The sequence below is a fragment of the Leopardus geoffroyi genome, chromosome B3, assembly GCF_018350155.1.
Source record: "Leopardus geoffroyi isolate Oge1 chromosome B3, O.geoffroyi_Oge1_pat1.0, whole genome shotgun sequence".
NCBI classification, from domain to species: Eukaryota; Metazoa; Chordata; class Mammalia; order Carnivora; family Felidae; genus Leopardus; species Leopardus geoffroyi.
The window spans coordinates 147,832,170-147,976,348 of NC_059337.1; the positions used below are offsets into that span (position 1 = coordinate 147,832,170).

General features: G+C 41.4%; 1 protein-coding gene, 1 pseudogene and 3 gene segments (V, D, J or C); all 5 read right to left on the reverse strand.

The window, feature by feature from the left end:
* Positions 1–20,261: 20,261 nt before the first annotated feature.
* Positions 20,262–22,838, reverse strand: LOC123584404 (disintegrin and metalloproteinase domain-containing protein 21-like). Its single transcript, XM_045452238.1, is given in 3 exon segments — positions 20,262–20,987; positions 20,989–21,470; positions 21,671–22,838. Coding segments are annotated over 3 exon segments (2,223 nt in total). The 5' UTR covers positions 22,775–22,838; the 3' UTR covers positions 20,262–20,350.
* A 36,003-nt stretch (positions 22,839–58,841) lies between these two features.
* On the reverse strand, positions 58,842–59,614 carry LOC123584405. The segment is given in 2 exon segments: positions 58,842–59,377; positions 59,479–59,614. Coding segments are annotated over 2 exon segments (567 nt in total).
* An 11,551-nt stretch (positions 59,615–71,165) lies between these two features.
* Positions 71,166–96,215, reverse strand: LOC123584406 (annotated as a pseudogene).
* A 19,695-nt stretch (positions 96,216–115,910) lies between these two features.
* Positions 115,911–116,420, reverse strand: LOC123584407. The segment is given in 2 exon segments: positions 115,911–116,209; positions 116,309–116,420. Coding segments are annotated over 2 exon segments (342 nt in total).
* Positions 116,421–136,845: 20,425 nt separating this feature from the next.
* On the reverse strand, positions 136,846–137,569 carry LOC123583766. The segment is given in 2 exon segments: positions 136,846–137,351; positions 137,453–137,569. Coding segments are annotated over 2 exon segments (552 nt in total).
* Positions 137,570–144,179: the final 6,610 nt, after the last annotated feature.

A 144,179-nucleotide genomic window follows, 5' to 3' on the forward strand; every position in this document is an offset into this window, starting at 1 on the left:
ACCTTTCCCTCTCTCTTCCTCCTCTGGGATACCAATTATGAGTATATTATTTCTTTTTAGTGTATCACTTAGTTCTCTAATTTTTCCCTCATACTCCTGGATTTTTTTATCTCTCTTTTTCTCAGCTTCCTCTTTTTCCATAACTTTATCTTCTAGTTCACCTATTCTCTCCTCTGCCTCTTCAATCCGAGCCGTGGTGGTTTCCATTTTGTTTTGCATTTCATTTAAAGCATTTTTCAGCTCCTCGTGACTGTTCCTTAGTCCCTTGATCTCTGTAGCAAGAGATTCTCTGCTGTCCTCTATACTGTTTTCAAGCCCAGCGATTAATTTTATGACTATTATTCTAAATTCACTTTCTGTTATATTATTTAAATCCTTTTTGGTCAGCTCATTAGCTGTTGTTATTTCCTGGAGATTCTCCTGAGGGGAGTTCTTCCGCTTGGTCATTTTGGATAGTCCCTGGAGTGGTGAGGACCTGCAGGGCACTTCCCCTGTGCTGTGGTGTATAACTGGAGTTGGTGGGCGGAGTCGCAGTCAGACCTGATGTCTGCCCCCAGCCCACCGCTGGGGCCACAGTCAGACTGGTGTGTGCCTTCTCTTCCCCTCTCCTAGGGGCGGGATTCACTGTGGGGTGGCGTGGCCCGTCTGGGTTACTTGCACACTGCCAGGCTTGTGATGCTGGGGATCTGGTGTATTAGCTGGGGTGGGTAGGCAAGGTGCACAGGGGCAGGAGGGGCAGGCTTAGCTCACTTCTCCTTAGGTGATCCACTTCAGGAGGGGCCCTGTGGCAGCAGGAGGGAGTCAGATCTGCTGCCGGAAGTTTGGCTCCTCCGCAGAAGCACAGAGTTGGGTGTTTGCGCGGAGCGAGGAAGTTCCCTGGCAGGAACTGGTTCTCTTTGGGATTTTGGCTGGGGGATGGGCGGGGGAGATGGCGCTTGCGAGCGCCTTTGTTCCCCACCAAACTGAGCTCTGTTGTCCGGGGGCTCAGCAGCTCTCCCTCCCTTTGTCCTCCAGCCTTCCCGCTTTCTGAGCAGAGCTGTTAACTTATGACCTCCCAGACGCTAAGTCGTGCTTGCTGTCGGAACACAGTCCGTCAGGCTCCTCTGCTTTTGCCCGCTAGACTCGGGGGCTCTGCTTGGCCAGCGAGCCACCCCTCCGCCCCGGCTCCCTCCCGCAGTCCGTGCAGCGCGCACCGCCTTGCCGCCCTTCCTACCCTCTTCCGTGGGCCTCTTGTCTGCGCTTGGCTCCAGCGACTCCATTCTGCTAATCCTCTGGTGGTTTTCTGGGTTATTTAGGCAGGTGTAGGTGGAATCTAAGTGATCAGCAGGACGCGCGGTGAGCCCAGCGTCCTCCTACGCCGCCATCTTCCCTCCTCCCGAAAGAAATTTTACTACACTGTACAGAGTGGCTGAGTTCTCTAAGTCTACATCCATAACCCAAGAAGTTAGTTTACCCTCTCTTTTGTGATTCCTTATTTTCCGTAATTTTACCTTCTATATCACTTAGTCATTCCTCTGCTGCTTCCACCCATTATTATGTGCAGTAAGCATCATGTCTCTTTCATAGCATTTTTAAATTTCACCCTTGACCAATTTTTATGTCTTTTATCTCTGTGGTACGCATATCCTTGATGTCTTCTATGCTGTTCTCAAGCCCATCCAATATGCTTATTATTGTTTTAAGTTCTGTTTTAGGCCTATTCCTTATATCTGTTTTCATTAGATCCCTGGATATGATCCTTTCTTGTTCTCTCTTTGGGGATGAATTCCTCCATATTCTCATATTGTCTAGGTCTCTGTCTTCTTCTGTGTTTTAGAAAACCTGTTATGTGTTCTGCTTCTGAGAGTAATGGCTACATTAAGAAGAGTTCATATGCTGTACGGAGACTGGCGCTTCAGGAAGGGTTTGTGGTGAGTGCTGTGTGCACTGTGTTCTTGCGTTTTGGTGTCTTGGGAAGTGGGCATCACCCAATCCATTAAGGTTATGAATAGAATAAAAATAAAAGTGAAGCAAATTCTCTCATTTTTACTTCTTGTGCGCCTCCTTGAGCTGTAACATTGGCTTTCTCTTGCCCTCAGAGTGAAAGTTAAACCATCAGGTCCCCACATTCTCAGACTTGACACTAGTTTGGAATCAGATGAGCATTACACCATTGACTTTACTGGGTATGCAGCATGTGATAGTATATCATGGGACTTCTCAGCGTATTTAGTCATGTAAGCCAATGTGCTATGTGTTCTGTTCCTCAGGATTATCCTGACTAATACATGTAGATGCTTTTTCTCTTGTAGTTTCAAATATTTGAAGAAAACTGTAACACGTATAAAGTTCTGGGAAGCAAAGTGACATGAATGAAGTGTCATGCTGTTTGACTTGGACAAGAGCAGGGTGAGGATAACGAGGAGCTATGGGATCCTGTGGTCCTAGATGCAAAGTGAGCGCACCTGGGACTCCTGTAAATGTTCAGTTGATGTGCATCAGGATACGTGTAAACCATTGATATTTAGTACAAGGGTAAGCAATTGTAAGAGACTCTATCTCTTGTTCATGTAAGTATAGTTTTCCTGGTAAAACAAACTTTGTAAACCAGACCCAAGTAGGTAAGCACAGAATCATGTGTCCAGAGAGGCTTCCTGGGGGAAACTGCTGTATGGAGGGGAAGCCCCAGGCCATGGCACTAAACCTTCCAGCAATCCCTACCTGCACCTGCTCCTGGGAACACAAACAGAATGGTGCATAGTGTGCACCCCCTGGCGGTCCTGATCTTCTTCTACAGGGCGGTTTGTGTCTGGGCTCACACTGACAACCCCTCACTGTGTCCTTGCACAGTAATACACGGCCGTGTCTGACAGGAAAGCCTTCCTCACCCATTGTGAACCTACTCACCTGGGGTAGCAGCCTGGTGCTGGGTAGTACTGAAAGCTCCCTGCAGTCTAGGCCCGGCCCTGCAGGGAGGTTCCTGTCAAGACTCACAGGACATTTATTCCAGTGTCTCTACTCCAGCATTACATGGTGGAGGGGAGCAGATTATGCCACCCCAAATATGCCACTGGAATGAAACTTGCTTGAGAAACAGCCAGTGCAGAGACGCACTGACCATCATTTGTTCCCTAAACAGAATATAAATCTCCTATGTGAAATACACCCTTTTTGTACCAGGAGGGGAGAAATGTCCTTAGCACCAGAAAAATGAATTTAGGCCCCAGAATGCTGTGCAGAGAAACCTTAGTGCTTCACTATTGTAGTAACACGAAGCACATTGAAGCTCTCACTTTTTCCCCATTGAGGATGATATTAGTGTTGGGTCATTCATATATGGCTTTTATGATCTCGAGGTATGCTCCTTCTATCCCTACTTTCTTGAGGGTTTTTATCAAGAAAGGATGCCGTATTTTGTCGAATGCTTTCTCTGCATTTATGGAGAGGATCATATGGTTCTTGCCCTTTGTTTTATTGATGTGATGAATCACGTTGTTTTGCACATATTGAACCAGCCATGCATCCCAGGTATAAATCCCACTTGGTCGTGGTGAATATTTTTTTTAATGTATTGTAGGATCTGGTAGGCTAATATCTTGTTGAGGATTTTTGCATCCACGTTCATCAGGGAAATTGGTCTATAGTTCTCCTTTTTAGTGTGGTCTCTGTCTGCTTTTGGAATCAAGGTAATTCTGGCTTCAGAAAGAGTCTGGAAGTTTTCCTTCCGTTTCTATATTTTGGAACAGCTTCAAGACAATAGGCGTTAACTCTTCCTTAAATGTTTGGTAGAATCCCCTGGAAAGCCATCTGGCCCTGGGCTCTTGTTTTTGACAGATTTTTGATTACTAATACTATTTCCTTACTGGTTATCGGTCTGTTCAAATTTTTATATTTCTTCCTGTTTCAGTTTGGTAGTGTATATGTTTCTAGGAATTTTCCCATTTCTTCCAGATTGCCCATTTTATTGGCATATAATTGCTCATAATATTCTCTTATTATTGTTTTTATTTCTGTTGTTTTGGTTGTGATCTTTCCTCTGTCATTCTTGATTTTAGTTACTTGCATCCTTTCCTTTTTCTTTTTGATCAAACTGGCTAGTGGTTTATCAATTTTGTTCATTTTTTCAAAGAATCTGCTTCCGGTTCCATTTATTTGGTCTACTGTTATTATTATTATTATTTTTTTTTTTGGTTTCGATAGCATTAATTTCTTTTGTAATCTTTATTATTTCCTGTCTTCTGCTGGCTTTGGGTTCTATTTGCTGTTCTTTTTCCAGCTCCTTAAGGTGTAAGGTTAGGTTGTGTATCTGAGATCTTTCTTCCTTCTTTAGGAAGGCCTGGAATGCTATATACTTTCATCTTATGACCACCTTTGCTGCGTCCCAGAGGTTTTGGGTTGTGGTGTTATCATTTTAATTGACTTCCATATACTTTTTAACGTCCTTCCTTTTTAACTTCCTCCATATACTTTTTAACTTCCTAATGAATGGAGTTAGCCCATTCATTCTTTAGTAGGATGTTCTTTAGTCTCCAAGTATTTTTTAACTTTCCAAATTTTTTCTTGTGGTTGATTTTGAGTTTCACAGCATTGTGGTCTGAAAATATGCACAGTATGATCTCAATCTTTTTGTACTTACTTAGGGCTGATTTGTGTCCCAGTATATGGTCTATTCTGGAGAACGTTCCATGTGCGCTAGAGAAGAATTCATATTCTGCTGCTTTAGGATGAAATATTCTGAATGTATCTTTTAAATCCAACTGGTCCAGTGTGTCATTCAAAGCCATTCTTTCCTTGTCGATTTTTTGTTGAGATGATCTGTCCATTGCTGTGAGTGGGGTGTTGAAGTCCCCTAATATTATGGTATTACTATCGGTGAGTTTCTTTTTAAAATTTTTTTTTTCAACGTTTATTTATTTTTGGGACAGAGAGAGACAGAGCATGAACGAGACACAGAATCAGAAACAGGCTCCAGGCTCTGAGCCATCAGCCCAGAGCCCGACGCGGGGCTCGAACTCACGGACCACGAGATCGTGACCTGGCTGAAGTCGGGCGCTTAACCGACTGCGCCCCATCGGTGAGTTTCTTTATGTTTGTGATTAATTGATTTATATATTTGTGTGCTCTCCCATTTGGCGCATAAATGTTTACAATTATTAGGTCTTCTTCGTCTATAGACCCCTTGATCATGATATAATGCCCTTCTGCATCTCTTGATACAGTATTTTTAAGTCTAGATTGTCTGATATAAGTATGGGTACTCGGGCTTTCTTTTGTTGACCATTAGCATGATAGATGGTTCTCCATTCCCTTATGTTCAATCTGAAGGTGTCTTTAGGTCTAAAGTGGGTCTCTTGTGAACAGCATATAGAAGGATCTTGTTTTCTTATCCATTCTGTTACCCTATGTCTTTTGACTGGGGCATTGAGTCCACTGAGGTTTAGAGTGAGTACTGAAAGATATGAGTTTATTGCCATGATGATGCTTGTAGAGCTGGAATTTCTGATGGTGTTCCCTGGTCCCTTCTAATCTTTCTTGCTTTTGGTACACACACACACACACACACACACACAGACATATATATATATATATATATATTTTTTTTTTTTTTTCATCTTTTGTCCCCTCAGAGAGTCCCCCTTAAAATTTTTTGCAGGGCTGGTTTAGTGGTCAAACTCTTTTAATTTTTGTTTGTCTGGGAAACTTTTATCTCTCCTTCTATTTTGAATGACAGCCTTCTTGTATAAAGAATTCTTGTCTGCATACTTTTCTGATTCAGCACACTGAATAGACTCTGCCACTCCTTTCTGGCCTGCCAAGATTCTGTGGATAGGTCTGCTGCAAACCTGATCTGTCTTCCCTTGTATGTTAGGGACTTTTTTTTTCCTTGCTGCTTTCATGATTCTCTCCTTGCCTGAGTATTTTGTGAATTTGACTATGGTATGCCTTGTTGCTGGCCAGTTTTTGTTGAATCTAATGGGGGTCCTCTGTGCTTCCTGGATTTTGATGTCTGTGTCTTTCCCCAGGTTAGGAAAGTTTTCTGCTATGATCGGCTCACATAACCCTTCTACCCCTATTTCTCTTTCTTTCTCTTCTGGGACCCCTATGATTCTCATGTTCCTTTTTAATGAGTCACTGATTTCTCTAATTCTTAAGTGTTGCTCTTTTGCCTTCATCTCCCTCTTTGTTTCTGCTTCATTATTTTCTATAAGTTTGTCCTCTATATCGCTGATTCTCTGTTCTGCCTCATCCATCCTTACCAGGGCTGAATCCATCCGTGATTGCAGTTCAGGTATAACATTCTTAATTTCATTCTGGCTATTTTTTTTTTACTTCTCTTATCTATTCAGAAAGGGATTTTAATCTATTTTTGACTGCAGCTAGTATTCTTATTATCGTGATTCTAAATTCTGGTTCAGACATCTTGCTTGTACCTGTGTTGGTTAAATCCCTGGCTGTCGTTTCTTCGTGGTCTTTCTTTTGGGGTGAATTCCTTTGTTTTGTCATTTTGAAGAGAGAAAAGGAATTAATGAAGTAGAAATATTGAAATAAAACAAATAAAATTACAAAAATATTAAAATTAAAAATTGAACACACACACACACACACAAATCTAATAGTTAATGCTAGATCGTAGGTGTGTTTTGTTTAGGTGTTGAAAGTGGTTTGACAGATTAGGGAAAAAAATGGGGCAAAGTAAATCATTTGAGAATTTGAAACAATGCATACACTGATGTAGAGTAAAATGGGTAGATGGGAGTAAAATAGAATTTGAAATTAATATAGACAAAAGTAAAGCGTATAGTAGAAAAAATTAAATAAAATATTTTTAATAATAATTATGAATTTTTTGTTCTGTATTTAAGAAAAAAGTAAAGAAATGAAAAAGAATAAAGATAAAGAAAAGAAAAAATCATTTAATAATTTGAAAAAGTGAATATACTGTAGTAGACTAAAGTAAAATGATGGAAATAAAATGGAATTTGAAAAAATTTACATAAAACTAAAAAAACATAGTAATGACAATTAAAAAAGATTATTTTGTAAGTATGAAATTTATTGTCAAATAGGTTTCTATACAACACCCAATGCTAATCCCAACAGGGGCCCTCCTCAATACCCATCACCCACCCTCCCCTCCCTCCCACCCCCATCAACCCTCAGTTTATTCAGTTTTTAAGAGTCTGTGATGGTTTGACTCCCTCCCTCTCTAACTTTTTTTTTCTTCCCCTTCCCCATGGTCTTCTGTCAAGTTTCTCAGGATCCAAATAAGAGTGAAAACATACGGTATCTGTCTTTCTCCATATGACTAGTTTCACTCAGCACAACACTCTCCAGATCCATCCACGTTGCTACAAAAGGCCACATTTCATGCTTTCTCAATGTCAGGTAGTATTCCATTTTGAATAGATACCACAATTTCTTTATCCATTCATTAGTTGATGGACATTTAGACTCTTTTCATAATTTGGCTATTGTTCAAAGTGCTGCTATAAACATTGGGGTACAAGTGCCCTATGCATCAGCACTCCTGTATCCTTTGGGTAAATTCCTAGCAGTGCTATTGCTGGGTCATAGGGTAGACTTATTTTTAATTTTTCAGGAACATCCACACTATTTTCCAGAATGGCTGCACCAGTTGTCATTCCCACCAATAGTGCAAGAGGGCTCCTGTTTCTCCACATCCTCTCCAGCATCTATAGTCTCCTGATTTGTTCATTTTAGCCACTCTGACTGGCATGATGTGGTATCTCAGTGTGGTTTTCATTTGTATTTCCCTGATGAGGTGCGACATTGAGCATCTTCTCATGTGCCTGTTGGCCATCTGGATGTCTTCTTTAGAGAAGTGTCTATTCATGTCTTCTGCCCCTTTCTTCACTGGATTATTTGTTATCAGGTGTGGAGTTTGATGAGTTCTTTATAGATTTTGGATACTAGCCCTTTGTCTGATATGTCATTTGCAAATATCTTTTCCCATTCCGTTGGCTGCCTTTATATTTAGCTGATTGTTTCCTTTGCAGTGCAGCTTTTTATCTTCATGAAGTCCCAATAGTTCATTTTTGTTCTTAATTCCCTTGCCTCTGGAGATGTGTCAAGTAAGAATTTGCTGTGGCTGAGGTCAGAGAGGTTTTTTCCTGCTCTCTCCTCTAGGGTTTTGATGGTTTCCTGTCTCACATTCAGGTCCTTTATCTGTTTTGAGTTTATTTTTGTGAATGGTGTAAGAAAGTGGTCTAGATTCATTCTTCTGCATGTTGCTGTCCAGTTCCTCCAGCACCATTTGTTAAAGAGACTTTTTTCCATTGGATATTCTTTCCTGCTTTGTCAAAGATTAGTTGACCATACATTTGTGGGTCCAATTCTGGAGTGTCTGTTCTATTCCATTGGTCTATGTGTCTGTTTTTGTGCCAGTAGCATGCTGTCTTGATGATGACAGCTTTGGAGTAGAGGCTAAAGTCTGGGATTATGATGCCTCCCACTTTAGTCTTCTTCTTCAATATTTGGCTATTCTGGGTCTTTTGTGGTTCCATATAAGTTTTAGGATTGCTTGCTCTAGCTTCGAGAAGAATGCTGGTGCAATTTCGATTGGGATTGCAATTTTGATTGTGTAGATAGCTTTGGATAGTATTGACATTTTAACAATATTTATTCTTCCAATCCATGAGCATGGAATGTTTGTCCATTTCTTTGCATCTTCTTCAGTTTCCTTCATAAGCTTTCTATAGTTTTCAGCATACAGATCTTTTACATCTTTGGTTAGGTTTATTCTTAGGTATTTTATGAATCTTGCTGCAATTGTGAATGGGATCAGTTTCTTTATTGGTCTTTCTGTTGCTTCACTGTTAGTGTATAAGAATGCAACTGATTTCTGTACATTGCTGTTGTATCTTGCGACTTTTCTGATTTCATGTATCAGTTCTAGCAGACTTTTGGTGGAGTCTATTGGGTTTTCCATGTGTAGTATCATGTCATTTGCAAAAAGTGAAAGCCTGACTTCATCTTTGCCAATTTTGATACCTTTGATTTCCTTTTGTTGTCTGATTGCTGATGCTAGCACTTGCAAAACTATATTAAACAACAGCAGTGAAATATCTCAATTTTTCCCCATTGAGGATGATATTAGCTGTGGGCTTTTCATAAATGGCTTTTATGATGTTCAAGTGTGTTCCTTCTATCCCGAGTGTCTTGATGGTTTTTACTGAGAAAGGATGCTGAATTTTGTCAAATGCTTTCTCTGCATCGATTGACAAGATCATGTGGTTCTTATCTTTTCTTTTATTAAGGTGATGTATCACACTGATTGATTTGCGAATGTTGAACCAGGCCTGCAGCCCAGGAATGAATCCCGTTGATCATGGTGAATAATTCTTTTTATATGCTGTTGAATTCGATTTGTTAGTATCTTATTGAGAATATTTGCATCCATATTCATCAGGGATATTGGGCTGTAGTTGTGTTTGTTGCTGGGTCTCTGTCTGGTTTAGGAATCGAAGTAATGCTGGCTTCATAGAATGAGTCTGGAAGTTTTCCTTCCCTTTCAATTTTTTTGGAACAGCTTGAGAACTAGAGGTATTATCTCTGCTTTAAATGTCTGGTAGAATTCCCCAGGGAAGCCATCTGGTCCTGGACTCTTGTTTGTTGGGAGATTTTTAATGACTGATTCAATTTCTTCACTGGTTATGGGTCTGTTCAAATTTTCTATTTCTTCCTGTTTGAGTTTTGGAAGTGCATGGGTGCTTAGGAATTTGTCCATTTCTTCCAAGTTGTCCAGTTTGTTGGCATATAATTTTTCATAGTATTCCCTGATAATTGCTTGTATTTCTAAGGGTTTGGTTGTAATAATTCCATTTTCATTCATTATTTTATCTATTTGGGTCATCTCCCTTTTCTTTTTGAGAAGGTGGCTAGAGGTTTATCAATTTCGTTTATTTTTTCAGAAAACCAACTCTTGGTTTCATTGATCTCCTCTTCAGTTTTTTAGATTCTATATTGTTTATTTCCGCTCTGATCTTTATTATTTCTCTTCTTCTGCTGGGTTTGGGGTGTCTTTGCTGTTCTGCTTCTATTTCATTATGTGTGCCATTAGATTTTGTATTTAGGATTTTTCTTGTTTCTTGAGTTAGGCTTGGATTACAATGTATTTTCCTCTCAGGACTGCCTTTGCTGCATCCCAAAGCAGTTGGATTGTTGTATTTTCTTTTTTTTTTTAATGTTTATTTATTTTTGAGAGAGACCGAGGCAGAATGCGAGTGGGTTAGGGGCAGAGAGAGAGGGAGGCACAGAATCTAAAGCAGGCTCCAGACTCTAAGCTGTCAGCACAGACCCGGACGTGGGGCTCGGACTCACAAGCTGGGAAATTGTGACCTGAGCCGAAGTTGGAATCTCAACCGACTGAGCCACCTAGGCCCCCCTGGAGTGTTGTATTTTCATTTTCATTTGTTTCCATATATTTTTTAATTTCTTCTCTCGGTGCCTGGGTGACCCATTCATTCTTTAGTAGGGTGTTCTTTAACCTCCATGCTTTTGGAAGTGTTCCAGACTTTTTCCTGTGGTTGATTTCAAGTTTCATAGCATTTTGGGCTGAAACTGTGCATGGGGTGATCTGAGTTCTTTTGTACTTCTGAAGGGCTGTTTTCTGACCCAGTATGTGATCTATCTTGGAGAATGTTCCATGTGCACTCGAGAAGAAAGTATATTCTGTTGCTTTGGGATGCAGAGTTCTAACTATATCTGTTAAGTCCATCTGATCCAGTGTATCATTCAGGGCCCTTGTTTCTTTATTGATCCTGTGTCTAGATGATCTATCCATTGTTGTATGTGGGGTGTTAAAGTCCCCTGCAGTGATCACATTCTTATCAGTAAGGTTGCTTAGGTTTGTAATTATTTTATATATTTCGGTGCTGCCATATTCGGTGCGTAGACATTTGTAATTGTTAGCTCTTCCTGATGGATAGACCCTGTAATTATTATATAATGCCCTTGTTCACCTCTTGTTACAACCTTTAATTTAAAGTCTAGTTTGTCTGATATACATATGGCTACTCCAGCTTTCTTTTGACTTCCAGTAGCATGATAGCTATCCATCCCCTCACTTTCAATCTGAAGGTGTCCTCGGGTCTAAAATGAGTCTCTTGTAGACAGCAAATAGATGGGTCTTGTTTTTTTATCCATTCTGATACCCTATGTCTTTTGGTTGGAGCAGTTAGTCCATTTACATTCAGTCTTATTGTGGAAAGTTACGGGTTTAGAGTCATTGTGATATCTGTAGGTTTCATGCTTGTAGTGATGTCTCTGGTACTTTGTGGTCCTTGCAACATTTCACTTACAGAATCCCCCTTAGGATCTCTTGTAGGGCTGGTTTAGTGGTGATGAATTCCTTCCATTTTTGTTTGTTTGGGAAGACCTTTATCTTTCCTATTCTGAATGACGGACTTGCTGGATAAAGGATTCTTGGATGCATTTTTCTGTTCATCACATTGAAGATTTCCTGCCATTCCTCTCTGGCCTGCCAAGGTTCAGTAGATAGGTCTGCCACTACTCTTATGGATCTCACTTTGTAAGTTAGAGCATGTTTATCTCTAGCTGCTTTCAGAATTTTCTCTTTATCCTTGTATTTTGCCAGTTTCATTATGATATATCATGCAGAAGATCGATTCAAGTTATATCTGAAGGGAGTTCTCTGTGCCTCTTGGATTTCAATGCCTTTTTCCTTCCCCAGATCAGGGAAGTTCTCAGCTATGATTTGTTCAAGTACACCTTCAGCCCCTTTCTCTCTCTCTTCCTCTTCTGGAATTCCTATGATACAGATATTGTTCCATTTGATTGCATCACTTAGTTCTCTCATTCTCCCCTCATACTCCTGGATTTTTTTTTATCTCTCTTGTTATCACCTTCCTCTTTTTCCATAATGTTATCCTCTAATTCACCTATTCTCTCCCCTGCCTCTTCAGTCCATGCTACGGCCACCTCCATTTTATTTTGCACCTCATTTATAGTATTTTTTTTAGCTCCTCATGACTATTTCTTAGTCCCTTGATCTCTGTAGTAATAGATTCTCTGCTTTCTTCTGTGCTTTTTTCAAGCCCAGTGATTACTTTTATGACTATTATTCTAAATTCTTGTTGTGTTATAGTGCTGAAATCATTTTTGATCAATTCGTTATGTGTCGCTACTTCCTGGAGTTTCTTTTGAGGCGAGTTCTTCCGTTTCATCATTTTTGGTAGTCTCTGTGGTGGCTCCAAACTGCAGGGCTCTTCCCCTGTGCTGTCTGGTGTAACTTTTGTTGGTGGGTGGGGCTGCAGTCAGACCCATTGTCTGCCCCCAGCCCACTGCTGGGGCCACAGTCACAGTGGTGTGTACCTTATCTTACCCTCTTCCAGAGGCAAGATTCATGTGGAGTGGTGTGGCCCCTGTCTGTGCTGCTTGCACACTTCCAGGCTTGGCGTGCTGCTTCGATAGGATCTGGCATATTAACCAGGGTGGATCCGCAAGGTGCACAGTGGCGGGAGGGGTAGGCTTAGCTCGCTTTGCCATCAGTGGTCCCCTGTGGTAGGGGCCCTGAAGCACCAGGAGGGAGGCAGACCCGTCGGAGGGATGGATCCACAGAAGCACAGTGTTGGGTGTTTGCGTGATGCAAGCAAGTTTGGTGGCAGGAACTGGTTCCCTTTGGGATTTTGGCCGTGGGATGGGAGAGGGAGATGGCGCTGGCCACTGCCTTTGTTCCTGCCGAGCTGAGCTCTGTCTTCCGGGACTCATCAACTCCGCCTCCAGGTGTCCTCTTACTCTCCCCGCTCTCTGAGAGCAGAGCTGTTGACTGTTAGCATCCCAGATGTTAAGCCCCGCTGGCTGTCAGAACTCACAGAGTTTGGCCCCTCCACTTTTGCAAGCCAGATTTTGGGGGCTGTGCCTTCCCGGGCGGTCTCCCCCTCCACCACCCTGGCTCCCTCCCTCCCGTCCGTATAGCATGCACCGCCTCTCTGCCCTTCCTACCCTTTTCCGTAGGCTTCTTGTGTGTGCTGCCTCTGGAGAGTCCGTTCTGCTAGTCTTCTGGAAGTTTTCTGGGTTATTTAGGCAGATGTGGGTGGAATCTAAGCGATCAGCATGATAAGGTGTTCTCCTAAGCCGCCATCTTCCCCTCTCTCCCCAAATAGGAATATTTTTAATAGAAATTGAAAGTAAAAATGAAGTTTTGTCTCTTGCCCCCCAAACACAGGCTATTGGACAGCCAGCGAGGCATCTGAATGCCCTTGCTGTGGTTCAGCTCCTTCTTGGGAAAATACCACCTCAGAGGAGATGTAGCACCATGAGGGATGATCTTGAGAACCTTGGACAGGAGCCAACACTGCCCAGAATGCAAACAGCAAGAGGGACGCACTTAGGGTGACCTGGCCCTCTGCCAGCCTCATGCCTCTGCTCAGGGACATCTGCCAGTGAGAATGGATAAATGGAGGATCCTCAGCAAAGCCAGATCTAGACCATCTGACAGAACAGAGGGCTGTGCTGGGCAGTCAAAACCTTACACCTGGGGGCCACCTGTGGGGTTAGGTAACAGTCACAGGGTGTGGCATTGGGTGACCCTGCACATCAGTTTAGCTGGGGCACACGTGGCAGAGGCAGGCGGGCCCTGTCCAAGCATACTCACATGGACATAGTAGGGACTTGGACCCAGAGACATGGCTCTATTCAACACATTCCATCTTTCCTGTAGCTACTTGAATACAGAATATACAGTTTTAACACCATGAACTTCTCTACCACTTCCATGTCCTGTGGTACTGCCAGTTCACTTTCTATGGATGACTACTTTTCCTCATTATGGAGACCACATCTTCCTACTTCCTTGGGATGTGGAGGTAGACGTCAATTTTGCCTTTGTACGTGTTGAAAAACATTGCTTTGTAATTTTACATGTCTTATTCTGGTTGGCTATTAGTTTGCAAGCCATTTGATCCTTTTGGTTGTTACTTTGAAGCTTCCTCTGAGTTTACTGAGGAAACATTTCCCAGTATTTTGTGTCATGATTGGTGAAGTACAAGGTTGTATTTTAGTATTTTCTTATGCCAGCTGGTGAGAACAGAAAGTACTTGTGACCATGTGTGAGCTCCAGGATTTTTTCCCTCTAATCCTGTATTGTGATTCTTTCCAGGCTTCTGGCAGTCTCCTCCTATACATGTGGGGTTCCCTCCTCAGCTGGAGACACAAAGGGGCTGTCTGCTAGTGCCCAACTTGAGAGGAAGAGTGAATGTCCCCACTAGTTTTAAAATGCCCGCCTTCCTTTTACACAAAAACCAGATAGGGATACCATAACACACCTAAAAACTACATGGGCAAAAATCTCCTTGACCTTGGCCTTGGAAATGATGTTTCGGATATGACTCCAAATGCACAGTCAATGAAGACCAAAATCAGTGAGTGAGAACACATCAAACTAAAAATCTTCTGCTTAGGGAAAGACACATTCACCAAAGGAAAAGACATTTTACAGGGATGGAAAAAAAATTGTAAAACGTGTGATATGAGGTTCATATCCAAAGTTTAAAAAAAGCTTATTTTGCTGAATATTATAACAAGCAACCCAATTTAAAAAAAATGGGGGAGTAGAGGACTTGAAAGGGCATGTTTCCAAAGTCCATGTACAAACGTCCAGCAAGTGCCTTAAAACGTTCTCAACATCACTCATCAGCAGAGACATGCAAATCAAAGACACAATCCCATAACACTTCACACCTGTTATTATGGCTGTTACCATCAGACAAGAGATAACAAATGCTTGTGAGCATGTGGAAATAAGCAAACCTGGTACACTGTCCCTAGGAATGTAAACTGGTGAGGTTACTACTGAAAGCAGTATGGAGAATTCTCAAAAAATTAGAAACAAAAGTATGGTTGTGCCCAGCGATCCCATTTCTGAGTGATATATACAGGGGATGAAGTCACTACATCAGAGATATGTGCACCCCATGTTCATTGCAGTCTTATTCTCCATAGCTGAGACACTGAAAAGACCTAACTGCTCATCAAGGGATTAATAGATAAAGAAGATGTGAGATTAGATAGATAGATGGATGGATACAGAGATAGATAGATACATAGATAGATAGATAGATAGATAGATAGATAGATGATAGATTTCATCCATATAAAAGTTAATCGTGCCATTTGTGACTACATGGATGAAGCTTGAAGACATTATGCTAAGTTAAATTAGTCAGACAGAGAAAGACACATTCTGTATGATCACACTTACATGTGGAGTCTAGAAACATCAAATTCACAGAGACAGAGTGTGCAATGGTGGGTTCCAGGGACTGAGGGGCAGGGAAAATGGGGGGGGCATTGCTCAGTGTGTCCAAACTTCCAGTTAGAAGATAGACAAAAAGCTTCCATGGGTCTAATGTATAGTAAGATGACAATAATTAGTATACATATTGTATATTGAAAGTTGCTTTATGTTCTTACCAGAATTAGCTGAAGAATGTATTGACTAACTTCAACTTGGTAAGCATTTCGCATTATATACATGTATCAAGGCATCACATTGTACACCTTAACCTTACATAATGTTATATGTCGATTATCTCTCAATAAATCTGGGGCCAAAAAAAAAAAGGTATTCCTAGAAGACATTCCTATACACATTTGGCTAGTAATAATTTAACTATGCATGGACATGACTGCAAATCATACAATATGTGATATTAACCCTAAAGATGTTTATGCACAGAGAAGATTTCATACAAGTGTGCATGTGTCTGTGTTGGTGGGAATAATTTCATGTGATTCTGTACACTCATAGAAACAACAGCCATAACAACAGGTGTTAGGACACTGGTGCTAAGTAGAGATCGTGGCATTTTTGAAGAAAATTAAAGGCATTATGGCCAGGGGATAGATCATGAGCAATTTGGGATGTAAAACAAAACAAAACAAAACAAAACAAAACAAAACAAAACAAAACAAAAATTGAGCGGTGAACACTTTTCCTTATTGTGATTGGAACATAACATAAGATCTGTGTTTTCTTTCTACATCTCACAGCTTTTGTACTCCATTTCCCATATGAATGGCTTCCTTTGTGCTTAGTTGATATTTTGCAGTGACACATTTTCATTTGCTTCTTTGTTCCTTTTGTGCACATTCTTTAGATAGATCCTTTGGGTTTACCATGCCCTTACACAAAACACTCTAAAGCCGTAACAGTCTATTGTCAACTGATAACTACTTAAATTCAATCCCATGGACAAGTACACTTTAACGGCTCCACACCACTCCCCACTCTACTGATGTCACAGGCCACATCTGTATGTATTGTGTACCCACGAGCATTGATTTATAGTCACACTTGATGCTTTTGTCTTTTGAATCTCACAAAAGAATTGGAAGTGTAGTAGAGGGGTAATGGCAGCCTCCTAGCAGCCTAAGATGTCCCTGTGTTATCTCTCACACCCCTCCAAAACTTGGCATCCATCCACAAACAAATGTGCATTTTTGGGCCCTGTGGGATCCAGCTCCATATGCCAATGGACCCCTGAAGAGTCTTCCCTACACATGCATAGGTGAACATACCTGAGTGTGGCTATGGACTCTACAGTGACCCCTGAACCTGCTCCACCTTTCTTGTCTGTGGTCTCCGAGGTTCTGGGAAAGGGTCTTAGATGATCACACATGGACTGGAGTCGTTGTGGAAGTCCAACTTTCCAAAGAAAGTGAAAACTCTGACTTTAAATGATATCTTCATTCCCCCCATCCTTGTGCATTGTAGCATTATTTACAAGAACCAAAACACCCTATGTGTCCGCAGACAGAAGAATGGGTAAAAAGAAGTGTGGCCTGTATGTACAGTGGAATTCTATGATTCGTCCATAAGAAAGAATGAAAATTTGCCCTTTGCGACAACATGGGTGGATCCTGAGGGCATCAGGATAAGTGAAGTAAGTCAGACATGTGGGAAATCAAATAGGTATGTCCTGGTGTAGGACATTACAGGGAACACATCGCAAAGCAGAACACTGCTTTCTGGCTTTGCTGAAAACAGCAGGCAATGCTTTGCTTGTGTGGTTAATGTGTATCTAGGAGTCACTAACTTCCCTTATCTCGTTAACGTATATCTAGGGAGCACTCATCACCCTTATCTAGTTAATATAGACCTAGGGGGCACTCGCTTTGCTTATCGATTTAATGTAAATCTAGGGGACACTCAGTTCCCTTATGTAGTTAAGGTAATTCTAGTGGGAACACTAAAGTTCACTTATTTAGTTAATATTGATCTAGTGCAACTAGTTAATATAAATCTAGGGGGCACTGCGCTGATTTAGTTGAAATAAATTTAGGGGAACTCACTGTGATTATCTAGTTAATGTAAATCTAGGGGGCACTCAGTTCCCTTATGTAGTTAATGTAAATCTAGGGATCATTCACGTATCCAGTAAATTTTTATGTAGTGGGCACTCATTTAACTCACCTAGTTAATGTGAGTTTATGGGGCACTCGTTTCACTTATCTAGTTAATGTAAATCTAGGGGGCACTCATTTCCTTGTCTTGTTAATGAAAATCTATGGGACACATTAGGTAAGCACACTTTGCTTATCTAATTAATGTATATCTAGGGCGCATTCAATTTGCTTATCTAGTTAATGTCAGCATAGGGGGAACTCACTTTAATTATCTGGTTAATGTATGTTTAGGGGGCACTCACTTTGCTTATCTAGTAAATGCAAATCTCGGGGGCAAGCTACACTTCCCACTTCTAGTTAATGTCAATCTAGGGGACACACTCACTTTGCTTATGTAGTGAATGTAAATCTAGGGGGCAAGCTACACTTCGCCTAGATAGTTAATGTAAATCTAGGGAAACCTGACTTTGCTTATCCAGTATATGTATATCTATGGGCACTCTCTTCCTTATCTAGTTAATATAATTCTAGGGGCACTCACCTCACTTACCTCCTTCATGTATATAGAGGGGGCACTCACTTCCCTTATGGAGTTAATGTATATGTAGGTGGTGCTCACTTCACTTTTCTAGCTAATATAAATCTAGGGGGCAGGTTAAACTTTGCTTATCTAGTTATGTAAATCTAGGGGTCACTGACTTCACTTATCTAGTTATTCATCTAGGGGGCACTCACTTTGCTTCTCTTGTTAACATAAATCTAGAGGGCAGTCACTTTGCCAGTCTAGTTAATGGCTATCTAGGGGGTACTCTACTTTGCTTATTTGGTTAATGTATATCTAGGGGGCACTCAGTTTATGGAGTTAATGTATATGTAGGGGGCAAGCTACACTTCACTTACCTAAGTAATATAAATCTAAGGGGCACTCACCTTGCTTATCCAGTTAATGTAAATTTAGGGGACACTCACTTAGCTTATCTAGTTAATGTAAATCTAGGGAGCACGCTACACTTTACTTATTTAGTCAATATAAATCTAATGGGCACCTGCTTAGCTTATCTGATTTGTGTATATCTGAGGGGGCACTCACTTTATCTAGTTAGTAAATCTAGGGGGCACACTACAGTTCACTTATCTAGTTAATATTACTCTAGGGAGCACTCACTTTGCTTAGCTCATTAATGTCAGTTTAGGGGGCCCTCACTTCTCTGATCTAGTTAATGTGTATCTAGGGGGACCTCTGTGCACACACAATGAACTTTGGGTTCTTTCCCCTGTTAATCCAGGTCATGTGAACTTAGTTCTTGGTCTACAAGAACATTTGGTGGAGAATTTCTTCCTCCCCTTCACCTTTCTAGGCTCTAGGTTCAGCCACATTCTGCTTGTCAGCTCAGACCCAGCACTATACTTGAAGCCCACATCGCTGTGTTGGTGTGTAGACTCCCATCAATTAGTGGGTGTGGCCTGTGGGTGCTAGATCCTCCACAGGACCCATTCTTACTTTATCCTGAAGGTAAACTCACGTTTCCAGCACATGTATGGTGTTAACTGAATAGGTCTGCATCTGTAACACGTGTGTCCAAACAGACAGAAGGGCTGATGTTACTCCACAGTTCACTTAGCATCCTTCTGTAGTTTACTGAGCAGGTGGCCAGGGCACCTGTTTGGCCCTCCTTCCCAAACATTCCTGGATGCATTCTTGCTGGGAACATGCAGTGTGGCTGCACGGGAATTTCAGGAGGTGCTGGGAAAGTATGATTACCTGTTTGCCCTGGAACGTGGAGAATATGTGTACACATGGCAGTCTAATACTTTGTGTAACCATGTGTCTTTGAGACAAAGTGCATGCATGGGGACACATTGGTACGACTTACAAGACTATCTGCACCAACAAAAGGATTCTAGGTATGAACTGAAGTGAAAATCCTGTTATGTGCTTCATGTGTTTTACATCTATTGGTGAATTATGGGATAAATTCTTATTCCAAAGTAATTTCTGAAACAGTTACTATTAGTTCTGAAAATTTCCTAATCAATTACTATTAAAAAGTTGTATATTTTCAATTCAGAAGAAAATAAACAGACTTTAATATCACTATTATGATTTAAAATATATTCTAGACAACTGTAAAAATAGTAAAAAATATTTAGAAAAAGTGTCGCTAGCTTTCCACAGGCTCAAGTCTGCAGGATTTCTAGAAGGTTCTTGGGAGAACCAAAGTGGAAATCCTAGGCAGACCCTCATCTAAGGATGAACTCACTGAAAAATAGAGAAAAGAAGGAGAAAAGGGGTTCATACTCATCGGGCTCCCTCGGAATGCCAGAGACATCCATAGGCACTTGTGCCTACCTTTCTGATTGATTTCACTGGGGGCTACTTTCAGCCTCATAGTCTCAGTCCCCCACATTTGGAAATTTGCTCTCCAGGGAGGCACAGCTTGCACTGGCTGGGGTCGAATCCATGTCCCTTTCCCTGACAGCCCACAGACACCCCAGTGTGGGACAGGCAGTATGGGTGGGTGGTAGCCCTCCATCACCCTGAACCCATATTGGGACCAGGAAATGAGAGGTCACCTGAAGAATGAGACAAAGCTCAGTGTGCAAGAGCACAGTTTTGGGGAAAATTCATGACTTTGTCCCTAAAGGAGCTTGTGGCAACTTCTCTTATTTCTGGAACCAGAAACCTCAGCCCAAGACACAGCTGCTGACTCAGGTCTTCTGCACAGAGTCTTAGGCACCGTTTGGGCTCTTACAGGCTTACACAAATACATAGAGGCCACAAGATGCAGTTTTCAAGTTTTATTTCAGAGTTCTGCTCAGTGACGCATCAGAGACCTGGTGTCAGGTCCATGATGTGCCTGTGGACCCCTGTGTCTCCCGCAGACCCCGGAAACGTGGATGTTAGCTGTGCTGCCTCATTACTGTATTTTCACAGATGAGCCACGTGGCTTGTGTATAGTTGTTTAGGGGTCTGGAGGCTGAATTATGCATTGTCTTGATCAACAGTCTCTTCCGTAACTTTCTGTCTGTTGATAGTTCTGACATTTCCGGCAACACCAAAGAGGAATGCAGCAATTAAGGCATAGATTCTAGCAAAGATCACTCTGAGATATACCACGGATTCACGACTTTGCCTGACTGACCGCATTCTTCTTGGAGGGGGTCCACTGTCTGTGCTGCCACCAGTGCCTCGTTCAGTGCACCGTGGAGGATCCCAGCCTACGTGGCAATGGCAATTCCTGTTATTGTTGCATATCCCTCTGTGACTGCATTTCTCCGGGATACAGTCATAGTTCAGCTGAGCCACACTGCCATTGCAGTAGGTATCCTGACAGAACTTTCCAGGAGCACAGGGGGTACCGGTTCTCACATGACCAATATCGGTTGTTCCTGTGCTACGATGCGAATCCAGCCCAAAACACCAGAACCCTGAGATCTCAGACTGATGAAATCCAACATGCTCTTGCAGCTGAGGGAGATGGGTGACGTTACTACGCTGCAGCCTTCCACACTGCATGTCTGTGGGGGAACAGGGTTTAGATTTGAATACCCCTGGGTCTCTGCTGCAGTGTCCATATCGGCTGCCTTTTTGATTTATGGTATAGCAGACATCTTCACCTTTCCAGAATTTCTGTAAAGATTCCTTGGCAGTGCATAGTGCGGTCAGTGCAGTTTCCATGATAGCAGTAGCCCTCTTCAGTGCACGGGGTTCCATCTTGCATACGGAAGTCATCAGGGCACTCCACGGACACCCCACGGCAGTATTCTGGAAGATCACATATATTTTGGATTGGCCTGCAGAGTGTCCCAGCATCGGAATAGGTGCAGTTTGTACAGCATCTGCCTGTATTACATTTGCTGCCAGGGGTTAGCATACAATCACTCGTACAGCAGGGATCGTTGTAGCACTGCTTGAAGGAGCCACAGTCACACTGCTCACCTGGCTCCACTACATCGTTTCCACAACGATCGTGAGTCAGGCTTTTATTGAAATAGGAAAGTCCTGAGTCAAATATGCTCTCACAAAACTTATTCACCACTACATGCTGCATATGAATGAGGGAACAGTTACTGAAAGAATCTGTCATAATAGGGTATTTTTTTAAATGTTTTATTCATTTTTGAGACAGAGACAGAGCATGAACAGGGAGACACAGAATTGTAAGCAGGCTCCAGGCTCTGAGCCATCAGACCAGAGCCCGATGCGGGGCTCGAACTCACGGACCGCGAGATCTTGACCTGGCTGAAGTCGGACGCTTAACCGACTGCGCCACCCAGGCGCCCCCATAATAGGGTATTGATTCATAATGCAGGTAGACCTCCTCTGGCATGCACAAAACTTATTGTCATAAAAAATACCAATAGATTTTGCAATTTTTTGGGCTACTAACACAGACAACAATAAAAAATGTCTGCCTAGAGAAGCAAGCGAGATGATGGATTTTGATCTGCATACCGCATAGGTGGCTGGCTGAAACTGAAGTTCATGTGGCGCATCTTTGTTCATAAGTAAAGCTGTATGTGGTTTAAAAGCAACAAACAGGTGTCTTTGAAAGTAGATATGAATCGGACTCCCTGGCACCTGAAAATTGTTCAAGACAACTGGATCTTCCAGATTATAAATGACCATGGAGGAAATATAGTGCCTTACATCAATACCTTGAAGCATGGAGTCAGTCAAACTAACAAGCCTTATGAGAAATCGGGCACATTTTGACACGTTGTTGAACACACCATACATTGTTTTGGAACCGAGAACAAGTCCTTTCAAAATTCCATGATGGGATGAATACAACTTACTAGAGATCCTGGGGGCCGCACTGATATTTGCTTGAGAGAACAGGGGGTTCCTATCCTCCTTATATCCCAGGTTATAAGTAGGTCCCGTTGCATTGGTGTCTGCCACTATCTGAGAAACAACGTGTTCAAACCGTTGGGAATCGCTGAGGGGTCTGATTTCATAGGCAAGGTCATCCAACTTCATGATACCTTCAAGGCCCCCATAGCATGTGTCCATGGTGACCATGGAAAGAGGAATCTCCTGCAGGTAGCCGAGGTAGTAACAGTCTGGAGGGATGAAGGGGTAGTCCATCTGCAAGGCTCCCTGATCATCCTGAGTCATCATCAGCAAATGTCTGGACCAAAAGAGATTCTTGTGCCTCATGTGGATAACATGGCTCTTGCCCCCAAAATGCAGGCTATAGGACAGCCAGCCAGGCATCTGAACGCCCTTGCCGTGGTGCAAGTCCTTCTTGGGAATTACCACCTCAGAAGAGATGTAGCGCCATGAGGGACGACCTTGAGAACCTTGGACAGGAGCCAGCAATGCCCAGAGCGCAAACAGCGAGAGGGGTGCCCTCAGGGTGACCTGGTCCTCTGCCAGCCTCATGCCCCTGCTCAGGGACATCTGCCAGTGAGAATGGATAAATGGAGGATCCTCAGCAAAGCCAGGTCTAGACCATCAGACAGAACAGAGGGTTGTACTGGGTGGCCAGCACCCTACACCTCGGGGCCACCTGTGGGGTTAGGTAACAGTCACAGGGTGTGGCATTGGGTGACCCTGCTCATCAGTTCACCTGGGGTGGATGTGGGAGAGTCAGGTGGGCCATGGTCAACGGTGCTCACATGGACATGGGTAGGGACTTGGACCCAGAAACACGGCTCTATTCAACACATTCCATCTTTTCTCCTTCTACTTGGATACGGGATATGCAATTATAACACACTGAACTTCTCTACGAATTCCACGTCCTGTGGTACTGCTGGGTCACTTTCTCTGGATGACTGCTTTTCCTCATTATGGAGACCAATGCTTCCTACTTCCATGGGAAATGGAGGTAGACTGTCAATTTTACCTTTGTACATATGGAAAAACTTCGCTTTGTAATTTTACATGTCTTATTCTGGTTGGCTATTAGTTTGCAAGCCATTTGATCCTTTTGGTTGTTGCTTTGAAGCTTCCTCTGAGTTTACTGAGGAAACATTTCCCAGTATTCTGTGTCATGATTGGTGAAGTACAAGCTTGTATTTTAGTATTTTCTTATGCCATCTGGTGAGAACAGAAAGTACTGCTGAACATGTGTGAGCCCCAGGGGATTTCCCCTCTAATCCCTTATTGTGGTTTTTTCCTGGCCTCTGGCAGTCTTCTCCCTTGCCTGTGAGGTTCTCTCCTCAGCTGGAGATGCAGGGGAGTTGAGGTTACATTGGCAGCTTGCACCATGGCAGGCTGCACATGATGGAAAGATGGTATCGACCATGGAACTCCCTTGTTTAAGTACCGTCTAGTCCTTTAAAATCCCCTGAGTTGGGTAGAAACCCTCAGAGTTGGCTTTTGGAGAAGAGTCTGCCTTTTCTCCAGGTGGCTGGCCTCCTAAATAAAGCTCAACTTCTTTTCCCACCAAAACTAAAACTTTCGACATTGACCTTTCCAGAAATACTCAGCTGAATTTGGGATTTGATAACAATAAAATGGAGAGTGGAAGGGCAGTTGTCAGGGGCTGGCAGCGTGGGGCAATGAGGAGTAGATCTCAAGGGCTATGATTTTCTGTTATGCAAGATGATTAAGTTCTAGAGGGGTCTCCACAACATTACCCCTGTAATTAACAGTACTGTATGGTTCAAATTTTGTGAAGAGTGTTGGTCTCATGTTCAGTGAGATCCTAACACAAAACCAAAGTGGAAGACACGAATTTTGCTTCTCACATGACAGTATGCTGAACGGCATGGACACACTCTCTACTGATAATGTGAAAATAATTTAAAAACATTTGCATAGTTTGAATAGTAACCCTGAGGATATGTCATTTACAAATATCTTCTTCCATTCCATAGGTTGCCTTTTAGTTTTGTTGACTGTTTCCCTCACTGTGCAGAAGCGTGCTATTTTGAGGTAGTCCCAATAGTTCATATATGTATGTATTTAATTTTCTTGTTTTATTTTTAATTTAAATTCAAGTCTTCAGTCTTTGAGCTCCACGTTTACAGGAAGTTGACTTGTCATGATTAACTTTATGGGTTATCTTGACTGGGTCATGGGTGCCCAGATTCACTACTGTTTCCGTGGATGTCTGTGATGTGTTTCCAGAAGAGACTGGCATTTCCTTCCATGGTTTCTGTCTGGGCATCACCCATTCCATTAAGTTTGTGAATAGAATCTGATGCAGAGGGAGGAAGAATTCCCTCATTTTTACTTCCCATGTGATTGTTTGAACTGGAACAGTGGTCCCCTCTGGCCCTTGTTATGACAGTTATATCATCAGATCTCTACGTTCTGAGACTAGACCCTAGTTCAGAATCAGACATATTACACCACTGGTTTTCCTGGGTCTCCAGCTTGTGACAGTAGATCATGGGACTTCCAAACCTCTTTAGTTATGGAAACCAATGTGCTTTGGGTTCTGTTCCTCAGGAGAATCCAGACTAATACATGGAGATGATTTATCTCTTGTTTAGAGGAATTGAATAAAGCTGTAGCTCATTTAACGTCCTGAGTAGCAAGTGCCAGGAGGGAGTGTCACGTTGTTTGATTGGGACAAGCGCTGGGTGAAGTTAATGGGGAGCTGTGGGATCCTGTGGTCCTGGCTGCACAGGGAGTGCATCTGGGACTCCTCTAATGGCTCAGCTGTTGTGCCTCAGAAAATCTGTAATTCACTTATGTTGAGGGACAGGAGTAAGCAATGCAAACAACTGTGCCTTTTGTGCATGTTAGTGCAGTTTTCCTATGACAACAGGTATCTAATTCAGAGAGTTAATAGGTAAGCACAGAATCCTGTGTCCAGAGAGGCTCCCTGGGGAAACTGCTGTGTGGACAGGAAGCCCCAGACCCTGACAAGAAACCTGCCTGTAACCTCCATCTGCACCTGCTCCTGGCAACACAAAGCAGAATTGTGCATAGTGTGCGCCCCCTGGTGGTGCTGATACCCTCCTGCAGGGAGGTTTGCGTGTGAGCTCCCAGCGAGGTCCCCTCACCCTGTTTCTTGCACAGTAATATGTGGCCGTGTCCTCAGACTTCAGGTTGTTCATCTGCAGATACAGCGTGTTTTTGGCGTTGTCTCTGGAGATGGTGAATCGGCCCTTCACGGAGTCTGCGTAGCTTGTGCTACTCCACTACTACTAATATACGCGACCCACTGCAGCCCCTTTGCTGGAGCCTGGCGGACCCAGTTCATGCTGGAACTACTGAAGGTGCATCCAGAGGCTACACCGGTGAGTCTCAGGGACCCCCCAGGCTTCACCAGGTCTCCCCCAGACTCCACCAGCTGCACGTCACACTGGACACCTGCAGACGCAAGACATCTTGGTCAGGAAACTGTCACACATCCACTGGTTCTCACTCATATCCACTCACATACTCAGTGTCTCTCGTTCACCATGAATTACCTTTTAAAAATGCAACAAGGTAAACCAAGCCAAGCACATACTCCATGATGAGGTGTCTGTGTTCTGTCCTGATCACAGAATGGGAACACCTGGGACCCCTGGAGCTGGGGCTCCTCTCCCAGCTGCACGGTTGGGCTGGGCTGGTTTTATCAGCACAGAGAGGGCCCTATTTGCATGTCCTCTTGCATATATATCACACTGCAGACTTAGATTTGATTCTTTAAAAGTGAATGGCAGGTTTGGGATGCATTTCTACATTAGTTTGTGTGGATGGTGCTGTGACAATATGAATAAATCTTATCAGTGAGCACAGGTATATTTGCGGAACTTGTGCATTTTTACATGTGTTTCATCAACAAAGGTCATTTTCGCTCTACAATTATTTTACATACTTTATGAAATTTAATCCCAAGTACTTTATTCTGTGCCATTTTCAACTGTATAATTTTGTTATTTGTTTTGCATATATTTCCATGCTGGTGTGTAGCATCATAGGTGGTTTATTTTTATTTATTTTCTTTGTTCATTGTGCTCATTGTGCATCCTGCACTTTTCCTCATTTAAAAAAACTGGTTCTAATATTTTTTGTGGTATCTCTAGGGTTTTGTTATGTTTAAGATCATATCATCTGCACACAAATAATTTTCCTTCCGCCTTACTGATTTAAATGTCTTTTATTTCTTTTTATTGCCAAAGTTTGTGGGTACTTCTTCCAGTTGTAGGGGAAGAATGCCTTTCCCTTCTTTTCTTCTGGGTTTTCCCCCGGTGTAAGGATTCAATTGACATAAGACTTATCTAAAGGGGATGTTAAATTTCATTTTGCAAGTGCCTGGGCTTCCTAATAATATGACACCCAGAGAATGAACAAAGCAGGTGGCACTTGTGACTTTCAGACAACAAAACATTGGATTTGGCAGGAGTCAAGGCAAAGGTGTGGTTTTCGGGTATTTAATTAGTCAAGTAACTAGGTTTGTTTGCACAACCTTCTTGTCCCTGAGTTCCTTATTCTGGTGCTAAGGATGGTTCTCCCCTCCTGGTACAGGGAAGGGAGTTTCCCAAGGGAGAGTTATATCCTGCTGTCAAGGGACACAGGAGGGTCTGAGTGTCCTTGGACTGGCTGTTTCTCCCGTGACTTTCTTCCAAATAAGGACTGTGACACGATGATATGGTTTGAGGCAGCACAGTTATTCTTCACGTTATCATGTGGAATACTTCTATTGGGGATGACCATCATTGCCTGGGTCCTGATGTGGCAGAAATGGTTTTAGTGTTTTATGTTCAATATGCTGTCAGGTGTGGGCTCTCATAGTGGCCATGATCATGTGGAGGTAATTTCCCTCTCCTTTTTAATTGAGTTATTTTAAAATGATGAAGATGTGTTTTTTGTTCATGAAAAAACTGTGTCTAATGATTTTATGAACAAATTAAGGATGGCTTTGATTCAATCATTCCCTCTGTTAATGGAGGACATCACATTTTTGCATTTGTGTATGTTGAAGGATACTTGCATTTCAGGGATGAATCACACTGGATTATCATGTATGATCCTTTCAGTGTGCTGTTGAATTCAGTAGGCTCGGACTTAACCAAGGAATTTTGCATGTATGTGTATGTGAGACACTGGCCTGTAGTTTCCCTTCTTGTGGTGTGTTTCTCTGGCTTTGTTGTGAGAGTAAAGGTGTCCTCATAAAGTGCATCTGGGAGTGGTCTTTTCATCAGCAATTTGTAATAGTTTGAGAAGTATTGGCATTAATTATTCTTTAAATATTGTAGAATTTTAGTAACGCCTTGTTTCTTTTTGGAGGGTGAAGGTTTTATATTAAGGATATCTTCTTACTAAGTTTTGTTTTGTTCCTTTTGTATTTTGCATGGAAGAGTCTTGGTGGATTACATAATGCTAGAAAATGTGTAATTTGTTCTTGGTGATCTAATTGTTGACTTATAAATATCTAAGTTTTTCCTTTAGGATCCTTTTCATGTGTTTAGTTCAGTTATGTCTCCTTTTTCAGTTCCGATCGCATTTCTTTGAATCTTACCTATTTCCCTAGGCTACCTATGTTTTTTAACTTTCACTTATCTTTCCAAATTCAAATTTTAATGAAGTTGATTTGTTTTCTGTATTTGTGATAGTCTTTTTTTCTCTGTTGTATCTTTTTATGTTAATTTTATATTTATCTTTTTATCTCAACGAAAATACCAATGCCTTTTTTTAAAAGGAATCTGAAAAATATACTAATTCATATGTAACCACAAAACACATGGAAGTAAAAACAAAATCATGAAGAGGAGAGAACCTGGAAGAAGGAGAACACTTCTTCCTTCTAAATATATTGCAGAGGTCCATTAACTCCAACAGTGTACTGCTGGCATGGAATGAGTCATATAGACCAGTGGAGCTCATTACGGAGCCAAGATGTAGAATTGTGCAGATGCAGTCAGCAAATCCTCCATGAGATTTCCCACAATGCACAGTGGGGAAAGGATTGTGTCTCTTAAACATGGTGTTGACTAGGGGCGCCTGGGTGGCTCAGTCAGCTAAGCATCCAACTTCCAGTCACGTATTGTTGTCATGATTTGTGGGTTTGAGCCCCACATCAGGCACTGTGCTGACAGCTCAGAGCCTGGATTCTGTGTCTGCCTCTATCCCTGTGCCTCCCCTGATCATGATCTGTCCCTCTCCCTCAAAAATAAAAGAAACATTAAGAAATGGTGTTGATATACACGTGCAAAATAATGACATTTGGCCGTAATCTTGCATCATACATATACGTCAACACAAACATATCTCAAAATGGATTAAAGATTAAGCAGAACACCTGACACAAAATGCCTTCAAAGAAAACACACAGGATAAACCTCATGACATTCTCTTGACAATGATTTATTCGATACAAAAGCAAAATCACAGAGAACCATGGCAGACAAGGGGGACTGCATCAAACTAGAAAGGGGGCAAATCAAACAGTAGCAGGGTGAGAAGGCAGTCTATGAAATGGGAGACATTACATTAAAAATATTGAAAAGGAGGGGCTCCTGGGTGGCACAGTCGGTTAAGCGTCCGACTTCAGCCAGGTCACGATCTCGTGGCCCGTGAGTTCGAGCCCCGCGTCGGGCTCTGGGCTGATGGCTCAGAGCCTGGAGCCTGTTTCCAATTCTGTGTCTCCCTCTCTCTCTGCCCCTTCCCCGTTCATGCTCAGTCTCTCTCTGTCCCATAAATAAATAAACGTTGAAAAAAAATTAAAAAAAATATTGAAAAGGAGTTAATATCCAAAATACAGGAGGGACTCCTTAACATCAATAGCAAAAATCACAATTATAATCATAACAATAAACACATCACCTGATTAAAATTTGGGTCAAACATGTAAATATCCATTTGGCTATTAAGGTTGAAAAAATGTCCATCCAGCATATGACTTGATGTTCGTCATCACTAATAGGAGAATTCCATCCCCGATCCACTGAGATATCACCTCACAACTGATAGCAAGGCTATTATAAAATAAGGCAAACACGACGAGAACATCTCAAATGTTGCTGAGGATGTGGAGAACGGGCAATCCTAGAATTCACTTGATGGGAGTGCAACATCGTGTAGCTACTATGGAAAACTGCGGTGAAATAACCCACTAAACTGAGTTCCTAATCTGCTCCCATACAGTTGACTTCATGTCCAGCTGAGTGTGAGGAAGGTCTGGGCCTCATGTTCTGTGGAGAGGCAGGTGCAGAGACAGGTGGATCCAGTGGATGATTCCTTAACTACTTCAGTAGAATGGACCCCTGGCTGACTGTTTTGTAAGACTTGACTCAGTGTGCCTCCCCACTGGTTGTCTCTGGCTTCCTGAACTGGATGGAGAACAAAAGGAGTGAAGGGTAGAAACTACTCTTTTCTCTCACAGGAATGTGTATATACTGAGAATCTTGAGAGAAAGTCGTGGAGTTGATGAAGACGCTGTGGGGTTTCGGCAACCACAAGGGTCTTTACTCATGGTCTCTCTTCATGGGCATCAAAGGAAAACCTTAAGGAAAATAAAAGGAGAGAGGAGCTGCTCAATTATATTAAGTTTAGATCACTTGAATGAGTCAGTCTCCTCTGTTTGAAAATCACTTATATATATCTTAAATGGTGGCCCGTGTACTTGTGAGGCACAGGTCTGTATATGAGCTGATTTATCCCCAAGCTTGGTCTCTGTCAAGGTCGGCACTACTATATGACTGTTCACTCTAAATGTTAGAAGACATCTGTGTTTGTAAATGGTTTAGGAAACAGTGTGTGCTGTTTACTGGTCAGGATGAAGCTTGCAGGGCATGATGAGAAAGATGCTTCACAGGAAACTTGACCCTGAAACACTGGTTCTGGATATGAATTCTGAGATCTTGGGTGCCCCCTGGAGACCTGTGAACCCCCAGGTTACCTACGTGGCTCCTGGTGTCCTGTGTGTTCCTGATGACCTAAGTGCCCCCAGGTGAACTGAGTGGCAACTAGTGACCTCAATGCCCCATGGAGACCTGAGCATCCCCCTGGAGGTCTGAGTGCTCCATGCAGAACTGAGCGACTCTGGTGTCCTCAGCTCCCCCTGGTATCCTGAGCACCCCAGGAGATCTCAGTTACCCCTGCTGTCCTGAATGCCCCCTCATGACTTTTAGGTAACCTAAGGGCAAATTGCAATTTTTGGGCCCATGCTCAGCTCTCAGAAGTCCTTTGTGGTGTTTGAGCCTGCTCTGTGGCTAGGCCTATCCTGTCCTGTTCACACTTAGAGGTGGTTCTGATTCTGTGGCTGTTAATCCTGGGGGAACCTCCAAGGGGGTGGCCAGCACCTGCTTTATCCCTCTTCCCTCTTGCCTAACAAACTGCCTAACTGATGGACATGTGGCTCTTGTGGTCTGGACCCTAGTATGTGATATAGAATATACGATAGTATGTGAACCATCCACTGCATCCACTCTGCTGGGGTCGGTGGATCCAATTCCACCAGAAATTACTGGTTGAGATGGAGAACCCCAAGATGCTGCTAGTGAGGTACAGAGTGTGCAAGGCACTCACCAGTTGGGCACAACCCCTGCAACTGCACCTGGGACAGGACCCCTGGGGACAAGGAGACTCAGCCTGGGCCAGTCACCAGCAGTCACAACCATTCCCATCATCCCACATCTGACATGTGAAACCCTCACCTTTGGGACCTCTCACCAGGCACAAGGAAGGCCCTACAGTCTCTTCTGTTTCTTGAATACAGTTCTGCCTTCCTCAGGGACTTCAGCCCTGTCTGAGGAGAGAGCTGTGGTCTCCCACACCCTGAGATTGGAGTTGACTCTAGATCTTGAGAAGTTTGCCTGTGTGGGAGGGAGCATGTCCTTATAAGTGGACACAAATTGAGTCGGGCTCCCCTTGCCCTTCCAGGTCCACCTGTGGGCATCTCTTTGTGGATCCGCAGGCTTGTTGGTCCTCGGTCAAGGCAACACTTGGTCTATGAATTGTGTTGGAGGCAGGTCAAGTGATGGCCTCACCTTTCTGATCAGATAGTGAACAAATGAGTGGATCACAATTCACTATACTCTATCTGTCTGAAAGATATTTGAAGGGATCCATATTTTCTCCAGAAAACTTTCCAAATCAAGTCTTTAAATACATTCAATTTTAACAGTCATTCCACACATAACTGCATAGGAAAAATCTATACTGATGTCCAGTCTGGAGTAAATATAACAAGCAAAGGACACTTGTTCCCAGGATCACATTTCTTTTAGTTTCCACACTGATGTATTAACCTCACCTGACAACTACCTGCAGAGCTTGAGCACACCTGGAGACTTCTGATCTTGATTCTTCTCTGCTGATGGGGTTTGCTTCCTCAGTCATCTGCAAAACTTGGAAGCAGTGCCGACATCTTTAAGTGCACAGTCACCAAGACATGGACACCTTTCTGTAACCTGCAGATATGATTCCCATGCATGGCTGGTGTCTCCATCTCCTGAGAAATCCCCATCCAACACAAGGGGCTGTTAACTCAGGGAGGAGGCACAGATGTCACAGAAAAGTAGGGGACTGTTCACTGATATGGCACAGAGACCATCAGTATCTGAGGTAAGAAGTTAATGGCACTAAAACAACCACATTAATGAAAATGGGTTGGCTGACCTGGACATCATTGGAATCTAAAAGTCCGGAGGCTAAAGAAATTGTAGAAAATGTGTTCATAGTCCTGAAGGCATGTTCCAAGAGGATAAATGCTGAGTTAGCTGAATAGACTTCAAATAGAGATCAGAATGCTAGATAGTAGATAGATGATAAGTGGATAGGTGATGGATGATAGAGGGTAGATAGATGATAGATAATAGATACTTTTATGTTATATTAAAGTTATTATAGAGGAGTCACATCATTACGAATGTATTTGAATGAAATTACCCACTATTGGCAATATTTTTTAAAAGACCATAATTTCATACGGAAAAGAATATTTGACACCAACTTTAGATATACAAAATAAGTAATTATGACTTCAGTATTTTCTGAATACAGCTTCCACATAGGGTAGCACATGCCTCCTTGTAGATTCCTCCTCCCTCTGGGGCTTTGGCTTCCACTCCCATTTGTTCCCAGGGTCTCCCTTCCCAGGATGTCCTGAGCTCTGGGATGTGCAGGGACAAGAGCTCTGTCCTGGATCTGGACCATCGTCCCTCTGGCCTAACATTTACAGCTCCTTCCAGGCCTTTGCTCCACCACCAGGGAGCTTCTGTGCACCAGGCTCCCTCCCTGCATCCACCACCTGCCAGCCTCCTTCTGGACTCTTCCATTCATTTCCTGTGGATTTAACAACAGTTTGTTAGGTTGGCAGGTCTCCTAATAATAATTCGCATTGAGGAAAGAACTGTATAGATAAAACATGACAGACTCTCTCCACAATAGCCTTGAGTTCTTTCCCATGATGTTATTATTTTTCACCCCATCTCAGCCCCTTGACCCCACAGTCTTGCATTAGAAATGGTCACTTTCATGAACTGAACTAAATCTGTCCCCCTACACAACTGGTCCATCCTATCTATCTACTCTATATGGTCATCAGACAACCACCAAGCTAAGGAGGAACACAATACACAGCGTGAAGACATAAGTATTTATAGAAATAATTTTATAAAATTTTATCTCATATTCAAAGTAATGAGATATTTAGAGAAGTAACTTAAATATGGTAAATGACCATGTTTATTATAAGATTCTATGAGTTTAGATGAACATAATCAAGTTATAGGACAACCAAAAAACCACAGGTCAAAGACATGTATCATTCTCAGGTCTATCCAAACCCTTTCCTTTGCACACCAATCAGTTTCCTATCTCTCCCTTTCTCTCTGGGCCTCGTGTGTTATCTGTCTCAAAAATAAATAAACATTACAAAAATAAAGATACGTACATGTCAGTGAGATTTAATGGAGAACCCAGAAATAAGCCTCTGCATCTTTGGTCAACTGAATTTTGACAAGAGCAGACAACATGACTTTGGGGAAACAATGGTCTTTTTAATAAAGGGTGCTAGACAGCTGGCTATCCATGTGCAGAGGAATGAAATTGCGTCCATACCTCACACCATATACAAACTCAAATCAAAATGGATCAATAGTTTAAATGTAAAATTATGACCTCTGGAAGCAATATATCGAGATAAATCTTCATGACCATTGGGTTTAGCAATGTTAGAGATGACACCAAAGCACAAGCAAGGAAAGAAAAAGTAGATAAATTTAGTTTTCTCAACATTAGAAACCTTTGTACACCAGAAGATGCTATCCCCAAAGTGAAAAGACAAAGCCTAATGGAAGACAATATTCGCACAGTATTTGTCTGGTAAGAGCCTGTTATGCAGAATGTATAAAGAGTTTTTACAACTCATCAACAAAAAGACAACCCAATTTTTAATATGGACAAAGGATTTGGATATATCTTTCCCCAGTGCAATCATACAAATGGTGAATACCACTTGAAAAGATATTAAACATCAATAGTCCTTATGGAAATGGAGATTTAAACCACAGTGAGATACCCTTTTACACGCACTAAAAATGCTCTAATCAATACAACTACAAAATAACAAATGTTGGTAAAGATGTTGAGAAATTGGAACCCTTCAATCTTGCTTGTGGAAATGTAAAATGGTGGAGACTATGTGTAAAGTAGTTTGGCAATTCCCCCCCCCCCAAAAAAAAGATAAAAACATAGAATTACCATATGGCCCAACAATACTACTCCTAGATGTATATCTCGAAGAATTGAAAACAGTTGTTTAAACAAAGTGCATGTGCACATACATAGCAGCACTGTTCACAATAGCCAAATTGTAGAAACTATGCAAATGCCTATCAGTGTGTGAATGGATAAACAACCTGGGGCAGACCCTTAAACAGGAATATTATTCTGTCATACAAAGAAATAAAGTAAAATGTTGCGGCTGTAGAGAATACTGGTTTCTCAGACAGCTATCACAGAACTCCACATCTGCACTTACATCTGGAAATTTAAAGCAAAGCCTTGAGCAGGTATTCATGTTCCCGTATTCATTGCCGCTTCTTCACAACAGCCAAAAGATGGAAGCAACCCAAGTAACTATTCACAGGTGAGTAAATAAACAAAATGTAGTATATACACAATGGAATATGATTCAGCCTTAAAAAGGAAGAGAGTTCTGACGCACACCTGCACACGGACTGAACTTGGCAGTCATTATGCTGAGTGAAATGAGCCAGTGACAGAAGGAAAATACACTATGGTTCCACTTAAGTGAGGTGTCCAGAAAAGTCACACTCAGAGACACCACGTAGAATGTGGCTGCAGGGGCCGAGGGGAAAAGGGAATTGGGATTTAGGGTTTAACAGATACAGAGTTTCCCTCAGGGAACATGACAACGTTCTGGAGATGGATGTACAACAGTGTGAATGCAGTTAATGCCAGACAACTGTATGCTTAAAGTGACTTATGTGGTAAATGCTATGTTACGTACATTTAATCAGATTTTAAAAAGGAAGGACTGATACACGTCACAACATGGGTGAATGCAGAAAACATCCTCAGTGACAGAGGCCATCCAGAAAAGGCCACTCAGGAACCATCTTTCTCTCTTTTTTTTTTTTTAACATTTATTATTTATTGTTGAAAAAGAGAGACAGATACAGATCATGATAGGGGGAGGGGTTAGCAAGAGGGAGACACAGAATCTCAAGCAATCTGTAGGCTCTGAGCTGTTGGCACACAGCCAGAAGCAGGTGCTCGAACCCATCAACTTCGAGATCAGGACCTGATGTGAACTCGGGGTTTAGCAGACTGAGACCCCAGGAGCCCCAGGAACCACCTTGCTCTTTAAATCCCCCCAGGTTACACACATAGGGGAAAGTCTCAGGAGCACTTCCCCAAAAGAAACCAGATCAGAATGGGAAAAGACATTTCACAGTGGGGCAGGTGGGGACACTTGAAGTGGGCCTGTGGTCTGGGTTCTAAAGTGGAAACGCAGGGATTTCCTCATTTGGGGTTCTGTGGTGGTTTCTCGGGAGGGCGTCCCCGTTTGGGTTAAAACGCACCAAAGTATCTCATGTGAAGTGGCAAACGCGGCAAAGAAACGAGCGTCCAGGTAAAGTGTATTTTCGCTGCCGTGACACGTTCACTGCACGTCTGAAATCACAGAGTAAGGTACTCCTCCAAACAACAGTGTCAGCCCCACATGACAGAAGCAAGAGAGGGGTCAAACGCTGTGACTTAGGCCCACGCCCAGACCCAGCTGACCCAGGCGGAGAGGCCACGGGCCCTGCAGGAGGCAGCACGTGAGCCAGAGGCACGTGGGAGGGTTCGATTGGTGGCCACGTGTCTTGGGTGCAGCGGAAGCAGTGGGATTTGGAATTCCGGTTGTCCACAAGACGCCACTAATAAGCTGTTACAACTGCGAAAACCAATGAAGGGACATCTCACCGGAGTGGCCTCGGGAGGCGGGGAGGGGAGGCTGGAAGGCGGAGCCCACCACCCAGGGTCGGGCTCGGGAACAACCCAGGGCTACAGACCCAAGATTAGAACCCTCCGCAGAGAGAAGCCCCAGGCTCAGGCCCCACCCACCAGGGGAAGCTGTGCCCTGCGGCCCCTACAGGAAACCCACCGCGCCTGCAGCTGGGCCCGGGAGGCGCCTGCTCCCCTGCAGCCCTGCTTTCCTCCTGCGGACCTCCCTTCAAAACCAGCCTCCCAACTTCCTCTTCTCCGCGAAACAGCGTTCCTCTCCGTGTGCTCCCCACCCGGCCGCGGTTTTGCCACAGCTTGCTGGGCCCGGATGGCAACCTCCGCTCCTCCTGAAGAAACCCGCTTTTGCTGGTAACGTAACTGGCGGCGTGATTTCCAAGGGCAACGGAAGGATAAACGAGGACACTCGCAGGATAGGAGATCAGCCCACACACACCACGTGCACGTCTGCACGCTCCTGACGCCCCGTCGGAAAGAGAAAGGAAGAGACGGTGCCATTTACAACCGCAGCAGAAGGAACGACGTGCCCCGGAGGAAATCTAAGCAAGGAGGTGGCAGGCGTGCTGTCCCAGGACAGGGCACTGGGGACAGAAACGGAGGAAGACGCACGGGGGCGGAAAGCTGCTCTGTGCTCCTGGCCGCGGAGGAACCGGCCCTGTGAGCACGTCTGTCCTGCCCGGAGCGATCTGCAGCTCCGGGGTGTCGCACGGAACTCCCCACGGCGCCGTCGCAGCCTCGGGAGGGACACCCCGCCCCGCGCGGAGGCTGAAGGGACCCGCGAGGCCAGAGCGGCGGGAGTGCAAGCTCCGCCAGGGGAGCCCGCTCCTGGACCTGGAACCGCATGAGGAAGCGGCTGGAACCGAGTGGGCGCGGAGCAGGAACACGGCCGCGCGGCCCCGCCGCCCGGCGCCGGTGAGGTAAGCCCCGCGGGGGACACAGTGTCACCGCGCACGACGCCGCGCAGGGTCCTTTCCCCCCAGGGTCTGGTGAACAGCGCCCCCCTCGGCCTCCAGGTTCCGGAAGCTCCTCTTCCCGGGGCCTGGCTTTCTCCTCACCTGCTGCTCCCCTGCGGGACCTGTGAGGACCGGGTTCTTGTCCGTGTGGACGCGGGGCCACGTCCCCCTGAATCCTCCACAGTGGGTCCTGAGGAGACCGGGTTCTTGTCCGTGTGGACGCAGGCCCAGGTCCTCCGGAATCCTCCCCAGCGGGTCCTGACGAAACCGGGTTCTTCTCAGTGTGGACGTGGGCACTCGTCCACCCAAAGCCTCCACAGCGGGTCCTGAGGAGACCGGGTTCTTGTCCGTGTGGACGCAGGCCCAGGTCCTCCCAAATCCTCCACAGCGGGTCCTGACGAAACCGGGTTCTTGTCCGTGTGGACTCGGGTCCTCGTCCCCCTGAAGTCTCCACAGCGGGTCCTGAGGAGACCGGGTTCTTGTCGGTTTGGACGCGGGCCCTCGTCTTCCCGAATCCTCCTCAGCGGTCCTGTGGAGACCGTGTTCTTGTCAGTGTGGACGCGGGGCCACATCCCCCTGAATCATCCACATTGGGTCCTGAGGAGACCGGGTTCTTGTCAGTGTGGACGCAGGTCCTCGTCCACCCGAAATCTCCACAGCGGGTCGTGAGGACACCGGGTTCTTGTCTGTGTGGATGCGGGGCCACGTCCCCCTGAATCGTCACAGTGGGTCCTGAGGAGACCGGGTTCTTCTCAGTGTGGACGTGGGCACTTGTCCACCCGACGTCTCCACATTGGGTCCCGAGGAGACCGGGTTCTTGTCAGTGTGGACGCAGGCCCAGGTCCTGCCAAATCCTCCACAGTGGAGCCTGACGAAACCGGGTTCTTGTCGGTGTGGACTCGGGTCCTCGTCCCCCGGAAGTCTCCACAGCGGGTCCTGAGGAGACCGGGTTCTTGTCGGTTTGGACGCGGGCCCTCGTCTTCCCGAATCCTCCTCAGCGGTCCTGTGGAGACCGTGTTCTTGTCAGTGTGGACGCGGGGCCACATCCCCCTGAATCATCCACATTGGGTCCTGAGGAGACCGGGTTCTTGTCAGTGTGGACGCAGGCCCTCGTCCACCCGAAATCTCCACAGCGGGTCGTGAGGACACCGGGTTCTTGTCTGTGTGGATGCGGGGCCACGTCCCCCTGAATCGTCACAGTGGGTCCTGAGGAGACCGGGTTCTTCTCAGTGTGGACGTGGGCACTTGTCCACCCGACGTCTCCACATTGGGTCCCGAGGAGACCGGGTTCTTGTCAGTGTGGACGCAGGCCCAGGTCCTGCCAAATCCTCCACAGTGGAGCCTGACGAAACCGGGTTCTTGTCGGTGTGGACTCGGGTCCTCGTCCCCCGGAAGTCTCCACAGCGGGTCCTGAGGAGACCGGGTTCTTGTCAGTGTGGACGCAGGCCCAGGTCCTCCCGAATCCTCCACAGCGGGTCCTGACGAAACCGGGTTCTTGTCGGTGTGGACACAGGCCCTCATCCTCCCGAAGTCTCCACAGAAGGTCCTGTGGAGACCGGGTTCTTGTCGGTTTGGACGCGGGCCCTCGTCTTCCCGAATCCTCCTCAGCGGGTCCTGTGGAGACCGGGTTCCTGTCCGTGTGGACGCAGGCCCAGGTCCTCCCGAATCCTCCTCAGCGGGTCCTGAAAAGCTGGATTCTTGTTGGTGTGGACACGGGACCTTGTCCGCCTGAAGTCTCCACAACGGATCCTGAGGAGACCGGGTTCTTGTCCATTCGGACGTGGGCCCTAGTCCACCCCAAGTCTCCACAGCGGGTCCTGTAGAGACTGGGTTCTTGCCGTTTTGGACCTGGGACTTCGTCCTCCGAATCCCCCACAGCGGGTCCTGATGAAGCCGGTTCTTGTCAGCATGGACACAGGCCCTAGTCCTCCCGAATACTCTGCAGGGGTCCTGTGGAGACCAGGTTCTTCTGGGTTTGGACATGGGCCCTAGTCCTCTTGAATCCTTCACAGCGGGTCCTGATGAAACCAGTTCTGGTCGGCGTGGACGCGGGCCCTCCTCCGCCGGAAGTCTCCACAGTGGGTCCTGAGGAGACCAGGTTCTTGTTAGTGTGGACGCGGGGCCAAATCCCCCTGAATCCTCTACAGTGGGTCCTGAGGAGACCGGGTCCTTGTCTGTGTGGACGCAGGGCCATCTCCCCCTGAATACTGCACAGCGGGTCTTGTGGACACTGGGTTCTTCTCGGTTTGGACGTGGACCCTCCTCCTCTCGAATCCTCCACAGGGGGTCCTGATGAAACTGGTTCTTGTCCATGTGGACATGGGCCCTCGTCCACCCGAAGTCTCCACAGCGGGGCCTGAGGAGACCAGGTTATTGTCGGTTTTGACGCGGGGCCACGTCCCTCTGAATCCTCTACAGTGGCTCCTGAGGAGACTGGGTCCTTGTCTGTGTGGACGCAGGCCCAGGTCCTCCTGAATCATCCACAACAGGTCCTGACGAAACCGGGTTCTTGTTGGTGTGGACGTGGGCTCTCGTCCTCTCGAATCCTCCACAGGGTGTCCTGACGAAACTGGTTCTTGTCCGTGTGGACACGGGCCCTTGTCCATCCGAAGTCTCCACAGCAGGGCCTGAGGAGACTGGGTTCTTGTCAGTTTGGACGTGGGCCCTCGCCGTCCTGAATCCTCCACAGGGGGTCCTGATGAAACCGGTTCTTAGCATGGATGCATGCCCTCCTCGCCCAAAGTCTCCACAGCGGGTCCTGAGGAGATCAGGTTCTTGCCACGTGGACAGGAACCTATGTCGTCCTGTTCCCCCACTGTGAATGTAATGGCACAGCCTTAAGGTCAGAGTGGTCCTTCATGAAGAACTCCTTAGATTGTGTTGTCAAGGGTCTCTACTCCAGGTTGGAAATGGTCAAGGATCTTGGGCGCATGACACAAGGCAAAAACACAAAACCAAAAACCCACACTCTTTGAATTGTCCCCATTCTATCTTAGAGTTGGATGGCGTCACCTGGGCTTGACCTCTCCCAGTGGGCCTGTGCTGCCATGCCATAAAAATCCAAGTCCCAGGAATCAGAGCTTCTTTCTTCCTACCTCTGTGGGCTCTGGGGGCTTGGGGAGCGTCTTCCTCAGAGCCTTCCCCCCCTTTTTTTTTGTCTGTGTCTCCTGCCCTATGCCTTGGTGTGTTTCTCATGGGCTTTTGATAGAGTGAAAAGTCTGGAGGCTCCTCTAGGGTGTCTTTGAAACAGGCTGTGGATACTTTGAATTTTTCAGTGAATGATGAATTTGGTGGTCTTGGACCAATCCAGTCCGCTGCAGCATGTCAAGTGCTGTAAGCAACAGCTCGGAGCCAATGACGAAGACCCAAAAAGCCAATCAATGTCCTTGTCTCCCTCCCTTTGGACAAATGATTCCAGGAAGCCTTGCATTTCCATGATGGTATCGTGCCTGTCACCATTTCTGTCTCTCACGCTGGTCCTTGGACATGTAGGTGTAGTGGATCGTGACAGGGAAAATCTGGGATAGAAGTTAGCTCTTCCCAGACTTGTGTTCTGTGGCCTCCCACACTGAGGTGTCCCACTCAATACCTGACAAGTGGGGAGCCATTGGTGACAGCAGCCAGGATTGCAGCCACTAGGGGGAGCTTGCCTTGGCCAAGTCCTCCACCCTGGGTGCCATGTTGCTCCTTGTAGATTTGCCTCCATCACTAGCTAGGGCTGGCTAATCAAGGACCACACCATGGTTTGGCCACAACCCAGTGGACCAACCAGCTGGTGTCTTCTTCGACACTAATCTAGGAACACTGTCCTCGGTGTCCACCTCCTTTGGAGGTGAATAGGAAATACACACCCCTGTACCCCCAGACTGGTGCCTGCTTGTTGGTCTCTGCAGGGAGTCTGACCTTTTATGCACTGATAATTTAGGGTGAGGGTTTCTGGCAACACCTGGCATAGGCCCAAATCAAAGCTACAGACCACCAGCAAGCACCAGCTCCTTCCCACAGCAGCTGAGACGTGAGGGTGAGGAATGAGTGAGCCATTCTTAGGTCTAAGGCATTGTAGGGGGGCATCAGCTAGGCTCCCAATCCCATCCTTGGAGATAAATGTATTGTGGGACCTCAGCTTCTGGACTGAATTAAGAACATGTAGACTGTGACCTGCTGAAGGAAGTGGCAACAGCAAGTCACAGTGGGTGACAGGCAGCTCCCGAGTCATCTGAGCTCTCGCTTGGGGTACATGAGATGTGTGGGCCCCTTGTGACTGAAGGTGGGGTTTCAGTACACCCCCAACAAAGGAAATGGAAGCACAGGATTTATGACTTACAGAGCCCACAACAAGAGGGCACAAGGACCCAGGGAAGGGCAGGCCTCCATCCCACATTCGCAATGATCAGGACATAGAAAACAGGGTAGCAAGCACAGGATTTCTTGGGAGCAGATGGGGGTGAATTCGCTAACTTTCATAGGCTCACCTCTGTGTTATTCTAGAAGGTGTTTGGAAAACTAAACTGGGAACCCTAGGCAGATTCCTATCTAAGGTTAAACTCACTGAAAAGTAGGCAAGAGAAAGAGAGCAGGGATTCACATTTACCGGTCTCCCTCTGGATGCCAGAGTCATCCATAGGCACTTGTGCCTACCTTTCTGATTGATTTATGGGGTGCTCCTTTCAGCCTCATGGTCTCAGTCTCCCACATTTGGAAATTTGCTCTCCAGAGAGGCACAGCTTGCGCTAGGTGGAACCTAATGCCAGTCCCCTTCCCTCACAGCCCACAGACACCCCCGTGTGGGATAGGCAGTATAGGTGGGTGGTAGCCCTCCATTATCCTGAACCCACATGGGACTGGGGGAAGACAGATTACCTGGAGAATGAGAAACTTTTCAGTCCACAACAGCGTAGTTTTGGAGAAAACTCATGAAATTGCCAATAAAGGAGCTTGTGTCAACTTCTCTTAATTCTGGAACCAGACACTTCCGCTCAAGGCACAGCTCTGTCTCAGGTCCTCTTCCCAGAAACTAAGGCTCAGTTTGGACTCTTACAGGCTTAAAAACTACATAAAGGCCACAAGCATGCAGTTTTCAAGTTTTATTTCAGAGTGCTGGTCGGTGACCCATGAGAGCCCTGGTGTCAGAGCCGTGATGTGCCTGAGGACCCCTGTGTATCCCGCAGACCCTTGGAAACGTGGATGTCAGCAGTGCCGCCTAAATACTGTATTTTTACAGATGCACCAGATGCATTGTCTATAGCTGTTTAGGGCATGGAGGCTAAATTATGGATTGTCTTCTCCAAAAATCTCTTCCTTAACTTTCTCTGTGTTTATAGTTCTGACATTTCCAGAAACAACAAAGAGGAATGCAGCTATTATGGCATAAATGTGACCAAAAACCACTCTGAGATATACCATGGATTCATGACTTTGCCTGACTGACTGAATTCTTCTTGGAGGGGTCCACAGTCTGTGCTCCCACCAGTGCCTTGTCCGTGCACCATGGAGGATCCCAGTCTATGTGGCAGTGGCAGTTCCTGTTATGGTTGCACATCCCTCTGTGACTGCATTTCTCTGGGATACAGTCATAATTCAGCTGAGCCCCACTGCCATTGCAGTAGGTATCCTGACAGAACTTTCCAGGAGCACAGGATGTACCAGCTCTCAACCAATCTCGGTTGTTCCTGTGCTATGATGTGAATCCAGCTCCACGCACCAGAACCCTGGATCTCAGACAGATGGAATCCAAATGCTCTTGCAGCTGAGGGAGATGTGTGACATTCCTACACTGCAGCCTTCCACAAGGCACGTCTGTGTGGGAACAGGGTTCACCGATGAATTTCCCGCAGTCTTCTGTAGTGTCCATGTCAGCTGTCTTTGTAATTTACGGTATAGCAGACATCTTCACCTTTCCCAGAATTTCTGCCAAAGTTTCTTGGCAGTGAATAGTGCAGTCAGTGCAGTTTACATGATAGCAGCAGCCCTCTTCAGTGCACGTGGTTCCATCTTGCATATGGAAGTCATCAGGGCCCGAGAAGGACACCCCATGGCAGTACTCTGGAAGATCACGTATATCTTCGATTGTTCTGCAGAGTGTCCAAGCAGCGGAGTTGGTGCAGTCTGTATAGTATCTGCCTGTATTCCATTTGCTGCCATGGGTTAAAATGCAATCACTCATAGAGCACAGATTGCTGTAGCACTTGCTCTAAGGATCTGCAGTCACAATGCTTGCCTGGGTCAGCTAAGTAGTTTCCAAAATGATTGTGGGTCAGGCTTTTATTTCAATGCACCATTTAGATTTGAAGAGGCACTTGCCTAATCTGTCACTGATTTTCTGCTGCATATGAATGAAGGAACACTTACTGAAAGCTTCAGGTACACAAGGGAATTGGGTCCTAATGCAGTTGGACCTTTTCTGGCAAGCATATTCATCAGTGTCAACCCACAAAGCAATATTTTTTTGCAATCTGATGTTTTGCTATGACAGACATGAGTAAATAATGTCTGCCTAAATAACCTATCCTGATTGGGCTTTGTGGATGGCATATACTGCATACAACTGGACTGATATTAACTTCATGGGATCCATCTCAAATCGCAATTAAGGATGAATGTGGTTTAAGAATTCGAAAACACTTGGACTCATAGTATCGAAAAAAAAAAAGGACTCTGATGCAACACATATTTGCCCGTGTTAGCTGGATGTCTCTCATTGTAAATTATCATGAAACCAATATAGTAACTTACATGAATCCCATGAAACAATGAGTCAATTAAGCTAACTAGCCTTATTAGGAATTGGGCACATTTTGACACGTGGTTGAACACACTATATATTGTTTAGGGTCTGAGAGCAAAATTCCGTGATGGGATGACTACAACTTACTAGAGATGCTGAGCACTACACTGGCATTTGCTTGAGGAACGGGGTGTTCCCTATGTGCCTTATATCCCAGGTTATAAGTAGGTCCCATTGCATTGGTGTCTGCCACTCTCTGAGAAACAATGTGTTCAAATGTTGCGAATCACTGAGGTGTCTGATTTCATAGGCAATGCCATCCAACTTCATGATACCTTCAAGGCCCTGATAGCACATGTCCATGGTAACCATGGAAAGAGGAATCTCCTCCAGATAGCCGAGGTAGTAACAGTCTGGAGGCATGGAGGGGTAGTCCATCTGCATGGCTCCCTGATCATCCTGAGTCATCATCAGCCGATGATGTATGGACCAAAATGATGTATTTATGAACCAAAATGATGATGTATGGACCATCAGATGTATGGACCAAAAGGGTTTCTTGCGCCGCATGTGGATAACGTGACTCTTGTCCCCAAAACACAGGCTACAGGACAGCCAGCCAGGCATCTGAATGCCCTTGCCGTTGTGCAGCTCCTTCTTGGTAATTAACACCTCAAGGAGATGTAGCGCCATGAGGGACGTCCTTGAGAACCCTGGACAGGAGATAGCACTGCCCAGAGTGCAAACTTCAAGAGGGACGCCCTCAGCGTGATCTGGCCCTCTGCCAGCCTCATGCCCCTGCTCAGGGACGTCTGCCAGTGAGAGTGGATAAGTGGAGGATCCTCAGCAAAGTGAGGTCTAGGCCATCTGACAGAACAGAGGGCTGAGCCAAGTGGCCAGCACCCTGCACCTGGGATCCACTTGTGGGGTTAGGTAACAGTCCCAGAGTGTGGCATTGGGTGACCCTGCACAACAGTTCAGCAGGGGTGGATGTGGAAGAGGCAGATGGGCCAGTTCAAGAGTGCTCACATGGACATAGTGGGAACTTGGACCCGGACACATGGCTCTATTCAACACATTCCATCTTTCCTCCAGCTAGTGAATATGGGATATGAAATTTTAACACCCTGAACTTCTCTACCAATTCCATGTCCTGTGGTACTGCTGGGTCACTTTCTATGGACGACTGCTTGTCCTCATTATGGAGACCAATGCATCCCACTTCCTTTGGATGTGGAGGTGGACATTGACAATTTTACCTTTACAGGTGACTAAAAAAATAGCTTTGTCGTTTTTCATGTCTCATTCTGGTTAGATATTAGTTTTTAAGCAATTTCTTTCTTTTGGTTTTTGCTTTGAAGCTTCCTCTGAGTTTACTGAGGAAAACATTTCCCAGTATTCCATGTGATGCTTGGTGAACTACAAGGTTGTATTTTAGTATTTTTTATGCCAGCTGGGGAGAACAGAAAGTACTGCTGACCATGTGTGAGCCCCAGGGGTTTTCCCCTCTAATCCCTTATTGGGGTTCTTTCCTGGCCTCTGACAGTCTCCTCCCATGCATGTGTGGTTCCTTCCTCAGCTGAGATGCCAGGGAGTGGAGGTAACTTTGGTAGCATGCACCATGGAGTCTGCACATGATCAAAAGGTGTTATCAACCATGGGTCTCCCTTGTTTGATTAAGTATGCTCTGCTCCTTTAAAACCCCCTGCATCAGGGAGAAACCCTCAGAGATGGCTTTTGGACAGGAGTATGCATTCTCACCACTGGCTGGCCTTCTGAATAAAGCTCAAATTAGTTTCTCACCAAAAGTAAAACTTTGAACGTTGACCTTTCCAGCAACAGGAAGCTGAATTTGGGTTTTGATAACAATAAAACAGAGAGTGGAGTGGCATTGGCCAGGGGCTGGCAGCGAGGGACAATGAGGGTTAGATATCAAGGGGTGTGATTTTCTGTTATGCAAGACGACTAAGTTCTAGAGGTTTTCTCCACAACGTTACACCTGTAGTTAACAATACTCTACTGTACGGTTAACATTTAGGGAAGAGGGTGGATCTCAGTTTCAGTGAGATCTTACCACAATACACGAGTTTTGCTCCTCACTCAAAGTATGCATGGACACACACTCTGTACAGATAAATAAAAATAATTTTTAAAAATTTACATATATGGATCCTAACCCTGAGGATATGCCATTTACAAATATCATCTTCCATTCCGTAGGTTGCCTTGTAGTTTTGTTTATTGTTTCCTTCACTGTGCAGAAGATTGCTATTTTCAGGTATTCCCAATTGTTCATATATGTATGTATGTGATTTTCTTGTAATATTTTTAATTTAAATTCAAGTGTGTTAAACATACAGTGTAGTATTGATTTCAGGTGTAGAATTTAGTGATTCATCACATACATATAACACCCAGTTCTCATCTCAACAAGTGCCCTCCTTAATGCCCATCTCCCTTTCAGCCGACCTTCCCCACTTCCCCTCGGTTTGTTCTCTGTATTTAAGTATATCTTCTGGTTTCCTCCCTCTCTGTTTTTATCTTATTTTATTTTTCCTTCCCCTATGTTGTGTTTCTTATATTCCATATATGAGTGAAATCATATGATATTTGACTTTTTCTTACTGACTTATTTCACTTAGGTTAATACTTAGTTGTTCCACCCACATTGTTGTAAATGTCAAGATTTCATTCTTTTTGAGTAATATTCCATTGTATATGTTTACCACATCTTCTTTATGCGTTCGTCCCTTGATGGATATTTGGGCTCTTCCACAATTTGCTTATTGTTGATAGGGCTGCTATAAACATCGGGGTGCCTGTGCCCCTTCGAATCAGCATTTTGGTATCCTTTGGATAAATTCCTAGTAAAGCAATTGCTTAATCACAGGATAGTTCTATTTTTAATTTTTTTGAGAAATCTCCACACTATTTTCCAGAATGGCTGCACCAGTTTGCATTCCCACCATGTTAATTTTAGCCATCCTGACAGGTGTGAGGTGTTATCTCATTGTGCTTTTGATTTATGTTTCCCTGTTGAGAAGTGACAATGAGCCTCATTACACGTGTCTTATCGCCATCTGGAAGTCTTTGAAAAATGTCTATTCATGTCTTCTGACCATTTCTTCACCAGATTATTTGTATTTTTGAGTGTCGAGTTTGATAAGTTCTTTACAGATTTAGCATACTAAGCCTTTATCTTATATGCCATTTGCAAATATCTTCTCCTGTTTGGTCAGTTCCCTTTTAGTTTTGTTGATTTTTTCTTTGTTGTGCAGAAGCTTATTATCTTTATGAGGTCCCAATAGTTCATTTTTGCTTTTGTTTCCCTTGCGTCTGAGACATGTCTAGTAAGAAGTTGCTCCGACCGTGGTCAAAAAGGTTGGTGCCTGTGTTTTCCTCTAGGATTTTGATGGTTTCCTGTCTCACATTTAGGTCTTTCATCAATTTTGAATTTGTTTTTATGTATATTGTAAGAAAGTGGTCCAGTTCCATTAGAATTTCCTGTTGCTGTCCAGTTTTCCCAACACCATTTGTTGACGGGACTGTCATTTTTCCATTTGATACTGTTTCCTGCTTTGTTGAAGATTAGTTGATCATACTGTTATGTGTCCATTTATGGGTTTTCTACTCTGTTCCATTAATCTATGTGTCTATTTTTGTTCCAGGCCCATACTGCCTTTATGACTACAGCATTGTAATATAGCTTGAAATCCAGAATTGTGATGCCTCCATTTTTTTTCTTTTTTGGATCGCTTTGGGTGTTCAGGGTCTTTTGTGGTTCCATGATAATTTTAGAATTATTTGTTTTAGCTCTGTGAAGAATGCTTGTATTATTTGACAGGGATATTTGCATTGAATGTCTAGATTGCTTTGGGTAGTATCAACATTTTAACAATGTTTTTTGTTTTAATCCATGTGCATGGAATATTTTTCCATTTCTTTGTGTCTTCTTCAATTTCTTCCATAAATGTCCCAGGTTTCAGAGTAAGGCTCTTTTAACTCTTTAATGAAGGTTATTTCTAGGTATCTTATGGTTTTTGGTGTAATTGTAAATGGGATCATTCCTTGATTTCTCTTCCTCCTGCTTCATTACTGGTGTATCGAAATGCATAAATTTCTGTATGTTGATTTTGTATGCTGCAGCTTTAATGGTTTATTGTATCAGTTCTAGTGGGTTTTTTTTTTGGTGGAGTTTTTCAAGTTTTCTATATATAGTATAAAATTCAACTCCCAAACTGAATAATCCTATTAAAAAAATGAGCAGAAGGCATGAATAGACTTTCCAAAATGCAACATACAGATGGCCAATAAACACATGAAAAGATGCTCAACATCACTCATCATCAGGGAAATATAAATCCAAACTACAACGAAATATCAACTCACTCCTGTCAGAATGACTAAACTCAACTACACAAGAAACAACAGGTGTTGGTGAGGATACAGAGAAAGAGGAACACTTTTGCACTGCTTGTGGGAATGGAAACTGGTGCAGCTTGTCTGGAAAACAGTATGGGCATTCCTCAAAATGCTAAAAATATAACTACCTTATGACTGATCAATTGAACTACTAGGTATTTACCCAAAGGATACAAAAGTACTAATTTAAAGGGGATTGTACCTCTATTTTTATAGCAGCCCTATCAAAAATACCCCGCTATGGAAGCAGTCCAAGTAAGCATTGACTGATAAATGGATAAAGTATATGTGGTATATCTACACACACACACAGACACAGACACGCACACACACACACACAAACACACACACACTCATACTCATACACTGGAATGTTTCTCAGCCCTAAAATGAATGACATTTGCTCTTTGTAATGATATGGATGGAGCTAGAGAGTATTATGCTAACTGAAATAAGTCAGAGAAAGACAAATATATGATTTCATTCATATGTAGAATTTAAGAAACTTCAAATGGGAAATGGGACAAATGAGAGAGAAGAGCCACACCAAGGTATAAAATTTTTTCAATGTTTTCAAATTTATTTTGAGATAGAATGGGGGAGGGGCAGAGAAAGAGGGAAGGAGAATCCCAAGCAGTCTTTTTGCTGTCAGTGGAGAAACCAAAGATGGGCTTGATCTCAGGAACCATGAAATCAAGACATGAGCCCAAATCAAGAGTCTTAGGGTTAACCCATGGAACATGTAAAAACAACAAAACAGACTCTTACCTATACAAAACAAACTTATGGTTACCAGAGGGAAGGTGGGAGGAGGGTTAGGGAAGTAGGTGATGGGGTTGCAGGGGCGCACTAATAATGAACACTGGGTGTTGTATGGAAATGTTGAATCACTATATTTTACACCTGAAAGTAATATTACATTGCATGTTTACTAAGTGGAATTTGAATAAAATCTCTAATGATGTATTTACAGTGTCTGCAAATGGCCTTGTTGGCATACAGCCCATGAAGAAACATTTATTCCAGAAAATATACTGACAGAAGGAACAGATAGAATTTTGAGCTAAGGTTTGTGCCTTTCCTTCCCCACCCCAGATCAGCAAATGCAAACTCCATTGCAAGTAGCTGGGACTATAGGTGTGTGCCACTGAGCCTGGCTGCAAACTCCCCTCCAGACTGTTGTAGCCAATACACAGGGTTCACGGTGACCAGCTTATGTTCAGAGGACTCTTCCCCAGAGGGACAGGATGTCATGACACTAAGCTGTTTGTTTATGAGGCCAAGCCCCAGAAAGTGCCACTGAGATGTGGGACGCACACATTGTTTGCAGCCCCACTCCCAGGATGGAAACTCTGCTGTGGGTACAGTCCACTCGGGATGCTGGGAGCCTGGTCACTACAGACCTGACTTGTATGGCAGGAGTCTCATGCCACCAGGACAAGCAAGCCACAAGGAAATGAAGGTGCCACCCACCCCTATACTGAGCCCTCAGTTTCCAAACTGAGTGAGGAAGGAATCTTGTTTGTCCTCACATGCAGCTGCAGACTTTTGCCCAGAGTTTTTCCCAGGAATAGGGGGAGGGGGAACAATCCACTAAACCAAGGTGCAAATCTGTTCCGGTGCAACTGACTTCATTTCCAGCTGAGGGTGAGGAAGGTCTGGGCCTCATGTTGTGGGAGAGTCAGGTGCAGGAGACAGATGGTTTCAGTGGAGGATTCCGAACCTACTCCTCCTCACCTGCAGGAGAGAGCCAGAGCCAGGGACAGTGGAGAGAACAGCTCCTGTCAGAACACATATCACATTATGGCCTCAACAACTCTCCATTCAGAGGAGTCCTAGGTTCTGGGGTCTAGTCTGTGGAGACTTGATACATCAGAGCATGGTTGAACATAGGGGAGCACTCAAATGAAGCAGAGGATCTTACCATGTGGCGAGGAACAGAAAGACATAAAGAATGCCCAACCAAATCACTGTCACCATGGTCTGGCTGTGTGAATGTCCCAGGCCACACCACCTCTGTAATTACGAGACTACCGCCCTTCCCTCCACCATCGTGTATTTTAGTTTCACCTGGTTTCAGATGTGCATCAGTAGTGTCACATTTATCTGAAAAGCATCCCATTGATGGAAGTTTCATACTTGGTTTATTCCTTTATATTGTGAAAGCCTTTTGCCTTATTCTTAGCTTCTAACACTAAGAAAGATTCTGTAAATATTTACACACTATTTATTTTCTGAGCATGGGATTTCATTCTGGAGCAAACACTCGGGAGTGGTATTTCCGGGTTACATGTTAAGTCGTCCATGTACAATGTCATAAGCAACAGCCAATGATTTTCCAGAGCTGGTGTTCATTTTTATTCCTACCTGCAGTGTTTGAGGCCCCATGTGTGCTGGATGCTCACCTGGATGGTGTTGCCAGTGTTCCCTTCGTACCTGAGCCCTCAGGATGAGTGCATAGGGCATCTATTGCATTCTTGATTTGAATTTCCTTGACAGTCTATGGTGTGAAGAGTCTTTTCCTGTCCTTACCTAATGTGTCTACAGCCTCTAGGATGGGACGTTTACTACGCAAGGCTGTGCTTGTTTTATAGAGGGTTGTTTCCTTTCTTCATATTGACTGTTGAGGGTTCTTAGCATATTCAGGATGCAAGTCCCTTGGTGGTTATGCAATTTGTGAATATTGTCTCTTCCTCTGTAACTTGTCTTACTGCTATTGATTGCCACGTGTTCAGAAAAAATTATTTGATTTTCACAAAGCCCATTTATACTATTTCTTTTTATGGGCCTTTGGTTCTTAGGTATAATTTTGGTTTTCATAATGATTGATTGCTTGTGACTGATATCTTTTTTAAAATTTTTATTCTTCAGAGAGAGAGAGAGAGAGAGAGAGAGAGAGACAGAGTTCAAGTGGGTGAGAGGCAGAGAGAGGGAGACACAGATTCTGAAGCAGGCTCCAGGCTCCGAGCCATAAGCACAGAAACTGACACGGGGCTCAAGCCCACAAACTGTAAGATCATGATCTGAGCTGAAGTCAGATGCTTAACTGACTGAGCCACCCAGGTGCCCCACTAATTTCTTGATTTACAATGTAACTAAAATCTTTTTTTTTCTGGTTTCTCTCAATGTTGACTTGTTCCCTAAGTAGTCTGTGGTCTCTGTTGTTTAAGTTTATAGTGTGTAGTAACTCATTTTCATGGCATGGTTTTTTCATAATATATGGAAATTCTGTTCTCATGCTGAAATTGAACTCAAGTTTCACAAGATATGCTGTGTGTGTCTTTTTGGCCAGATTGTTCATCAGATTTGATAAATGTGCTCTGGGGCCAAAAAACACGTTAACCTTTCCAGGTTTTGTGGTTTCTATATGTGTCAGGAGCCAATGAGCTCTGTGCACACAAGCAAGTTCGTGACTCAAGATGTTTCCTTCACAATTCTATGCGAAATGCTGACAATTCATTCTGTGCATTGTCACTGTCAGACACTTCATGAATAGAACACATGAAACTGTTTTATCATTTCCTGAAATTATTTTTTGTTTTGCATGTTTGGGAGTATAAGATTTTTTCTTCCTTCCACGGGGAGCTCATACTGCATTTGTGGAATTATTCCAGGCTTCTCATCTCCTAATGCTTTTGCAACGTGCTGTACCATGTTTTACTAAATGCATATTTAGGTTTATTTGTACTCTGCCACTTTGGGTGATAGGAGCCCATGAGACAGCCTGCACCATATGGATTTTTATTTGTCCCCATGTAAGTGATCTGTCATATTGTACATTTATAGAACACATAGCCCCTCACTTTCATGCACCAGAAACAGGGGACATGCTTCTTTTCAAAGAGAAGGGAAAGGAATATAAGGGAGTGGAGCCAGGAAGCTCTAGGAGCCTGGCAGGAATGGTCATCACTCCACACTTGCCAGTTCTGCAGATGAGGGTCTCTGCTGAGGCCCAACCTGGGTTCTTGTGCAGGTGTCTGTACAAGCTGCCCATGGGTTGTCGGCAGTGGAGTCGAGAAGGGCAGCTGTGGTTTGAATTACAGCCCACCTGGCACCACTGGAAAATTCAATTATGTTAATGTCCACTACCAGTTAGGGATCAAATGGGTAAATGCAAGAAGTTAGACTCACTACCTTAGATTCCATGTTCATGACAATTTGTGACAGTGTTTCTCATTTCCTTTATTTTCCCACTTTTGTAACTTTTTAAGTTTGTGTTTAAATTTTTACCAGATTACATACTGTGTAATATTAATTTCAGTAGTAAAATATATTGATTGATCACCTACTTTCACATCCGGTATGCATCAGAACACGTGGCCTATTTAATCCCCATCACCCATTATCCCATCCCCCACACACCTGCCCTGCAGCAACCCTCAGTTTGGTCTCTAACCTTAGAGGGTTTTTTTTATGATTTCTTGCTCTTTTTCCCCTTCCCCTATGATCATCTGTTGTGTTTCTTAAGTTGCCCATATGAAGAAAACATATGGTGTTTGTCTTTCTTTGGCTGACTTACTTTGCTTAGCATGATTCCCTCTAGCTGCATCAACATCTTTGCAAATGGCAAGATTTCCTTCTTTTTTTCTGACTAATATTCCATTGTATACATATAGCTCATTCATCACTTGGTGGACATTTGGTCTCTCTCCTCACTTCGGCTCTCATTGTTAATCCTGCTGTAAACATTGGGGTGCGTGTGCCTCCTCAAATCAGAATTTTTGTATCCTTTGGGTGAATACCTAGTAGAGGAATTACTGGAGTGCAAGGTAGTTTCAGTTTTAAGTATTTAAACTTTTCTGGAATGGCCACACCACTTTGCATTTCCACCAAGAGTATAAAAGGATTCCCTTTTCTCCTCATCCTCATCAATATCTGTTGTTTCCTGAGTTGTTAATTTTAGCCACTCTGAGAGTTGTGAGGTCCTATCTCATTATAGTTTTGATTTGTATGTCCCTGATGTTGAGTGATGATGAGTATTTTTCATTAGCCATCTAGATGCTTTCTTTGGAAAAGTGTCTAGTCATGTCTTCTGCCCATTTCTTCACTGGATTATTTGTATTTTGGGTGCTGAGTTTGATATGTTGTCTGTAGATTTTGGATAGTAAGGCTTTATGAGATATATCATTTGCAAATACCTTTTTCAATTCTGTAGGTTGCCTTTTAGAGTAGTTGATTGTTTATTTAGTTGTGCAGAAGGTTTTTATTTTGATGAGGACCAAGTTATTAATGTTTGCTATTGTTTCCTTTGCCTTCTGAGACACATCTAGTAAGAAGTTGCTTTGTCCGATATCAAAGAAGTTGCTGCCTGAGTTCTCCTCTAGGATTTTGATGGTCTCCTGTCTCACGTTTAGGTCTTTCACCCATTTTGAATTTATTTTTGTGTATGGTGTAAGAAAGTGGCTCGGTTTCATTCTTCTGCATGTTCTGGTCCAGTTTTCCCAACACCCTTCGTTGAGAATACTGTCTTTTTTTTTCCCCATTACATAGTCTTTCCTACTTCATCCAAGATGAGGTGACCATACATGTGTGAGTCCATATCTGGGCTTGCTATTCTGTTCTACTGATCTGTGTGTCTCTTTTGTGCTTGTAGCATACTGTCTTGATGACTACTGGTTTGTAATATAGCATGAAGTCTGCAATCATAAAGTCTCCTGCCTCTTTGTGTAGCATAGACATGTCAACAATACTTGCTCCTTCAATCCTGAACATTGACTGTGTTTCCATTTCTTTGTGTCATCCTCAGTTCTTTCATCGTATTTATATTTTTCAGAGTATAAATCTTTTAACCCTTTAGTTATCCTATTATTTTTGGTGCAATTTAAAGGGGATGATTTTTTTTATTTGTCTGTTTCTTCATTATTACTATATACAAATGCAATAGATTTTTGCATGTTGATTTTGTGTCTTGTTACTTTGCTGAATTTGTGTATCAGTGCTTGCAATATTTTGGTGGATTCTTGGGTTTTCTATATAGAGTGTCATGTCATCTCTGAAGAGTGCAAGTTTGACTTCTTTCTTGCCAATTTGAATGCCTTTATTTCTTTTTGTTCTCTGTGAGGATAAGACTTCCAGTGATATGTTAAGTAGAATGATGGGAATGGGCATCCCTCTTGGGTTTCTGACAGCAGAGGAAAAGGTTTTTGTCCCCACTGGGGATATTAGCTGTGGGGTTTTCATTTATGGTCTTTATGATGTTAAGGTATGCTTCCTCTATGCCTTGTTGAGGGTTTTTATTAAGAAAGGTTGCTGTACTTTGTCAAATGCTTTTTTTTACATCTATTGAAAGGATCATATAGTTTTTATCCTTTATCTTATTGATGTGTTGTATGGCATTGAGTCATTTGTGAATATTGAACCACACTTACAGCCAAGGAATGAATCCCACTTGATCGTGGTAAAAAATAATTTTAGTGTATTTTTGAATTCAAGTAGCAATTATTTTCTTGATAATTGTTGCATCCATGCTCATTAGGGCTAGTGGCTTTTAAGTCTCCTTTTTAGTGGGGCTTCATTTGATTTGGAACCATGATCATACTGTTCTTATAGAATGAGTTTGTAAGTTTTCTTTCCATTTCTATTATTTGGAAGTTTGAGAAGACTAGAATCTTCTATCCTACTTAAATAGATTATGTACACTCTTCTTTAAATATCAGGTAGAATTCACCTGTGAAGCCATCAGGCCCTGGTCTTTTGTGTTTCAGTAGAGTTTTGATTACGGATCAATTGCTTTGTTCATTATCAGTCAGTTCAGGTTTTCTATTTCTTCCTTTTTCAATTACTGTAGTTTACATTACTGTAGGAATTTATCCAGTTCTTCCAAATTGACCAGTTTGTTAACATATAAATTTCCAAAATACTTTCTTCCTATTGTATTTCTGTGCTATCAGTTGTGATCTTTCCTCTGAAATTTGTGGTTATATTAACTTAGTCCTTTCTGTTTTGTTGTTGGTAAATCTGGCCTTGGGTTTATCATTTTTATTTATGCCTCCAAAAACCAACTTATATTTTCATTGATGTGTCTAATGTTTTGTTTGTTTCTTTATCATTTGTGTGCTCTAATGTTTTTAATTTACCTTCTCCTGCTGGCTTTAGGGTTCATTTGCTGTTCATTTTCTAGCTTCTTTAGTTGTGAAGTGGTTGTGTGTTTGGGATTTTTCTCTTTCTTGAGTTTGGCTTGTATTGCTATATATTTCCCTCTTCCAACCACTTTTGCTGCATCCAGAGGGGGCACTGGCATGTTTTCATTTGAATTTGCATCTATGTATTTTTTATTGCTTCTTTAATTTCCTGAAAATCTCATTCATTCTTTACCACAGTGTTCTTTAACCTTATGTATTAGTGGTGTTGCCAAAGTTTTTCTTGTGGTTGACTTCATGTTTCATAGTGTTTGGTATGAAAATATGCATGTATGATCTTAGTCTTTTTGAACTTGTGGTGAGCTGATTTATGACATGTTTTGTGATCTTTTGTGGAGAATGTTCCATGTGCAGTCAAAAAGAATGAGCATTCTGTTGCTTTAGGATGGAATGTTCTGAATATATCTGTTAAGTCCATTTGGTCCCATGTGCCTTTCTAAGCCATTGTTTCCTTATTAACGTTGGCTTAGGTGATGTGTCCATTTCGGTCAGTGGTGTGTTAAAGTTCTCTATTATTCTTGTATTATTATCAATAAGTTTTTTTATGTTTCTTATTAATTTATTTATGTATATCAGTGTTTACAATTTTGGTGTATAAATATTTAAAGCTTTATATCTTCTCGCTGAATAGACCCCTTCATGATAATGTACTGACTTCCTCATCTCTTGTAACACACTTTGGTTTAAAATCTAGTTAGTGTGATATGAATATTGTACTAAACCTTTCTTTTGACAACCATTAGCCTGATAAATTGTTCTCCTTCCCCTCACTTTCCATCTACAGTTGCTTTAGGTTGAAAATGAGTCTATTGTATGTCATGTATACAAGGTCTTGTATTTTTAATCCATTCTGGTATCCTATGTCTTTTGATTGGACCATTTTTACCTTTTACATTCACAGTGATTATTGATAGATATAAACTTAGTGGCATTGTGTTACCTCTGAAGTCACTGTTTCTGGAGATTTTCTCTGCTTATTTCTAGTCTTTGTTTTTTTAGTCTTCCTTTGACACTCAAAGAATCACCTTTAATATTTCTTGCAGGGCTGGTTTAGAGGCCATGAACTCCTTTGGTTTTTGCTTTTCTGGGAAATTCTATCTCTTCTTGTATCTGAATGACAGCCTTTCTGATAAAGTATTCTTGGCTGAATAATTTTCAACTGAGCATGTTGTGGATATCATGTCACTCCCTTCTTGCCTGAAGGTTTCTGTGGATACATCTGCCACAATCTTTTCCTTTGTCTTCCCTGTTTAGTTCGCGACCTCTTTTGTCTTGGTGCTTTTAGGGTTTTCCTTTTTCTGTGTATTTTGCCAATTTTACTATGATATGTCTCAGGGTTGGCCTGCATTTTTGAATTAATGGCGTTCTACGTGCCTCTAAGATGTGTATGTCTGTTTCCTTCCCCAGTTTGGGAATTTCCCATGGTAATTCACTCAGATAACTCTTCTTCCCTTGTTTTATCCCTCTCCTTCTTCTGAGACTCCTTTGAAAAGCATTTTATTAAACATATGGAGTTGCTGAGATCCATAAGCATATGTTTGTGATGCAATATTTTAATTTTCCTCTTCCTTTCTGCTTCATTTCCTCCATAATTTTATCTTCTATGTCTCTTATTCATCTGCTTCTTTCCGCCTTGAGGTCATTATATACAATCAGTTTCACATCTCAGTTACAACATTTAAAACTTCAGCATGACTAGGTTTTAGGTCTTTTCTATATCCAGTAATGGTTTCTCAAATGTCTCCTATGCTTTCCTCAAGCACACCAAATATCCTTATGATAGTTTTTAAAAATTCTGTTTCCTTGTGAGAGTTTTTAGAAATTCTGTTTGAGGCATATTAGATATATGTGTTTTAATAATATCCCTGGCAATGTCCTTTTATCATTTTTTATTTTGGGATGAATTCCTCCATCATGGTGTACTTCTATGTCTCCGCTTTCTTAAGTGTTTTAGAAAATCCTGTTTTGTTTTCTGCTTCTAGAGTAGTGTCTTTATTGAGAAGTGTTCAATTGCTGTTGAGGGCTTGACACTTTAGGAAGCATTTGTTGCATATTCCGTGTGCACTGTGCTGTCGTGCATTGGCTGCTCTGTCCTTCAGCTAAGTCCTCTGCAGAGTTTCTCCTTGTCTCCAGTGATGAATGTTTAGACATTGTCCACAATGTTGTGAATTTTCACTAGGTGAGTTTGTTCTGCCTGTTAAAAGAGGCTAATTCCTATTTCCCCTAGAGGTGAAGTTATGCCTCACTATATGGTCAGTAGACTTGGTGCCTGTGGGGGTATATGTCGTCTTTTGAGGGAGGGGCACACTGCTGGTCTGGGTTCCGGGCACTCTTTCCCTAGTAAGGAAGCATCTGAGGAAGACATGGGGGGAGTATAGCTTGGTGTCAGTGGCTCAGCTTCTACTAGGAGGTGCTGTGCTGCTCACTGAATTCTGTCCATCCTGAATGGTGGGAGGAAATATTTCCATCAGCTCCCTCTCTATTCCCTGGAGTTGGAGTTCCCAGCTGCCCCTGTTCAGGAAGCCTTCACGCAGAGAGAACAATCTGTACTCATGGGTCCCAGGCTTCCATCAGAACCCTGCATTCACCCTGTCATGTCCAAGCCATTGGCCCACCTGGTGGCACAGGGCTCTTATGTTTTATCTCAGGAGCTCTAGCTGGGTTTGAAAACTCCGATTATATGAACTCAATATGACAGCGACATCACTGATCCTCTGGGAGAGGGTCTCGCTGTGCTGTGCCTGGAGCTAGCTACCCCAGAAGTGCAGTTTGCATGAACACTAGGGGCTTGGAGTTCATGGTGAAGAACAACAAGAAGGCAGAGTCCAGTTATCTGCTCTCAGCAGAGGCTCCTATGCTAATGACCAAGGCAGTGCAATGGTGCCTGTCAACTCTCCTGACCCATGAGAGGAAATGCACCCTTTATGAAATGCACCCCGAGAAGGGAACTGTCTCTTCCCAAGTCGCCCAGGGGATTCTCAGACCACAATGCCCCCTATGGGACCCTGCTCTCCTTCTCCACAGAAGCACAGCTATGCCCACCAGGCTCCATGCCAGTCATGGCATGGACTTCTAAATCTTCAGTCCTTGAACTCCGCGTTTACAGGAGTTTGACTTCTCATGATTACCTTTATGTGTCATCTTGACTGCATCATGGGTGCCCAGACTCCCCACTGTTTCTGTGGATGTCTGTGATGTATTCCAGAAGAGACTGGCATTTCTATCCGTGGTTTCTGTCTGCTTGGGCATCACCCATTCCATTAAGGGTCTGAATAGAAACTGATGCAGAAGGAGGAGGAATTCCCTCAGTTTTACTTCGCATTTGCCTGTTTGAATTGGAACATTGGTCTCTGGCCCTTGTTCTGAGAGTTACATCATCAGCTCTTCACGTTTGAGACTAGAAACTAGTTCAGAATCAGATGAGAATTGCACCAATGGTTTTCCTCGGTCTCCAGCATGTGAGAGTAGAACGTGGGTCTTATCAATGTATTTCGTCATGTAAACTGATGTGCTTCAGTTTCTGTGCCTCAGGAGAATCCTGACTAATACACAGAGATGAATTATCTCTTCTTTAGAGGAATTGAATAAAGCTGTAGCTCATTTAAAGTCCTGAGTAGCAAGTGCCAGGAGGGAAGTGTCACGTTGTTTGATTGGGGAGAGCTCTGGGTGAAGATGATGGGGAGCTGTGGGATCCTGTGGTCCTGGCTGCACAGTGAGTGCATCTGGGACTCCTGAAAAGATTCAGCTGTTGTGCATCAGGAAATCTGTAATTCACTCATATTGAGAGACAGGAGTAAGCAATGCAAAGAACTGTGTCTTTTATTCATGTTAGGGTAGTTTCCCTATGACAACACAGTTGCTAATTCAGAGTTAATAGGTAATCACAGAATCCTGTGTCCAGAGAGGCTCCCTGGGGAAACTGCTGTGTGGACAGGAAGCCCCAGACCCTGACAGGAAACCTGCCTGTATCCTCCAACTGCACCTGCTTCTGGGAACACAAAGCAAAATTGTGCATAGTGTTCGCCCCCTGGTGGTGCTGATCCCCTCCTGCAGGGAGGTTTGTGTCTGGACTCCCAGTGAAGTCCCCTCACTGTGTCTCTCGCACAGTAATATGTGGCCGTGTCCTCAGACTTCAGGTTGTTCATCTGCAGATACAGGGTGCTCTTGGCGTTGTCTCTGGAGATGGTGAATCGGCCCTTCACGGAGTCTGTGTAGTATATGCTACCTCCACTACTACTAATATATGCGACCCACTGCAGCCCCTTCCCTGGAGCCTGGCGGACCCAGTTCATGCTGTTGCTACTGAAGGTGAATCCAGAGGCTACACAGGTGAGTCTCAGGGACGCCCCAGGCTTCACCAGGTCTCCCCCAGATTCCACCAGCTGCACATCACACTGGACACCTGCAGACACAAGACATCTTGGTCAGGAAACTGTCACACATCCACTGGTTCTCACTCATATCCACTCACATACTCAGTGCCTCTCGTTCACCGTGAATTACCTTTTAAAAGAGCAACAAGGAAAACCCATCCCAGCACAAACTCCATGGTGTGGTGTCCGTGTTCTGTTCTGATCACAGAATGGGAGCACCTGGGACACCCGGGGTTGGGGCTTCTCTCCCAGCTACAGTGTCGGGGCTGGGCTGGTTTTATCAGCACAGAGAGGGCCCCATTTGCATGTGCTCTGACATATATATCACACTCCAGACTTAAATTTGATTCTTTAAAAGTGAACGACAGGGTTAGGGATGCACTTGTAGTTTAGTTTGTGTAGATGGTGCTGTGACAATTTGAATAATTGTACTCAGCGAGTACAGGTATATTTGCAGGCCCTTGTGCATTTTTACAGGTCTTTCATCAACATAGATCATTTTCACTCTACAAGTGTTTTACATACTTTTTGAAGTTTAATCCAAAATTCTTTATTCTGTGCCATTTTCAATTGTATTATTTTGTTTTTTTTTTTTTTTTGCATATATTTCAATGCTGGTGTGTAGAATCACAGGTGGTTTATTTTTTATTCATTTATTTTTTTTCTTTTTGTATCCTGCCCTTTTCCTCATTTTTAAAAATTTGTTCTATTATTTTTTGTTGTATCTCTAGGCTTTTGTTATGTTTAAGATCATGTCATCTGCAAACAAGTAATTTTCCTTCCTCCTTACTGATTTAAATGTATTTTATTTCTTTTTATTGCCAAAGTTTGTGGGTACTTCTTCCAGTTGTAGGATAAGTCTATCCTAGACTCCCGTGTAAGGATTCAATTGAAATAAGACTGATTTAAAGGGGATGTTAAATTTCATTTTGCAAGTGCATGGCCTTCCTAATGATATGATACCCAGAGAATGAACAAAGCAGGTGGCACTTGTGACTTTCAGACAACAAAACTTTGGATTTGGCAAGAGTTAAGGCAAAGGTGTGGGTTTGGGCTATTTAATTTGTCAACAAGTAACTAGGTTTGTTTGCACATCCTTCTTGTCCCTGTGTTCCTTATTCTGGTGCTAAGGATGTTTCTCCCCTCCTGGCACAGGGAAGGGAGTTTTCCCAAGGGAGATTTATTTCCTGCTGTCAAGGGACAAAGGACAGTCTTGAGTGTCCTTGGACTGGCTGTTTCTCACGTGGCTTTCATCCAAATCAGCAGTGTGACACGATTATATGGTTTGAGGCAGCATGTTTATTCTTCACATTATCATGTGGAATACTTATGTTGGGGGTGATCATCATTGCCTGGCTCCTGATGTGGCAGGAATGGTTTTCGTATTTTACTGTTCAATATGCTGTCAGAGGTGGGCTTTCATAGGGGCCCTATTCATGTGGAGGTAATTTTCTTCTCCTTTTTTGTCATTAACATGTTTGTTTTATATTTTTTAAAATTTATATCCAAATTAGTTAGAATATAGTGCAACAAGGATTTCAGGAGTTGATTCCTTGGTGCCCCTTTCCCATGTAGCCCATTCCTTCCCACAACCCCTCCAGTAACCCTCATTTTTTTCTCCATATTTATGAGTCTCTTCTGTTTTGTCCCCCTCCCTGTTTTTATATTATTTTTGTTTTCATTCCCTTATGTTCATCTGTTTTGTCTCTTAAAGACCTTAAATGAGTAAAGTCATATGATTTTTGTCTTTCTCTGACTGACTCATTTCACTTAGCATAATACCCTCCCGTTCCATCCACAGAGTTGCAAATGGCAAGATTTCATTCTTTTTGTTTGCCGAGTCATACTCCATTGTGTATATATACCACATTTTCTTTATCCATGATGGATTATTTGTTTTTTTGAGTGTTGAGTTTGATAAGTTCTTTATAGATTTTGAATACTCTTTATCTGATATGTCATTTTCAAATATCTACTCCCATTTGTCAGTTGCCTTTTAGTTTTGTTGATTGATTCGTTGCTGTGTAGAACCTGTTTATCTTGATGAGATCCCAATAGTTCATTTTTGCTATTGTTTCCCGTGCCTCTGGGGACATGTCTAGTAAGAAATTGCTCTGGCCAAGGTCAAAGAAGTTTGTGCCTTTCTTCTCCTCTAGGATTTTGATGGTTTCCCTTTTCACATTCGGGTCTTTCATCCATTTTGAATTTAGTTTTGTGCATATTGTAAGAAAGTGGTGCAGTTTCATTACAGTTCCATGTTGCTGTCCTGTTTTCTCAACACCATTTGTTGAAAGGACTCTCATTTTTCCATTTGATACTGTTTCCTGCTTTGTCAAAGATTAGTTAACCATATAGTTATGGGTCAATTTCTGGGTTTTCCAATCTGTTATGTTAATCTATGTGTGTATTTTTATGCAGGTACTATACTGTCTTGATGACTATAGCATTGTAATATAGCCTGAAATTTAAATTGTGATGCCTCCAGGTTTTTTTCTTTTCAGGATTGCTTTGTGGATTCAGGGTCTTTTGTGGTTTCATGATAATTTTATTTTTGAAATGTTTTTTATTTATTTTTGAGACAGAGAGAGAGAGCATGAGCAGGGGAGGGGCAGAGAGAGAGAGAGGGAGACACAGAATCTGAAGCAGGCTTCAGGCTCTGAGCTGTCAGCACAGAGTCCAATGTGGGGCTCAAACTCACGGACTGTGAGATCATGACCTGAGCTGAAGTCAGACGCTTAACCAACTGAACCACCCAGGCTCCCATACCATGATAATTTTAGAGTTATTGGTTGTAGCTCTGTGAAGAATGCTGGCATTATTAGACACGGATGTTTGCATTGAATTACTTGCATTGAATGTCTAGATTGCTTTGGGTAGTATCAACTTTTTAACAATGTTTTTTCTTTTAATCCATGTGCTTGGAATATTTTTCCATTTCTTTGTGTCTTCTTCAATTTCTTCCATAAATGTCCCAGATTTTTCAGAGTGAAAATCTTTTAACTCTTTGGTTAGGTTTATTTCAAGGTATCTTGTGGTTTTTGGTGTAATTGTACATGGGATCGATTCCTTGATTTCTATTTCTCCTGCTACATTATTGTTGTATCAAAATGTAACAAATTTCTTTATGTTGATTTTGAATGCTGCACCTCACTCATTGTTTGCAGCCCCACTGCCAGGATGGAAAATCTTCCCTGGGAACAGTCCACTAGGGATGCTGGGAGCCTGGTTACCCCAGACCTGACTTATATGGCAGAGGTCTCATGCCACAAGGACAAGCAAGCCTCAAAGCATTGAAGTTGTCACCCACCCATAAGCTGAGCCCTCAGTTTCCAAACTATTTTGAATCCTGTTTGTCCCAGACACTGCAGATCTTTGCCAAGAGTTTTGCCCAGGTAAAGGGGGAGCTGGAGTAATCCACTAAAGAAAGGTGCAAATCTGTTCCGGTGCAACTGACTTCATTTGCAGCTGAGTGTGAGGAAGGTCTGGGCCTCATGTTGTGGGAGAGTCAGGTGCAGGAGACAGATGGTTTCAGTGGAGGATTCATAACCTACTCCTGCTTACCTTCAAGAGAGAGCCAGAGACACGGACAGTGAAGGGAACAGCTCCTGTCATAACACATATCAGATTATGGCCTCAACAAGTCTCAACTCAGAGGAGTCCGAGGTTGTAGAGTTCAGTCTGTGGAGACTCCATACATCAGAGGGTGGTTGAACATAGGAGTGCTCTCAAATTAAGCAGAGTATCTCATCATGTGGTTTGGGACAGAAAGAGATAAGGAATGCCCAACCAAACCACTGTCACCATGGTCTGGCTGTGTGAATGTCCCAGGCAACACCACCTCTGTAATTAAGAGACTACCGCCCTTCCCTCCACATCATGTCTTTGAGTTTCACCTGGTTTCAGGTGTGCATCAGTAGTGTCACATTTCTCTGGCAAAGCATCCCATTGATGGAAGTTTCGTAGTTGGTTTATTCCTTTATATTTAGAAAGACTTTTGCCATATTATTAGCTTCTAACACTAATAAAGATGCTATAAATATTTACACACCATTTATTTTCTGAGCATGGGATTTCATTCTTCAGGGACAAATACTCGGGAGTGGTATTTCCAGGTTCCTTTTTATGTCATCCATGTATAATTTCATAAGCAACAGCCAACGGGTTTTCCAGAGCTGGTGTTTATTTTTCAACCCTACCTGCATTGTTTGAGGGCCCACGTATGCTGGGTGCTCACCTAGATGTTGTTGTTAGAGTTGTTCATACCTGAGCCATCGGGATGTGTGTATAGGGCATCTATTGCATTCTTGATTTGAATTTCCCTGACAGTCGATGGTGTGAAGAGTCTTCTCCAGTCTGTACCTAACGTGTCTATAACCTCAAGGATAGGAGGTCTACTACACAAGGCTGTGCTTGTTTTATGGAGGTTTGTTTCCTTTCTTCCTATTGACTGTTGATGGTTTTTAGTATATTCAAGGTGCAGGTCCCTTGGTGGTTATGCAATTTGTGAATATTGTCTCTTACTCTGTAACCTATCTTACTATTGATTGTCACCTGGGTAGATAAACATATTTGATTTTCACAAACTCTATGTATACCATTTCTTTTTATGGGTCTTGTGTTCTTAGCTATAATTTTCATTTTTTGATGATTGATTGCTTGTGACTAATATATTTTTATAAATGTTTATTCTTGATTGAGAGAGAGATAGACAGAATGTGAGCGGAGAAAAGCAGAGAGAGAGAACGAGAGAGAGAGAGAGAGAGAGAGAGAGAGAGAGAGGAGACACAGAATCTGAAGCAGGCTCCAGGTTCTGAGCTGTCAGCATAGAGCCTGACAACAAGGCTCAAACCCACAAACCGTGACATCAAGACCTGAGCTGAAGTGAGACACTTAACCGACTGAACCACCCAGGCACCCCACTTATTTCTTAACTTAGAATGTAACTAAAAGTCTTGTTTTTGTCTGGTTTCTCTCAATGTTGACTTGTTCCCTAATTGGTCTGTGGTGACTTAGTGTTTTGTTGTTTGTTTTTCAATTTATACACTCTAGCAACTCATTTTCATGGCATGTTTTTTTCATAATATATGGAAATTATGTTCTCATGCTGAAATTGAAGTTCAAATTTCACAAGAGTTGCTATGCTGTGTCTCTTTGGCCGGACTGCTCATCAGATTTTTTTTCAATATATGAAATTTATTGTCAAATTCGTTTCCATACAACACCCAGTGCTCATCCCAAAAGGTGCCCTCCTCAATACCCATCACCCACCCTCCCCTCCCTCCCACCCCCCATCAACCCTCAGTTTGTTCTCAGTTTTTAAGAGTCTCTTCTGCTTTGCTGTCTCCCACTCTAACCTCTTTTTTTTCCTTCCCCTGAAAACATATGGTAGCTGTCTTTCTCTGTATGGCTTATTTCACTTAGCATCACACTCTCCAGTTCCATCCACATTGCTACAAAGGGCCATATTTCGTTCTTCCTCAGATTTGATAGATGTGCTCCTGGGTCAAAAAACACGTTTACCTTTTCAGGTGGTGGGCTTTCTATATGTCTCAGGAGCCATTGAGCTCTGTGCAAACAACCGAGTCCTTGACACAGGATTTTTTCTTTGAAATTCTATGTGAAACCCTGAAAATCCATTTTTTGCATTGTCACTTTCAGACACTTTTCAGACACTTCATGAATAGAACACATTGAAACTCTTGTATCATTTCCTAAAATTATTTTACTCTTGCATGTTTGGGACTATAATTTTCCTTTTTCCTTCCAAGGGGAGCTCATATCTGCATTTGTGGAATTCTTCCAGGCTTCTCATCTCTTAATGCTTTTCCAACGTACTGTGCAGTTTGTTACCAAACGGATACTTAGGTTTACTTGTACTCTGCCACATTGGGTGATAGGAGCTGCAAGACAGGCTGCACCATATGGACTTTATTTTGTCCCCTTGTATGTGATCTATCATATTGAATGTTTATAGAACATGTAGCCCCTCACTTTCATGCACCACTAACAGGGTACATGGTTCTTTGAAAAGAGACAGGAAAGGAAGACAAGGGAGCTGAGATAGCAAGTCAGGGGAGGAAACCCAGAGATTCTCAGGAAGTGTTAAGTCTCCACTCTTTCTAGTTCTGCAGATGTAGGTCCCTGCTGAGGCCCAACCTGGGTTCTTGTGCAGGTGTCTGGACAAGCTTCCCATGATGTGTGGGCACAGTGGAGTTGAGAAGGTCAGCTGTGGTTTGAATTCCAGCCCACCTGGCACCTCTGTGAAAATTCATGCATACATTAATGTCCACTACCTTAGGGATAAAATGGGTAAATGCAAGACGTTAGACTCACTACCTTAAATTCCATGTTCATGAGAATTTGTGACAATAATTCTCCCTTTTTTTCCCACATTTTTAATTTTTAAGTTTGTGTTTAAATTTTTGTTAGTTAAAATATTGTGTGATATTAATTACAGTAGTAGAATTTATTGATTCATCACTTACACTGACACCCAGTACTCATCACAACGTATGGCCTAGTTAATCCCCATCACCCATTATCCCATCCCCCACACACCTGCCTTCAGCAACCCTGTTTGTTCTCTAACCTTAGAGTTTTTTATGATTTCTTGCTCTTTTTTCCCTTCCCCTATGATCATCTGTTGTGTTTCTTAAATTCCCCATATGAGGAAATCATATGGTGTTTGTATTTCTTTGACTGACTTACTTCACTTAGCATGATACCCTCCAGCTGCATCAACATCATTGCAAATGGCAAGATTTCATTTTTTTTCTGACTGTGTAATATTCCATTCTATACGTATAGCAGATTCATCACTTGGGGGACTTTTGGTCTCTTTCCTGAGTTTGGCTGTCATAGTTAATGCTACTGTAAACATTGGGGTGCACGTGTGTCCTCAAATCAGAATTTTTGTATCCTTTGGGTGAATTCCTAGTAGAGCAATTGCTGGAGTGGAAGATAGTTTTATTTTTAGTTTTTAAACTGTTTCTGGAATGATCCAGGCACTTTGCATTCCCACAAAGAGTATAAAAGGGTTCCCGTTTCTCCTCATCCTCATCAATACCTGTTGTTTCCTGAGTTGTTAATTGTAGCCATTCTGACAGGTGTGCGGTCGTCTCTCATTGTAGTTTTGATTTGTAATTCCCTGATGATGAGTGATGTTGAGCATATGTTCGTGTGTCAGTTAGCCATCTGAATGCTTTGTTTGGAAATGTGTCTCCTCATGTCTTCTGACCATTTCTTCCCTGGATTTTTTTTTTTTATTTTGGGTGTTGAGTATGAGAAGTTTTTTTTATAGAGTTTGGATAGTAAGCATTTATCAGATATGTGGTTTGCAATTACCATTTTAAATTCTGTAGAATGCCTTTTAGATTAATTGTTTCTTTAGCTGTCCAGAAGCTTTTTATTTTGATGAGGTCCCAGTAGTTCAAGTTTGCTTTTGTTTCCCTTGCCTCTCGAGACACGTCTAGTAAGAAGTTGCTATGTCCGATGTCCAGGAGGTTGCTGCCTATGTTCTCCTCTAGGATTTGATGGTCTCCTGTCTCACATTTAGGTCTTTCACCCATTTAGATTTATTTTTGTGTATAGAGTAAGAAAGTGGTTCAGTTTCATTCTTCTGCATGTTCTGGTCCAGTTTTCCCAACACCCTTTGTTGACAAGACTGTCTTTTTTTCCCATTACATAGTCTTTCCTACCTCATCCAAGATGAGGTGGCCATACATTTGTGAGTCCATATCTGGGTTTACTATTCTGTTCTTTTGATCTATGTGTCTCTTTTGTGCTTGTAGCTTACTGTCTTGATAAGTACAGCTTTGTAATATAGCATGAAATCCACAATCATGAAATCTCCCGTTTCTTTGTGTAGCATAGACATTTCAACACTACTTGCTCCTTTAATCCATGAACATTGAAGGTGTTTACATCTATTTGTGTCATCCTCAGTTTCTTTCACTGTTTTTATAGTTTTCAGAGTATATATATTTTAACTCTTTAGATATCCTATTATTTTTGGTGCAATTGTAAACGGGATAGATTGTTTTTTGATTTATCTTTCTGTTTCTTCATTATTGCTGTGTAGAAATGTAGTAGATTTCACTATGTTGATATTGTATCTTGTGACTTTGCTGAATTTGTGTATGAGTTCTTGCAATATTTTGGTGGAGTCTTGAGTTTTCTATATAGAGTGTATGTCACCTGTGAAGAGGGCAAGTTTGACTTCTTCCTTTCCAACTTGAATACCTTTATTTTTTTGTTGTCTGTTTTTGAGGATAAGACTTCCAGTGCTATGTTAAGTAGACTGATGGGAGTGGATATCCCTCTTATATTCCTGACAGTAGTGGAAAAGGTTTTTTTTTTTCTTTTTTTTTCCCCACTGAGGATATTATCTGTGGCTTTTTCATGTATGGACTTTATGATGTCGAGGTGTGTTTTCTGTATCCCTTGTTGAGGGTGTTATCAAGAAAGGATGCTGTACTTTGTCAAATTTTTTTTTTGCATCTATTGAGAGGGTCATATCGTTCATATTCTTTCTCTGATTGATGGTATGTATTACATTGACTTATTTCTGACTATTGAACCACCCTTCCAGCCAAGGAATAAACCCCACCTGGTCACGTTAAAGGATCCTTTTAATGTATTGTTGGATTCATTTGCAAGTATTTTCCTGACAATTGTTGCATCCATGCTCAGTAGGGCTAGTGGCCTTAAGTCTCATTTTTAGTGGGGTTTAATCTGGTTTGAAACCATGGTCATACTGATCTTATAGAATGAATTTGGAAGTTTTCTTTCCATTTCTATTATTTGGAACAGTTTGTGAAGACGGGAATATTCTATTCTACTTAAATAGAATATTTGACACTCTTCTTAAATATCTGGTAGAATTCACCTGTGAACTTATCTGGTCCTGGAATTTTGTGTGTCAGTAGATTTTTGATTAATGATTCAATTTCTTTGCTCATTATCAGTCTGTTCACGTTTTCAATTTCTTCCCCTTTCAGATTAGGTAGTTTACATTATTCTGGGAATTTATCCTTTTTTCCAGATTGCCCAACTTGTTGGCATATAAATTTCCAAACTATTTTCTCATAGTTGTATTTCTGTGGTGTTAGTCGCAATGTCTCCTCTCATATTCTAAATATATTTATATTGTCCTTTCTCTTTTGTTTTTGCTAAGTCTGCTCTTGGGTTTATCATTTTTATTTATTCTTACAAAAACCAACTTATAGTTTCATTCACCTGTTCTACTGTTTTTCTTTGTTTCTATATCATTTATTACTGCTCTAATCTTTTTGTTTACCTGCTCCTGCTGGCTTTAGGGTTCATTGGCTGGTCTTTTTCTAGCTCCTTTAGTTGTAAAGGGGTTGTGTGTTTGAACTTTTCTTCTTTCTTGAGTTTGGCCTGTACTGCTACACATTTCACCCTTCCATCAAGTTTGCTGCATCCAGATGGTTTGGAACTGGCATGTTTTCATTTTCATTTGCTTCTATGTATTTTGTATTGCTTCTGTAATTTCCTGAAAATCTCATTCAGCTTTAACACAATGTTCTTTAACCTAATGTATTGGCGGTGTTGCCCAAATTTTTCTTGTGGTTGACTTCAAGTTTCATAGTGTTGTGGTCTGAAAATACGCATGGAATGATCTCAGTCTTTTTGTACTTGTAGAGGGCTGATTTGTGGCAGATTATGTGATTTGTTCCGGAGAATGTTCCATGCGCACTCAAAAAGAATCTGTATTCTGGTGCTTTAGGATGGAATGTTCTGAATATATCTGTTAATTGTGTCTTCGAAAGACATTGTTTCCTTATTGATTTTCAGCTCAGATTGTCTGTCCATTGCTGTAAGTGGAGTGTTAACGTTCTCTATTATTACTATTGTCTATTATCAATGAGTTTATGTTTCATATTAACTGATTTATATATTTCAGTGCTTACATTTTTTGGGTATAAATATTTAAAGCTTTACATCTTCTTGTTGGATAGACCCCTTTATGATGATATACTGCCTTCCTGATCTCTTGTAATGAACTTTGGTTTGAAATCTAGGTAGTGTGATATGAGTATGGTACTGGAACTTTCTTTTGACGTCCATTAGCATGATAAATTGTTCTACCTCCCCTCATTTTCAATCTATAGGTATTTTAAGTTGAAAATGAGTCAATTGCATGCAGTGTATAGGAGGATCTTGTATTTGTTTTTATCCATTCTGATATCCTATGTCTTTTGATTGGAGCATGTTGCTCTTTTACATTCACAGTGATTATTGATAGATATAAACTTAGTGCCATTGTATTACCTCTAAAGTGATTGTTTCTGGAGATTTTCTCTGTTTATTCCTAGTCTTTGTTACTTTTAGTCTTCCTTCCCACTCAAAGAGTCCCCTTTAATTTCTCGCAGGGCTGATTTAGAGGCGATGAACTTCTTTGGTTTTTGTTTGTCTGGGAAATTCTATCACTCCTTGTATCTGAATGATTGCCTTACTGGAGAAACTATTCTTGGCTGTGTAATTTTCAATTGTGCATGTTGAGGATATGATGCCACTCCCTACTTGCATGAAGGTGTCTGTGGAGACAACTGCCATTGTGTTTTTAATCTTCCCTTGTTAGTTATCGACTTCTTTTGTGTTGCTGCTTTTAGGGTTTTTCTTTATCTGAATGTTTTGCCATTCTTCCTATGATATGTCTCAGAGTTGGCCTGCTTTTTTTTTTTTTTTATTTCTTTTATTTTAACGGGTGTTCTCTCTGCGTCCTAGATGTGGACGTCTGTTTCCTTCCCAAGCTTGTGGAAATTTTCTCTATAATTCACTCAGATAAACGTATCCCTCTTTTTCTCCACTTCTTTTGGGACTCCTTTCAAAAGAATGTTATTACAGTTTATGGAGTTGCTGGTTTCCCTAAGTTTGTGATGCAATATTTTAATTTTTGTCTTCCTTCCAGCTTCATTTCCCCCATAATTTTATCTTCTATGTGCCTTCCTCATTCATCTGCTTCTTTCAGCCTTGAGGTCATTATATCCAATCAGTTTCACATCTCGGTTACAACATTTAAAATTTCATCCTGACTAGGTTTTAGGTCTTTTCTGTTTGCAGTAAGGGTATCCCTCATGTCTCATATATTTTTCTCAAGCACAGCTGGTATCCTTATGATACTTTTTAAAATCCTGTTTCATTATAAGAGTTTTTAGAAATTCTGTTTGAAACATATTATTTATATGTGTTTTAATTATATCCCTCACAATGACCTTTTATCGTTTTTTCTTTTAGGATGAATTCCTCAATCATGTTGTTGTCTATGTCTCTGCCTTCTTAAATGTTTAGAAAATCCTGTTGTTTTTCTGCTTCTAGGGTAGTATCTTTATTTATTTATTTATTTATTTATTTTTTTTCAACGTTTATTTATTTTTGGGACAGAGAGAGACAGAGCATGAACGGGGGAGGGGCAGAGAGAGAGGGAGACACAGAATCGGAAACAGGCTCCAGACTCCGAGCCATCAGCCCAGAGCCTGACGCGGGGCTCGAACTCACGGACCGCAAGATCGTGACCTGGCTGAAGTCGGACGCTTAACCGACTGCGCCACCCAGGCGCCCCTAGGGTAGTATCTTTATTGAGAAGTGGTCACATACTGTCCAGGGCCTGACACTTCATGAAACACTTGTTTTATGTTCCGTGGCACTGTGCTGTCGTGTTTTGGCTGCTCTGTCCCTCAGGACAGTCCTCTGCAGAGTTTCTCCTTGCCTCCAGTGGGGAATGTTGGACCTTGTCCCCAGTGTTGTGAGTTTTAACTAGGTGAGTTTGGTCTGCTTGTTAAAAGAGGCTAATTCCTATCTCCCCTAGAGGTGAAGCTATTCCTCACTATACGGTCAGTTGACTTGGTGCCTGTGGGTGTATACGGTGGTCTTTGGAGGGAGGGGTGCAGTGGTGGTCTGGTTGCCAGGCACTCTTTCCTGGTAAGCAAGCACTTGATGGGAGCAGGAGTAGGCGAGGTTGGTGTTAGTGGCTCAGCTTCCACTGGGTATGCTGTGCTGCTGAGTGAAATCTGTCAATGTTGATTGGTGGGAGGAAATATTGGCGTCAGCTCCCTCTCTAGTCCCTGGAGTTGGAGTTCCCAGTCTCCCCTGTTCAGGAAGCCCTCACACAGAGAGAACACTTGTGGGTCCCAGGCTTCTGTCAGAATTGCTTTCACCCTGTCTGTGTCCAAGCCACTGGCCCATCTGGTGGCACAGGGTGGCACAGGGTGGCACAGCCCTCGTGGCACAGGGCTCTTACATTTTATCTCAGGAGCTCTAGCTGGGTTTGAAAACTCCAAATTGTGTGAACTCAATATGTCAGGGACCCCACTGATCCTCTGGGAGAGGGTATTGATGTGCTCTGCCTGGTTTACCCCAGAGCTGGTTTACCCCAGAAGATCAGTTGCATGAACACTAGGGGCTTGGAGTTCATGGTGAAGAACAACAAGAAGGCAGTGTCCAGCTAGCTGCTCTCAGAAGAGGCTCCTATGCTAATGATCAGGGAATTTTAATGGTGCCTGTCAGCTCTCCTGTCCTATGAGAGGCAATGCCCCATCTCCCAAACGCACTCCAAGAAGGGAATTGTCTCTCCCGATGCGACCCAGGGGATACTCAGACTACAGTTCCCCTTATGGGCCTCTCCCCTCCTTCACAGGAGCACTGCTATGCCCACCAGGCTCCACCCCAATGATGGAATCGACTTAAATCTTCAGTCTATGAGCTCCACATTTACAGGAGGTTGACTTGTCATGATTAACTTCATGGGTTATCTTGACTGTGTCATGGGTGCCCAGATTCACCACTGTTTCTGTGGATGTCTGTGATGTGTTCCAGAAGAGAATGGGATTTCCATCCATGGTTTCTGTCTGCCTGGGCACCACCCATTCCATTAAGGTTGTGAATAGAATCTGATGCAGATGGAGGAAGAATTCCCTCATTTTTACTTCCCATGGGCTTGTTTGAACTGGAATATTGGTCTCCTCTGGCCCTTTTTCTGAGAGTTACATCATCAGCTTTCCACGTTCTGAGATTAGACACTAGTTCAGAATCAGACAAGAATTACATCACTGGTTTTCCTGGGTCTTCAGCTTGTGACAGTAGATCATGGGACTTCTCAACCTCTTTTGTCATGGAAACTAATGTGCTTTGGGTTCTTTTGCTCAAGGGAATCCTGACTAATACATGGAGATGACTTATCTCTCGTTTAGAGGAATTGAATAAAGCTGCAGCTCACTTAAAATCCTGAGTTGCAAGTGCCAGGAGGGAAGTGTGACGTTGTTTGACTGGGTCCAGGGCTGGGTGAGGATAAGGAGGAGCTGTGGGATCCTGTGGTCCTGGCTGCACAGGGGTGCATCTGGGACTCGTGTAACGGTTCAGCTGTTGTGCCTCAGGAAATGTGTAATTCACTCATGTTGTTGGACCAGAGTAAGCAAGGGCAAACAACTGTGTCTTTGTGCATGCTAGTGTAGTTTTCCTATGACAACACAGTTGCTAATTCAGACGTTAATAGGTAAACACAGAATCATAAAACCAGGGAGGCTCCCTGGGGAAACTGCTGTGTGGAGAGGAAGTCCCAGACCCTGACAGGAAACCTGCCTGTAACCTCCATATGCACCTGCTCTTGGGCACTCAAAGCAGAATTGTGCATAGTGTGCATCCCCCTGGTGGTGCTGATCCCCTCCTGCAGGGAGGTTTGTGTCTGGGCTCCTAGTGAGGTCCCCTCACCGTGTCTCTCGCACAGTAATACGTGGCCGTGTCCTCGGTCTTCAGGTTGTTCATCTGCAGATACAGCGTGTTCTTGGAGTTGTCTCTGGAGATGGTGAATCGGCCCTTCACAGAGTCTGCCTAGTTTGTGCTACTTCCACTACCACTAATTTCTGCGACCCACTGCAGCCCCTTCCCTGGAGCCTGGCGGACCCAGCTCATCCAATAGCCATTGAAGGTGAATCCAGAGGCTACACAGGTGAGTCTCAGGGACCCCCCAGGCTTCACCAGGTCTCCCCCAGACTCCACCAGCTGCACGTCACACTGGACACCTACAGACACAAGACATCTTGGTCAGGAAACTGTCACACATCCACTGGTTCTCACTCATATCCACTCACATACTCAGTGTCTCCCGTTCACCATAAATTACCTTTTAAAAGAGCAACCAGGAAAACCCAGCCCAGAACAAACTCCATGGTTAGGTGTCTGTGTTCTTTCCTGGTCACAGAATGGGAACACCTGGGACTCCCGGGACTGGGGCTCCTCTCCCAGCTGCAGGGTCGGGGCTGGGCTGGGTTTATCATCATGGAGAGCGCCCTATTTGCATGTCCTCTGACATATATATCAAACTCCACACTTAGACTTGATTCTTTAAAAGTGAACGACAGGGTTAAGGACGCACTTCTACATTAGTTTGTGTGAATGGTTGTGTGACAATATGAAGAATTCTTTTTCTTTTTTTCACTTTTGGAGTTTTACCTTTATTAATGGAGTTTTCGGCATAATGTTTAAGAAATTTTTACCTCAACGTCATGATCACTCAGTATTTTCTTTTTTTATATATATTATTTTTTATTATTTATTTATTTAGTTTTATTAATTAAAATTTATATCCAAATTAGCATATAGTGCAACAATGATTTCAGGATTAGATTCATTAGTTCCCCCTTACCAGTTTAGCCCATCCCCCTCCCAAAATCCTTCCAGCAACCCTCTGTTTGTTCTCCATATATGAGTGTCTTATGCTCTGTCCCCTCCATGCTTTTATATTATTTTTGTTTCCCATCCTTTATGTTTATCTGTTTTGTCTCTTAAAGTCCTCATATGAGTGATGTCATATGATTTTTTCTTTCTCTGACTAATTTCACTCAGCATAATACCCTCCAGTTCCATCCACGTAGTTGCAAATGGAAAGATTTCATTCTTTTTGATTGCCTAGTAAGACTCCATTGTATGTATATCTATACCATATCTTCTTTATCCATTCATCCATCGATGGACATTTGGGCTCTTTTCATATTTTGACTATTGTTGATAGTGCTGCTATAAACATGGGGGTGCATGTGTCCCTTCGAAACAGATCACCTGTGTCCCGTGTATAAATGCCTAGTAGTGCAATTGCTGGGTCATAAGGTAGTTATATTTTAGTTTTTTGACAAATCTCCATACAGCTTTCCAGAGTGGCTGCACCAGCTTGCATTCCCACCAACAATGCAAAAGAGATCCTCTCTCTGCATCCTTGCCAACATCTGTTGTTGCCTGAGTTGTTAATGTTAGCCATTCTGACAGGTGTCAGGTGGTATCTCATTAGGGTTTTGATTTGCATTTCCATGATGATGAGTGATGTGGAGAATTTTTTCATATGTTGGTTGGCCATCTGGATGTCTTCTTTGGAGATGTGTCTATTCATGTCTTTTGCCCATTTCTTCACTGGATTATTTGTGTTTTGGGTGTTGGATACTAGCCCTTTGGATTTTATAGGTTTTGGATACTAACCCGTTATCTGAGATGTCATTTGAAAATATCTTCTCCCATTCTGTCAGTTGAATTTTAATTTTGCTGATTGTTTGCCTTCACTGTGCAGAAGCTTTTTATTTTGATGAGGTCCCAGTCGTTCATTTTTGCTTTTGTTTCCCTTGCTTCTGGGGACGTGTTGAGTAGCATGTTGCTGTGGCCAAGATCAAAGATGTTTTTGCTTGTTTTCTCCTCGAGGATTTTGATGGTTTCCTGATTTAATTGAGGTCTTTCATCCATTTTGAGTGTATTTTGTGAATGGTGTAGGAAAGTGGTTCAGGTTCATTCTTCTGCATGTCGCTGTCCAGTTTTTCCAGCAACAGTTGCTGAAGAAACTTTTTTTATTCCATTGGTATTCTTTCCTGCTTTGTCAAAGATTACTTGGCCATATGTTTGTGGGTCCACTTCTGGGTTTTTTAATCTGTTCCATTGATCTGAGTGTCTGTTCTTGTTTTTGTTTTTAATTTTTTTTTGGCGTTTATTTATTACTTTTGAGAGACAAAGACAGAGCATGAGCGGGGGAGGGGAGAGAGAGAGGGAGGCAGAGAATTCCAAGTAGGCTCCAGGCTCTGAGCTGTCATCACATAGCCTGTTGCGGGACTCAAACTCATGGGCCACAAGATTGTGACCTGAGTCAAAGTCAGACGCTTAACTGACTGATCCACCCAGACGCCCCTGAGTGTCTGTTCTTGTGCCAGTACCATACTGTCTTGATCATTACAGCTTTGTAGTATAGCTTGAACTCTGGGATTATGATGTCTCCTGCTTTGGTTTTGTTTTTCAAGATCACTTTGGCTATTCGGGGTCTTTTCTCTTCCATACAAATTTTAGGATTATTTATCTAGCTCTGTGAAGAATGCTGGTGTCACTTCGATCGGGATTGCACTGATTATGTAGATTGTTTTGGGTACTATCGGCGTTTTAACAATATTTGTTCTTCCTATCCAGGAGCGTGGAATCTTTTTCCATATTTTGTCATCTTCAATTTCTTTCATTAGGTTTCTATCATTTTTAGTGTATAGAGTTTCGTCTCTTTGGTTAGATTTATTCCTAGGTATTTTATGGTTTTTGGTGCTACTGTAAATGGGATAGATTCCTTGTTTTCTTTTCTGTCACTTCATTGTGGGTATATAGGAATTCAACTGATTTCTCTGTGTTGATTTTGTATCCTGCCACTTTGCTGAAGTTATGAACCAATTCTAGCAGTTTTTTGGCGGAGTCTTTTGGGTTTTCCATATAGAGTATCATGTCATCTGTGAAGAGTGAAAGTTTGACCCCTTCCTGGCTGATTTGTATGCCTTTTGTTTCTTTGTGTTGTCTGCTTTCAGAGGCTAAGACTTCCAATAATCTGTTGAATAACAGTGGCAAGAGTGGACATCCCTGTCTTGTTCCTGACCTTAGGGAGACAGCTCTCAGTTTTTCCCCATTCAGGATGATATTAGCATTGGGTCTTTCATAGATGGCTTTTAGGATCTCGAGGTATGGTCCTTCTATCCCTACTTTCTTGAGGGTTTTTTATCAAGAAAGGATGTTTTATTTTGTCAAATGCTTTCTCTGAATCTGTGGAGAGGATCATATGGTTCCTGTCCTTTCTTTTATCGTTGTGATGAATCACGTTTATTGTTTTACAGATATTGAGCCAGCCCTGCATCCCAGGTATAAATCCCACTTGGTCGTGGTGATTAATTTTTTTAAATGTATTATTGTTTCTGGTTGGATAATTCTTGTTGAGGATTTTTGCATCCATATTCATCAGGGAAATTGGTCTATAGTTCTCCTTTTAAGTGAGGTCTCTGTCTGGTTTTAGAATCAAGGTAATGCTGGCTTCATAGAAAGAGTTTGGAAGTTTTCTTTCCATTTCTATTTTTTGGAACAGTTTCAAGAGAATAGGTGTTAACTCTTCCTTAAATGTTTGGTAGAATTCCCCTGGAAAGCTATCTGGTCCTGGACTGTTGTCTTTTGGCAGATTTTTGGTTACTAATTCGATTTCCTTACTGGTTATGGGTCTGTTCAAATTTTCTATTTCTTCCTGTTTCAGTTTTGGTAGTGTATATGTTTCTAGGAATCTGTCCCTTTCTTCCAGATTGCCCATTCTATTGGCATATAACTGTTCATAATATTTTCTTATTACTGTTTTTATTTCTGTTGTGTTGGTTGTGATCTCTCCTCTGTCATTCTTGATTTTATTTATTTGGGTCCTTTCCTTTTTCTTTTTGATCAATCTGGATAGTGGTTGATCAATTTTGTTAATTCTTTCCAAGAACCAGCTTTTAGTTTCATTGATCTGTTTTACTGTTTGTTTCTTCGGTTTCGATAACATTAATTTCTGCTCTAATCTTTATTATTCCCTGTCTTCTGCTGGTTTTGGGTTTTATTTGCTGTTCTTTTCCAGCTTCTTAAGGCATAAGGTTAGGTTGTGTATCTGAGATCTTTCTTCTTTCTTTAGGAAGGCCCGGAGTGCTATATACTTTCTTCTTATGGCCGCCTTTGCTGCATCCTAGAGATTTGCGTTGTTATGTTTTTCATTGACTTCCATATACTTTTCAATTTCCTCTTTAACTGTTTGGTTAGCCCTTTCATTCTTTAGTAGGATGTTCTTCAGTCTCCAAGTCTTTGTTACCTTTCCAAATTTTTTCTTGTGGTTGATTTCGAGTTCATGGCAATTGTGATCTGAAATTATGTATGGTAGGATCTCAATCTTTTTGTTCTTACTTAGGGCTGATTTGTGCCCCAGTATATGGTCTATTCTGGAGAACATTCCATGGGCACTGGAGAAGAATGCATATTCTGTTGCTTTAGGATGAAATGTTCTGAATATATCTGTTAAGTCCATCTGGTCGAGTGTGTCATTCAATGCTATTGTTTTCCTGTTGATTTTTTGATTAGATCATCTGTCCATTGCTGTGAGTGGGGTGTTGAAGTCTCCTACTATTAAGGTATTCTTATCAATGCGTTTCTTTATGTTTGTGATTAATTGATTTATATATTTGGGTGCTCTCACATTTGGCTCATAAATATTTACAGTTGTTAGGTCTTCTTGGTGGATAGACCCCTTGATTATGAACGATATAATGCCCTTCTGCATTTTTTGATACAGTCTTTATTTTAAAGTCTAGATTGTGTGATATCAGTATGGCTACTCCGGCTTTCTTTTGTTGACCATTAGCATGATAGATGGTTCTCATTCCCCTTATTTAAATCTGTAGGTGTCTTTAGGTCTAAAATGCGTCTCTTGTGAAAAGCATATAGATGGATCTTGTTTTCTTATTCATTCCATTACCCTATGTATTTTGATTGGAGAATTGAGTCCAATGACACTTAGAGTGAATACTGAAATATATGAGTCTATTGCCATTATGACACTTGTAGAGTTGGAGTTTCTGATGGTGTTCTCTGGTCTTTCTAATCTTTGTTACTTTTGGTATTTATTTATTTATATAGATATATTTTCATCTTATCTCCTCTCAGAGAGTCGCCCTTAAAATTTCCTGAAGAGCTGGTTTAGTGTTCACAATCTCCTTTAATTTTTGTTTGTATGGGGATCTTTTTATCTCTCCTTCTATTTTGAATGACAGCCTTGCTAGATACATAATTCATGGCTTCATATTTTTCTGATTCAGCACATTGAATATATCCCACCAGTCCTTCCTGACCTGCCAACTTTCTGTGGATAGGTCTGCTGCAAACCTGATCTGTCTTCCCTTGCTGGTTAGGGACTTTGTTTCCCTGTTGGTTTTATGATTCTCTTTGCCTGAGTACTTTGTCAATTTGACTATGATGTACCTTGTTGATGGTCAGTTTTTGTTGAATCTAATGGAGTCCTCTGTGCTTCATGGATTTTGATGTCTGTGTCTTTGCCCAAGTTAGGAAATTTTTCCTCTATGATTTACTCACCTAATCCTTCCACCCGTATTTCTCTATTCCACTTCTGGGACCCCTATGATTCTCATGTTTTTCCTTTTTAAGGAGTCACTGATTTCTCTAATTCTTAAATCGTGCTCTTTTGCCTTAATCTCCCTCTTTTTTTCTGCTTCATTATTCTCTATAACTTTGTCCTCTATATCGCTGATTGCCTATTCTGCCTCATCCATCCGTGCCACCGCTGCATCCATCTGTGATTGCAGCTCAGTTATAGCATTTTAAATTTCATTCTCTCTATTTTTTACTTCTTGTATCTCTATAGAAAGTGATTCTAATCTATTTTTTACTCCAGCTAGTATTCTTATTATTTTGATTCTAAATTGTGGTTCTGACATCTTGCTTGTATCTGTGTTGGTTAAATCCCTGGCCGTCATTTGTTCGTGATCTTTTTTTGGGGGGTGAATTCCTTCGTTTTGTCATTTTGAAGGGAGAAAAGGAATTATTGAGGTCGCAAAATTGAAAAAAAGATAAAATTACAAAAATATTAAAATTAAAAATTAAACACACACACACACACAAATCGAATAGATGATGCTAGATTGCTAGATCCTATGTGTTTTTTGGTTTTGGTGTTGAAAGTGTTTTGACAGATAGGAGAGAAAAAGGGAGGGGAGAAAAAAAAGGACATCATTTGATCATTTGAAACAATGAATACACTGAAGTAGACTAAAATGAGATGATGGGAGTAAATAGAGTTTGAAAAAATTTACACAAAATTTAAAAATATAGTAGAAAAAAGGAAAGAAAAATATTTTTAATAAAAATTAAAAATAAATGTCATTTTTTTCTTTTTCTGTATTCAAGAAAAAAGAAAGGAAATGAAAAAGAGAAAAAAGATTTAAAAAAAGGAGACAAAGGAAATCGTTTGAAAATTCAAGAAAGTGAATACATTGTAGTAGACTAAAACAAAATGATGGTAGTAAAAGAGAACTTGAAAAAATTTACAAAAAGCATACAATATAGTAGGAAATTTGAATAAAAATATTTTTAATAGAAATTGAAGTAAAATGAAGTTTTTCTCTTTCTGCATTCAAGAAAAACTACAGAAACGAAGAAGAGAAAAAAATAAAAAAATTAAAAGAAAACTGTTTTGAAATTTGAAAAGGGGAATACACTGAAGTAGACTAAAATAAAATCATGGAAGTAAAATACAATTTGAAAAAATTACACAAATGTAAAATATATAGTAATAAAATAAGAGAAAAATATTTTAATAAAAATTGTTAATAAAAATGAATTTTTTCTCTTTCTGCATTCAAGAAAAAGGAAAATAAAGAAAGAAAATGGAGTAGATGAACCTGCTAACAGATTGGAGTAGGACTGAAATTACTTTGTTATACCCTAGATGTAGCGCTTTATAGTCCATAAACTAAGCTGGCAGTGAGGCTTGTGTTCCTGAAGAGCCCAGTTGGCCCAGTTGGGAGGGGCTCAGTGTAATGGCTCCACTATCCACTAGATGGCGCTTCTAGCCTCCTGGGGTGGATTGTTGCGGTGCTTGTAGGTGCATATGCGCCTGCAAGGGAGAGGTGAAAATGCTGCCACCCAGCTATCCAGTCTGTTCTCCTGGATCAGCAATTGCACACCCATCCTCTGTCTTCAGCTCTCTTCCACTCCCTGCTCCTTCACATTCCGTGTCCAGGTCCCAGGCCACACCTCTCTCCCATGTTTTGTCTCAAATGTGGCTGTTTCCGTAGCCCCTTACTCCCAAAGGACTGTGGATTGACCTGTTCTGCCACTCTGTGGGAGGGTCTCACGGAGCAATGGACGAATGAGCAGTGGCCAAATATTGGCTGCACACAGGAATGTTTGCTGAACCCTGCTGCTGCCAGTGCCCTGAGACTGTGGCCAGGTGCCAGCCTGCCCAAGAAAAAGTTCGTGAGAGAGTGTAGCAGCAGCGTTTCAGGGAATATGGAAAATCACACCACATGTCTGGCACCAGGCTTCACCCTAAATGACCTTGTTCCAGCACCAGCAAATGTGGCCGTTTTCTGGGGTCTTCTGGGACCAGGTGGCTTCCACAGTCTCTACAGAATGTCATACTAGCAGTGGAACCGCTTTTCCCTGTGTGGCTCAAGAACCTCGTGAATCCCACTCTGTTCCTGGGAATTCACCTTTCCCAGCAGAGCACCACCATGTATGGAGCTGCAGAGTTGCAGCCTTTGCACTCCCCTTGTTTACAGTCTTAATGGAATTTAAATCCTCTCCTTTCTCCTTTCTCCCTTTTTAGTTTAGTCCCTGTGGCTGTTTCCAATTTTCCACTTTCTCTCCAGCTGCTTTTGGGGAGGGGTGCTTTTCCCGTATTCTCCCCCATTCCCCAGTCTCCGTCCTCTCTCTGCCCGCAAAAGCACCTCCCTTGCTGTGGCTTCCCGCTCCCCAAGGCCACCTCTTCATGCCACGTATTTGCTGAATTCTGTGGTTCAGGTTGTGCAGATTGTTGTGTTAATCCTCAATCAGTTTTCTAGGTGTGTAGGATGGTTTAGTGTTGGTCTGGCTGTATTTCATGGATGCGAGACACACAAAATCTTCCATGCTGTTCCGCCATCTTGTCTCGTCCCCCAGTGACTGCCTAATTTTCATTTGAGCATTTGAGGATGTCATGCCACTCCCTTCTTGCCTGCAGTTTTCTGTGGACAGTTCTGCCATAATCTTTTTTTATCTTCCCATATTCTTTAGCGAACTCTTCTGTCTTCATGCTTACAGGATTTTTTTTTTATTTGTGTATTTTGTGAACTTTACTATCTTATGTCTCAGAGTTGGCCTGATTTTTTTTTTATTTTAATGGGAGTTCTCTGTGACTCATAGATGTGGACGTCTGATTCCTTCACCATTTAGTAGAAATTTTCCATTTAATGCACTCAGATAAAACTTCTCCCTTTTTTTCTCCCTCTTTTCTTCTGGGACTCCATTGAAAACAATTTTATTACACTTTATGGAGTTGCTGCATTCCCTCAGTATACGTTTGTGATGCAATATGTTAATTTTCCTCTTGTTTCCTGCTTCATTACTCACATCATTTTATCTTCTATGTCACTTACTCATTCATCTGATTCTTTCTGACTTGAGTTCATTATATCCAATCATTTTCACAGCTCAGTTACAGCATTTTAAAAATTTCAGCAACACTGTGTTTTAGGTCTTTTCTATCTGCAGTCAGGGTATCCTCATGTCTTCTAGGCTTTCCGCAAGTACAGCTAGTATCCTTATGATAGTTTTGAAAAGTTCTGTTTCCTTATGATAGGTTTTAAATTCTGTTTGAGGCATATTATTTACATGTGTTTTAATATTATCCCTGGTAATGTCCTTTTATCGTTTTCTCTTTTAGAATGAATTCCTCCATCATGGTGTATGTTTATGACTCTGCTTTCTTAAGTGTTTTAGGAAAATCCTGTTATGTTTTATGCTTCTAGAGTTGTGTCTTTATTGAGAAGTTTTACATACTGTTGTGGGCTTGACATTTCTGGGAGCATTTCTTGCATGTGCCATGTGCACTTTGCTGTCATGTATTGTCTGCTCTGTCCCTCAGGTCAGTCGTCTGCAGAGTTTCTCCTTGCCTCCAGTGAGGAGTTTTTCAACTTTGTCCATAGTGTTGAGTTTTAACTAGGTGAGTTTGGTGTGCTTAATAAAAGAGGCTAATTCATATCTTCCCTATAGGTGAAGCTATGCCTCACTATATGGTCAGTAGACTTGGTGCCTGTGTGGGTATATGGTGGTGTTTGGAAGGAGGGGCGCAATGCTGGTTTCGGTTTCAGGCACTCTTTCCCTAGTAAGGAAGCACCTAAGGAAGGCAAGGGGGGTATATCTTGGTGTCAGTGGCTCACATTCTACTGGGAGGTGCTGTGCTGCTCACTGAATTCTGTCCATGCTGATTGGTGGGAGGAAATATTGGCATTAGCTCCGTCTCTAATTCCTGGAGTTGGAGTTCCCAGCCTCCACTATTCAGGAAACCTTCACACAAAGAGAACAATCTGTACCTGTGGGTCCCAGGCTTCCTTCAGAACCCTGACTTCACCTTGTCTGTATCCGAAGCATTGCCCCACCTGGCAGCTCAGGCCTCTTATGTTTTATATCAGGAGCTCTAGCTGGGTTTGAATACACCAATTTTTATGAACTCAATATGACAGGGACCTCACTGATCCTCTGGGAGAGAGTCTCACTATGCTGTGGCTGGAGCTGGTTGTCCCAGAAGGTCAGTTGCATGAACACTAGCGCTTGGAGTTCATGGTGAAGAACAACAAGAAGGCAGCGTCCGTTTAGCTGCTCTCAGCAGAGGCGCCTATGCTAATAACCAGGAGAGTGCAATGGTGCCTGTCAGCCCTCCTGCCCCATGAAAGGCAATGCCCCATCTCCCAAATGCACTCCAAGAAGGTAACTGTCTCCGCCGATGTGACCCAGGGATCCTCAAACTGCAGCACTCCCTATAGACCTCAGGGCTGCTTCTCCCCAGGAGCACTTCTATGCCCACCAGGCCCCACCCTAGTGATGGCATGGACTTCTAAATCTTCAGTCTTTGAGTTCCACATTTACAAGAGTTTGACTTGTCATGATTACCTTTATGTGTCATCTTGACTGCGTCATGGGTGCCCAGTCTCCCCACTGTTTCTGTGGATGTCTGTGATGTGTTCCAGAAGAGACTGGAATTTCTATCCCTGGTTTCTGTCTGCCTGGGCATAACCCATTCCATTAAGGTTCTGAGTAGAACCCGATGCAGAAGGAGGAAGAATCCCCTCATTTTTACTTCCCATGTGCTTGTTTGAACTGGAACAGTGGTCTCCTCTGACCCTTGTTCTGAGAGTTACATCATCAGCTCTCCACATTCTGAGACTAGACTGTAGTTCAGAATTATACCGCTGGTTTTCCTATGTCTCCAGCATGTGAGAGTGGAACGTGGGGCTTATCAATGTATTTAGTCATGTAAACCAATGTGCTTTGGGCTCTGTGCCTCGGGAGAATTGTGACTAATACACGGAGATGAATTATCTCTTCTTAAGAGGAACTGAATAAAGCTGTAGCTCATTTAAAGTGCTGAGAAGAGCCAGGAGGGAAGTGTCACGTTGTTTGATTGGGACAAGAGCTGGGTGAGGATAAGGAGGAGCTGTGGGACCCTGTGGTCCTGGCTGCACAGGGAGTGCATCTGGGACTCCTCTAATGGTTCAGCTGTTGTGCCTCAGGAAATCTGCAATTCATTCACGTTGAGGGACGAGTAAGCAAGTGCAAACAACTGTGTCTTTGTGCATGCTAGTGTAGTTTTCCTATTACAGCAAAGTTTCTAAGTCAAGGAATGAACAGGAAAGTACAGAATCCTGTGTCCAGAGAGGCTCCCTGGAGAAACTGCTGTGTGGAGAGGAAGCCCCAGACCGTGACAGGAAACCTGCCTATAACCTCCATCTGCACCTGCTCCTGGGAACACAAAGCAGAATTGTGCATAGTGTGCGCCCCCTGGTGGTGCTGATCCCCTCCTGCAGGGAGGTTTGTGTCTGGGCTCCCAGTGGGGTCCCCTCTCTGTGTCTCTTGCACAGTAATATGTGGCCGTGTCTTTGGCCCTCAGGCTGTTCATCTGCAGATAGAGGGTGTTCTTGGTGTTGTCTCTGGAGATGGTGAATCGGCCCTTCACGGAGTCTGTGTAGTTTGTGCTACTTCCATCATCTGATATATGCGACCCACTGCAGCCCCTTCCCTAGAGCCTGGCGGACCCAGTTCATGCTGTTGCTACTGAAGGTGAATCCAGAGGCCACACAGGTGAGTCTCAGGGACCCTCCAGGCTTCACCAGGTCTCCCCCAGACTCCACCAGCTGCACGTCACACTGGACACCTGAAGACACAAGACATCTTGGTCAGGAAACTGTCACACATCCACTGGTTCTCACTCATATCCACTCACATACTCAGTGCCTCTCGTTCACCATGAATTACCTTTTAAAAGAGCAACCAGGAAAACCCAGCCCAGCACAAACTCCATGGTGAGGTGTCTGGGTTCTGTCCTGATCACAGAATGGGAACACCTGGAACTCCTGGGGCTGGGGTTCCTCTCCCAGCTGCAGGGTCTGGGATGGGCTGGTTTAATCAGCACAGAGAGGGCCCCATTTGCATGTGCTCTGATGTATATATCAAACTCCAGACTTAGATTTGATTCTTTATATTTTTTTATTTTTTATTTTTTTAAACATTTTATTTATTTTTGAGACAGAGAGAGAGAGAGAGCATGAACAGGGGAGGGTCAGAGAAAGAAGGAGACACAGAATCTGAAACAGGCTCCAGGCTCTGAGCTGTCAGCACAGAGCCCGACACGGGGCTCGAACCCACGGACCGCGAGATCATGACCTGAGCCAAAGTCGGACGTTTAACCAACTGAGCCACCCAGGCGCCCCTAGATTTGATTCTTTAAAAGTGAACGACAGGGTTAGGGACGCACTTCTACATTAGTTTGTGTGGATGGTGGTGGGACAATATGAAGAGTTCTTTTTTTTTCTCAGTTTTGGTGTTTTACCTTTATTAATGGAGCTTTCTGCATAATTTTTAAGAAAATTTTACCTCAACATCATGATCACCTATTATTTTCTTTTTTAAAATATATTATTTTTTATTATTTATTTAGTTTTATTTTTTAAAATTTACATCCAAATTAGCATATAGTGCAACAATGATTTCAGGATTAGATTCCTTAGTTCCCCTTACCAGTTTAGCCCATCCCCCTCCCACAACCCCTCCAGTAACCCTCTGTTTGTTCTCCATATATGAGTCTCTTTTGCTCTGTCCCCTCCATGTTTTTATATTTTTGTTTCCCTTCCCTTATGTTCATCTGGTTTTTTTCTATTAAAGTCCTCATATGAGTGAAGTCATATGATTTTTGTGTTTCTTTGACTGACTCATTTCAGTTAGCATAATACCCTCCAGTTCCATCCACATAGTGGCAAAGGGCAAGATTTCATTCTTTTTGATTGCCCAGTAAGACTCCATTGTGTGTGTGTGTGTGTGTGTGTGCCACATATTCATTATCCATTCATCCATCGATTGACATTTGGCCTCTTTCCATACTTTTGCTATTGTTGATAGTGCTGCTATAAACATGTGGGTGCATGTGTCCATTCAAAACAGAACACCTGTGTCCCATGGATAAATGCCTAGTAGTGCAACTGCTGGGTCCTAGGGAAGGTCTATTTTTAGTTTTTTGAGGAACCTTCATACAGTTTTCCAGAGTGGCTGCACCAGCTTGCATTCCCACCAGCAGAGCAAAAGAGATCCTCTGTCTCCGCATCCTCGCCAACATCTGCTGTGGCCTGAGTTGTTAATGGTAGCCATTCTGACAGGTGTAAGGTGGTATCTCATTGTGGTTTTGATTTGCCTTTCCGTGATGATGAGTGATGTGGACCATTTTTTCATGTGTCAGTTGGCCATCTGGATGTCTTCTTTGGAGAAGTGTCTATTCATGTCTTTTGCCCATTTCTTCACTGGATTATTTGTGTTTTGGGTGTTGAGTTTGATAAATTCTTTATAGATTTTGGATACTAACCCTTTATCTGAGATGTCATTTGAAAATATCTTCTCCCATTCTGTCAGTTGACTTTTAATTTTGCTGATTGTTGCCTTCACTATGCAGAAGCTTTTTATTTTGATGAGGTCCCAGTTGTTCATTTTTGCTTTTGTTTCCCTTGCTTCTGGGGATGTGTTGAATAGCAAGTTGCTGCGGCCAAGATCAAAGATGTTTTTGCCTGTTTTCTCCTCGAGGATTTTGATGGTTTCCTGACTTAATTGAGGTCTTTCATCCATTTTGAATTTATTTTGTGAATGGTGTAATAAAGTGGTCCAGGTTCATTCTTCTGCATGTCGCTGTCCAGTTTTCCCAGCAACACTTGCTGAAGAAACTTTTTTTATTCCATTGGATATTCTTTCCTGATTTGTCAAAGATTAGTTGGCCATATGTTTGTGGGTCCATTTCTGGATTTTGTATTCTGTTCCATTGATCTGAGTGTCTGTTCTTGTTTTTGTTTTTTAATTTTTTTTGGAGTTTATTTATTGCTTTTGAGAGACAGAGCCAGAGCATGAGTAGGGGAGGGTCAGAGAGAGAGGGAGACACAGAATTCCAAGCAGGCTCCAGGATCTGAGCTGTCAGAACATAGCCTGATGCAGGACTTGAACTCATGGGCCGCGAGATCCTGACTTGAGTCAAAGTCAGACGCTTAACTGACTGAATAACCCAGACACCCCTGAATGTCTGTTATTGTGCCAGTACCATACTGTCTTGATGATTACAGATTTTTAGTACAGCTTGAATTCTGGGATTGTGATGCCTCCTGCTTTGGTTTTGTTTTTCAAGATCGCCTTGGCTATTCAGTGTCTTTTCTGTTCCATACAAATATTAGGCTTATTTGTCTAGCTCTGTGAAGAATGCTGGTGTCACTTTGATAGGGGTTGCATTGAATATGTAGATTGCTTTTGGTACTGTAGGCATTTTAACAATATTTGTTCTCCTATCCAGGAGCATGGAATCTTTTTCCATATTTTGTCATCTTCAGTTTCTTTCATAAGGTTTCTATTATTTTCAGTGTATAGAGTTTTCTTCTCTTGGTTAGATTTATTCCTAGGTATGTTATGGTTTTTGGTGCTACTGTAAATGGGATAGATTCCTTGTTTTCTGTCGCTTCATTGTTGGTGTATAGGAATGTAACTGATTTCTCTGCATTGATTTTATATCCTGCCACTTTGCTGATTTCATGAATCAATTCTACCAGTTTTTGGTAGAGTCTTTTGGGTTTTTCATATACAGTATCACGTCATCTGTGAAGAGTGAAATTTTGATCTTCTCCTGGCCATTTTGGATAACTTTTATTTCTTTGTGTTGTCTGATTGCAGAGGCTAAGACTTCCAATACTATGTTGAATAACAGTGGCGAGAGTGAACATCCCTGTCTTGTTCCTGATCTTAGGGGGAAAGCTCTCAGTTTTTCCCCATTGAGGGTGATATTCACATTGGGTCATTCATATATGGCCTTTATGATCTTGAGGTATGCTCGTAGGCATCCCTACTTTCTTGAGTTTGTTTGTTTGTTTGTTTGTTTGTTTTATCAAGAAAGGATGTTTTATTTTGTCAAGTGGTTTCTCTGCATCTATGGACAGGATCATATGGTTCCTGTCCTTTCTTTTATCGATGTGATGAATCACGTTAATTGTTTCCCAAATACTGAAACAGCCTTGCATCCCAGGTATAAATCCCACTTGGTCGTGGTGAATAATTTTTTAAATGTATTATTGTTTCTGGTTGGCTAATATCTTGTTGAGGATATTTGCATCCATATTCATCAGGGAAATTGGTCTGTAGTTCTCCTTTTTAGTGTGGTCTCTGTCTGCTTTTGGAATGAAGGTAATGCTGGCTTCATAGAAAGGGTTTGGAAGTTTTCCTTCCATTTCTATTTTTTGGAACAGTTTCAAGAGAATAGGTGTTAAATCTTCCTTAAATGTTTGGTAGAATTCCCCCTGGAAAGCCATCTGGTCCTGGACTGTTGTCTTTTGGCAGATTTTTGATTACTAATTCGATTTCCTTACTAGTTATGAGTCTGTTCAAATTTTCTATTTCTTCCTGTTTCAGTTTTTATAGTGTATATGTTTCTGGGAATGTGTCCATTTCTTCCAAATTACCCATTTTATTAGCATATAATTGCTCATAATATTCTCTTATTACTGTTTTACTTCTGTTGTGTTGGTTGTGATGTCTCCCTGTCATTCTTGATTTTATTTATTTGGTTCCTTTCCATTTTCTTTTTGATCAAACTGGATAGAGGTTTATCAATTTTTTTAATTCTTTCAAAGAACCAGCTTTTAGTTTCATTGATATTCTACTGTTTTTTGGTTTCAATAGCACTAATTTCTGCTCTAATCTTTTTAAACCCTGTCTTCTGCTGGTTTTGGGTTTGCTGTTCTTTTCCAGCTCCTTAAGGTGTAAGGTTAGGTTGTGTATCTGAGATCTTTCTTCCTTCTTTAGGAAGGCCCGGATTGCTATATACTTTCTTCTTATGGCCACCTTTGCTGCATCCTAGAGGTTTGCGTTGTGGTGTTATGTTTTTCTTTGACTTCCATATACTTTTCAATTTCCTCTTAACTGTTTGGTTAGCCCATTCATTCTTTAGTAGGATGTTCTTCAGTCTCCAAGTCTTTGTTAACTTTCCAAATTTTTTCTTGTGGTTGATTTCGAGTTCATGGCATTGTGGTCCGAAAATATGCATGGTATGATCTCGATCTTTTGGTACTTACTTAGGGCTGATTTGTGCCCCAGTATATGGTCTATTCTGGAGAACGTTTCATGCGCACTGGAGACGAATTCATACTCTGTTGCTTTAGGATGAAATGTTCTCAATATATCTGTTAAGTCCATCTGGACAGGTTGTCATTCAACGCTATTTTTTTCTTGTTGATTTTTTGATTAGATGATCTGTCCATTGCTGTGAGTGGGGTGTTGAAGTCTCCTACTATTATGGTATTCTTATCGATGAGTTTCTTTATGTTTGTGATTAATTGATTTCTATATTTGGGTGCTCTCACACTTGGCGCATAAATGTTTACAATTGTTAGGTATTCTTGGTGGATAGACCCCTTGATTATGAATGATATAATGTCCTTCTGCATCTCTTGATATAGTCCTTATTTTAAAATCTAGATTGTCTGGTATTAGTATGGCTACTCTGGCTTTCTTTTGTTAACCATTAGCATGATAGATGGTTCTCCATCTCCTTATTTTCCATCTGGAGGTGTCTCTAGGTCTAAAGTGCGTCTCTTGTGAAAAGCATATAGATGGATCTTGTTTTCTTCTCCATTGTGTTACCCTATGTATTTTGATTAGAGCATTGAATCCATTGACGCTTAGAGTGAATACTGAAACATATGAGTTATTACCATTATGCTGCTTGTAGAGTTGGAGTTTCTGGTGGTATTCTCTGGTCTTTCTAATCTTTGTTGCTTTTGGTATTTATTTATTTACATAGATATATTTTCACCTTTCCTCTCTCAGAGAGTTGCCCTTAAAATTTCTTGCAGGGCTGGTTTAGTGCTCACAATCTCCTTTAATTTTTTATTGTATGGGGATTTTTTATCTCTCCTTCTATTTTGAATGACAGCATTGCTGGATACAGAATTCTTGGCTGCGTATTTATCTGATTCAGCACAGTGAATATACACCGCCACTCATTTCTGCCTTGCCAACTTTCTGTGGATGGGCCTGCTGCAATTCTGATCTGTCTGTCTTGCAGGTTATGGACTTTGTTTCCCTGTTGGTTTTATGATTCTCTCCTTGCCTGAGTACTTTGTCAATTTGATTATGATATTCCTTGTTGATCATCTGTTTTTGTTTAATCTAATGGTGGTCCTCTGTTCTTCATGGATTTTTATGTCTGTGTCTTTGCCCAGGTTAGGAAAGTTTCCCGCTATGATTTGCTCACATAACACTTCTACCCCTATTTCTCTCTTCCACTTCTGGGCCCCCCATGATTCTCATGTTGTTCCTTTTTAATGAGTCACTGATTTCTCTAATTCTTAAATCATGCTCTTTTGGCTTAATCTCCTCTTTTTTTTCTGCTTCATTATTCTCCATAAGTTTTTCCTCTATATTGCTGATTCTCTGTTTTGCCTCATCCATCTTTGACGCGGCTGCATCCATCCATGATTTCAGGCCAGTTATAGCATTTTTAATTTAATTCTGGCTATTTTTTACTTCTTTTATCTCTGCAGAAAGGGATTTTAATCTATTTTTGACTCCAGCCAGTATTCTTATTAACGTGATTCTAAATTCTGGTTCAGACATCTTGCTTGTATCTGTGTTGGTTAAATCCCTGGCTGTCGTTTCTTCGTGGTCTTTCTTTTGGGGTGAATTCCTTCGTTTTGTCATTTTGAAGGGAGAAAAGGAATTAATGAGGTCACAAAATTGAAAAAAGATAAAATTACAAAACTATTAAAATTAAAAATTAAACACACTCACACACAAATCGAATAGATGATGCTAGACCCTAGGTGTGTTTCGGTCTGTGTGTTGAAAGTGGTTTGACATATTACAGAAAAAAAGGTGAGGGGGAGAAAAAAAGGACATCATTTGATAATTTGAAAAAATAATGAATTCACTGAAGTATACTGAAATGAGATGATGGGGTAAAATTGAGTTTGAAAAAATATATACAAAATTAAAGAATATAGTAGAAAAAATAAAGAAAAAATATTTTCAATAAAAATTAAAAATAAATGTGATTTTTTTTCATTTTCTGTATTCATGAAAAAAGAAAAAACAAAAAAGAAAAAAGAAAAAAAAGAAAAAATAGGAAATCATTTGAAATTTCAAGAAAGTGAACACACTGTAGTAGACTAAAACAAATTGATGGAAGTAAAATAGAATTTGAAAAAATTTACATGAAAGCAAACAATATAGTAAACAATTAAAAATATTTTTAATAGAAATTGAAAGTAAAATGAAGTTTTTCTCTTTCTGCATTCAAGAAAACAGAAACGAAGAAGAGAAGAAAAGAAAAAGAAAAAAATAAAAAGGAAACTTTGGAAATTTGAAAAGGGGAATACACTGAAGTAGACTAAAATGAAATGATGGAAGTAAAATAGAATTGGAAAAATGCACAAATGTAAAAAATATAGTAATAAAAATTAAAGAAAAATGTTTTTAATAAAAATTGATAATAAAAATGAATTTTTTCTCTTTCTGCATTGAAGAAAAAAAGAAGTGTAAAAGAGAAAAAGAAAAAAAAGAAAGAAACGACTAGATGAACCTGCTAACAGATTAAAGTAGACTGAAATTAGTTCGTTATCCCCTAGATGTCAGTCTATATAACTCTTCAGAGTCCATGAACTAAGCCCACAGTGACACTTGCATTCCTGAAGAACCAAGTTGGCCCAGTTGGTCAGGGCTCAGTGTAATGGCTCTGCTATCCAGTAGATGGTGCTGCTAGCCTCCTGGGTTGGATTTTTGCGTGCTTGTAGGTGCTAATGCACATGCGCAGGAGAGGTGAAAATGGCGCCACCCAGCTACCCAGTCTGTTCTCCCAGATCAGCAATCATGCATCCGTCCTCTGTCTTCAACTCTTGTCCACTCCCCGCTCCTTCACTCTCCATGTCCAGGCCCCAGGCCGCACCTCTTTCCCAAGTTTTGTCTCAGATGCGACTGTTTTCCCCAGCCCTTTATATCCAAAAGACTGTGGCTTTGACCCCTTCTGCCCCTCTGTGGGAGGGTCTCACCGAGCAGTGGCTGAATGAGCAATGGCCGAATATCGGCTGCACCCAGGAACGCTTGCTGGATCCTGCTGCTGCTGGTGCCCCAAGACTGTGGGCAGGTGCCAGCCGGCCCAAGAAAAAGTTCATGAGACAGTGTAGCAGCAGCGTTTCAGGAATTATGGAAAATCACAATACACATCTGGCAGCAGGCTTCACCCTAAACGACCTTGTTCCAGCACCAGCAAATGTGGCCATTTTCTTGGGTCTTCTGGGATCAGGTGGCTTCAACAATCTCTACAGAATGTCCTATCAGCAGTGGAACCACTTTTCCCCATGTGGCTCAAGAACCTCCCAGACCCCACTCTGTTCCTGGGGATTCACCTTTCCCAGCAGAGCACCGCCAGGTATCGAGCTGCGGAGTTGCAGCCTTTGCACTCCCCTTGTTTACAGTCTTAATGGAATTTAAATCCTCTCCTTTCTCCTTTCTCCCTTTTTAGTTTAGTCCCTGTGGCTATTTCCAATTTTCCACTTTCTCTCCAGCTGCTTTTGGGGAGGGGTGCTTTTCCCGTATTCTCCCCCACTCCCCAGTCTCCGTCCTCTCTCTGCCCGCAAAAGCACCTCCCTTGCTGTGGCTTCCCGCTCCCCAAGGCCACCTCTTCACGCCACGTATTTGCTGAATTCTGTGGCTCAGGTTGTGCAGATTGTTGTGTTAATCCTCAATCAGTTTTCTAGGTGTGTAGGATGGTTTAGTGTTGGTCTGGCTGTATTTCATGGATGCGAGACACACAAAATCTTCCATGCTGTTCCGCCATCTTGTCTCGTTCCCCAGTGACTGCCTAATTTTCATTTGAGCATTTGAGGATGTCATGCCACTCCCTTCTTGCCTGCAGTTTTCTGTGGACAGTTCTGCCATAATCTTTTTTTATCTTCCCATATTCTTTAGCGAACTCTTCTGTCTTCATGCTTACAGGATTTTTTTTATTTGTGTATTTTGTGAACTTTACTATCTTATGTCTCAGAGTTGGCCTGATTTTTTTTTTTTTATTTTAATGGGAGTTCTCTGTGACTCATAGATGTGGACGTCTGATTCCTTCACCATTTAGTAGAAATTTTCCATTTAATGCACTCAGATAAAACTTCTCCCTTTTTTTCTCCCTCTTTTCTTCTGGGACTCCATTGAAAACAATTTTATTACACTTTATGGAGTTGCTGCATTCCCTCAGTATACGTTTGTGATGCAATATGTTAATTTTCCTCTTGTTTCCTACGTCATTACTCACATAATTTTATCTTCTAGTCACTTAATCATTTGATTCTTTCTGACTTGAGTTCATTATATCCAATCATTTTCACAGCTCAGTTACAGCATTAAAAGAATTTCAGCAACACTGTGTTTTAGGTCTTTTCTATCTGCAGTCAGGTTATCCTCATGTCTTCTACACTTTCCTCAAGTACAGCTAGTATCCTTATGATAGTTTTGAAAAGTTCTGTTTCCTTATGATAGGTTTTAAATTCTGTTTGAGGCATATTATTTATATGTGTTTTAATATTATCCCTGGCAATGTCCTTTTATCGTTTTCTCTTTTAGAATGAATTCCTCCATCTATGTGCATGTCTATGTCTCTGCTTTCTTAAGTTTGTAGGAAAATCCTGTTATGTTTTCTGTTTCTAGAGTAGTGTCTTTATTTAGAAGTGTTACATACTGTTGAGAACTTGATATTTCTGGAAGCATTTCTTGCATGTGCCATGTGCACTGTGCTGTCGTGTATTGTCTGCTCTGTCCCTCAGGTCAGTCGTCTGCAGAGTTTCTCCTTGCCTGCAGTGGGGAGGTTTTCAACTTTGTCCATAGTGTTATGGGTTTTATCTAGGTGAGTTTGGTCTGCTTATTAAAAGAGGCTAATTCATATCTTCCCTATAGGTGAAGCTATACCTCACTATATGGTCAGTAGGCTTAGTGCCTGTGCTGGTATATGGTGGTGTTTGGAAGGAGGGGCGCAATGCTGGCCTGGGTTCCAGGCACTCTTTCCCTAGTAAGGAAGCACCTAAGGAAGGCAAGGGGGGTATATCTTGGTGTCAGTGGCTCAGATTCTACTAGGAGGTGCTGTGCTGTTCACTGAATTCTGTCCATGCTGATTGATGGGAGGAAATATTGGCATCATCTCCCTCTCTAGTCCCTGGAGCTGTAGTTCCCAGCCTACCCTGTGCAGGAAGCCCTCACACAGAGAGAACAATCTGTGCTTGTGGGTCCCAGGCTTCCTTCACAACCCTGCCTTCATCCTGTCTGTGTCAAAACCATTGGCCCACCTGGCATCTCAGGGCTCTTATGTTTTATCTCAAGAGCTCTAGCTGGGTTTGAATACACCAAATTGTATGAATTCAGTATGACAGTGATCTCACTGATCCTCTGGGAGAGCATCTCGCTATGCTGTGGTTGGAGCTGGTTATCCCAGAAGGGCAGTTGCATGAACACTAGGGCTTGGAGTTCATGGTGAAGAACAATAAGAAGCAGCGTCCATTTAGCTGCTCTCAGCAGAGGCTCCTATGCTAATAACCAGGGCAGTGCAATGGTGCCTGTCAGCTCTCCTGCCCCATGAAAATGCACTCCAAGAAGGTAACTGTCTCACCCGATGTGACTCAGGGATCCTCAAACTGTAGCACTCCCTATGGGCCACGGGGCTGCTTCTCCCCAGGAGCACTGCTATGCCCACTAGGCTCCACCCCAGTGATGGCATGGACTTCTAAACCTTCAGTCTTTCAGCTCCGCATTTACAGAAGGTTGACTAGTCATGATTACCTTTATGTGTCATCCTGACTGTGTCATGGGTGCCCAGTTTCCCCACTGTTTCTGTGGATGTCTGTTAACTATTCCACAAGATTCTGGCATTTCTATCCATGGTTTCTGTCTGCCTCGGCATCACCCACTCTATTAAGGTTCTGAAGAAAATCTGATGCAGAGGGAGGAAGAATTCCCTCATTTTTACTTCCCATGTGCTTGTTTGAACTGGAACAGTGGTATCCTCTGGCCCTTTTTCTGAGAGTTACATCATCAGCTTTCCACGTTGTGAGACTAGAGAGTAGTTCAGAATTAGACGAGAATTACACCTCTGGTTTTCCTGGGTCTCCAGCATGTGAGAGTGGAAGGTGTGGCTTATCAATGTATTCAATCATGTAAACCAATGTGCTTTGGACCCTGTGCCTCGGGAGAATCCTAATAAATGGAGATGAATTATCTCTTCTTTAGAGGAATTGAATAAAGCTGTAGCTCATTTAAAGTCCTGAGTAGCAACAGCCAGGAGGGAAGTGTCATGTTGTTTTATTGGGACAATGGCTGGGTTTGGATAAGGAGGAGCTGTGGGATCCTGGGGTCCTGGCTGCATTGGGAGTGCATCTGGGAATCCTGTAAATGTTCAGCTGTTGTGCCTCAGGATATCTGTAATTCACTCATATTGAGGGACAGGAGTAAGCAATGCAAAGAACTGTGTCTTTTGTGCACGTTAGTGTAGTTTTCCTATGACAACAAGTATCTAATTTAGACAATTAATTGGTAAGCACAGAATCCTGTGTTCAGAGAGCCTCCCTGGGGAAACTGCTGTGTGGAGAGGAAGCCCCTGACCCTGACAGGAAACCTGCCTGTAACCTCCATCTGCACCTGTCTCTGGAAACACAAACCAGAATTGTGCATAGTGTTGCCCCCCTGGTGGTGCTGATCCCCTCCTGCAGGGAGGTTTGTGTCTGGGCTCCCAGTTGGGTCCCCTCTCTGTGTCTCTTGCACAGTAATATGTGGCCATGTCCTCGACCCTCAGGTTGTTCATCTGCAGATAGAGGGTGTTCTTGGCGTTGTCTCTGGAGATGGTGAATCGGCCCTTCATGGAGTCTGCATAGCTTGTGCTACTTCCGTCATATCTAATATATGCGACCCACTGCAGCCCCTTCCCTGGAGCCTGGCAGACTCAGTCCTTGCTGTTGATACTGAAGGTGAATCCAGAGGCTACACAGGTGAATATCGGGGACCCCCCCAGGCTTCACCAGGTCTCTCCCAGACTCTGCCAGCTGCATGTCACACGGGACACCTGCAGACACAAGACATCTTGGTCAGGAAACTGTCACACATCCACTGGTTCTCACCCATATCCACTCACATACTCAGTGTCTCTAACTCACCATTAATTACCTTTCAAAAGAGCAATGAGGAAAATCCAGCCAAGCACAAACTCCATGGTGAGGTGTCTGTGTTCTGTCCTGATCACAGAATGGGAACACCTGGGACCCCTGGAGCTGGGGCTCCTCTCCCAGCTTCAGGCTGCAGAGGACACTACAGAGGGCTACAGAGAGGGCACTATTTGCATGTCCTCTGACATATAAATCAAGATTCAGACTTAGATTTGATTCTTTAAAAGTGAACGACAGGGTTGGGGATGCATTTCTACATTAGTTTGTGTGGATGGTGCTGTGAAAATATGAATAATTTTAATTGGTGAGCACAGATATATTTGCAGGCACCTGTGCAGTTTTACATGTCCTTCATCAACATTGGTCATTTTCGCTCTACAATTATTTTACATCTTTTTTGATATTAATCCCAAATACTTTTTTTCTGTGAAATTTTCACTTCTATAATTTTGTTATTTGTTTTGCATGTATTTGCACGCTGGTATGTAGAATCACAGGTGGTTTATTTTTTATTTATTTTTGTTCATTATGTATCCTGCACTTTTCCTCATTTTTAAAAACTGGTTCTAATATTTTTTGTGGTATCTCTAGGCTTTTGTTATGTTTAAGATCATGTAATCTGCAAACAGGTAATTTTTCTTCCTTCTCACTGTTTTAAATGTCTTTTATTTCTTTTTATTGCCAAAGTTTGTGAGTACTTCTTCCAGTTGTAGGAGAAGAATGCTTTTCTCTTCTTCTGGGGTTTCACCTGGTGTAAGGATTCAATTGACATGAGACTGATCTAAAGGGGAGGATAAATTTCATTTTGCAAGTGCATGGCCTTCCTAATGATATGACACCCAGAGAATGTACAAAGCAGGTGGCACTTGTGACTTTCAGACAACAAAACTTTGGATTTGGCAAAAGTTAAGGCAAAGGTGTGGGTTTGGGGGTATTTAATTAGTCAACAAGTAACTAGGTTTGTTTGCACATCCTTCTTGTCCCTGTGTTCCTTATTCTGGTGCTAAGGATAATTCTTCCCTCCTGGAACAGGTAAGGGAGTTTTCCCAAGGGAGATTTATTTCGTGCTGTCAAGGGAAAAAGGATGGTCTGAGTGTCCTTGGACTGGCTGTTTCTCACGTGACTTTCATCCAAATCAGCAATGTGACACGTTGATATAGTTTGAGGCAGCATGTTTATTCTTCATGTTATCATGTTGAATACTTATGTTGGGGTGATCATCATTGATCTTGATGTAGAAGGAATGGTTTTTGCATTTTTCTGTTCAATATGCTGTCAGATGTCGGCTTTCATAGTGGACATGATCATCTGGAGGTAATTTTCTCCTCCTTTTTTTTTCATTAACATGTTTTTTTTTTATTTTTTAAAATTTATATCTAAATTAGTTAGCAAATAGTGCAACAATGATTTCAGGAGTTGATTCCTTAGTGCCCCTTACCCATTTAGCCCATTCCTCCTCCCACAACCTCTCCAGCAACCCTCAATTTGTTCTCCATATTTATGAGTGTCTTCTGTTTTGTCCCCCTCCCTGTTTTTATATTATTTTTGTTTTCCTTCCCTTATGTTCATCTGTTTTGTCTCTTAAAGACCTTATATGAGTAAAGTCATATGATTTTGTCTTTCTCTGACTGACTCATTTCACTTAGCATGATACCCTCCTGTTCCATCCACATAGTTGCAAATGGCAAGATTTCATTCATTTTGATTGCCGAATCATACTCCATTGTATTTATATACCACATCTTCTTTATCCATGATGGATTTTTTGTTTTTGTTTTTTTTTTTTGAGTGTTGAGTTTGATAAGTTCTTTATAGATTTTGAATACTAACTCTTTATCTGATATGTCATTTTCAAATATCTACTCCCATTTGTCAGTTGCCTTTAGTTTTGTTGATTATTTCCTTGCTGTGTAGAACCTGTTTATCTTGATGAGATCCCAATAGTTCATTTTTGCTATTGTTTCCCGTGCCTCTGGGGACTATGTTTAGTAAGAAGTTGCTCTGGCCAAGGTCAAAGACGTTGGTGCCTGTGTCCTCCTCTAGGATTTTTATGGTTTCCTGTCTCACATTTAGGTCTTTCATCCATTTTGAATTTATTTTTGTGTATATTGTACAAAGTGGTCCAGTTTCATTACAGTTCTATGTTGCTGTCCAGTTTTCTCAACACCATTTGTTGAAGGGACTCTCATTTTTCCATTTGATACTGTTTCCTGCTTTGTCGAAGATTAGTTGACCATATAGTTATGGGTCGGATCCTGGGTTTTACAATCTGTTACGTTAATCTATGTGTGTATTTTTATGCAGGTACTGTACTGTCTTTCTGACTATAGTATTGTAATATAGCTTGATATCCAGAATTGTGATGCCTCCAGTTTTTTTCTTTTTCATGATTGCTTTGTGGATTCAGGGTCTTTTGTGGTTCCAATATAATTTTATTTTTGAAATGTTTTTATTTATTTTTGAGAGAGAGAGAGAGAGCATGAGCATGGGAGGGGCAGAGAGAGAGGGAGACACAGAATCTGAAACAGACTCCAGGCTCTGAGCTGTCAGCACAGAGCCCAATGTGGAGCTCGAACTCACGGACTGTGAGATCATGACCTGAGCCGAAGTCAGACGCTTAACCAACTGAGACACTCAGGAGCCTCAACCATTATAATTTTAGAATTATTGGTTCTAGCTCGGTGAAAAATTCTGGGATTATTTGAGAGGGATATTTGCTTTCAATTACTTGCATTGAATGTCTAGATTGCTTTGGGTAGTATAAACATTTTAACAATGTTTTTTTTCTGAGAGAAAATGGGAGGAGGGGCAGAGGAAGAGGGAAGGAGAATCCCAAGCATTTTCTGTGGTGTCAGTACAGGAACCAATGTGTGGCTCGATCTCAGGAACCATGAGTTCAAGACATGAGCCCAAATAAAGAGTCATGGCTTTAACCCATGGAGCATGTAAGCACACCAATTATACTCTTAAGTATAGAGAACAAACTGATGGTTACCAGAGGGAAGGTGAATGGAGGGTTTGGGGAAGTAGGTGATGGGGATGAAGGGGTGCACTCATAATGAGCACTGGGTGTTGTATGGGAATTTTTAATCACTATATGTTACACATGAATCTAACATTGCATTGTATGTTAACTAACTTGAATTTGAATAAAAAATCAATGTTTTTTAAGTGTCTACAAATGGCCTTGTTGGCATACAGCCCATGAAGAAGCATTTATTCCAAAAAATATACTGACAAAAGGAACAGCTAGAATTTTGAGCTAAGGTATGTCCCTTTCCTTCCCCACCCCACATCAGCAAATGGAGAATCCAGTGCAAGTACCTGGAACTATAGGCGTGTGCCACTGAGTCTGGCTGCAACCTCCACGCCAGATTGGTGTAGCCAATACACAGGGTTCCTGGTGCCCAGCTCCTGTTAAGAGGACTCTTTCCCAGAGGGACAGAATGTCAGTGACCCCAAGCTGTTTGCTGTTGACACCAAGCCCCTGCAGGTGCCAGCGAGATGTGGGACTCATTGTATGCAGCCCCACTTCCAGGATGGAGGCTTTGCCCTGGGCATAGTCCACTAGGGATGCTGGGAGCCTGGTCGCCCCAGACCTGACTTATATGGCAGGAGTCTCATGCCACCAGGACAAGCAAGCCACAAGGAAATGAAGGTGCCACCCATCCCTAAACTGATCCCTCATTTTGTCCCCACCTGCAGCTTCAGAGTTTTGCTCAGGGCAGGGGGTACCTGGAGCAATCCACTAAACCAAGGTGAAAATCTGTTCTGGTACAACCAAGTTCATTTCCAGCTGAGTGTGTGGAAGGTCTGGCCCTCATGTTGTGGGAGAGGCAGGTGCAGGAGATAAATGGCTTCAGTGTAGGTTCCTAAACTACTCCTCCTTACCAGCAGGAGAGAGCAAGAGCCAGGGACAGTGGAGGGAACAGCTGCTGTCAGAACAAATTTGAGATTCTGTTCTCAGCAACTATCCATTCAGAGGAGTCCAAGGTGGTGAGGTTCAGTCTGTGGAGACTCCATATATCAGAGCATTGTTGAACATAGGACAATATTTAACATGCAGCAGAGGAATTTATCATGTGGGGGTGGGTCAGAAAGTGATAAAGTCTAACCAAACACTGTCACCTAGGCTGTCACACCTACACTGGCTGTGTGAATGTCTCAGGCCACACCACCTCTGTATCTTTGAGACTACTTCATTCCCTCACATCATGTCTTTGAGGTTATCCTAGTTTCAGGTCTGCATCAATAGTGTCACATTTCTGTGGAAAAGCATCCCATTGATGGATGTTTTATACTTGGTTTATTCCTTTATATTTAGAAAGACTTTTGACTTATTCTTAGCTTCTAACACTAAGAAAGATGCTATACATATTTACACACCATTTATTTTCAGAGCATGGGATTTCATTCTGGAGAAAATTCTCGGGAGTGGTATTCCCAGGTTACATGTTAAGTCATCCATGTATAATTTCATGAGTAACAGCCAATGATTTTCCAGATCTGGTGTTCATTTTTAATTCCTACCTGCAGTTTTTGAGGCCCCCAGTGTGCTGGATGCTCACCTGGATGGTGTTGTCAGTGTTCCCTTCATACCTGAGCCCTCAGGATGTGTGCATAAGGCATCTATTGCATTCTTGATTTGAATTTCCTTGCCAATCGATGGTGTGAAGAGTCTTTTCCTGTCCTTACTAATGTGTCTACAACCTCTAGGATGGGATGTTTACTACGCAAGGCTGTGCTTGTTTTATAGAGGGTTGTTTCCTTTCTTCCTATTGACTGTTGAGGGTTCTTAGCATATTCAGGATGCAGGTCCTTGGTGGTTATGCAATTTGAGAATATTGTGTCTTCCTATGTAACTTGTCTTACTGCTATTTCCTCATTGGCAGAAAAAAACATCTGATTTTCACAAAATGTAATTATACCATTTATTCTTATGGGTCTTGTGTTCTGAGCTTTAATTTTGGTTTTCATGATGATTAATTGTGACTAATATCTATTTTGTAATGTTTATACTTGAGAGAGAGACAGAAGGTGAGTGGTGGAGAGGCAGAGAGAGGAGAGACACATAATCTGAAGCAGGCTCCAGGCTCTGAGCTGTCAGCAGAGAGCCTGACAGGATGCTCAAACTCTTGAACTGTGACATCACGACCTGAGCTGAAGTAGATGCTTACAGCGACTGAATCACCCAGGCACCCAACTTATTTCCTGATTTACAATGTAAATAAAAGTGTTTTTTTTTTCTGGTTTCTCTCAATGTTGAATTGTTCCCTAATTGGTCTCTGGTGACTTAGTGTTTTGTTGTTTAAGTTTATAGACTCCAGTAACTCAGTTTCATGGCATGGTTTTTTGATAAATATATGGTCAATTCTGTTGTCATGCTGTAATTGAACTTCAAATTTCATAAGAGATTCTGTGTGTGTCTCTTTGGACAGATTGCTCATCACATATGATAGATGTGCTCCTGGGGTCAAAAAACGCGTTTACCTTTCCAGGTGTTGGGCTTTCTCTATGTCTCAGGAGCCATTGAGCTCTGTGCACACAACCTAGTTCTTGACACAGGATTTTCCCTTCACAATTCTATGTAAAACCCTGAAAATTCATATTGTGCATTGTCACTGTCAGACACTTCATTAATAGAACACACTGCAACTGTTTTATCATTTCCTGAAACTATTTCCTAAAATTATTTTACTCTTGCATGTTTGGGGGTATGATTTTTCTTTCTCCATCAAAGGGGAATTCATATCTGCATTTGTGGAATTCTTCCAGCCTTCTCATCCCCTAATGCTTTTCCAATATGCTGTACAGTGTTTCAATAAGTGCATATTTAGGTTTATTTGTACTCTGCCACATTCGGTGATAGGAGTGTAAGACAGGCTGAACCATATTGGTGGTTTTTTTTGTTGTTGTTCGGTTCCCATGTAAGTGATCTGTCATATTGAATGTTTATAGAAAAGATAGCCCCTCACTTTCATACACCACTAACAGGGGACATGGTCCTTTTTAAAAGAGAAGACAAAGGAAGACAAGGAAGCTGAGACACAAGGTTGGGGAAAGAAACCTAAAGGCTGGCAGGAAGGGTCATCTCCCCAGACTTTCCAGTTCTGCAGATGTGGGTCCCTGCTGAGGCCCAACTTGCGTTCTTGTGCAGGTGTCTGGACAAGCGGCCCATGAGATATGGGCACATAGGATTTGGAAAGGGTTGCTGTAGTTTGAGTTCCAGCCCGCCTGGCACTGCTGTGAAAATTCATGCATATGTTAATTAATGTCCACGACCAATTAGGGAAAAAATGGGATAAATTCAGGAAGTTAGACTCACTACCTTAGATTCCATGTTCATGAAAATTTGTGACAACATTTCTCCCTTCCTTTTTTTTTTTTTACTACTTTATTAAATTTGTGTTTAAATTTTGGTTAGTTAACATATTGGGTGATATTAATTTCATTAGCAGAATTTACTGATTCATCACTTACATTAACACCCAGTACCCATCACAACGCATGGCCTACTTAAACCCCCTCACCCATTTTCCCATCCCCCACACACCTGGCCTCTAGCAACCCTTAGTTTGTTCTCTAACATTAGAGTCTTTTATGTTTTTCTTGCTCTTTTTCCCCTTCGCCTATGCTCCTCTGTTGTGTTTCTTAATATCCCCATATGAGGAAATCATATGATATTTGTCTTTCTTTGACTGACTTACTTCACTTAGCATGACCCTCTAGCTACATCAACATCTTTGCAAATGGCAAGATTTCATTCTTATTTCTGACTGAGTAATATTCTAGTCTATACATATAGCACATTCATCACTCGGTGGACTTTTGGTCTCTTTCCTCACTTTGGCTCTCATTCGTAATGCTGCTGTAAACATTGGGGCGCATGTACCTCCTCAAATCAGAATTTTTGTATTCTTTGGGTGAATACCTCATAGATCAATTGCTAGAGTGTATGGTCGTTCCATTTTTAAGATTTTGAACTGTTTTCTGGAATGGCCACACTATGCATTTTCACCAAGAGTATAAAAGTGTTTTCTTTTCTCCTCAGCCTCATCAATATGTCTTGTTTCCTAGTTGTTAGTTTTAGACTTTCTGAAAGTTTGAGGTTGTTTCTCATTGTAGTAGTTTTCATTTGTATTTCCCTGATGATGAGTAATATTGAGCATCCTTTTGTGTGTTGGTTAGCCATCTGGATGCTTTGTTTGGAAAAGTGTCTAGTCATGTCTTCTGCCCATTTCTTCACTGGATTAGTTGTATTTTTGGTGTTGAGTTTGATACATTCTTTATAGATTTTGGATAGTAAGCCTTTATGAGATTTGTCATTTGCAAATACCTTTTTCAATTCTGTAGGTTGCTTTTTAGTATAGTTGTTTGTTTCTTTAGCGCAGAAGCTTTTTATTTTGATGGAGCCCCAGTTTTTAATGTTTGCTACTGTTTCCTTTGCCTTCTGAGATGCGTCTAGTAAGAAGTGGTGATGTCCAGTGTCAAAGAATTTGCTGCCTGAGTTCTCCTCTAGGATTTTGATGGTCTCTTTTCTCACATTTAGGTCTTTCACCCATTTTGAATTTATTTTTGTGTATGGAGTAAGAAAGTGACTCGGTTTCATTCTTCTGCATCCTCTGGTCCAGTGCCCAACACCATTTGTTGACAAAACTGTCTTTTTTTTCCGTTACATACTCTTTCCTGTTTCAGCCAAGATGAGGTGACCATACATTTGTGAGTCCATATCTGGGTTAACCTTTCTGTTCTATTGACCTGTGTGTCTCTTTTGTGCTTGTAGAATACTGTCTTGATGACTACAGCTTTGTAATATAGCATGAAGTCTTCAATCACGAAGTCTTCTGTTTCTTTGTGTAGCATAGAGATGTCAATAATATTTGCTCCTTCAATCCTTAACATTGACTGTGTTTCCATTTCTTTCTGTCATCCTCAGTTTCTTTCATCATGTTTTATAGTTTTCAGAGTATAGATCTTTTAACTCTTTAGGTATCCGATTATTTTTCGTACAATATTAAACGGGATGGATTTCTTTCTTCTTCTTTTTTTTTTTTTTTTTGATTTGTCTTTCTGTTTCTTCGTGATTGCTGTATAGAAATGCAATAGAATTATGTATGTTGATTTTTTATCTTGCGACTTTGCTGAATTGGTGTATCAGTTCTTGCAATGTTTTGGTGGAGTCTTGGGTTTTCTATGTAGAGTGTCATGTCATCTGTGAAGAGTGGAAGTTTGACTTCTTCCTTTCCAATTTGAATGTCCTTGTTTCTTTTTGTTGTCTGTTTGTGTGGATAAAGCTTCCAGGAATATGTTAGGTAGAATTATGAGAGTGGGCATTCTTCTTGTGTTCGTGACATTAGAGGAAATTTGTTTTCCCAGTGAGGATATTAGCTGTGGGGTTTTCATATATGGACTTTATGGTGTCGAGGTATGTTTCCTCTATCCCTTGTTGAGGGTTTTTATCAAGAAAGGATGTTTTACTTTGTCAAAAGTTATTATTTTTTGCCTCGATTGAGAGGGTCATATAGTTGTTATCCTTTCTCTTATTACTGTGATGTATTACAGTGATTTATTTGTGAATATTGAACCACCCTTACAGCCAAGGAGTAAATCCCACCCTATCATGGTAAGTGATATTTTAATGCATTGTTGGATTCGATTGGAAAGTATTTTCTGAGAATTGTTGCATCCATGCTCATTAGGGCTAATGGCCTGTAAGTCTCGTTTTTAGTGGGGTTTAATCTGGTTTGGAACCATGGTCATACTGACCTTATAGAATGAGTTTGGAAGTTTTCTTTCCATTTCTATTATTTAGAATAGTTTGAGAAGACTAGAATATTCTATTCTACTTAAATAGAATATTTACACTCTAATTATCTGGTAGAATTCACCTGTGAAGCCATGAAGCCCTCGACTTTGTGTGTCAGTAGGTTTTTGATTACTGATTCAATTTATTTGCTCCTTTCAGTCTGTTCAGGTTTTCTATTTCTTCACATTTAAGTTTAGTTAGTTTATATCATTTTGGTAATTTATCCATGTCTTTCAGATTGACCAATTTTTTGGCATATAAATTCCAAAATATTTTTTATAATTGTATTTCCCTGGTGGTAGTTGTGATCTCTCCTCTCAAATTTGTGATTATATTTACTTAGTCCTGGAGGAAGATGGCAGCGTAGGAGGACGTTGGGCTCACTGGGTCCGGCTGATCACTTAGATTCCACTCACATCTGCCTAATTTACCCAGGAAACCACCAGAAGACTAGTAGAATGGACTCTCTGGAGCCAAGCATAGACGAGAGGCCCACAGAAGTAGATAGGAAGGTTGGAGATGCTACATGGACTGTGTGGAGGGAAAAGGGCAGTGGAGGCCCAGCCAGCCCACCCAGCAAGGCAGAGCCCCCGATTCTGGCCTGCAAAAGCAGAGGGGCTGGATGGAGTGTGTTCTGACAGCCAGTGGGAATTAACATCTGGAATGTTATAATTCAACTGCGCTGCTCAGAGAGTGGGAGGGCTAAAGGACAACGGGAGAGAGAGTTGTTGAGCCCCAAAGGATAGAGCTCAGCTTGGCGAGGAACAAAGGCACAGGGAAGAACCATTTCCCTTGCCCATCCCCCAGCCAAAATCCCAAAGGGAACCAGTTCCTGGCACAAAATTGCTTGCACCGCACAAATACCCAACACTGTGCTTCTGCGGATCCATCACTCCAATGGTCTGCCTCCTTCCCAGTGCCACAGGGCTCCTCCTTGAGTGGGCCACCAAAGGAAAAGCGAGCTGAGCCTGCCCCTCCCGCCCCTGTGCATCTTGTGGATCCATCCAGGCTAATATGTCAGATCCCATCAAAGCAGCACCCAAGCCTGGAAGTGTGCAAGTAGCCCAGACAGAGGCCACACCACTCCACAGTGAGTCCTGCCCCTGGGAAAGGGGAAGATAAGGTACACAGTAGTCTGACTGTTGCCCCAGCGGTGGGCTGGGGGCAGACATCAGGTCTGACTACAGTCCCGACCACCAATGGAAGTTACTCCAGACAGCACAGGGGAAGAACCCTGCAGTTCTGCGCCACTCAAGGGACTCTCCAAAATGATGAAACGGAAGAATTCTACTCATAAGAAACTACAGGAAATAGCGACAACTAATGAACTGATCAAAAACAATTTAAGCAGTATAGCAGAAAATGAATTTAAAATAATAGTCATAAAATTAATCGCTGGGCTTGAAAAAAAGTATAAAGGACAGCAGAGAATCTACTAATACAGAGATCAAGGGACTAAGAAACAGTCAGGAGGAGCTAAAAATGCTATAAATGAGCTGCAAAACAAAATGGAGGCCACCACAGCTCAGATTGAAGAGGCAGAGGAGAGAATAGGTGAATTAGAAGATAAAATTATAGACAAAGAAGAAGCTGAGAAAGAGAGACAAAAAAAAAAATCCAGGAGTATGAGGGGAGACTTAGAGAATTATGTGACATAATTAAATGAAATAATATATGCATAATTGGGATTCTAGAGAGGAAGAGAGAGGCAAAGGTGCTGAAGGTGTACTTGAAGGAATTATAGCTGAGAACTTCCCTTATCTGGGGGAGGAAAAAGGCATTGAAATCCAAGAGGCACAGAGAACTCCCTTCAGATGTAACTTGAATCGATCTTCTTCATGACATATCATAGTGAAACTGGCAAAATACAAGGATAAAGAGAGAATTCTGAAAGCAGCTAGAGATAAACATGCTCTAACATATAAAGGGAGACCGAAAAGACTAGTGACGGATCTCTCTACTGAAACTTGGCAGGCCAGAAAGGAATGGCAAGAAATCTTCAGTGTGATGAACAGAAAAATAATGCAGCTGAGAATCCTTTATCCAGCAAGTCTGTCATGTAGAATAGAAGAGAAAGAGGTCTTCCCAAACAAACAAAAACTGAAGGAATTCATCACCACTAAACCAGCTCTAAAGAGATCCTAGGGGGGATCATGTGAGACAAAGTACCGGAGACATCACTACAAGTATGAAACCTACAGATATCACAATGACTCTAAACCCATATCTTTCTATAATAACACTGAATATAAATGGACTAAATGCCCCAACCAAAAGACATAGGGTATCAGAATGGATAAAAAAACAAGACACATCTATTTGCTGTCTACAGTAGACTCATTTTATACCTGAGGATACCTTCAGATTGAAAGTGAGGGGATGGAGAACCAACTATCATGCTATTGGAAGTCAAAAGAAAACTGGAGTAGCCACACTTATAACAGACAAACTAGACTTTAAAAGCTGTAACAAGAGATGAAGAAGGGCATTATATAATAATTACAGGGTCTATCCATCAGGAAGAGCTAACAATTATAAATGTCTATGAACCAAATACGGGAGCCCCCAAACATATAAAACAATCGCAAACATAAGCAACTTTATTGATAAGAATGTGGTAATTACAGGGGGCTTTAATACTCCACTTACAACAGAGCATAGATCATCTAGACACAGGATCAATAAAGAAACAAGGGCCCTGAACTATACACTGGATCAGATGGACTTGACAGATATATGTAGAACTCTGCACCCCAAATCAACGGAATATACCTTCTTCTTGAGTGCACATGGAACCTTCTCCAAGATAGATCATATACTGGGTCATAAAAGAGCCCTTCATAAGTATACAAGAATTGAGATCATACCATGCATACTTTCAGACCACAATGTGATGAAACTTGAAATCAACCACAAGAAAAGTCTGGAAAGCCTCCAAAAGCATGGAGGTTAAAGAACACCCTAATAAAGAATGAATGGATCAACCAGGCAATTAGAGAAGAAATTTAAAAAAATATATGGAAACAAATGAAAATGAAAATTCAACAAACCAAACGCTTTGGGATGCAGCAAGGGCAGTCCTGAGAGGAAAATACATTGCAATCCAGGCCTATCTCAAGAAACAAGAAAAATCCCAAATACAAAATCTAACAGCACATTTAAAGGAAAAGAAGCAGAACAGCAAAGACACCCCAAACCCAGCAGAAGGAGAGAAATAATAAAGATCAGAGCAGAAATAAACAATACAGAATCTAAAAAAAAAAAAAAACTGTAGAGCTAATCAATGAAACCAAGAGTTGTTTTTTTTTTTTTGAAAAAAATAAACAAAATTGATAAACCTCGAGCCAGTCTTCTCTAAAGGAAAGGGAGATGACCCAAATAGATAAAATCATGAATGAAAATGGAATTATTACAACCAATCCCTCAGAAACACAAGCAATTATCAGGGAATACTATGAAAAATTATATGCCAACAAACTGGACAACCTGGAAGCAATGGACAAATTCCTAAGCACCCACACACTTCCAAAACTCAAACAGGAAGAAATAGAAAGCTTGAACAGACCCAAAACCAGCGAAGAAATTGAATCAGTTATCAAAAATCTCCCAACAAATAAGAGTCCAGGACCAGATGGCTTCTCAAGGGAATTCTACCAGACATTAAAGCAGAGATAATACCTATCCTTCTCAATCTATTCCAAAAAATAGAAAGGGAAGGAAAACTTCCAGACTCATTCTATGAAATCAGCATTACTTGATTCCTAAACCAGACAGAGAACCAGGAAAAAAAGAGTACAGGCCAATATCCCTGATGAATATGGATGCAAAAGTTCTCAATAAGATACTAGCAAATCGAATTCAACAGCATATAAAAATAATTATTTACCATGATCAAGTGGGATTCATCACTGGGCTGCAGTGCTGGTTCAACATTCGCAAATCAATCAATGTGATACATCACATTAATAAAAGAAAAGATAAGAACCATATGATCCTGTCAATCGATGCAGAAAAAGCATTTGACAAAATTCAGCATCTTTCTTAATAAAAACCCTCTAGAACGTCGGGATAGAAGGAACATACTTAAAGATCATAAAAGCCATTTATGAAAAGCCCACAGCTGGTATCATCCTCAATGGGGAAAAACTGAGAGCTTTCTCCCTGAGATCAGCAACACGACGGGGATGTCCACTCTCACCGCTGTTGTTTAACAGAGTGTTGGAAGTTCTAGCATCAGCAACCAGACAAGAAAAGAAAATCAAGGCATCAAAATTGGCAAAGATGGAGTTAAGGTTTCACATTTTGCAGATGACATGATATTATATATGGAAAACCTGATGACTCCACCAAAAGTCTGCTAGAACTGATACATGAGTTCAGTAAAGTCACAGGATACAAAATCAGTGTACAGAAATTAGTTGCATTCTTATACACTAATAATGAAGCAACAGAAAGACAAATAAATAAACTGACCCCATTCACAATTGCATCAAGAATCACAAAATACCTTGGAATAAACCTAACCAAAGATGTAAAAGATCTGTATGCCTAAAACTGTAGAAAGTTTATGAAGGAAATTGAAGAAGATATAAAGAAATGGAAAAACATTCCGTGCTCATGGATTGGAAGAATAAATATTGTTAAAATGTCAATACTACCCAAAGCTATCTACACATTCAATGCAATCCCAATCAAAATTGCACCAGCATTCTTCTCGAAGCTAGAACCAGCAATCCTAAAATTTGTATGGAACTATGAAAGGCCTCGAATAGCCAAAGTAATTTTGAGGAAGAATACCAAAGCGGGAGGCATCACAATCCCAGACTTTACCCTCTATCACAAATCTGTAATCATCAAGACAGCATGGTATTGGCACAAAAAGAGACACATAGACCAATGGAATAGAATAGAAACCCCAAAGCTAGACCCACAAAACTAATCTAGACCTGCGAACTAATCTTTGACAAAGCAGGATACAATATCCAATGGAAAAAATAAAGAGAGTTTCTTTAACAAATGATGCTGAGAGAACTGAGCAGCAACATGCATAAGGATGAAACTAGACCACTTTCTTACACCATTCACAAAAACAAACTCAAAATGGATAAAGAACCTGAGTCTGAGACAGGAAACCATCAAAATCCTAGAGGAGAAAGGATGGAAAACTCTGACCTCAGCCGCAGCAATTTCTTACTTGACCCAACCCCAAAGGCAAGGGAATTAAAAGCAAAAAAGAACTATTGGGACCTCATGAAGATAAAAAGCTTCTGCACCACAAAGGAAACAATCAACAAAACTAAAAGGAAACCAATGGAATGGGAAAAGATATTTGCAAGAGACATATTGGACAAAGGGCTAGTATCCAAAATGTATAAAGACCTCACCAAACTCCCCACCTGAAAAACAAATAATCCAGTAAAGAAATGGGCAGAAAATATGAATAGACACTTATCTAAAGAAGACATCCAGATGGGCATCAGGCACATGAAAAGATGCTCAAAGTCGCTCCTCATCAGGGAAATACAAATCAAAACCACACTCAGATATCACCTCACGCCAAAGTGGTTAAAATGAACAAAACAGGAGACTATAGATGCTGGAGAGGATGTGGAGAAACGGGAACCCTCTTGCACTGTTGGTGGGAATGCAAACTGGTGGAGCCTCTCTGGAAAACAGTGTGGAGGTTCCTCAAAAAAATTAAAAATAGACCTACCCTATGACCCAGCAGTAGCACTGCTAGGAATTTACCCAAGGGGTACAGGAGTGCTGATGCATAGGGGCACTTGTACCCCAATGTTTATAGCAGCACTCTCAACAATAGCTAAATTATGGAAAGAGCCTAAATGTCCATCAACTGACAAATTGATAAAGAAATTGTGGTTTATATACACGATGGAATACTAGGTGGCAATGAGAAAGAATGAAATATGGCCTTTTGTAGCAACATGGATGGAACTGGAGAGTGTTATGCCATGTGAAATAAGTCATACAGATAAGGACAGATTCCATATGTTTTCACTCCTATGTGGATTCTGAGAAACTTAACAGATGACCATGGGGGTGGGGAAGGCAAATAATGATTGGAGTGGGAGGGAGCCAAAACAGAAGAGACTCCTAAAAACTGAGAACAAACTGAGGGTATATGGGGGGTGGGATGAGGGGAGGGTGGGTGATGGCCACTGAGGAGGGCACCTGTTGGGATGAGCACTGGGTGTTGTATGGAAACAAATTTGAAAATAAATTTCATATTAAAAAAATATTTACTTAGTCCTTTCTCTTTTGTTTTTGCTAAGTATGGCCTCGGTTTATCATTTTTAGTTATGCTTCCAAAAACCAGTTTATAGTTTCATTGATCTGTTCTACTGTTTTTGTTTGTTTATTTATCATTTATTTCTGGTCTAGTGGTCTTTATTTACCTTCTCCTGCTGGCTTCAGCGTTCATTTTCTGTTCATTTCCTAGCTTGTTTAGGTGTAACATGGTTGTGTGTTTGAGATTTTTCTTCTTTCTTGAGTTTGGCCTGTATTGCTATATATTTCCCTCTTCCAACCACTTTTGCTGCATCCAGATGGTTTGGCACTGGCATATTTCTGTTTTCATTTGCTTCCATGCATTTTTTACTGTTTCCTTAATTTACTGAAAATCTCATACAATTTTTACTACAGTGCCTTTAACTTCATGGATTAGTGGTGTTGCCAAAGGTTTCTTGTGGTTGACTTCAAGTTTCATGGTGTCCTAGTATGAAAATATGCTTGGTATTATGTCAATCTTTTTGAACTTGTAGAGGGCTGATTTGTGACATAGTATGTGATCTGTTCTGGGGAATGTTCTATGTGCACTCAAAAGGAATGTGTATTCTGCTTTTAGAATGGAATGTTCTGAATATATCTGTTCAGTCCATTTGGTCCAGTGTGTCTTCCTTAGCCATTGTTTCCTTATTGATTTTCAGCTTAGTTGATGTGTCCATTGTTGTAAGTGGAGCGTTAAAGTTTTCTATTATTATTATTGTATTATTATCAATTAGTTTCTTTATGTTTCTTATTAACTGATTTATGTATATCAGTGGTTACAATTTTAGCATATGAAGATTTAAAGCTTTGTATCTTCTCATTGGATAGACCAGTTTATGATGATATACTGCCTTGCTCATCTCTTGTAACAGATTTTGGTTAAAATCTAGTTAGTGTCATACGTGTATGGTACTACAACTTGCTTTCGACGTCCGTTAGCATGATAAATTGCTATCTCTCCCCTCACTTTCAATCTACAGGTGTTTGGGTTGAAGATGAGTCTATTGTATGCAGTGTATAGAAGGTCTTGTATTTTTTTATCCATTCTGTTTTCCTATGCCTTTTGATTGGAGCATGTTGCCCTTTTACATTCACAGTGATTATTGATAGATATAAACTTAGTGCCATTGTGTTACCTCTCAAGTCACTATTTATGGAGACTTTCTCTGCTTATTTCTAGTCTTTGTTTCTTTTAGTCTTCCTTGCCCACTCAAAGAGTCCCATTTAATATTTCTCAAAGGGTTGGTTTAGATGCCACAAACTCCTTTGGTTTTTGTTTGGGAAATTCTCTCTCTCTCCTTGTACCTGAATGACAGCCTTGATGGGTAACGATTCTTGGCTGCATATTTTTGAATTGGGCATGTTGAGGATATCATGCCACACCTTTCTTGCCTGAAGGTTTCTGTGGAGACATCTGCCATAATCTTTTATGTCTTCCCTTTTTAGTTAGCGACTTCTTTTGACTTGCTGTTTTTAGTGTTTTTCTTTATATGTGTATTTTGCTAATTTTACTGTTATATGTCTCTGTGTTGCCTGCTTTTTTTATTTTATTTTAATGGGAGTTCTCTGTGACTCATAGATGTGGACGACTGTTTCTTTCCCCAGTTTGTGGACATTTTCCACTATAATGCACTCAGATAAAACTTTTCCCTTTTTTTCTCCCTCTCGTTTTGCTCAGGGACTCCTTTTTTTTTTTTTTTCAATATATGAAGTTTATTGTCAAATTGGTTTCTATACAACACCCAGTGCTCATCCCAAAAGGTGCCCTCCTCAATACCCATCACCCACCCTCCCCTCCCTCCCACCCCCCATCAACCCTCAGTGTGTTCTGTTTTTAAGAGTCTCTTACACTTTGGCTCTCTCCCACTCTAACCTCCTTTTTTTCCCTTCCCCTCCCCCATGGGTTTCTGTTAAGTTTTTCAGGATCCACATCAGAGTGAAACATATGGTATCTGTCTTTTTCTGTATGGCTTATTTCACTTAGCATAACACTCTCCAGTTCCATCCATGTTGCTACAAAGGGCCATATTTCATTCTTTCTCATTGCCATGTAGTACTCCTTTGTGTATATAAACCACAATTTCTCAGGGACTCCTTTGAAAAGAATTTTATTTCACTTTATGGAGTTGCTGAGTTCCCGAAGTATACGTTTGAGATGCAATATTTAGTTTTCCTCTTCTTTCCTGCTTAATTTTCCCCATAATTTTATCTTCTATGTCACATACTCACTCATCTGCTTCTTTCCACCTGAGGTCATTATATACAATCAGTTTCACATCTCGTTTATAGCATTTGTAACGTTTCAGACTGACAATTTTTTAGGTCTTTTCTATATGCAGACAGGGTATCCTCCTGTCTTGTTTGCTTTCCTCAAACACAGCTAGTATCCTTATGATAGTTTTTAAAAATTCTGTTTACTTATGATAGTTTTTAAAAATTGTGTTTGAGGCATATTTGTTATATGTGTTTTAATTATATCCCTTACAATGACCTTTTATCGTTTATTCTTTTGGAATGCATTCCTCCATCAGTCTGTATGTCTGTCTCTGCTTTCTTAAGTTTTTCAGAAAATCCGGTTATGTTTTCTGCTTCTAGAGTAGTGTCTTAATGAGAAGTGTTTACATACTGTTGAGGACCTGATATTCTGGAAGAATTTCTTGCATGTGATGTGTGCACTGTGCTGTCATGTATTGGCTGCTGTGTCCCTCAGGTCAGTCCTCTGCAGGTTTCTCCTTGCCTCCAGTGGGGAGTTTTTCAACTTTGTCCAGTGTTGTGTTTTAACTAAGTGAGTTTGTTCTGATTGTTAAAAGAGGCTAATTCCTATCTGTCCTAGAAGTGAAGCTTTGCCTCATTATATGGTCAGTAGACTTGGTGCCTGTGGGGATATATGGTGGTCTTTGGAGGGAGGGGCATGGTGCTGATCTGGGTTCCAGGCAGTCTTTTCCTAGTAAGGAAGCATCTGAGTAAGACAAGGGGGGTGGATCTTGTTGTCAGTGTCTCAGCTACTGGGGGGTGCTGTGCTGCTCACTTAACTCTGTCCATGCTGATTGGCAGGAGGAAATATTGGCATCAGCTCCCCCTCTAGTCCCTGCAGTTGGAGTTCCCAGCCGCCCCTGTTCAGGAAGCCCTCACACAGAGAAAAAAATCTGTACTCGTTGGTCCCAGTCAGAACCCTGCCTTCACCCTGTCCGTGTCCAAGCCATTGGCCCACCTGGTGGCACAGAGCTCTTATGTTTTATATCAGGAGCTCTAGCTGGGTTTCAAAAGTCCAAACTGTATCAACTCAATATTATAGGGACCCCACTGATCCTCTGGGAGAGGGTTTTGCTGTGCTGTGGCTGGAGCTGGTTATCTCAGAAGGGCAGTTGCATGAACACTAGGGGCTTGGAGTTCATGGTGAAGAACATCAAGAAGGCAGCGTCCAGTTAGGTTCTCTTAGCAGAGGCTCCAATGCTAATGACCAGGGCAGTGCAATGGTGCCTGTCAGCTCTTGTGTCCCATGAGAGGCAATGCCCCCTCTCCCAAATGCACTCAAAGAAGGGACTGTCTCTCCCTATGCCAGCCAGGGGACCCTCAAATCGCAGTGCCCCCCCATTGGTCACTGCTCTCCTTCTTCACAGGAGCACTGCCATGCCCACCAAGCTCCACCCCCGTGACAGCATGGACTTCTAAATCTTTAGTTTTGAACTCCACATTTACAGGAAGTTGACTTCATGATTACCTTATTTGTAATCTTGACTGCGTCATGGGTGCCCAGATTAACCACTCCTTCTGAGTATGTCTGATATGTGTTTCCAGAAGAGATTGGCATTTCCATCCATGTTTTCTTTCTGCCTAGGCATCACCCATTCCATTATAGTTCTGAGTAGAACCCGATGCAGAGGGAGGAAGAATTCCCTCATTTTTACTTCCCATGTGCTTGTTTGAACTGGGCATTGGTCTCCTCTTGCCCTTGTTCTGACAGCTATATCATCAGCTCTGCAGGTTCTGAGACTAGACTATTTCATAATCAGGCGAGAATTACACCATTGGTTTTCCTGGGTCCCCAACTTGTGACAATAGATCATGGGACTTCTCAACATATTTTGTCATGGAAACCAATGTGCTTTGGATTCTGTTGCTCGAGGGAATCCTGACTAATACGTGGAGATGATTTATATCTTGTTTAGAGGAATTGAATAAAGCTGTAGCTCATTTAAAGTCCTGAGTAGCAAATGCCAGGAGGGAAGAGTCATGTTGTTTGATTGGGACAAGCGATGGGTGAAGATAAAGGGGAGCTGTGGGATCCTGTGGTCCTGGCTGCCCAGGGAGTGCATCTGGGACTGCTTTAAGGTTCAGCTGTTGTGCCTCAGGAAATCTGTAATTCACTCATGTTGAGGGACAGGAGTAAGCAATGCAAACAACTGTGTCTTTGTGCATGTTAGTGTAGTTTTCCTATGACAACACAGTTGCTAATTCAGAAAGTTAATAGGTAAGCACAGAATCCTGTGTCCAGGAACTGCTGTGTTGAGAGGAAACCCCAGACCCTGACAAGAAACCTGCCTCTAACCTCCAACTGCACCTGCTCCTGGGAACACAAAGCTAAATTGTGCATAGTGTGCGCCCCCTGGTGGTGCTGATCCCCTACCTGCAGGGAGGTTTGTGTCTGGGCTCCCAGTGACATACCCTCACTGTGTATCTCGCACACTAATATATGGCCGTGTCCTCAGTTTTCAGGTTGTTCATCTGCAGATACAGCGTGTTCTTGGAGTTGTCTCTGGAGATGGTGAATCGGCCCTTCACGGAGTCTGCGTAGTATGTGCTGCCTCCACTATTACTAATATATGCGACCCACTGCAGCCCCTTCCCTGGAGCCTGGCGGACCCAGCTCATGTAGTTGCTACTGAAGGTGAATCCAGAGGCTACACAGGTGAGTCTCAGGGACCCTCCAGGCTTCACCAGGTCTCCTCCAGACTCCACCAGCTCCACGTCACACAGGACACCTGCAGACACAAGACATCTTGGTCAGGAAACTGTCACACATCCACTGTCCCACTCATATCCACTCACATACTCAGTGTCTCCCATTCACCATGAATTACCTTTTAAAAGAGCAACCAGGAAAACCCAGCCCAGAACAAACTCCATGGTGAGGTTTCTGTGTTCTGTCCTGATCACAGAATGGGAACACCTGGGACTCCCGGGGCTGGGGCTACTCTCCCAGCTGCAGGGATGGAGCTGGACTGTTTTAATCAGCACAGGGAGAGCCATATTTGCATATCCTCTCACTATATATCAAGGTCCAGACTTCAATTTGTTTCAAATTTAAAACCAGTGTTTGAGAGGCACTCTAGATCACTTCTTGCAGAAGGTGCGGTGATAATATAAATAATTCTAATCTGTGAACACAGTTATCTTTTCATCTGTGTTTGCCATTTTACATGTCTTTCTCCCAGCACGTCATGTTTGGTATACTATTTTACTTTTTAGTGAAATTTAATCCTAAATACTTTATTTTGTGCCATATAATTTTAATGTGTGTTTATTTTTGTGTGACAGATAGAGGAAAGGCGAGAGAGATCAGAGAGAGAGAAGGGGACAGAGAATCCCAAGCAGGTTCTGCACAATCATTGCAGACCCTGCCTCAGAAATAACTCACGAACCATGAGATCATGACCTGAGCCAAAATCAACAGTAGTCACTTAACGGATTGAGCCACACAGGTGCTCCATTTTGTGCCATTTTCAATTGTGTGATTTTGTTATTTTTTTCATATACTATGTTTTAGGTGTGTGGAAATACAACATATTTTTGTATGTTGATTTGTACCCTGAACTTTTCCTGAGTTTATTAGTTCTAATACTTTTTTTATGCAGTTTCTAAGATTTCACTATAAGTTCGTGTGATTCTCAAACAAATAATTTTCTTCTTACTGTTTGCATGTCTTTATTTCATTTTCTTACCTAATTTTTATCGGTATATCTTCAACTTGTAGGACCAGAAAGGTTTTTCCTTCTTTGCTTCTGTGTTATTTGTCTGGTCTAAGGATTCAACTCACATAAGAAAGATCTACAGAAGAGAATAAATTTCATTTTGCATGTGCACAAGCTTCCTAATAATATGACACCCAGAAAATGAAGAAAGTAGGTGGCACTTGTGCCTTGTAGAATAAAAGACAATGGATTTGCGAAGAGTTAACAAGACAGAGATTTGGATTTGGGCAAGTCAATTAGTGAGGAATTAACAAGGCTTGTTTGCACAGCCTTTTTGGTGCTAAAGTTCCCATTTCTGGTGTAAGGATGGTTCTTCCATTATGGTAGAGAGAAAGGAAGTCTTCCTGGGGAGATTTATTTCCTGCTGTCAAGGGGACAAAGGAGGGTCACAATTTCCTTAGACTAGCTGTTACTCAAGTGACTTTCCTCCAAATAAGCAATGTGACAAGATGACATACATTGGGTGCCATATTTTACTGGTCTTCATGTTACCATGAGGAATACCTAATCGGGAATGAGCATCCTTGCCTGGCTCCTAATATGACAGGCAAAGCGTCAGTTTGTCTCTGTTAAATATGCTGTCAAGTGCGGGCTTTTCATCTACGGCCACGATTTTGTGGAGGTAATTTCTTTCTTTCCCTCAGTTGCTGAGATTTTTTAATAATGACAATTTGTTGAATTTTGTCTAGTTTTATATGTGTCAATAGATGATGATATGGATGATCAATAGATGTGACTGTATTGTCACATATGATCCTTTCATTGTGCTGTTGAATTCACTCTGCTAGGATTTTTGCATGTATGTCCATCTGAGATATTGGCCTTTAGTTTCTCTTCTTATAGTGTCTTTTGATTACACATGATTGTAAGGTTGGTCTTGTAGATGAATTGGGGCATATTCCTAACTTTTCAGTTTTTGGTAAGAGTCTGAGAGGTATTGGCATTAAGTCTCCTTTATATTTTGATACAATTCATACATAAAGCCTTCTGTTAGTAAACTGAGTTTTTTTTTCTTTTGGGGCGGATTATGATTAGATTATAGATTCAGTCTTATTTGTTTTCATTCTGTTAATTTTCTATTTTCATGTACAGTCTTGTGGATTCTTTGACTCTATAAATTTCCTAGTTGCCCTTAGATATCTAATAATGGGTCTATAGATATCTAGGCATTTTCTGTTACTGTTTTTCACTTCCTTGGTATCAGTTATGTCCTCTCCTTTATTCTTATTGTATTTGTTTGAGTTTTACGTATTTTCCTAGTAGAGAAGCTTTTTAAATTGCATTTAGCTTTCCAGATATCCATTTCAATTTGTTAATTTTTTGTATTATTACACTTTTTATTCCTTTTATCTGTTCTAATAATTTCTAATGTTAGTTGAGTTAATAAAAATGCCAATGAATGTATCTGGGAAATTCTTATTTATATGGTACCACGAAGCACACAGAAGTGAGAAAACAATCCTGAGAAAGAAGAACAAACCTGGAGACAGCACACATCCTTCTTTCTAAGTATATTGCAGAGGTACATTGTCTATAACACTGTGCTGCTGGCATAGAGTCAGACAGACCAGTGGAGCAGGTTACAGAGACCAGAATGAAATGTGTCTGGATACAGTCAGCAAATCCTCCATGAGATTTCATAGAATTAAAATTAGGGAAAAAATGGCCTCTTTCACAAATGGTTTTGAATTCCAGTGAGTAAAATAATGACATTTGGTCCTTATCATATACCATACAGATCTGTAGACCCCCATTCAGCCCCTTCCCTGGAGTCTGGCAGACCCACCTCATCAATAAGCTACTGAAGGTGAATCTAGAGACTGCACAGGAGAGTCTCAGGGACCCCTTCCCCTGCCAGGCTTCTCAGGTCTCCCCCAGACTCCACCAGCTGTACGTCACACAAGACATCTACAGATACAAGTCAGGAAACTGTCACACATCCACTGTTTCTCTCACTCATATCCACTAACATAGTCAGTGTTTCTTGTTCATCATGAATTAGTGTTTCAAATAGAACCAAGGAAAACCAAAGTGAACCCAACTCCATGGTGATATGTCTGTTTTCTGTTCTGATCACTGAATGTGAACACTTAGGGGCTGGGGCTCTTCTCCCAGCTACAGTTTCAGGGATGGGAGGGCTTAATCAGCATACGGATGTCCTTTGACAATATAGTAAATTTTGCAGTAGAATCCTCAAGAAGCCAGTGACCCTTGGCAGGTGTAAGGGATGGGGCAGTGTTTTGTGTCACAATATCTTTCAGGACATTGTGATTTATTAATTTGTGGTTTTGCTGCAGTGATTATAAGTACCGATGATAATCCTTATTTTCACATATGCACCCAAACACTTGAGGTAAGAATCAGTATGCCACCATTGTAATGGTTAACAGATACACTGCAGCAGAGACAGAGTGTGTGAGTGTCCAAGAGCATGTATGAGGTGAGAGTAGTCCCAGTATCTGAACCTGTGCTCCCCATCGGGGGACCCACCTGCCTCCTGAACCACATGCAGGACAAGGCTGGACATCCCAGTGAGGTTTGCAGGTTCCTGACCTTCTAGAAGTCCCAGGAGAGTGATGGATGGAAGCCAGGTCTATTCTGTCACAGAAATTGGAGAGAGTGAGAAGCCTCAACAGAGACTCACAGAACTGATGGAGATGCCAGGGGTTTTCTACAAACACAAGGGGTCATTTACACATGAACTCTATGTGGACATCAATATAAACCCTGAATATGGGGCCTCTGGGTGGCTCAGTTGGTTAAGTGTCCCATTTTGACTCAGGTCATGATCTCACAGTTTATGAGTTTGAGCCTTGTGTCGGGCTCTGTGCTGACAGCTCAGAGCCTGGAGACTGCTTCATATTTTGATTCTGTGTCTCCTCTCTCTCTTCCTCTCCCCCGCTCGTACTCTGTCTCTCTCCTTCTTAAAAATAAATAAACATTAAAAAAAGAAAGCCTCAATAAAGTTAAAATGGTTGAATTTTATTAAGATATGTTGAAGGTAAAACACCTGAGATCAGGAAGGATGATGTTAATTAAAAATATTTCTTCATCTATTAAATGGAGTTCATTATTCTTCTAAACTCTTGTTAATGTGACAATGATCAAAGATATGTTTATCCCAGTGCCTGACCCTGGGAAAGTTTGTGTATTCCCATTATCATGGTTTATTCCAAACGGGGAGGACACTTGTGTGTTTCCACAGCTTTGGCATTCTCTTTGCAGTGTTCATGTCAGAAGAAGTGTGCAGAGCCTGGATCTGAAAACACTTGAGAAGAGATCAGCCCTAAACCAATCTCTTGTCCTGGATCATGAGCTCCCTGGTCTCTGAGTTCCCCCTGGTGGTTGTGATTACCCCCCATTGGTCCCAGTGCTCCTGTTGGGAGCTCCTTTATTCCCCTCCCCCTTTATGCAACATGCAAGGGTGAGACCCTTCCATCATGAGGACTGCAGACCCTTCTGTTCACAGGATGTCTCCTCCCACATATTTCCCGTCTTTGAACCCCTCACTCTGCTCCTGATGTATAAATATACAGTTATATTTCCTTTAATCATTGGTGAGCAACAATCTTGAATAGTCACCCTTATCAGCTGGCGAGAGTCAAAAGAACTTTTCATTTGATAATCCAGAGAACGAAAATAAAGATTTTTGGGCTCAGAAATTGTACTTTCATGAAACTGGGATAAATGTGATCAGCTTCAAACATGTACCACCTTTAAGAAAAAAAGGAAGTGTGAATCCCAGAGACAAGTTGGAGTCTGAGATTCAGAGCATTCTGTCTTTGAACCTAACAGGTTTCCCCAGATTGATAATCGAATTGTTTCTTGTTGGTGATGTACTTCTAATTACACTGTATTTCTTCTGGCATAGGAATGTCAGTACCTGTTATGTTATGGCTACCATGCAGAAGCATTCAGAAGAACATGAATGGTTTTCTAGAAATGCAGGTCGGCTGATGGAGAGAGTTTCACCCCAGGATGGAAGGTACCACAGTCTCACCCTACCCAAGCTACATGGTTAGATTTGGGGTTTTAGAGGTAGTGAAATTTAGGTACATTTTGGACTTGACTTAATATTTAATGATTTGACATGTTGGAGGATTTGGGGGTGTGGTAATGTGAGTATCATGTGTGATAGAGGTGAACTTTCCCTGACATCAGTGTGGACTGTGGTCATCTATGTCATTCTTGAACCTGTGTAGAATAACTTATGTGGCCAAAGGGACTTGTCACATCAGATTAATTTTGAGACATTGATATTACTGCTATGTGTATGAGTATGGGGATGCAATTCAGGACACAGATGTGCAGTCACCAAATGTCCATCTCGGAACCGAAAATGAGTGGGCCCTGAAGACAGCGCATCTGTGGGAGGGAATACCTTGGGCATCGTGGGATGAAACCCCTCATCACCAGGCACAGACACTTTCTTGCATGAAGTCCATGTCTCCCTCTGGATCTGAGTGTCTAACTGAACCCAGGTGGATATGCATGGATGTCCCCAAGATGCTCTGAGGTGAAGAGAAACGGTAAGGAAAGAAACATGAAGAAAGACAGATAACAGCAAGGAAAGACACATAAAGGAGTCATTGCCATTGAGAGAGGACTTTTGGGGCTGACATGCATCCTGGGTTCTGCAGCCTTGATGGGACGATGTTGGACACTAGCCAGTGGAGGTCGATGGCAGCCCTACAAACGGGGTTCTGATATATAAGACCAGAACCATAGCCACACTCAAACCTGACTGTGTAGACACTTGTCACTTGTAGACAAGTGACATGACTTGGGAGGTCCTTCATCTGAGGGTAAAGAGAAGTTCCGTCCACCCCTGTGGCTCCTCCACCCTCTGAGGTCACTACCTTCAAATGTTATACATTCATAGCTTCTATTGTATGTGAAATGTACCCTCTCTCAGTAAGGCGATGGTCCACTGCTTGTTCTGGGAGGATCTGTCCTTGTGACCTTGTCTCTGGTATAAACCTCTTCTCTGTCTTCTAAGAATGAAAGCAAAGTTCCCCTTAACATGCAGCTAAAATCCAATATGTGCCCGCACTTGGTTCCAATTATTTTTTGGTGTAAATCACTAGTGAAATTGTCATTTGTTTGAAAATTCCCTTCAGAGGCAAGTACTGGAATAAATGGGTGCTGTCAGGTGGTGTAGACCAGTGGAACAGCCCATGTAAACATGCATCCTCAAGGCTGAACTTGTTCCCTATAGAGGAATGGGAAGTACAAGGAATGCCAGCTGACACTGGTCTGTCCTTCCTGAGTAACCAGCAGACCTGGGTGAATGAGCCTGGTCCAGGAGCAAGGACATCTACACACAGACAATACATAGATGCCAGCTGTCTAGACAGACTGCCCATGAGATGTGGTCACAGAGGAGCTGGGAAGGGCAGCTGGGGTTTGAATTCCAACTCATGTGGCACCAGCATTGGGAATCATGTGTATGTTTGTTAATTAATGACCACTACCAGTTAGGGATAAAATGGGTAAATGCAAGTAGTTAGACTTACTGCCCTAGATCCCATTATTTATGACCTTCTGTAACAAAATTTGTCCCTTTCCTTTTTTCCTGTTTTTTAATGTCTGAAGATTTTATTTGTTTACATCTTTGTTAGTTAACATATAGTGTAGTTTTAGTTTCAGGAATAAAATTTAGTGATTCATCACATACATTAACACCCAGTGTGCATCACAACAAGTGACCTACATAATCGCCATCACCCGTTTAGCCATTTGAATCCGAATTTTTGTATCCTTTGTGTAAATGCCTTGTAGAGAAATTGGTGGGACACAAGGTAATTCTATTTTAACTTTTTAAACTGTTCCCAGTGTGGTCACACCACTTTGCATTCTCACCAAGAGTATAGGAGGGTTCCTCTTTCCCCACATCCTTGCCAATATCTGTTGTTTCCTGAATTGTTCATTTTAATCATTCTGACAGGTGTGAGGTGGTATCTTATCATGGTTTTGAATTGTATTTCCCAATGATGAGTGATGTTGAACATCTTTTCATGTGTGTCTTAGCCATCCAGATGTTTTCTTTGGAAAAGTGTCTACTCATGTCTTTTGACCATTCCCTGGATATTTGTTTTTCTGTGTTTGTTAAGTTCTTATAGATTTTGGATACTGACTCTTACCGCATATGTCATTTTCAAATATCTTCACTCCTCTGTCAGTTGCCACTTAGTGTTGTTGATTGTTTCCTTCACTGTGCAGAAGCTTTTTATCTGGATGAGGTCCCAATAGTTCATTTTTTGCTTTTGTTTTCCTTGCCTCTAGAGGCATGTCTATGAAGAAGTTGCCGAGGTCGAGGAAAAAGAGGTTTCTGCCTGTCTTTTTTCCATTGGATGTTCTTTCCTGCTTTGTCAAAGATTAGCTGGCCATACATTTGTGGGTCTAGTTCTGGGGTTTCTATTCTATTCCATTGGTCTATGTCTCTGTTTTTGTGCCAATACCATGCTGTCTTGATGATTACAGCTTTGTAGTAGAGGCGAAAGTCTGGTATTGTGATGCCTCCTGCTTTGGTCTTCTTCTTCAAAATTACTTTGGCTATTCGGGGCCTTTTGTGGTTCCATATGAATTTTAGAATTTCTTGTTCTAGTTTCGAGAAGAATGCTGGTGCAATTTTGATTGGGATTGTATTGAATGTGTAGATAGCTTTGGGTAGTATTGACATTTTGACAATATTTATTCTTCCAATCCATGAGCAGGGAATGTCTTTCCAATGAGAAAGAATGAAATATGGCCCTTTGTAGCAACGTGGATGGAACTGGAGAGTGTGATGCTAAGTGAAATAAGCCATACAGAGAAAGACAGATACCATATGTTTTCACTCTTATGTGGATCCTGAGAAACTTAACAGAAACCCATGGGGGAGGGGAAGGAAAAAAAAGAGGTTAGAGTGGGAGAGAGCCAAAGCATAAGAGACTCTTAAAAACTGAGAACAACCTGAGGGTTGATGGGGGTGGGAGGGAGGGGAGGGTGGGTGATGGATATTGAGGTGGGCACCTTTTGGGATGAGCACTGGGTGTTGTATGGAAACCAATTTGACAATAATTTTCATATATTGAAAAAAAAAGGTTTCTTCCTGTTTTCTCTAATAGATGTTGATGTTTTTTGGTCTTGCATTTAGGTTTTTCATCCATTTTGAATATATTTTTGTGTTTGCTGTAGGAAAGTGTGCTAGATTCAATCCTCTGCATGTTAGTATCCAGTTTTCCCAGCATCATTTGCTGAACAGACTGTTCAGCAAATCCTGTCCTCTATTCTGTCCCATTCATGTATGTGTCTATTTTTGTGCAAGTACCATGCTTTCTCGACGATTACAGCTTCTTAGTACAGCTTGAACTCTAGAATTGTGATGCCTCCAGCTTTGGATTTCTTTTTCAACATTGCTCTGCCTATTCGGAATTTTCTGGTTTTATACAAATTTAAAATTCTTTGTTCTTTCTCTGTGAATTATGCAGGTGTTATTTTGGTAAGGATCACATTGTGTAGATTGCTTTGGGTAGTAATGATATTTTAACAATATTTATTTCCCAATGCATGACCATGGAATGTTCTTCCTTTGTGTCTTGTGTAATTTGCTTCATATGCTTTCTATAGTTTTTAGCATACAGATCTCTAAAATCTTTGGTTAGGTTTATTCCTATGTATGTTATGATTTTTGGTGTAATTGTAAATGGGACTGATTCCATAATGCCTCTCTTTTCTGCTTCATTTTTGGTGTATGGAAATAGTGCCAGCAGTTATTTGATGTTGTCTTTGTATCCTACAACTTTTCTGAATTTTGTTATGGCCCTAGAAGTCTTTTGGAGGAATCTTTGGAGTTTCCACATAGAGTACCATGTAATCTGCAAAGAGTGAAAGTTTGACATATTCCTTTCAAATTTCTATGCGTTTTATTTCTTTTCATTGTTTGATTGCAGAGGCTAAGCCTTCTTTTACTACGTTGAACAAAATTAGTGACAGTGGATATCCCTGTCATGTTCCTGACCACATGTGGAGAGCACTCAGTTTTCCCCATTGAGGATGATGTTAACAGTGAGTGTTTTGTATATGGCCTTTATGTTGTTAAAGAATTTTCCGTCTTTCTTTACTTGCTTGATGGTTTTTATCAAGAAAAGATAGTGTAGTTTATCAAATGCTTTTCTGCATCTATTGAAAGGATCATTTGGGTCTTATCCTATTATTGATGTGGTGTATAACTTTGATTGATTGTTAATACTGATCCATCCTTGCACCCCAGGAATAAATCCGACTTCATCCTGTAAATGATTCTTTTAATGTATTGTTGGATTCAATTTGCAAGTATGTTAATAATTTTTACATCCATGTTTACCTGGGCAATTGGTGTGTAATTCTCCTTTTCTAATTCTTCCTGTTGAAATTTTGGTAGTTTACATGTTTCTAGGAATTTATTCATTTCTTCCAGATGGCCTAATTGGTTGGAATATAGTTTTTCATAATATTCTCTTATAATTGATTTTATTTCTGGTGTTGGTTGTGATCTGTCCCATCAAATTCATGATTTTGTCTCTTTGGGTCCTTTTTCTTTTCTGTTTGAATAGTCTGGTCCAGGAACTTCAATTTTATTCATTCTTTCAAAAAACAACCTAAAAGTTTCATTGATCTGTTCTACTGTTTTTGTTTCTTTCTATGCCATTTATAGGTACTCTATGATTGTTTACCCTCCTCGTCTGACTTTAGGCTTCATTTGCTCTTCCTTTTCTAGCTTCTTTAGGTGTAAAGTGGTTGTGTGTTTAAAATTTTATTTTTATTGTGTTAGGCCTGTACTGCTATATACTTCCATCTTAAATCTGCTTTTGCTGTATCGCACAGGATTTGGACTGTCACACTTACATTTTCATTTGCTTACATGTATTTTTATTTCTTCTTTAGTTTCCTGGTTAACCGCTTCATTCTTTAGTGCAATGGTCTTTTACTCCAACTGTTAGTGGTGTTTCCAAATTTTTCCTTGTGGTTGACTCCAAGTTTCATAGTGTTCTGATGTGAAAATATGCATGGCACGGTCTCAGTTTTTTGTACTTGTAGGGGGTGATTTATGACCCAGTATGTGATCTATTCTGGAGAATGTTCCATGTGCACTTGACAAGTGTGTATTCTGCTGCTTTAAGAAGGAATGTTTTGAATACATCTGTTAATTCCATCTGGCTGTGTGTCATTCAAAGCCATTGTTTCCTTCTTGATTTTCTTCTTACATGATCTGTTCATTGTTGTAAGTGGGGTGTGAAAGTCCCCTACTACTAGTGTATTATTATCAATGAGTTTTTTTATGTCATTAATTGCTTTACATATTTCAGTGCCCCAATTTGTGGTCATAAATATTTACAGTTGTTAGTGCTTCTTGTTGGATAGACCACTTTATGATATAATGCCCTTCTTCATCTCTTTTTGCAGTCTTTGTATTTTAAATCTAGGTTGCCTGATATGAATATGGTACTACAGCTTTCTTTTTATGTCCAGTATCGCGATAAATTGTTCTGCAACCCCTCACTTTCAATCAACAGGTATCTTTATGTCTCCCAGGAGTCTTTTATAGGCATAATATACATGGATCTTGTTTTTTTAATCCATTCTGATTCCCTGTGTCTTTTGACTGGACTTTTTAGGTCATTCACATTCACAGTGATTACTGAAAGATATGATATTAGTGTAATTGTGTTATCACAATGTTTCTGTAAAGTAATTCTTTTTTCTGGAGATTTTCTCTGTTCCTTTCTAGTGTTTATTGCTTTTGGTCTTTCTTTCCCACTTAAAGAATCCCCTTTAGTATTTCTTGCAGGGTTAGATTAGGGGTCACAGACTCTTTAGATTTTGTCTGGGAAGCTCTTTATCTCTCCTTCTCAGTGACACATTTCCTGGATAAAGTATTCTTGCCAGCCTAATTTTCCCATTCAGCACATTGAATGTATCATGTTCTGTCTTGGGAAGTTTCTGTGAAGGGAACTAACCTTATTTGCCTTCCCTTCTTAGGGATTTCTTTTCTCTCACTGCTTTTGGGATTTTTCCTTTATCTCTATATTATGTCAATTTTCTATGATTTATCTTGGTAATGGCCTGCTTTTGTTGATTTTGATAGGAGTTCTCTGTTACTTCTGGATTTGGATGCTCATTTCCTTCCCTAGGTTAGGGCATCTTTCAGCTATAATTTGCACATAAAAACCTTCTTTCCCTTTTCCCCTCTTCTTTTGGGACTCCTATGAACGGAATTTTACTACACTTTACAGAGTGGCTGAGTTCTCTAAGTCTACGTCCATAACCCAAGAAGTTAGTTTACCTTCTCTTTTCTGATTCCTTATTTTCCATAATTTTATCTTCTATATCACTTAGTCATTCCTCTGCTGCTGCCACCCATAGGTTGTGGCCTCAAAAACTCTCCATTCAGAGTCCAAAATTATAGGGTTCAGTTTGTGGAGACTCCATACATCAGAGGATGGTTGAACATAGGGGTGCACTCAAATGAAGCAGAGTATCTCATCATGTGTTGTGGGACAGAAAGAGATAAAGAATGCCCAACCAAACCACTGTCACCATGGTCTGCTGTGTGAATGTCCCAGGCCACACCACCTCTATAATTATGAGGCTATCGCTCTTCCCTCCACATCATGTCTTTGAAGTTCACCTGGTTTCAGATGTGCATCAGTAGTGTCACATTTCTCTGGAAAAGCATCCCATTGATGGAAGTTTTGTACTTGATGTATTCCTTTATAGTTAGAAACACTTGCCTTATTCTAAGCTTCTAACACTAATAAAGATGCTATAAATATTTACACACCACTTATTTTTTGAGCATGGGATTTCATTCTTCGGGGACAAATACTTGGGAGTGGTATTTCCAGATTGCATGTTAAGTCATCCATCTATAATTTCATAAGCAACAGCCAACATTTTTCCAGAGCTGGTGTTTATTTTTCAATCCTACCTGCATTGTTTGAGGCCCCATGTGTGCTGGATGGTCACCTGGATGTTGTTGTCAGTGTTGTTTTCATTCCCGAGCCATTGAGATGTGTGTATAGGACATCTGTTGTGTTTTTGATTTGAATTTCCCTGACAGTCGATGGTGTGAAGTGTTTTCTCCAGTCCATACCTAACGTGTCTGTAACCTCAAGGATAGGATGTCTACTAAACAAGGCTGTGCTTGTTTTATCGAGGTTTATTTCCTTTCTTCCTGTTAACTTTTGAGGGTTCTTAGCATATTCAAGATGCAGGTCCGTTGGTGGTTATGCAATTTGTGAATATTGTCTCTTCCTGTGTAACTTACTGCCCTGTCACGTGGGCAGATAAACGTACCTGATTTTCACAAGGTGTAATTATACCATTTCTTTTTATGGGTCTTGTGTTCTTAGGTATAATTTTGGTTTTCTTGATGATTGATTGCTTGTGACTAATATTTTTTTAAATGTTTATTCTTGAGAGAGAGAGAGACAGAACATGAGCGGGAAAACAGAGAGAGAGCAAGACACAGAATCTGAAGCAGGCTCCAGGTTCTGAGCTGTCAGCATAGAGCCTGACAACGGAGCTCAAATCCACAAACCATGACATCAAGACCTGAGCTGAAGTCAGAGACTTAACCAACTGAACCACCCAGGCACCCCACTGATTTCTTGACTTACAATGTAACTAAAAATCTTGTTTTTTTTCTGGTTTCTCTCAATGTTGGCTTGTTCCCTAATTTGTCTCTGGTGAGTTAGTGTTTTGTTGTTTGTTTTTAAATTTACACACTCTAGCCACTCATTTTCATGGCATGGTTTTTTCACAGTATATGGAAATTCTGTTCTCATGCTGAAATTGAAGTTCAAATTTCACAAGAGTTGCTATGCTGTGTCTCTTTGGCCAGACTGCTCATCAGATTTGATAGATTTGTTCCGGGGGTCAAAAAACACATTTACCTTTCCAGGTGGTGGGCTTTCTATATGTCTCAGGAGCCATTGAGCTCTGTGCACACAACCGAGTTCTTGACACAAGACTTTTCCTTCGCAATTCTATGTGAAACACTGAAAATACATTTTTCGCATTGTCACTTACAGACACTTCATGAATAGAACACATTGAAGCTCTTTTATCATTTCCTAAACTTGTTTTACTCTTGCATGTTTGGGACTATAATTTTTCTTCTTCCTTCCAAGTGGAGTTCATATCAGCATTTGTGGAATTCTTCCAGGTTTTTTATCTCTTAATTCTTTTCCAATGTACTGTGCAACTTTTTACCAAACGAATACTTAGGTTTATTTGTACTCTGCCACATTGAGTGATAGGAGCCACAAGACAGGCTGCACCATATGGGCTTTTTTATTTTTATTTTTGGTCCCCTTTTATGTGATCTGTCATATTGAATGTTTATAGAGCATATAACCCCTCACTTTCATGCCCCACTAATAGGGGACATGGTTCTTTTCAAAACATACAGGAAAGGAAGAAAAGGGAGCTGAGACAGCAAGTCAGGGAAGGAAATCCAGAGCTTCTCAGGAAGTGTCAACTCTCCACACTTTCCAGTTCTGCAGATGTGGGTCCCTGCTGAGGCCCAATCTGGGTTCTTGTGCAGCTGTCTGGACAAGCTGCCCATGATGTGTGGACACAGTGGAGTTGGGAAGGGCAGCTGTGGTTTGAATTCCAGCCCACATGGCACTTCTGTGAAAATTCATGAGTATGTTAATTAATGTCAATTATCAGGGATAAAATGAGTAAATGCAAGACATTAGACTCCCTACCTTAGATTCAATGTTTATTACACTTTGTGACAATGTTTCTCCCTTCCTTTTTTCCACTTTTTAAATTTTTTGTTTGTGTTTAAATTTTTGTTAGTTAACATATTGTGTAATATTAATTTAAATAGTAGAATTTATTTGTTCATCTTTTACATTAACACCCAGTACCCATCACAACACGTGGCCTATTTAATCCTCATCACCCATTATCCCATCCCCCACATACCTGCCCTCCAGCAACCCTCAGTTTGGTCTCTAACCTTAGAGTTTTTTTATGATTTCTTGCTCTTTTTCCCCTTCCCCTATGATCATCTGTTGTGTTTCTTAAATTCCCCATATGAGGAAATCATATGGTATTTGTCTTTCTTTTACTGACTTACTTCACTTAGCATGATACCCTCTAGCTGCATCAACATCTTTGCTAATGGCAAGATTTCATTCTTTTTTATGACTGAGTAATATTCCATTCTATACATATAGCAGATTCATCACTCGGTGGACTTTTGGTCTCTTTCCTCATTTTGTCTGTCATTATTAATGCTGCTGTAAACATTAGAGTGAATGTGCCTCCTCAAATCAGAATTTTTGTATCCTTTGGGTGAATTCTTAGTAGAGCAATTGCTGGAGTGGAAGGTAGTTTCATTTTTAGGTTTTAAACTGTTTTCTGGAATGGTCCAGACACTTTGCATTCCCACCAAGAGTATAAAAGGGTTCCCTTTTCTCCTCATCCTCATCAATACCTGTTGTTTCCTGAGATGTTAATTGTAGCCATTCTGACAGGTGTGCGGGCATCTCTCATTGTAGTTTTGATTAGTAATTCCGTGATGATGAGTGATGTTGAGCATATGTTCGTGTGTCGGTTAGCCATCTGAATGCTTTGTTTGGAAAAGTATCTCCTTATGTCTTCTGCCCATTTCTTCACTGGACTCTTTGTATTTTGGGTGTTGAGATTAAGGAGTTTTTTTAATAGATTTTGAATAGTAAGCCTTTATCAAATATGTTGTTTGCAAATACCTTTTTAAATTCTGTAGAATGCCTTATAGAATAGTGATTATTTCTTTAGCTGTCCAGAAGCTTTTTATTTTGATGAGGTCCCAGTAGTTCAAGTTTGCTTTTCTTTCCCTTGCCTCTCGGGACACGTCTAGTAAGAAGTTGCTATGTCCGATGTCTAAGAAGTTGCTGCCTGTGTTCTCCTCTAGGATTTTGATGGTCTCCTGTCTCACATTTAGGTCTTTCACCCATTTGGATTTATTTTTGTGTATGGAGTAAGAAAGTGGTTCAGTTTCATTCTTCTGCGTATTCTGGTCCAGTTTTCCCAACACCCTTTGTTGACAAGACTGTCTTTTTTTTTTTCCCATTACATAGTCTTACCTACTTCATCCAAGATGAGTTGACCATACCTTTGTGAGTCCATATCTGGGTTTACTATTCTGTTCTCTTGATCTATGTGTCTCTTTTGTGCTTGTAGCTTACTGTCTTGATAAGTACAGCTTTGTAATATAGCATGAAATCCGCAATCATGAAGTCTCCCATTTTTTTGTGTAGCAAAGACATTTCAACACTACTTGCTCCTTAAATCCATGAACATTGAAGGTGTTTCCATCTCTTTGTGTCATCCTCAGTTTCTTTCACCGTTTTTATAGTTTTCAGAGTATATATATTTCAACTCTTTCGGTATCCTATTATTTTTGGTCCAATTGTAAACGGGATGGATTGTTTTTTTATTTGTCTTTCTGTTTCTTCATTATTGCTGTGTATAAATGCACTAGATTTCAGTATGTTGATGTTGTATCTTGTGACTTTGCCGAATTTGTGTATCAGTTCTTGCAATATTTTGGTGGATTCTTGAGTTTTCTATATACAGTGTCATGTCATCTGTGAAATCGGAAAGTTTGACTTCTTCCTTTCCAACTTGAATGCCTTTATTTATTTATTTTTTTGTTGTCTGTTTTTGAGGATAAGACTTCCAGTGCTGTGTTAAGTAGAATGATGGGAGTGGACATCCCTCTTATGTTCCTGACAGTAGAGGAAAAGTTTTTCTTTTCCCCACTGAGGATATTAGCTGTGGGGTTTTCATGTATGGACTTTATGATGTTGAGGCGTGTTTGCTCTATCCCCTGTTGAGGGTTTTATCAAGAAACGATGCTGTACTTTGTCAATTTTTTTTTTGCATCTATTGAGAGGGGGATAGCGTTTGTATCCTTTCTCTTATTGATGGTATGTATTACATTGATTTATTTGTGACTATTGAACCACCCTTACATCCAAGGAATAAATCCCACCTGGTCGTGTTAAAGGTTCCTTTTAATTGTTGGATTTAATTGCAAGTATTTTCTTACAATTGTTGCATCCATGTTATTAGGGCTAGTGGCCTGTAAGCCTCATTTTTAGTGGGGTTTAATCTGGTTTGGAGCCATTGTCATACTGATCTTATAGAATGAATTTAGAAGTTTTCTTTCCATTTATATTATTTGGAACAGTTTGTGAAGACGGGAATATTCTATTCTACTTAAGTAGAATATTTTACACTCTTCTTAAATATCTGGTAGAATTCAGCTGTGAACCTATCTGGCCCTGGACTTTTGTGTGTCAGTAGATTTTTGATTACTGATTCAACTTCTTTGCTCATTATCAGTCTGTTCACGTTTTCTTTTTCTTCCTTTTTCAGTTTAGGTAGTTTACATTTCTGGAAATTTATCCATTTCTTCCAGATTGCCCCATTTGTTGGCATATAAATTTCCAAACTATTTTCTCATAGTTGTATTTCTGTGGTGTCAGTTGCAATGTCTCCTCTCAAATTCTGATTGTATTTACTTTCGTCCTTTCTCTTTTGTTTTTGCTAAGTCTGCTCTTGGGTTTATCATTTTTATTTATTCTTACAAAAACCAACTTGTAGTTTCATTCATCTGTTCTACTGTTTTTCTTTGTTTCTATATCATTTATTTCTGCTCTAATGTTTTTTGTTTACCTGTTCCTGCTGGCTTTAGGGTTCATCGACTGGTATTTTTCTAGCTCCTTTAGTTGTAAAGTAGTTGTGTGTTTGAACTTTTCTTCTTCCTTGAGTTTGGTCTCTACTGCTACACATTTCACCCTTCCATCAAATTTGATGCATCCAGATGGTTTGGAACTGGCATGTTTTCATTTTCATTTGCTTCCATGTATTTTTTATTGCTTCTGCAATTTCCTGAAAATCTCATTCAGCTTTTACTACAATATTCATTAACCTAATGTATTGGTGATGTTGCCCAAATTTTTCTTGTGGTCGACCTCAAGTTTCATACTGTTGTGGTTTGAAAATATGCATGGAATGATCTCAGTCTTTTTGTACTTGTAGAGGGCTGATTTGTGACATAGTATGTGATCCGTTCTGGAGAATGTTCCATACACACTCAAAAAGAATGTGTATTCTGGTGCTTTAGGATGGAATATTCTGAATATCTGTTAAGTCCATTCAGTCCATGTGTCTTTCAAAGCCATTGGTTTTCAGCTCAGATTGTCTTTCCATTGTTGTAAGTGGAGTCTTAACGTTCTCTATTATTACTATTGTCTATTATCAATGAGTTTCTTTATGTTTCTTATTAATTGAGTTATATATTTCAGTGCTTACATTTTTGGGGTATAAATATTTAAAGATTTAGATCTTCTTGTTGAATAGACCCCCTTTCTGATGATACACTGCCTTCCTGATCTCTTGTAACAAACTTTGGTTTGAAAACTAGTTAGTGTGATATGAGTATGGTACTACGACTTTCTTTTGACGTCCATTAACATGATAAATTGTTCTCTCTCCCCTCACTTTCAATCTTCAGGTTTTTTAAGTTGAAAATGAGCCAATTGTGTGCAGTGTATATAAGGCTCTTGTATTTATTTTTATCCATTCTGATATACTATGTCATTTGATTGGAGCATTTTGCCCATTTACATTCACAGTAATTATTGATAGATATAAACTTAGTGCCATAGTGGTACCTCCGAAATCATTGCTTCTGGAGATTTTCTCTGTTTATTTCTAGTCTTTGTTACTTTTAGTCTTCCTTTCCCACTCAAATGGTCCCATTTAATTTCTCACGGGGCTGATTTAGAGTCCATGAACTCCTTTGGTTTTTGTTTTTCTGGGAAATTCTATCACTCCTTGTATCTGAATGACTGCCTTACTGGAGAAAGTATTCTTACCTGCATAATTTTCAATTGAGCATGTTGAGGATATGATGCCACTCCCTACTTGCATGAAGGTTTCTGTAGAGACATCTGCCATAGTTTTTTTTTAATCTTCCCTTGTTAGTTAGCAACTTCTTTTGTGTTGCTGCTTTTAGCTTTTCTTTATCTGAATATTTTGCCATTCTTCCTATGATATGTCTCAGAGTTGGCCTGCTTTTTTTTTTTTTTTTTTTTTTTTTAATTTTAACGGGTGTTCTCTCTGCGTCCTAGATGTGGACGTCTGTTTCCTTCCCCAGCTTGTAGAAATTTTCACTATAATTCACTCAGCTAAAATGTATCCCCCTTTTTCTTCTTCTTCTTTTGGGACTCCTTTCAAAAGAATGTTATTACAGTTTATGGAGTTGCTGATTTCTCTAAGTGTACGTTTGTGATGTAATATTTTAATTTTCCTCTTCTTTCCAGCTTCATTTCCCCCATAATTTTATCTTCTATGTCCCTTCCTCATTCATCTGCTTCTTTCAGCCTTGAGGTCATTATATCCATCAGTTTCACATCTCAGTTACAGAATTTTAAATTTCATCCCGACTAGGTTTTAGGTCTTTTCTATTTGCAGAAAGGGTATCCCTCATGTCTTGTATACTTTCCTCAAGGAAAGCTAGTATCCTTATGATACTTTTAAAAACTCTGTTTCATTATGAGAATTTTTTAGAATTTCTGTTTGAGGCATATTAGTTATGTGTGTTTTAATTATATCCCTTACAATGATCGTTTATCATTTTTTCTTTTAGGATTAATTTCTCCATCATTTTGTTGTCTATGTCTCTGCCTTCTTAAGTGTTTTAGAAAATCCTGTTATCTTTTCTGCTTCTAGGGTAGTATCTTTATTGAGGAGTGTTCACATACTGTCCAGGGCCTGACACTTCATGAAGAATTTGTTTTATGTTCCGTGGCACTGTGCTGTCATGTTTTGGCTGCTCTGTCCCTCAGGACAGTCCTCTGCAGAGTTTCTCCTTGACTTCAGTGGGGAGTGTTGGACCTTGTCCCCAGTGTTGTGAGTTTTAATTAGGTGAGTTTGGTCTGTTTGTTAAAAGAGGGTAATTCTTATCTCCCCTAGAGGTGATGCTATGCCTCACTATATGATTAGCTGACTTGGTGTGTGTGGGGGTATTAGGTGGCCTTTGTAGGGAGGGGCACAGTGGTGGTCTGGTGCCTGGCACTCTTTTCTGGTAAGCAAGCACTTGATGGGGGCAGGAGTAGGTGGAGCTTGGTGTTAGTGGCTCAGCTTCCACTAGGTATGCTGTGCTGCTGAGTGAAATCTGTCCATGCTGATTGGTGGGAGGAAATATTGGCATCAGCTCCCTCTCTACTCCTGGAATTGGAGTTCCCAGGCTCCCCTGTTCAGGAAGCCCTCAAACAATGGGTCCCAGGCTTCCATCAGAGTTTCTTTCACCCTGTCTGCATCCAAGCCATTGTCCCATCTGGTGGCACAGGGCTCTTACGTTTTATCTCAGGAGCTCTAGCTGGGTTTTAATACACCAAATCATATGAACTCAATGTGACAGGGACCCCACTGATCTTCTGGGAGAGGGTCTCACTGTCTGTGCCTGGAGCTGTTTTACCCCAGAAGAGCAGTTGCATGAACACTAAGGGCTTGGAGTTCATGGTGAAGAACAACAAGAAGACAGCGTCCAGTTAGCTGCTCTCAGAAGAGGTTCCTATGCTAATGATCAGGGAAGTTTAATGGTGCCTGTCAGCTCTCCTGTCCTATGAGAGGCAATGCCCCATCTCCCAAATGCACTCCAAGAACGGAATTGTTTCTCCCCATGCGACCCAGGGCATACTCAGACCACAGTTCCTCTTATGGGCCTCTGCCCTCCCCCACAGGAACACTGCTATGCCCACCAGGCTCCACCCTAATGATGGCATTGACTTTTAAATATTCAGTCGTTGAGCTCCATGTTTACAGGAGGTTGGCTTGTCATGATTGACTTTATGGGTTATCTTGACTGTGCCATGGGTGCCCAGATTCACAACTGTTTCTGTGGATGTCTGTGATGTGTTCCAGAAGAGATTGGGATTTCCATCCATGGTTTCTGTCTGCCCGGGCACCACCCATTTCATTATAGTTCTGAGTAGAATCTGATGCAGAGGGAGGAGGAATTCCCTTATTTTTACTTCCCATGTGCTTGCTTGAACTGGAACATTGGTCTCCTCTGGCCCTTTTTCTGAGAGTTACATCATCAGCTCTCCACGTTCTGAGACTAGACAGTAGTTCAGAATCAGACAAGAATTACATCACTGGTTTTCCTGGGTCTTCAGCTTGTGATAGTAGATCATGGACTTCTCAACATATTTAGTCATGGAAACCAATGTGCTTTGGGTTCTGTTCCTCAGGAGAGTCTTGACTAATACATGGAGATGGTTTGTCTCTCGTTTAGAGGAATTAAATAAGGCTGTAGCTCATTTAAACTCCTGAGTAGCAAAGTGCTATGAAAGATGTGTCACGTTGTTTGACTGTGACAAGAGCTGGGTGAGGATAATGAGGAGCTGTGGGATCCTGTGGTCCTGGCTGCACAGGGAGCGCATCTGGGAATCCTGTAATGGTTCAGCTGTTGTGCCTCAGGAAATCTGTAATTCACTCATGTTGAGGGACCGGAGTAAGCATTGCAAACACCTGCGTCTTTGTGCATGTTAGACTAGTTTCCCTATGACAACACAGTTGCTAATTCAGATAATTAATAGTTAAACAGAGAATCATATATCCAGGGAGGATCCCTGGGGAAACTGCTGTGTGGAGAGGAAGCCCAAGATGCTGAAAGGAAATCTGCCTGTAACCTCCATGTGTACCTGCTCCTGGGAACACAAATCAGAATTGTGCATAGTGTGCGGCCTCTGCCAGTGCTGATCCCCTCCTGCAGGGAGATTTGTGTCTGGGCTCCCAGTGGGTTCCCCTCTCTGTGTTCTCGAACAGTAATATGTGGCCATGTCCTCGACCCTCATGTTCATCTGCAGATACAGCGTGTTCTTGGCGTTGTGTCTGGAGATGGTGAATCGGCTCTTCACAGAGTCTGCGTAGTATGTGCTACCTCCATAAGTAATATATGCAACCCACTGCAGCCCCTTCCCTAGAGCCTGGCAGACCCAGATCATTCCATAGCTACCGAAGGTGAATCCAGAGGCTACACAGGTGAGTCTCAGGGACCCCCAAGGCTTCACCAGGCCTCCCCCAGACTCCACCAGCTGCATGTCACACTGGACACCTGCAGACACAAGACATCTTGGTCAGGAAACTGTCACACATCCACTGTTTCTCACTCATATCCACTCACATACTCAGTGTCTCTAGTTCACTTTGAATTACCTTTTAAAAGAGCAACCAGGAACACCCAGCCAAGCACAGACTCCATGGTGAGGTGTCTGTGTCTGTCCTGATCACAGAATGGGAACACCTGGGACTCCTGGGGCTGGGGCTCCTCTCCCAGCTGCAAGGTCGGGCTGGGCTGGTATTATCAGCACAGAGAGGGCCCTATTTGCATGTGCTCTGACATATATATCAAAGTCCAGACTTAGATTTGATTCTTTAAAAGTGAACGACAGGGTTAGGGAGGCACTTCTACATTAGTTTATGTGGATGGTGGTGTGACAATATGAAAAAGTCTTTTTTTTTTCAGTTATGGAGTTTTACCTTTATTAATGGCGTTTGGCATAATCTTTAAGAAATTTTTACCTCAACATCAAGATACCCATTATTTTCTTTTTTAAAATATTTCATTTATTTATTTATTTATTTGTTTGTTTATTTATTTTTATTTTTTAAAATTTACATCCAAATTAGTGTATAGAGCAACAGTGATTTCAGGAGTAGATTCCTTAGTGCCGCTTATCAGTTTAGCCCATTCCACCTCCCACAACCCCTCCAGTAACCTTCTGTTTGTTCTCCATATTTATGTGTCTCTTATGCTCTGTCCCCTCCATGTTTTTATATTATTTTTGTTTCCCTTCCCTTATGTTCATCTGTTTTGTCTCTTAAAGTCCTCATATGAGTGAAGTCATATGAGTTTGTCTTTCTCTGACTAATTTCACTTAGCATCATACCCTCCCATTCCATCCTCGTAGTTGCAAATGGCAATATTTCACTCTTTTTGATTGCCATTGTGTATATATACCACATCTTCTTTATCCATTCATCCATCGGTGGACATTTGGCTCTTTCCATACTTTCACTATGGTTGATAGTGATGCTATAAACATGGGCGTGCATGTGTCCCTTTGAAACAGAACACATGTGTCCCATGGATAAATGCCTAGTAGTGCCATTTCTACATCGTAGGGTAGTTCTATTTTTAGTTTTTTGAGGAATCTCCATACAGTTTTGAGAGTGGCTGCACCAGCTTGCATTGTCCCCAAGAATGCAAAAGAGATCCTTTCTCTGCATCCTTGCCAACATCTGTTGTTGCCTGATTTGTTAATGTTAGCCATTCTGACAGGTGTCAGGTGATATCTCATTAGGGTTTTGTTTGCATTTCTGTGATGATGAGTGATGTAGAGCATTTTTTCCTGTGTCAGTTGGCAATCTGGATGTCTTTTTTGGAGAAGTGTCTATTCATGTCTTTTGCCCGTTTCTTCACTGGATTATTTGTATTTTGGGTGTTGAATTTGATAAATTCATAGATTTTGGTTACTAACCCTTTATCTGAGATGTCATTTGCAAATATCTTCTCCCATTCTGTCAGTTACCTTTTAGTTTTGCTGATTGTTGCCTTCACTATGCAGAAGATTTTTATTTTGATGAGGTCCCAGTAGTTCATTTTTGCTTTTGTTTCCCTTGCCCCCAGGAACGTGTTGAGTAGGAAGCTGGTGCGGCCAAGATCAAAGATGTTTTTGCCTGCTTTCTGCTCGAGGATTTTGATGGCTTCCTGACTTACATTGAGGTCTTTCACCCATTTTGTTTATTTTTGTGAATGGTGTAAGAAAGTGGTCCAGGTTCATCTTCTGCATGTCGCTGTCCAGTTTTCCCAGCACCACTTGCTGAAGACACTGTCTTTATTCCTTTGGATCGTCTTTCCTGCTTTGTCAAAGTTTCGTTGGCCATACGTTTGTGGGTCCATTTCTGGGTTTTGTATTCTGTTCCATTGATATGAGTGTCTGTTCTTGTTTTTGTTTTTAATTTTTTTGACATTTATTTATTATTTTCAGAGACAGAGACAGAGCATGAGTGGGGGAGGTTCTGAGAGAGAGGGAGACACAGAATTCCAAGCAGGCTCCAGGCTCTGAGATGTCAGCACACAGCCTGATGTGGGACTCTAACTCATGAACTGCCAGATCGTGACCTGAGTCAAAGTCGGACACATAACTGACTGATCCACTCAGACGCCCCTGAGTGTCTGTTATTGTGCCAGTACCATACTGTCTTGATGATTACAACTTTTAGTATAACTTGAAGTCTGGTATTGTGATGCCTCCTGTTTTGGTTTTGTTTTCAAGATCGCTTTGGCTATTCGGGGTCTTCTCTGTTCCATACAAATTTTAGGATTATATGTCTAGCTCTGTGAGGAATGCTGGTGTCACTTTGATTGGGATTGCATTGAATATGTCGATTGCTTTGGGTACTATCGGCATTTTAACAATATTTGTTCTTCCTATCCAGGAGCATGGAATCTTTTCCATATTTTGTCTTCTTCAATTTCTTTCATAAGCTTTCTATAGTTTTCAATGTATAGAGTTTTCATCTCTTGGCTAGATTTATTCCTAGTGTTTTACGGTTTTTGGTGCTACTATAAATGGGATTGATTCCTTGATTTCTCTTTCTGTCGCTTCATTGTTGGTGTATAGGAATGCAACCGATTTCTCTGTGTTGATTTTATATCCTGCCACTTAGCTGAATTCATGAATCAATTCTAGCAGTTTTCTGGTGGAGTCTTTTGGGCTTTCCATATAGAGTATCATGTCACCTGTGAAGAGTGAAAGTTTGACCCCTTCCTGGCAGATTTGGATGCCTTTTATCTTTGGGTTGTCTGATTGCAGAGGCTAAGACTTTCAATACTATTTTGAATAACAATGGCGAGGGTGGACATCCCTGTCTTGTTCCTGACCTTAGGGGGAAAGCTCTCAGTTTTTCCCATTGAGGATGATATTAGCATTGGGTCGTTCATATATGGCTTTTATGATCTTGAGGTATGTTCGAGGTATCCCTACTTTCTTGATGGTTTTTATCAAGAAAGGATGTTGTATTTTGTCAAGTGAATTTTCTGCATCTATTGACAGGATCATATGGTTCCTGTCCTTTCTTTTATCAATGTGATGAATTATATTAGTTGTTTTGCAGATATTGAGCCAGCCCTGCATCCCAGGTATAAATCCCACTAGGTCGTGGTGAATAATTTTTTTAATGTATTATTTTTTCTGGTTGGATAATATCTTGTTGAGGATTTTTTGTATCCATGTTCATCGTGAAATTGGTCTGTAGTTCTCCTTTTTAGTGTGCTCTCTGTCTGCTTTTGGAATCAAGGTAATTCTGGATTCATAGAAAGAGTTTGGTTGGGGCGCCTGGGTGGTGCAGTCGGTTAAGCGTCCGACTTCAGCCAGGTCACGATCTCGCGGTCCGTGAGTTCGAGCCCCGCGTCAGGCTCTGGGCTGATGGCTCAGAGCCTGGAGTCTGTTTCCGATTCTGTGTCTCCCTCTGTCTCTGCCCCTCCCCTGTTCATGCTCTGTCTCTCTCTGTCCAAAAATAAATAAATAAACGTTGAAAAAAAAAAAAGAAAGAGTTTGGAAGTTTACTTTCCATTTCTATTTTTTGGAACAGTTTCAAGAAAATAGGTGTTAACTCTTCCTTAAATGTTTGGTAGAATTCCCATGGAAAGCCATCTGGTCCTAGACTGTTGTCTTTTGGACGATTTTTGATTACTAATTCGATTTCCTTGCTGGTTATGGGTCTGTTCAAATTTTCTATTTCTTCCTGTTTCAGTTTTGGTAGTGTATATGTTTCTAGGAATTTGTCCATTTCTTCCAGAATGCCAATTGTATTGGCATATAATTGCTCATAATATTCTCTTTTTCTTGTTTTTATTTCTGTTGTGTTGGTTGTGATGTCCCCTTTGTCATTCTTGATTTTATTTATTTCAGTCCTTTCCTTTCTCTTTTTGATCAAACGGAATAGTGGGTTATCAGATTTGTTCATTCTTTCAAAGAACCAGCTTTTCGTTTCATTGATCTGTTCTACTGTGTTTTTTTTTGTTTGTTTGTTTCAATAGCATTAATTTCTGCTCTAATTTTTATTATTTCCTGTCTTCTTCTGGCTTTGGGTTTTATTTGCTGTTCTTTTTCCAGCTCCTTAAGGCGTAAGGTTAGGTTGTGTGTCTGAGAACTTTCTTCCTTCTTAAGGAAGGGTTGCATTGCTATATACTTTCCTCTTATGACCGCCTTTGCTGCATCCTAGAGGTTTGCGTTGTGGTGTTATTTTCATTGACTTCCATATACTTTTTAATTTCCTCTTTAACTGCTTGGTTAGTCCATTCATTCTTTAGTAGGATGTTCTTCAGTCTATAATTATTTGTTACCTTTCCAAAATTTTTCTTGTGGTTAATTTTGAGTTTCATAGCATTGTGGTCTAAAAATATACATGGTATGATGTCGATCTTTTTGACTTACTTAGGGATGATTTGTGTCCCGCTATATGGTCTTCTCTGGAGAATATTCCATGTGCACTGGAGAAGAATGCATATTCTTTTGCTTTAGGATGAAATGTTCTGAATATATCTGTTAAGTCTATCTGGTCCACTGTGTCATTCAAAGCCATTGTTTTCTTGTTGATTTTTTCATTAGATGATCTGTCCATTGCTGTGAGAGGGGTGTTGAAGTCTCCTACTGTAATGGCATTCTTAGCGATGAGTTTCTTTATATTTGTGATTAATTGATTTATATATTTGGGTGCTCTCACATTTGGCACATGAATATTTACAATTGTTAGGACTTCTTGGTGAATAGACCCTTTGATTATGAATGATATAATGCCCTTCTGCATCTCTTGATCCAGTCTTTATTTTAAAGTCTAGATTGTCTGATATAAGTATGGCTACTCCAGCTTTCATTTTTTTACCATTAGCATGATAGATGGTTCTCCATCCCCTTATTTTCAATCTGGAGGTGTCTTTAGGCCTAAAGTGAGTTTCTTGTGAAAAGCATATAGGTGGATCTTGTTTACTTCTCCATTCTGTTACTCTATGTATTTTGATTGGGGCATTGAGTCCATTGATGTTTACAGTGAGTACTGAAAGATACGAATTTATTGTCATTATGATGCTTGTAGAGTTGGAGTTTCTGGTGGTATTCTTTGATCTTTCTAATCTTGGTTGCTTTTGGTATGTATTTATTTATATAGATATATTTTCATCTTTTCTCGCCTCAGAGAGTCTCCCTTAAAATTTCTTTCAGGGCTGGTTTAGTGGTCACAAACTCATTTAATTTTTGTTTGTATGGAAATTTTTTTATCTCTCCTTCTATTTTGAATGACAGCCTTGCTGGATACAGAATTCTTGGCTGCATATTTTTCTGATTTAGCACACTGAATATATCCCGCCACTCCTTTCTGGCCCGCCAAGTTTCTGTGGATAGGTCTGCTGCAAACTTGATCAGTTTTCCCTTGTAATTTAGGGACTTTATTTCCCTGTTGGTTTTATGATTCTCTCCTTTCCGGGGTACTTTGTCAATGTGACTGTGATGTGCCTTGTTGATGGTTGGTTTTTGTTCAAACTAATGGGGGCCCCCTGTGCTTCCTGGATTTAGATGTCTGTGTCTTTGCTCCAGTTAGGAAAGTTTTACGCTATGATTTTCTCACATAACCCTTCTACCCCTATTTTTCTTTTACACTTCTGGGACCCCTATGATTCTCATGTTGTTCCTTTTTAATGAGTCACCGATTTCTCGAATTCTTAAATCGTGCTCTTTTGCTTAATCTCACTCTTTTTTTCTGCTTCATTATTCTCCATAAGTTTGTGCTGTGTATCGATGATTCTCTGTTCTGCCTCATCCATCCGTGCCACAGCTGCATCCATCCGTGATTGCAGCTCAGTTGTAGCATTTTTAATTTCATTCTGGCTATTTTTTTACTTCTTGTATCTGTGCAAAAAGGGATTCTAATCTATTTTTGACTGCAGCTAGTATTCTTCTTATTGTGATTCTAAATTCTGGTTCAGACATCTTACTTGTACCTGTGTTGGTTAAATCCCTGGCTGTCGTTTCTTCGTGCTCTTTTTTGGGGGGTGAATTCCTTCGTTTTGTCATTTTGAAGGGAGAAAAGGAATTAATGAGTTCACAAAATTGAAATAAAAAGATAAAATTACAAAAAAATTAAAATTTAAACACAAACACACACACACAAATCAAATGGATGATGCTAGATCCTAGGTGTGTTTGGTCTGGGTGTTGAAAGTGGTTTGACAGGTTAGAGAAAAGAAAGGGGGGGGAGGAAAAAAGGAAATAATCTGATAATTTGAAAAAATGAATACACTGAAGTAGACTAAATTGAAATGATGGTAGTAAAATATAGTTTGAAAAAATATACACAAAATTAAATAATATAGTATAAAAGAGTAAAGAAAAATATTTTAATAAAAATTAAAAATAAATGTGATTTTTTTCTTTTTCTGTATTCAAGAAAAAAGAAAGGAAATGCAAAACAGAAAAAAAGATAAAAGAAAAAAGAAAGGAAATCGTTTGAAAATTCAAATAGTGAATACACTGTAGTAGACTAAAAGAAAATGATGGAAGTAAAATAGCATTTGAAGAAATTTACATTAAAGCAAACAATATAGTAAAAAAATTAAATAAAAATATTTTTAATATAAATTGAACGTAAAATGAAGTTTTTCTCTTTCTGCATTCAGGAAAAACAACAGAAACAAAGAAGAGAAAAAAGAAAAAGAAAAAAATAAAAAAGAAACTGTTTGGAAATTTGAAAAGGGGAATATACTGAAGTAGACTAAAATAAAATGCTGGAAGTAAAATAGAATTTGAAAAAAAATGACACAAATGCAAAAAATCTAGTAATAAAAATTAAAGAAAAATATTTTTAATAAAAATTAAAAATAAAA